Source organism: Cryptomeria japonica, chromosome 9, assembly GCF_030272615.1.
Source record: "Cryptomeria japonica chromosome 9, Sugi_1.0, whole genome shotgun sequence".
Taxonomy (NCBI): domain Eukaryota; kingdom Viridiplantae; phylum Streptophyta; class Pinopsida; order Cupressales; family Cupressaceae; genus Cryptomeria; species Cryptomeria japonica.
The window spans coordinates 301,433,144-301,577,322 of record NC_081413.1 but is presented as its reverse complement, the minus strand read 5'-3'; positions in this window follow the sequence as shown (position 1 = coordinate 301,577,322).

Below are 144,179 nucleotides of genomic sequence, written 5' to 3'. Positions count from 1 at the left end.
TAGTGGAGGTTTTGCTTTTGCCCTTGGATAAGGAGAAAGAAGCACTGGGAGAGGCAGGAAGAGTTAAACTAGGAGAGACCGCCGATAAGAAAATAGCTGAGGTATAAGTAGGCAGGGACATGGTGGCCATAGCAAAGCCCTCATGGGGATACTGGAAGAATCTAGGGAAATCCATAGACAGTGTTGTGAGCTGCTGGGGAGGCGACATGGGGGGCTAAGAGAGCGAAAGATTCCAGGGGGCAGAGAGCCTCATGGAATTTATACAACTTGTAAATAAGGCCTTGGTGGAGGAGGTAGGGAGGCTTATCCCCATGCTTGGGGTCCATAGTGTCTTTAACAAAGCTCTCTATAGAGTGCAATAAATAAAATGACAGACAAAAAAAATTATTGTTACATAAGTGATTGAGGAGGGGCAAATGGTAGTAGTAGAATACCTTATACCTGCCTTCGAGAGTGAAGTACTTCATGATCATGAGAAAGATAATTTTCCATGGTTGCTTGAGCTCCTCCCGAGCAAATCTACCTTGCATCTTGACGAGTTCTTTGTGGTTATGGAAGAACCATTTCAAACCTTCACTGTTTGCAACATGACTGGTATGCTTCTAGTGGCAGCCATAAAGGGTCAACTTTGTAGCTTGGGAAATAGTCTCCTCAGAGACATCAAAGGCAATGTCACCAACTGAGACCCACCTCCTAGACTAGGAGGAGGTGAAAGTAGCCGAGAGCTGCTCTTCATGGCCCTTTAGGCAATCCAGAAAATCAGCAACCCCACCTTCAACACAGAAGTTCCTAACTAGGGGGTCATTTTTAAAATCATCTGGATTATCCAGTTCATATCTAACTCTGTCGCCCCCCATATCTTTTGCCAACAAGGCTTCTTTAGTCATGAAATAGAGAAAGTTGCAAAGACCTTTCAAGAAGCAAGCCAGGAAGAGAAAATGAAAAGTGTGCGAGCTTGACTTCAATAAATGAGAAATGAAGTTGGACGCATGGGAAAAATGAAGTCACTTTTTGCAATGATTTCCTGGTTACGAGGCATTAAGAGCTAGAAAATACCGGTGACAACCAACATGTTTCCAATCCAGTCGTACCTCATCATGACTCTGCAAGCCCAAGTGAAATGCCAGCACAACAACGCAGGCGTCATTGCCAACCTAGCCAAACGAGTCACCACCACATTAGAATGGATTGGAGGAATATTCCCATTGTTTGAATTATGAAACCACCACCTCCAGACTGCCTCGAGGGAAGAGAGGAGGGTAAGGGAAGCACTTGGAAATCACTCAATCATTAGTGAAGATTTTGGATTTCTCTTCCTGGAGGGGGAAGTTAACATGGTCTAGGAGGGAGTTATGACTCCTCCAACATCGCAGCCCTGAGAGGTTTAGGCCAATGGCTGCCATGGCATCCACCACATGGTTGCTTTCCCTATAGATATGCATAACTCTGAATGAGTCAAGCCAACCACCACCTCCAGACTACCCAGAGGGAAGAGAGGAGGGTAAGGGAAGCACTTGGCAGCTGCTCAATCATTAGTGAAGAGTTTGTATTTCTCTTCCTGGAGGAGGAAGTTAACATGGTCTAGGAGGGAGTTGTGACTCTCCAGCATCTCAGCCCTGAGAGGTTTAGGCCAATGGCTACCATGGCGTCCAACACACGATTGACTTCCCTGTAGATATATATAACTCTGAATGAGTCAAGCCTGAAGATGAGGCTCAAGGTGTCCCTGATGGTTCCCTCAATTGTCTAATTAAGCTTATTCCGCCCTTTGATAGCATCAATGATAAGCATTGAGTCCCCCTCAATGTCCATAATCTTGATTCCCATTGAGAGGGCAATGCAGATTCCCCAGGCTAAGGCCATCGCTTCAGTCTGATTAGAGGAATGCCCATTTAGGTTACCCGCATAAGAAGCAACAAGGGCCCCCAGATGGGATTTGATCACCCCTCCACCAGCAGCTAGGCCCCCCTGGCAGCCCCATCAAAATTGAGTTTAAAATTTGTAGTCGGGGGGAACCAGACTGTGCTTTGTCTTAGAAGTCTCTTAGAGAAGTCAACAAGAGAGAACAAGGGGGGAAGGTTCCAACATCTAGCAATTCCCCAGTCCCAGGTTGAGTGGGGCTTGGACGTAATCTGGGTTTTAGAAATAGAGATATTCTCAAGAATCAAATTAAGGAATCGAGCAAACATCATTTCCACTGGGGTCTCTTTGTATTTGAATATCCTATCATTTCATTCCTTCCAGATACACCAGCTCACGTGGGGGGGATCTACTTTCATAGTTATTGGATAAGGGGGTTGCAAGAGGGGACCCAAAACTCTTGAGACATATTTAACAAATTATCATTTATTACCCAACATATATTAATATTACTATAGACCATCCCCCATAGCTCTCGAGTGAAGGCACAATGGAGGAAGAGATGGGCGAGACTTTCTTCATCATTTTTGTAGAGGATGCATCTATTAGGGAAATGGAATCCCCGCTTGACCAAGTTGTCTTGGGTCAAAATTTTGTTGAGGGGAGCAATCCACCCGAAGAAATTAACCCTAGGGAGGAGTTGGGGATTCCATACCTCTTTCTAGATAGAGGAGTAAACAGGTTCCCTAAGTAAGCTGGTGTAGGCAGTTCTGACAGATAAGTCTCCAGAGGGGTCCCACTTCCAAATAAGTCTATCCTCCCTAGGAAACAGGGGGAGGAATATTACGGCCAAAAGCTTCTGGAGCTCTCTAGCAGTAGGGAGGAGGAAGGGATGGTCAATGCAACACTCCTCCAAGGCCTTCCAAGTGCAATTGCTGAAGTAGTCACTGACCCTTTCACCAAAGAAGCCTTTGGTGGCATTGTGTAGCCATCTTAGGGAGGGGGAAGAAGCAAGGGGTCGCTCTCCTAACCAGCAATCTTCCCAGAAGAGAATGTTCCTTCCATTTCCAATAATCCACCTCAAACCATGAGATAAAGGGTCCTTGCAGCTCAAGATCTTATTCCAAATTTTGGAACCCTTGGGAAGGCCCTCCTCTTTCAGGACAAAGGAAAAGTCCGCATTACCTAGGTACTTAGCCTTGATGATCCTACTCTAATCCATATCCTTGTTTAGAAGCTTCTAGGGAATTTTAGTCATAATGGCCTTATTGAACCTTGAGATATTATGAGTATCCAAGCCACCCATGGCCTTGGGAAGACAAACTTTGTCCCAGCCCACCAAGGCAAGCCTCTTCTTTTCTTCCATTCCCATCCAGAGGAAAGTCTTTTGAATGTTTTCCAGCTTAACAGTCATAGCCGTAGATATCTTGAATAGGGAGAGAAAGTACACAGGGATCCCCTGGAGGGAGAAGGAAAGCAACTATAATTTCCCAGCACTACTCAGGAAACTACCTTTCCAACCAGCCAACTTTTTCTGCATTCTTTCAAGGATAGAGATCTAGAAGGAATTAGAGACATCTTTAATAGTGAAGGGGAGGCCTAGGTAGGTGCCAAGGAGGGAGGCCCTTTGACAACCAAGGATTCTATAGACTTTATCTTGGAGTTGGGCATTAGTGTGAAAGAAGTAAATGCTACTCTTTTCATAGTTAATGTGTTGGCCAGATGCCAGAGCATAGGCGTTGAGAAAGGATTTCCAAGCCTTAGCTTCCCAAACAGAGGAGATACTAAAAAGGATAGTATTGTCAATGAACTATTGTAGAACATTGGGGGGCACTGTAGAGATAGGTTTGATGACCAGAAGAGAACCCCAGTGAACCAAAGAGTTCAAGTTAGAGGCCAACACTTCAGCAAGGATGATGAAGAGGTAAGGGGATAGAGGATCCCCTTGCTGCAACCCTCTAGAGGCCCTGAACTTCTCTAGGGGGTTCCTATTTAGTAGTATAGCATAGGTTGATAACTCAATGATGAACAATAAGTACCAAACCGGTACTAAGAGGGGGGGGGGTGAATAAGTACAGTCACAAAATCTTTTCCCAAACCGGTTTGACTACAAACACTACAAATGTCTGACAGACAGTAACACCGGTTTGAAATAGAATGCAACCGGTAAGGCTAGGAATGACTATGACAAGCGTTAACCAGTTAATCACATAGTTTTCCACTCAACTAAATACTACACTTCCATTTCACCTTTATGCATGAATAGGTAATCTATCATCAGAAATATAATAACAGCTAGCTCAACATGTTTTACCTTCAGACACAAATCACTTAAATCATCACATGAAAAACACTACACATGACACACAAATTTTTCACGTGGAAACCCAACTGGGAAAAACCACGGTGGGGATGAATACCCACAAGCTACTTTTGAACTCTTTAGAAGTTCACTCTGTTAGGAGCCTAGTCCAGTTAAACACTATTACAACAGGTTCTGCAAGGAACCGATCCTGTTAGGGATCATCCGGTTAAGGGATGGCTAAATACTCGGTTAAGGGTTAAACCCTGTTAGAGGTTACCTTGTTAGAGGATTTCAAGAACTCAATTAGTTTGAGTCACCCTGTTAAAGGATTTACAAGAAGCTGGTTAAAGCTACCCGGTTAAGGGATTTTCCAACTGCTGTTGAAGTGGTTAAAGATCAACAAGTATTACAATGATATGATAATAGCACTCAATTCCTAATGCAGATCCACTTAAGTTACTTCCTTTTGTACACACACAATGTAGGAAGCAATCCTCTTATCTCATCTGGTTTGGAAAGAATCATGTATCTCTTCACTTAGATACACACACACACCATTTGCTAGCTACCTTAGAAAGAAACACAACATCGACCTTATAGGAAACAAATAGGTCAGTAGCATAAACCCTAAACCCTAAAAAATTTAGGTTAAACAATTCAAACGGTTCAATCTGGACCATTGAACACATTGCATTGAATCTCAAGACATTCTCTATCATTCATTCTTCACCGCTTTCATGGCGGCTTGTAACCCATCATGCATTCTCTACCGTTTACAAAGACTTCGCACATTCCCAAGGTAGATAGGATCGATCTCCTTCACGCGCTCAAGCTAACATGGCAACACGATCTTATCTTCATTACAATGCTAACTCATCACATAATGTCATTGATTGAGTCACACAGGCTTGGAACACTTCAACCAGAAACCCTTAAGCTAAGACTACCAATCGGTAGTCATATCATGTTAAGTCTTCATAGAGAACATTCCATATGCTGGTTCACATTTCATCATACCAGTTCTCTTGGACACACATACCACTTCACCTATTGTTCAATATACCAATTTATACCACTATACTAGTTCACTTTGCCAACTATTTAGCTTCAATATACCTGTTCACTTCTTTGCACATATACCAGTTCACCACATTGTACCGGTTCACATTTCAACATATTGCCAGTTCATTTTCCAACATATTGACATCAATGACAACATAATATCATCATGTCAACATACTCAGCACAAATACCAACAATCTCCCCCTTTGGCATTAATGGCAATATACAAAGATCTCTCTTTCTGCATCACATCTTCTCCCCATTGCTGTGGATATCTTCTCCGCTTCACATCTTCTCCCCCTTTGACAACAATGCCAAAGTGGAGGCACAAGCTTTCCTGTTCCACTATGTTGCTCCCCCTGAGGAGTAGCATCCTTCAACACATCAATCGTAAACAATATTGAACACTGCCATACCTGATTGATGTGGAGCGCATATTTTCAGTTCACCTCTTGAAGGGGCAACACCCCTAATTCACCTCTCAAATAGGTAAATATAGCCTTTGGTAGAGGCTTGGTGAATATGTTTGCTAACTACTCCTTATTGGAAACATGTTCCAACACAACCTCCTTGTTCTGAACCTTCTCCCTCAAGAAATGATACTTGAGCTCAAAGTGCTTGGTTCTAGCATGCAAAACCGGATTCTTGGAATGTTAATTGCACTTGTATTGTCACAAAATATGCTTACTGGTTCAGATATAGGACTTTGAAGCCATTTAATATATGCTTCATCCAAATAGTCTGGGTGCAGTTCATAAAAGCTGCAACATACCCTGCTTCTGCTGTAGACTGAGAGATACAACTCTGCTTTTTACTCATCCATGAGATTTGTCTACCATCAAGGAAGAATGTACCACTGGTTGTGCTCTTCCGGTCATCTACATTACCAGCCCAATCAGCATCTATGAACACTTTCAGGTTGAAATCATTATTGTATGGATACCATAACCCATAGACAATAGTTCCCTTCAGATATCTAGAAATTCGCTTGAATGCTACCAAGTGGGATTCTCTAGGGCCTTGCTGAAATCGAGCGGTAATACCCACTGCATGTGCAATGTCCGGTTTGCTATGCACTACATAATGCAACTTACCAATCATTGATTGGTAATCCTTCTCATTTACCACTGCTGAGTCATCTTCTTTTGATAGCTTACAACCGGTCACCATTGGTGTACCAACTGGTTTACTATCTTCCATGCCAAAGGTCTTCAACACCTCTTTGACATACTTGGAATGAGTAATAAAGATTCCATCTTTCATTTGTTGAATCTGTAGTTGAATGAAGAACTTAATCTCCTCTATGAGTGACATTTCAAACTCCTTTTTCATCTCATCAGCAAATTCATGACTCATCTTGTCATGACCTCCAAAGATGATGTCATCAACAAATACTTCATAGATCAGAATCCGATCTCCTTCTGATTTCAAGTAGATATTTCTATCTTCACTTGTTCTTTCAAATCAAATCTTCACAAGATGGGAGTGCAAGCATTCATACCATGCTCTAGGTGCTTGCTTTAGTCCATACAAGGCTTTACGTAGCCTACACACCATGTCACTGTCTTCTGATAGGGCAAACCCATCTGGTTGTTCTATGTACATGTCCTCTTTAAGTATTCCATTTAGGAATGCAAATTTTACATCCATTTGATATACCTTGAATCCTTTAAAAGATGCATATGCAAGAAGCATACACACTCCTTCCAATCTTTCTACTAGAGCAAAGGTTTCTCCATAGTCTTCTCCTTCTTCTTGGGTGTATCCTTTACACACTAGTCTAGCTTTGTTCCTTGCCACTGTGCCATCCTCATTTAGCTTGTTTCTGAAAACCCATTTGGTTCCAATGACATTTTTATGCTCCAGTCTGGGTACCAAAGACCATGTACCATTCTTCTCTATCTGGTCAAGTTCCTCCTCCATTGCCTTGATCCAGTCTTCATCTTTATGTACCTCTTTGAATGATTTAGGCTCAAATTCAGAGATCATACATGAGTTTTCTCTGACCTTCTTCTTGTAAGAATTCCCGCATCTTTGTCTCCTATGATCTGCTTTGGATCATGATTGACTTTGACATACTTAGGTATGTTCTTAATAGATTCTTCTTGCTTTTCTTCTTCATCCTCATCTTCATCAGCATCAACATCCACCGGTGTAGGATCACAATTACTGGTACTGGGCTGATTTGCAACTGGTTCCCAGAAGGTTACTACCAGTTCATCTCCTACTTGCTCACTACCGGTTTCCTAGAGTTTTCATCAACCCTAACATTGATGCTTTCAACAATTCTCTAAGTCCTATTGTTGAAACATTTGAGAGCTTTACTCTTAGTTGAATATCCTAGGAATATTCCTTCATCACATTTTGCATTGAACTTGCTCTGATGTTCACTCCTCTTGATATAACATTTTCTACCAAACATTCTAAAGTAGCTTATCACTGGTGTCTTACCGGTCCAGTACTCATAAGGAGTCTTATCCTTTCCCTTTTTGATGAGTACTTGGTTCATTGTGTAGACTGCAGTGCTCACTGCTTCTCTCCAAAAGGTGTGAGCAACTTTTCCTTCGATCAACATAGTTCTAGCTGCTTCAACCATAGTTCGGTTGTTTCTCTCTGCTAAGCCATTCTATTGTGGAGTCTGGGGGGTAGATAGTTGCCTCTTGATGCCGTTCTCTTCACAATATTTGTTGAATTCACTGGAAGTGAATTCCCCTCCTTGATTAGTTCTAAGGCATTTGATTTTTCTACCACTTTCCTTTTCTACCAATGCTCTGAAAGCTTTGAACTTTCCAAAGGCTTCAAACTTGTCCTTCAAGAATGTGACCCACATCATTCTTGAGCAATCATTTGTAAGAATCATAAAATACCTATCTCCCTGCACACTCCTAGTTTTCATAGGACCACACAAATCAGTATGCACAAGATCAAGTAAGTTGTCAGCTGTGAAGGATTTACCTTTGAAGGTTGAGGAAGACATTCTCCCCAGTTGACATTCTCTGCACAAAGGATTTTCTAGTTTTCTCAGCATCGACATTCCTCTAACTGCCTTGATCTTACTGGCCTTCACAATGTTGTCAAAGTTTACATAGCAGAGTCTCCTATGCCATATCTAGCTGCCATCAAACTTAGCCATAAGACACGTACTTATATTTGCATTTAGCTGAAATAAGTTACCTTTGGTCTGCATACTGGTGGCCATAAAATCACCATTCTTTCCTTTGATTTTGCACGCTCCATTTTTGAATTCCAGAGTGAGTCCACTGTCATTCAGCTGGGCAACACTCAATAGATTGTGTTTGAGACCTTCCACCCAATACACATTGTCGGCATTGCTCTTTCCATTCAGAGAGATGGACCCTCTTCCTTTAACCATACATGGTGCATCATTACCAAAGCGAACCACACCACCATCTTATTCTTCCAAAGATAGAAACTTGCTCCGGTCACCAGTCATATGGTGAGAATAGCCACTGTCAATAATCCACTCATTAGAATTATCAAAGCGGGAGACAAGAGCCTTCTTATCTGACACATCTTCCTTTACTGCAACAAACACAATATCTTCATTCTCTTCATCTTATGATTCCTCATCTATGACACCTTCATCAACTGCAACAAAACAGTTTCTCCAGTTTCCTCCTTTGAATTTCTTGAACCTCTCCGGTTTGTCCTTATTGTCACCATTAGGACAATTTATAGCAATATGTCTTATGTGGTTACAAAAAGCATTTCAAAGGGAGCTTGCCTCTATATTTACCGGTTCCTTTAGGAAGTTTCCTGGCAAGAAGGGCTTCAAATTACATCAGGATCTCCTCATCATCCATTTCTCTGCTCTATCTTGGTTCACCACTGGTGCTTGCTTCTTTTCCTTTTCTGGATGGTACAACAGAAGCTCTAAAAGTTGATTCAGTCTTTTGAACACTGCCATCAAAACTATTTAGCTCATAGGCTGTCAACTTTGCAATGATGGAGTCTAGGGATACCTTAGTCTTGTCTATTGATCTCAACTCCTGAATAGCAACAACCCTTATTGCATAGATCGATAATAAGGATCTCAAAAATTTGCTTACCATAGTGGAATCTTCCATTTTACCACCTACACTGTTGATATCTCCAACAACAGTTTTGATCCTTATTCCATACTGTTGAATGGTCTCACCTTCAACCATCCACATGTCTTCAAACTTCCCTCTAAGGCTTTCTTCCTTAGCTTGTTTTACATGCTCATCACCGCCATATATATATTCTCAAGAGTGTCCCATACTTCTTTGGGATTATCTTTATCCTGGACATCAATAAACTCAATGTTAGATAAGCTGCTGATTAGGGCTTCCATGACTTGCCCATTTTCCTGTATTTCTCTCTTTTGATCATCAGTGAGAGTACCAATAGGAATAACAAAATCATTCTCAACATAGCTCCAGTGTTGAGAACCCATGCTTCTAATGTAAATCTTCATTCTATCCTTCCATATTTTGAAGTAATCTCTATTAAACTTTGGACCTTCCCTCTTCATCATTACAATAGGATCTTTCCCTCAAGCGGTTAAGCTTGAAACACAGAGGACCTGGAGGATACTTTGATACCAATTGATAACTCAATGATGAACAATAAGTACCAAACTAGTACTGAGAGGGGGGGGGTGAATTAGTATAGTCACAAAATCTTTTCCCAAACCAGTTTGACTCTAAACACTGCAAATGTCTGACAGACAGTAACACCGGTTTGAAATAGAATGCAACCGGTAAGGCTAGGAATAACTATGACAAGCATTAACCGGTTAATCACTTAGTTTTACACTCAACTTAATACTACACTTTCATTTCAGCTTTATGCATGAATAGATAATCTATCATCAGAAATATAATAACAGGTAGCTCAACATGTTTTACCTTCAGACACAAATCACTTAAATCATCACATGAAAAACACTACACATGACACACAAATTTTTCACGTGGAAACCCAACTGGGAAAAACCACGGTGGGGATGAATACCCACAAGTTGCTTTTGAACTCTTTAGAAGTCCGCTCTATTAGGAGCCTAGTCCGGTTAAAGACTATTACAACAGGTTCTGCTAGGAATGGATCCTGTTAGGGATCGCCCGGTTAAGGGATGGCTAAATACCTGGTTAAGGGTTAAACCCTGTGAGAGGTTACCTTGTTAGAGGATTTCAAGAACTCAATTAGTTTGAGTCACCCTATTAAAGGATTTACAACAAGCTAATTAAAGCTACCTGGTTAAGGGATTTTCCAACTATTGAAGTGGTTAAAGATCAACAGGTATTACAATGATCTGATAATAGCACTCAATGCCTAATGCGGATCCTCTTAAGTTCCTTCCTTCTGTACACACACAATGCAGGAATCAATCCTCTTATCTCATTTGGTCTGGCAAGAATCACGTATCTCTTCACTTAGATACACACACACCATTTGCCAACAACCTTGGAAAGAAACACAACATTGACCTGATAGGAAATAGATAGGTCGGTAGCATAAACCCTAAACCCTAAAACATTTAGGTTAAGAAATTCAAAAGGTTCAATCTGGACTGTTGAACACATTGCATTGAATCTCAAGACATTCTCCATCATTCATTCTTCACCACTTTTATGGCGGCTTGTAACCCATCACGCGTTCTCCACCATTTACAGAGACTTTGCACATTCCCAAGGTAGATAGGATCGATATCCTTCATGCAAGATCCTTCATGCGCTCAAGCTAATGTGGCAACACAATTTGATCTTCATTACAATGCTAACTCATCACACAATATCATCGATTGAGTCACATAGGCTTGGAACACTTCAACCAAAAACCCTTAAGCTAAGACTACCAATCGGTAGTCATATCATGTTAAGTCTTCATAGAGAACATTCCATATGCCAGTTCACATTTCATCATACCGGTTGTCTTGGACACACATACCACTTCACCTATTGCTCAATATACCAGTTTATACCACTATACCAGTTCACCACATTGAACCGGTTCACATTTCAACATATTGCCGGTTCATTTTCCAACATATTAACATCAATGACAACATAATATCATCATTTCAACATACTCAACACAAATGCCAACATAGGTGACAGTAGATATGCATTCCCCAATAAGTTTGATGAGTTTGTCTCCAAACCCCATAGCTTTGAGTATTTTGAAAAGGAAGTTCTAGTTGACCCTGTCATAAGCCTTGGAGATGTCAAGCTTGAGAACCATCCTCGACTAATGACACTTATCAATGGAGTGGATAATCTAATGAGGAGAGATGACCACATCAAGAATATATCTACCAGGAATAAAACCATTTTGGGAGGGGTTAATCAAAGGATCCAAGAAAGGTTTGAGCTTATTGACAAGAACTTTGCTGAAGATTTTATAAATATTGTTGCAGAGACTGATAGGGCGGAAGTCCTTGAGAGTAGATTCATCTTGAATTTTAGGGACACGAGCAATGAAGGTGTGTTTGAGTTTGTTAAGGAGCCTTCCCAATCTGAAAAAATCTCTAGTAGCCAGAACAACTTCAGGGCCCACCACATCCTAGAAATCTTGAAAAAAAGCTGGGGGGAAACCATCAGGACCCGGGGCTTTGAAGGGGCCCATAGAAAAAATAGAAGACTTGACTTACTCTTTAGAAATAGGGGCCAAAATAAGGTTGTTATCATCCTCCGAGAGGGGTGGTGGGAGGCAGTTAAGAAGGTCCTCCCCAGCAGGGGCCCCCCAGTCATCATCGTCCCTAAATAAAGTGGCAAAATAGTTGGTAGTCAGTCTACTCAAACTATCAACATAATTGACCAATTGATTGTTGTTGTCCATGATGGAAGAGATGTGGTTTCTACACCTGTGGATAGAAGTAGATCTGTGGAAGAAAGTAGTATCTTTATCACCCTCTTTGAGCCATTGAACACTGAATTTCTATTTCCAGTAGAGTTCCTCTTTGTGGGAATTTTCTTTCCATTTTCTTCGGAGGGCAGCCTCCTCCATATGGGTGGCTTCAAGGGAGTCACCTTGATCAATATGTTCTTAGATAATAGTTAGTTTATTGTTGAGATCCTTTTTTTTCTTGAAGATATCCCCGAAGGTGTATTTGTTCTAGTCCCACACGTTTCTTTTGACCAAGTTGAGCTTCTCGACAATCTTGAACATAGGAGTACCAGGTATGTTGGTGCTCCACCATATTTTAATGCAATCCTTGAACTCCAAATGAGAGTTCCACATAATTTCATATAAAAAAGGATGAATCTTCCTTGCAGCATTTGTGGTATTCCAAAGGAGCAGGGGGTTGTGGTCAGAGCCCATTCTGGGGAGGGCAGTGAGCTTCAAGGCTGGACCAATTCCCCAGTTGCTCGAGATGAGAAATCTGTCAAGTCTGACCTGAATAAGATCCTTTCCCTTCCTAATATTGGACCAAGTGAATTTTTTCCTCGATAGTTCCACATCCATTAGCCCATTCCTACCGATGAAGTCAGCTAGACTAGTCATGCTGTCAGAGTATTCTGGAAGGCCTCCCAACTTCTCAGAGGGGATCAAAGGAGAGTTGAAATCACCTGCAATCAACCAGTGGGTATTGGAATTATTTTGTATTAGATTAGTTATGTCATTCTAGAGATTTAATCTACCAAATCTAACATAAGGGGCATAAACATTAACAAGGATGCAAGAGTCCATCAGGGAAGAGGGTTCAGAGACTAAAAGGTTGGTCAAGGAGGAGAGAAGACCGCCAGAAAAATGGGAGGGGTCCCACATGGTGACCAAGCCATCAGAGGCTCCAGTAGCATCACTAATTACAAACTTTGCACCAGGCCAAATTTTCCCAACAACAAGGGAAAAGGAGGACAAATACATCTTAACTTCTTGGAGAAGAAGGACCATAATTTTATTTTCAAAAATACACTTTTTAAGAGCATATTTCTTTTGGGGGTTGTTAAGACCCCTCATGTTCTAGGAGAAGACCTTCATTTCTTACCTTTTATGGACATCCCCAAGGTCTGCTACCTGCCATTGGCAATATCCCTTGTTGCTTCCTTTTGTCTTGATAGTCTCTACGATGGCCGACCGGCTTTGAGATCCATCCCCACATCAGGCTTAGCATTCCTAGTCTTGTGTCTTTGAGTAATCCAACCCTCATCAACAGGAGTCATGCAACCACTGGATGACGCACCGGGGACACTAGGTGAGAGTAAACCCTAGTTTAGGGTGGGAGACACCAACGGGGAGCAAGCTATCTCTGGGGCGAGAGAGGGGTCCCTCGCAATCTTACCATCTTCCAGTTGATCAACCAGTGAAACCGAGCTGACCATCAGGGAGATGTACTATTCCTTCTGGGCTGAATTAGAGGCTTCCTCCACAATCTTTGTAGGAGATTTGAGAAGGTTGTTGATACTCTCAGCAAAGGGGTATTCTTCCATAACTAGGTCCTCGACTGCTAAGGGAGGCAAGTCCAGGCCAATAGTAGGAGTGACAACAGGCCCCACAACCAGGTCCAGATACATAATAGGAGCATTTGGCACTGAATCTTCCACCAGGGCCAGGCCCTTAAGCTTGAGGGATAGGGGGCCAAAGCCTTGCATTGGGAGATAACATGCCTAGATTTGCGGCATTTTTGGCAGAGGAGGGTAGCATTTTCATAAACCAAAGCTTGAGTCTAGTTGCCAAGCCTAGATTTAAGGGTTATGAAGTGGGGGAGATTCATGCTTACAGTAGCTTGAATATAGAAACAAGCATAGACCAGACACGATTTGGATCTAGTGATATCATCAACACCTACAAAATGACCAAAGGAGTTCCCAATCCATTTGAAGATGGATTCATCCCAGTATTCAAGGGAAAGCCCTAGGAGCTGAGCCCATACCAGAGCAATTTTTTGCAAGTCACCTATAGGGTCAAAGCCAACCTTCCAATGATAGAGAGAGAGGTTGTTTCGACCATAGGACCAACATCTAGAGAGGACAAGGGTGACATCCTCCTCAATAGTGAATTTGAAGAGGAAGAGGGTGCTAGGCATGACACTAAAAAAATCACTCCCTTTCAGTTTCCATTTGTCCTTGACCCATTTTTTGACCATCTCCACCATGGGGCACAGGGAGAAGAACTTCCCCACCAGAGTATTGGCCATATTATGTAAAATGCGGTCCAAAAAAATGTTAGGAAGCTCAAAAGATGTTCCCTCCTCAGTTTGTGAGTAGTCGTGGAAAAAATTGGGGTCCACAGTCTCAAAATTTCCAACTAGCACGTTTTTCCAACCTTTGAGATTTGTGTTAATAGCCAGAGGCTCCATGGTTAGAACAACCGACATGTCAGGAATAGGATCAGAATTAGATACCATGGGCGTGGCTAGAGATCTCTCCGAAGAAGAATCGTCAATCTGAGGCACCACTAGAACAAAAGAAGGAATCACCGTGGGACCAGGAGAGGATGTGATAGACAATGTCAACATCGCATGGTCCAAAACGGGGTCCGTGGGTGGTGGGGGGAGATCCCCACCGACAGACACCACCATGATTGGTGGAGGTTTGAATTTTGAAATTGCAGAGCGGGAGAGCAGGGTGTGGAAGCTATGTATGTCATACATGTTGATTTCATGTGTGGTGATGTTATAATAGTAAGTCATTCAAGAACTTTTTAACATCTCTCATTATCATTGTTTTATGATTAGATGATATTCCAATTCTATGGTAAAATTGGAAGTTCTTTATTGAATATGTCGAGTGAAAAGTGTTGATTTAACATATTCATGTATAATGTGTGGTTGCATTTTCATGTTAACTAATTCAATATGACTATATGATTATATTATTTATTAATGATGCTACTGAGGTATGTGTGACAAGAGTATGTTATGCAATAGGAACATGTATTGGAGAAGAAGAAATGGGTTCTAGTGGTAAAGCATCCTAAAATAATTTAATTGTGTGGGTAATTAAATGATAAATTAAATTAAGATATAAAATTAATTAATTAATGAATTGATTGCATAAAGATAATTATATTTATTCATTTTCTTCTGGCAGGCTTGCCATTTTATGGAATGATAGGACTACAGAGGTTATATTTGTATCTTCCTTGATCAATTGGATGTTAGTCCTTGTCAAGAGTAGAATCTTTGCTTCTAAATTATGGTTTTTTAATGTTTAAGGTCCTATGAGCTCTTAGGATAATAAGCACACTTGGGATCAATTATCTTTGGTTTCTCAACCATTGAGGAAGGAATTAAGAGTACATGGGGGATATTTTAATGCTATACTTGATAATAGTGATAAAATGGGGGGTATTATCCCTATTAAGAGGGTGGTTGAAGACTTTAATGATTTTTTTCAGTCAAATTTATGAATTGATTGTGTGCCTAAAAATGGCTCTTTCACCTGGACTAATAAAAGGCTAGGTTTTCATTAGATAGCCAAGAGGCTTGATAGGTATCTTATTTCAAATAATTGGCTATCTAGGGATAATGATGTGTACTCATTTGTATTAACAAATCCTAGGTTTGATCATTTCTCAATCCAATTTTCTATTCTTGAGGATAGGGATCCTATGAAAACTCATTTCCAATTTGAACATATGTGGTTTAGGGATGCATATTTTATTCCAATGTTGAAATTTTGGTGGGAGAATGGTCCTTTTTTTGCAGGGTCTAGGATGTTTCAAATTGTCAAGAAACTCCATTTTTTGAAATCCAAAATTAAAGAATGGAATGTGTCACATTTTAAGAATATTTTTGTGAAAAATTTGAGAATAGAAAAGGAATTAGCATATTTTAAATGATATCTTTATAAAACATGGAATGGATATTAACTCTTTTGAAGAACAAAAATCCCTATCTTTTGAACTAGAAGAAATTATGCTCTGAGAGATGTATTGGAAATATAAGTGTAGAGAATTGTGGCTTAAATATGGGGATAGGAATACCAAATTTTTTCATGCTTCGACAAAGTTGCATAGACAATGGAATAGGATTGTTTGTATTCAGGATGCCAATGGTTCTTTGTTGGAAGATATGAAAGATATTTTGCTTGAGGCGATCAACTTCTATAAACATTTTATTTCTTTTGAGCCCACTATGGTTAGCAATGCATTCCTAGATGAAATATCGAATTGTGTTTTAGAGAAAGATCATAAGATGTTACTAGTTGAGTTTTCTTTTAAAGAGCTAAGAGTAGTCTTTTCTATGGTACTTGAAAAGGCTCCTCATCTAGACGGTTTCACTGCTTTGTTCTTTCAAAAGTACCAAGACTTCTTGGGATTTGATATTCTTTTAGCTTTGGAAGAATCAAGAAGGAAAAAATAAATCCTTAGGGAATTAAATAGTACTCTGATTGTTATTATTCCAAAAGCAGAGAACCCTAAGTCTTTTGCACAATTTATGCCTATAGATTTGTGTAATACTCTTTATAATATTTTTACTAAGGCTATTGCTAAAAGGTTATAAATACTTATTTATAAGATTATTTGGGAGGAATAAGGGGGTTTTGTACTTGGTAGAGAAACCCCTGAAGGGGCTATTGTTTCTCATGAAGTTCTTCACTCAATTGCTCCTGAAAAACTCCCCACTACATGATCCTTAAGTTGAATATGATGAAAGCTTATGATAGGGTTAATTGGGAGTTGTTGCTTTCGATTCCTTGGTGAATTGGCATTTGTAAAAGATGGGTCAAATGGATTTCTACATTTATATCTACTGCTAGGTTTTTAGTTCTTATCAATGGACCTCATGTGGTTTTTTTACCCAATCTCGAGGAATTAGGCAAGGTGATCCCTTATATCCCTTTTTGTTTATCCTCATGGCTGAAGGTTTAAGTAGGGCTATTAGATAAGCCAGTTAGTGTGGTCTTTGGAAAGGTGTTTTGATTTCAAAATATGATGTTTCTCAAACTCACTATTTATTTCCTGATGATACTTTGTTATTTGGCTAAGCCACTATCAGGTAATCTAAAGTCATTAAAAGTATTATTGACGGTTACACCCTTGCCTTGGGTCAATTGGTGAACCCTAAGAAATAAAATAAAATTCAAGAATGTTTCCCCCTTTGTTAAAAATTGATTAAATAATTTTTGGGGTTTTTCAATGGGTTCTTTTTCCTATAAATATATGAGAATTCATTTCTTTACTAGCTCAGAGAAACATTAATTTTGGGACAAAATTTTAATCTCTATATCTAGTAGGATTTTTTCCTGCAAGCATAAATGGTTATCTTTTTTTCGGGAAATTTTGTGATGATAAAGTCTGTTCTTAATGCCATTCCTTTATATTTGATGTCTATATTAAAAGTTTCTAAGTATTCATTCAAGCTACAGGAAGTTTTGAGATCTTTCCTTTGGGATGATAATGTTAGTGGGAAGTCTAGGATTCCTCTATTGGCTTGGAATAAGGTATGTTTACCCAAAATTTATGAGGGTGTAGGGATTAGAGGATTAGATTTGTAGAATGAGGCTTTAGGGGCCAAGTTGGTTTGTAAGTTATATTAGAATTCAAATTCTAAATGGGGAAAATTAATGTTTGCTAAATACTTGAACCATTCAAATAGGGAAAGAATTTTTACTACTTCATCCTTGCCAACAATTTAGAATTTCTTGTCGTCTTGCAGAGATATTATTTTGCCTCATTTATCTTGGTTTTTCCATAATGGTTGTAAAGAAAGGTTTTGAGAGGATGCTTGGAATGAACATACTCCTTTGCATCAAGTTAGGGATTAGTCTGACCTTCACATTTAAAAAAAAAATCTTTGGGGAATTTACGTAGTTGATTATTTCTATACTAATAATTTCGGTCGTCTTCCTAAAGATCATTGAAAATCTATTGAATTTTTGCCGCTCACAAGAATTAAAAAATGCTTATAATTCTAAGATGGCTAGGAGACCAATTGTCTTATTCAATATGGATGGTGAATTCATTTGGATTAAAGCTAAGAATGACGGTTATACTATTCGGGATGGATATGATTCCCTTATCGATACTTCTAATGTTAATCGTTGTCCTTCTAAGTTGTTTTGGGGGTCTTCTTGTCTTCCCAAAGCTAGTGCTTTTCCTTGGTTATCTTATCAGGATAGGGTTCTTATTGGATTAAGATTAGACAGTCTTGGTATTACAACTATCTTTCCTTGCTCATAATGTGGATATTTCGTTGAGTCTTTTGATCATGTTTTTCTGCATTGTTCCTTTGCTAAAGAATGTTGGTATTGGCTCCTTTTTAAACTTGGGTGGTCTTGTCCTTTATGCCCTTCATTGAAGAGTTAGTTTCAAAGTTGGTCTTCTTTATATTCTTCTTCTACTTTTGCTTGTATTTGGGATGTTTTTTATTACAGGAAAAACAGGTTTTGAAGGAACCCCAAAACCTTTTACATCAAATTACAAAAGATGTATCAAAATAAAGTCCATTCATAACAAAATTACAGAAAAAACAACCGAATAGGACTGAGAGACAACATAAGACAAACAAAAGACCGCTTAGCCCACAAAAGTAGCAAAAGGCCCACAAAATATCAACATAGAACCAACAACAGAAAAAGATTAACGCAGATTTTTAAGGTTCTCCTCAACATCAACACTAAGTTGGTGCATCTTCTTGGTGACATTCTTCAAGTCTAGAATGTCCTGAGGTAGTTCAATGGCTTTTTTCTTCATATTAGCTCGAGTGCACTTTCCTAGAGGACATGAATCATTAGCACCAACAACCATCTCCTTATCCACATCCACAACAACCCTATCCATGTGAGCTTTCTCGAGCTTGTTGAACATGGTAGACATAGTATCTGCAGAAGCCTTGACAATTGTAATGTGGTGAAAAAGGGATGATGGAGAAGTGAAGAGGAAATATTTTTCTCTCCTCAAGGAAAGGATTGAAAGTTTCACAAAAAATTCTCTTCAACCTCTCACACACACATTACATTTAAAAGAGGGGGGAGAATTCACTAGATCCAATATCAAGAGATTGAATGCTAAGTGAATTAACAATGAATTTAGAAAGTGAAAGTAACCCATCTTATAGAATGTGATAGGTTGAATTATGCGATTTAAGACTAAGTGTAAAAGCGATAAAGAAATGATTATAAGTCAAGATAGAAGTGTGGGATGAAGCTGTGCACCTAGAATTAGCATTAAAAGGCCGAGACGAAGCCCCCCCTGCAAATTTGGGCAAAAGTTGTCGGGATCGTGTTGAAAGTGAGCACGCTCCTTTGAAAAATACGTGCGCCGAAAAGGGTTTTTCCGCCTTTGAGAATGGAGTTTGAATCTGCAAATAAAGCTATGCACCTACAACCTACACACAAAAAAGAGAGGAAATATTGTTGGGATTGGGGGTTTGCCTTCAGATCATGCCCTAGTTTTGGAATTAACCAAATGATGAAAAGTACTTGCAAGCAATGAAAGTAAATGACTGAAATGGAATTCACCTCAAGAGAGGATGCAATTGAAATGTTGAAAGAGTTGCTTGAAAGGATATGCAGAATTATATGTCATAAGAGATCTCCTCTTCAATGGTTGAATTCTGGACTTTAATGCAACACCTAGCCTTGAAAGGAGACTTGAGAATGCTCAATGCTTGAATTATTGAATTCTCAAATGATGATAATTCTTGTTCACCTTACTTTTGCTTATGAAAATAGGAAGGGAAAATGCATCTTATATACTTGTCAATTAGGGTTAATTGACTGATTTTTTGTCATAGGCTGACATAGGGAAACTTTTCCCGCTTTTTAAATGCAAAGCCCAATGAAAGATAAATGAAGAGGATGCCCAAAATAGGGCAAGGACAGGGGCGCCATGCCCTTGTCCTGCCCTAATTTAGGACATGAAGCAACAAAGGAGAGTGCAGGGTGCGAGGAAATGCAAACTTCAAACAGTGTGAGCATGTCTCGGGTCTCCAATCAGACTTAGGAATTCATTTCGCCAATGTGAAGACCCAAATGTTGTTGAAAATTGAAAGGTCACAATTTTATGATGCTACAACAATATTCTGACTAGTTTCCATAATTCTCTGGAGGGTAGCCTCACATTTTGAAATTCTAGCCTCCATATCCACAATTTTTTTGTCAGATATTTCCTTAATACATTGAGTAGCTTCCATATTCTTGGCCAAATAATCTGTCATCACCTATTTTTCACTTTCAGTCCACAAGACAGCTGCTGAAGTACCCTCAACCATCTCTTTACAAACATTGACAGGGTGAACACTCACAATATGATGCGACAAATCTTTAGCATTAGCATGCATAACTTCCATCTTGGAAGATAAAGACTGCTGCTTAATATTGATGTTTTTGATTTCATAGAACACCCACCTGAAAATATGGAAAATCTCCAATGATCTATTTTTGGCGACATTAAGCACATCAAAAGGTATCTCCTGTTTACGATGAAAATCCAGTGGGAAAAAATCTGTCGAATCTTGAGAATTCTGTTTCGAGTCATGAGGGGAAGAAGACACCTTGAAATTTTGAGTTTGGTCAAGGGAATCCTGGTCATTAGAGCTATCAAAAACCTTCAAAGTAGCTTTTCAATATTTTACCTTAAGGTATTTACTCGAGCCTTCACCACCAACACTAGGGGAACCCTTACTCACACCCGCAACAACCATCTTCATCCCAATTTCGGCCTTTTTGCTAGAATGGGGATAGAATCCCCATCATCACTATCAGTTTCCCATCATTTTGACTCTGAATCCTCATTATCCTCAATATCTTCAGTAGTTATAAGGGATGGCTTACTGGGGTTTTCTGAAGCCCTAGCTTTCAAATGCTAAAAAATAAGAGCAATTAAACCTTGATGTAAAATAGGATTAACATGGGGGTTTTCCAATAATATGCCGATACATTTGGAAGAAGAACATGGGAAAGCCGTCTGAACCTAGGGCCTTGTTGCCCTCAAAGGAATTAACAACTTTATGTCTAGAAACACTGAAGATGCTATTCTTATGAGATATCATGAAATAATAGCTAAAGAGGAAACCTACTGGAAACAAAGATTGAGAAATGTCTGGTTAAAGGAGGGGGATAGGAACACTAAATACTTCCATATGTCCACCCTAAGACATAAGGCCATAAATAGAATTGTACAAATTAAAGTGAATGGCAGATGTGTTGAAGATGATGATTCCATGAGCAAGGCTGCTATGGATTTTTTCTCTAATTTACTTGCTAAGGATCATAATTTGAATATACAGGCCCAAAGGGAACTTCTGGACAGTATACCTACCATTTTGGGGGATGATCAGAATGATCATTTAATGGCCATTCCTTCCCATGATGAAATTCTGATAGCTGTTAATTCCTTTGAGGGCAACAAGGCCCCAGGGTTAGATGACTTTCCCATGTTCTTCTTCCAAATGTACTGGCATATTATTGGAGATGATGTTACCAGAGCTATGAAAGAGTTTTTTGGTGCTAGAAAACTTTTGAAAGAAGTTAATGGTACTTTTATAGCTCTTATACCCAAAAAGATGGGGGTAGATTCAATGGATCTTTTCAGACCTATAAGTTTATGCAACTCTCTCTATAAGATTATCTCTAAGGTCCTTACCTCTAGAATTCTAAATTTGCTTCCCTCCATTATTTCGCCTCAGCAAAGTGGTTTTGTCCCGAGAAGGCAAATTTTGGATTCTATCATCTCTGTTCATGAAAATATCCATTCTCTAGCCTTTTCTAAAAAAGAAGGTTTTTTTCTAAAGCTTGACCTCTATAAAGCCTACAATAGAGTGGATTGGGATTTTATGATGGATGTTCTTTCTGCTTTTGGTTTTAATCCTAGGAGTGTTAGCCTTATCAGGCAACTTGTTTCTTCGGCTTCTTTCTCTATGTTAATGAATGGTTCCCCCTCTCCTTTCTTTAAAGCTTCAAGAGGTCTCAAGCAGGGGGACCCTCTATCTCCAGTGATCTTTATCATCATGGTAGAATGTTTGGGGAGATGTATTGGAAAGCTGGTTGAGAAAAGGGAGTTTTGTGGTTTGAATCCTTCTTCAGCAGATCAAATATGTTCTCATCAGCAGTTTGTTGATGATTCTATAATAATGGGAAAAGCCACTGTGAAGGACACTAGAAGACTAAAAAAGGCTTTGGATAACTATGGAGAGGCTACTGGTCAACTTATAAACTGGTCTAAAAGCTTTGTTTATTTTATCAATACCCCAGAGAGAAGGAGGATTAAAATTAGTAACATTTTGGGCGGCCAAATTGGTAGCTTGCCTGCTTCCTATTTGGGGCTTCCCCTAGGCCAAGATCCTCTGGATACCTTTTGGGGAGCCTTGGTGGATAAATTCCATAAAAAGATGTCTAGATAGAAGGGAGCTCTTCTTAGTCAAGTAGGTAAGGTTCAATTGCTAAAAACCACTCTTCAAAGTATCCCTCTCTATGCCATCTGTCTGTTTAGGATTCCTACTAAGTATGCTGAGGCCATTGAAAAAATTCAGAGATCCTTTTTATGGACATGGGTTGAGGAGAAGAAGAGAATGAACTTAATTGCTTGGGAGAAGGTCTGTAAGCCTATGAATAAAGGCGGTATGGGCCTTAGAAGAATAAGGGACATAATGATTACCTTATGGCCAAGCAAATTTGGAGAGGATATAGAAATCAAGGAGAGTGGAAAAAAATATGGGACAACAAATATAAAAGCCAATGTCCGAATCTTCAAAGTTTCCTCAAAACGGAGATTATCCCAATTGGATCCAATATTTGGAAAAATGTTTCTAGGACTAGAGACTTAATTATCAAAGGCACAAAATGGAAGTTGGGGAAAGGGAATCTTATTTAGTTATGGGAGGACCCTTGGCTTTTGGAGCCCCCTTTAAATGAAAACCTTGAGTGGAATAGATATCAGAACCAATGCAAGGAAATATTTGGAACCAAGGTGGAGGATTATTGGAAAGATGGATAGTGGAAAGACTTATCTCAAGTGGATTAGTCTTTGGGTAGTTTGAACAAAGTCATAAACTCAATGGTGAGGATTGAAGAAGAAGACCAGTTAATTTGGAAACTCACAGCTAGTGGTACTTTTACTGTGGCCTCTCTATATCATCAACAATACAATAACATGGAAAGTCCTTGCTAGGCTAAAGCTTGGGTGAAAGGTCTTACCCCCAAGATCAACATTTTCTTTTGGATAACCCTTGAAGACAAAATTATTACTACTGAGAATATCAGAAAAAAGAGGTATCATCATGCTAAGTTTCTGTACTCTTTGTAAGTAGAATGAGGAGACTATAAATAATATGCTCTTTCATTGCCCCTTCTCAGCTGATGTTTGGGGAAGTTGTCTGGATCAATTCAATATCAGTTGGAGCTTCCCCAACTCGATTCAGGAGATTTTCAAGTCATGGCATCATCCTTCAAAAAATAGAACCACTACCTTATTATGGAGAATTTCTTTACCTCACATGTGCTGGGGTTTATGGAAAGAGAGAAATGATAGAATTTTCAGAGAAAAGAATACTAAGGCTAACATTGTGTTTGAAAAAATAAGAAGAAGTATAGTGGAAAATATGAATATTATAGGTGGTATTGATAATCCTAATACTAAGGAGGATCAATTTATGTATAAAAAATGGAGATTAAAAGCTCAAGAGAGCATCCAAAGTAATCCTAGAGAGGGAGTGATATGGATCAGCCCACCTAGGGGATGGATGAAAATCAATTTTGATGGGGCCTCTAAGGGAAACCCAGGGGTTGTAGGATGTGGAGTGGTCCTAAGGGATGAATGGGGAATATGTAAAATCATAAAATGTATTCCTATAGGAAATCAGACCAATCATGTTGCTGAAGCCATGGCGGCTTATCATGGGATTATCCTTTCCAAGGAAGCCAATTGCACTAAAGTTTGGTGTGAAGGAGACTCCTTAAACATTATCAATTGTTTAAATATGAAATTCCCGCTGTCTTGGTCAATTAGTAATGCTATTAAAGCTACTAGGAAAATCAGCGAAGATTTTGAAATGTGTGTTTTTACACATATTTACAGGGAGGCCAACTCTTGCGCTGATTGGGCAGCCAACCTGGCTTGCCAGTCGGGAGACATCATTACTAGTTATGGTGAAATGGAGATTGCAAGTGAAATGAAATCCTTGCTCAATCAGGATTGAAGCTATACAAGGTAATGTGGTACTTTTATTCATTATTTCTAATGACCTTTCTGCCTTTTTTGATGCAGGGCTTGCTTGAAGATAATGAGCTATTAAATAGGTGTCTTATCATTATTATTTGCCACGGATTATGGGTGCTCTTACAGAATAACCACAGAAACCAGAGGAAAAGTTATCAAAACAAGAGATGGTATTGCAAAGAAGGTGTTGGAAAAATGGGAGGTAACAAGATTTGAACCTGCTTCTTGCTCTAAATGGAGAAAGATTGAAGAAGTCTGGGATATCCTTCAGCAGGGGGGTCTCAATGTTTTCATGGAATGACTAAATGGGAAGGACCCCACAATCACCAGCTATTTCATCAAGAACTAGAAAAATGGAAAAATTCTGATTGGATCACATATGATGAATGTAGACAAAGAGTTTATCACTGAGGCCATGGGGATGTCTACCAAGGGTATGAAATTTTACAGGGATAGAGGGATATCAGATAAAGCAGCAGACAATTTTCCTATTACGGATGGTGAGAGAAGAAAGATGATCAAAATTGACAACTCCTACCACTCCCCGAAGAGAATTTGCAGGCCATGGAGGTTTGTTTTATTTGCTTCTATTGAATACATTACCTTAGATGGTAGGTTTACCAAGGCATATAGGCATCACTTCATCCTTCTCAACCATTTCCGTCATGGAGAAAGGGTTAGCCTTCCCTATTACCTTTCCTGTTCAATGGATCATACTATAAAGGAGATCCAGAAGGACCCTAAAGGTGATCATGCCCTCCACCAGGGGCTTATGGTCCTGGTTTATAAAATGCTAAAGGGGAAGTGCATTGAAAAGCCTATTAAAGGCAAAAATGCTAGAGATGAGACTACGGAAAGTAAGGATAGTGGTTTCAACTTTGATTCGGAGACTGAGGGAGATTCGGAAGAAAATAGAAAAAAAGGGAGGATTAGGGCCAAGAAGAGGAGGATTACTGTGGAATCTGAAATGTCAGATTCTGAAACTGAATCCCTTGAGGAAAAACCTGTTAAAAAGAGGAAAGGGAAAGCCACTGGAAAGAAGGCTCAGAAAAAGAACACCAAAAAGGGTAGCAATTCTGATTTCAATTATGTTCTGGTTGAATCTTAGGAGGAGGTTGAAGAAAATAAGAGGATCAATAGTTAGGACAAAGAAGTGGAGGGTAACCCAGTTAAGGATAATTTGGAGACCGTGAATACCACTAGTTTGCATAAGGAGGAAAAAGGGGGTCAAAGTGATAGTGGTGACAAAGATACTATTAAGGCCTTCTGTGAGACCATTGCTACTATGGTGAAGGATATTAATAGTTTGAAAACTGATACACAGGCCATGGCAAGAATTACAGTTGGTGACAAGCCCTTGGTGGAGCATGTTAAAGAGTTAGTGGCCGTTCTGCATAATGCGGAAGCTATTGAATGTATGGTTGGAAAAATCTTAGCAATGGAAAAAAAGGTCAATGAGATGGGAGATAGAAAGGAAATGGAAAACAAAATGAAATATTTTGGCAGCAGAATTGACAGGCTGGAGCACAACGTCAAGCAGATTGTTGATCAAAATTTCCAAATCCTCAAATCTTTGGTGGACAACATGAACATCTTTATCAACAGGTTCGAGAATAATGTAGAGAATGATGGTGATAAAGAGTAGGTGAACAAGAAGGGTCATGAAAGGAGGACCAAAGCTAACACAAAGAATAAGGACGACATCGAAGGTCGTGAGCTGAAGGATATGAAGACCTCAACGAACAACATGAAATAAATGGTTGTTCACATTGAGGAAATTCTGAATAGTATTGAGTTTTAGTTGCTGTCCTTGGTTTTGTCTCTTTGCTATCTTTGTTCTTTCCTTTTGCTGTTTGTTTTGAGTTTTTAATGTAATGATGTGTTAAGCTATTCCCTTCCGGTGGGTTCATTTTGTCTTTTTTAAGTGATCAGGCACTTTTTTTAGCAGTTCTATTTTCCTGGCTTGTTAAAGGTTCTGGTACCTTTCAAATACTTGCTTTTACATAATCAAAACATGGGGGTTTTCCTTAAAATCAGCAATACTAGCATTAAAAAAAGAAAACATATAAAATGGGAACAACATTTTCTCATTATGATGAAAATGGTTAAGGAACACAAAATGATACCTGTAGATTTTAGTGAACCTGTTGTCCAGAGTGAAGAATTCCATAATCACATTTAGAAGCCCCCACCATATGGCTTTAATCTGCTTCGACTCAAAGTGGGTCTTATTGGCTTTCACCAGGCGTTCACATTCGTTCTCTTTCTTGAGGAATCTCTTCCTAGTAACATTAGATATTTTTCTATCTCTATAAAATTTAATCCCCTCCGATGACATTCCCGTCACTTTAGCAATAAGCTCTTCGTTAATGTCGCTCACGCTTCCAAACAAATGCACCTTACCATCCTTCCATCCCTTCATAAATTGTCTTGTAACACTCTGGTTATGCCCATGCAACTTCTCTAGAAAAGTCACCACTCCCCCCTTCTGCAATCTGTGCCAAATGGTAGGATTCTTCTTCCAATTAGCACAGTTAGGAGGTTCCACCGGTGTCATTGGCCCCCCATAGTATTGAAACCCAACTTAGAGAAAACCAACTTATGAAGAATAGGGTTTGCAGTAGAAAAACTAACAATGCCTTCAAAATCAAATAATGCCCAGAAAGCATGCAAAGTCTGGCAGTAATAATAGCAACTTAAGGAAACCAACCCAAACACTTGCCAGAAAATGATGACAAAATTAATAACTTTCATCATCGAAAATAGTAGGGAGCTCCTCAAATCTTCCATGAGTTTGATCATGCATAAGGAGTGACCGAACCTCAAAATCCAAAGTGTCTTCATTAAAGTACAACTTCCTAGTGTTAATTCTAACTCATGTGTTAGTGAAATAGTTTGCTACACAATTACCTTCTCTATAGTTATGAGAAATATAAGACTCCTCAAAAGTATTGATTATATTCTTAGAGGCATTTCAATCGTCCATGAAGGTGAAATTTCCCCCTTCAGACATTGAATAATATTATTCGAATCTCCCTCAATCCACACCTTCCTGCATCAAAGTTTCTGAGCAATTTGCAAAGTTTGGAAGGCACCCATGGCTTAAACAAGGTGGTTGGTCTGTGTACCCATGATGAGTTCCACCGTTGTAATACACCTACCAGCTTGCATTTGGGATGTTAGTCCTCTCATTGTAATTTGGAATACATGACTAGAAAGGAATAGTCGTATCTTTAAGAAGTTTACTTTTGTAAAGGATGTCATCTTCAAAATTGAAATTTTTTTTCTAAGGTTGTCTTGAGTTACATATACAAAATTTTACTTAATTTAAAATCACTGTCCTCTTGGGATGATAAGATGGCTTCAAATTGACTGTTATTGATATTGTCGCCAATACATGGTTCTGTATCTTCTATTCCAAATTCTAGGAATAGGAAATAGGTTAAATGGGTTCCTTCCCCTCTTAATAAATTTAAACTTAATTATGATGGGGCCTCCTGAGATAATCTTGGTATATCAAGCATTGGAGCTCTCATTTCTTATTCCACTAGTAATATTGTTTTTGCAACTTGCAAATTAGGATATGTTGGCATTGATAATAAGGTTGAGTTGAAAGCCCTTAGCTTGCATTTGGATTTGGAAATCTCTTTTAATATTAAAGATATTATTATCAAAGGAGATTCTATGCTCTTACTAATAAGAAGGTGCATACTTGGTTATTTCAATATATTTTGGAAGGAATTCTATGACAAATGAAATTCTTTGATTCTTTTGAGATTTCTCATTGTTTTAAAGAGGCTAACTTTGTTGTAGATTTGCTGGCTAACAAAACCATTGATGAGAAGGTATTGTTCCAAGAAGTTGTAGGTTGTAATCTGTCACCTCTATTTACTTAAGATTTGGATATCATTTCTAGGAGTTGGTGATAATGGTTTACTTGTCATAGCCTTATCTCTCTTTGTAATATATGAGATTGTGTTTGGTTTATGCCACATGTATAAGTGTGGTGCAAGGTTAATATGATTACTTCTTATGACAATCTCTTGGATTTTTTCATCATGGAGTAATCTACCATAGGTCACCACCTTGTTTATCTCCTTGGCATGATTTATTATACCAAGATGGGATTATTGACTCATTATATTGGCACTTTTTGGTGGCCTTGTGATATATTATATCATGCATGCATTATTAATGCTATGTTGTCCTCCAACTTGGAGGTTTTCATTACTCATTTGGCTCATGTGGTACCATTTGAATTTCTGATTGCTTTGCTTCTCACACATTTAATTTTATTACAACTGACTTTGCATCAAATTATTACTAAGTATGAAGGCTTCTTTCCATTGTGATTTAATTTCTATAAAATGGTTAATTGCATGTTTATGGTTGACAATATTTTACCCTCCATTTCTTTGGTTTGCAATATCATGTGGTATTGTATTTCTGTTCCAAGGAAAATCTGGGATTTTGGTGACCTGCATGCTTTCAATGATGAGAAACTTGGTAGGTTTTTTCATTTACATAATGTGAATGTTTCTTATGCTTTGAATGATGTGAATATTTACTTATCTGTACTATCTTCTAAGGTGGCTTCTCGGTTCCTTACTATTTGTATGGACCTTATGCTAATTTCTTGCTTGGTTCGGGCTCTATCAAATTTTTTCTTGCACTCCTTGCTTGCTTTTAAGGAATTAGATTTTGTGCTTTCTGCTTATCATTTTAATGTTGGTTTTTTTCCTATTATTAGTTTCTTATCTCTTGATGAACTTCTTGCTAATGGTTGGCATGAAGAACTATTGCATGTAGTTAGGGTAGGCCTTATTTGTGATAGGTACAATGACACTATTTTGGAGTTTGAAATCCTTCTAGTCTTTGTGGCCCCAAGTATTCTTGTAGTGGCTTTGGATGTCTTCACGGACATCCATTCTCTTCTTGAAATCATGGTTATCATTTTTGAAGACCTTTGGGATGTGGCTCCCTTGTAGTAGGTTCCTCCTGATGATGATGATGCCCTAATTAATGCACATGTGATTACGGAGGTTGGAGCTCCTCCCAAAGTTGGGCCAAGTAATTGGTTTCTCAGGCCTTTTTGATAACTCTTTGCACTTGTGTATATTGGTGCATTTCTAGCTTTTAACAGTGTTGTATATAGGCTCTTTATGGCCTCATCTGAATTGGTCATTTTTTTGTCTATTACCCTCTTTGTCAATTTAAAAACATGGTCTCTCTTGGTTCATTTAGGATTGAGTTTTCTATGGACAACTTTGTAATATTTTTAATATTAATATTAAAAAACCAGTGGCCCTACTATTTGCTCCATCAATAGGAATAATAACTATAGTTAAAGTCTCGACCCAAAGTTTTGATATTCACTTTGTGAAGTTACTATCTCCATAAATGAAGCTCATTTGATTGTCAACCCAGAGACTCATTACTTGAAATGGGTGTGCACTATATATGCACTAAGTTCCTGCGATAGTTATCCTGCATTACTGCACCAACTAAAATCTATTTGGGAAAAACAAGCAAGAATTAAAACAACTGAATGGCTATAGGAAAAATCCACATTAACATAAAACTCACTTAAAGAAATGCTAACTAAACCCAAAGCTCTCAAACATGAATTACTTTATTTGCTTTGGATGCAGGAACAATCAATGGATTTGTTTCCATTGGCTGCAGGAACAGTCAATTCCAGGATGTCTACTGCAACAGAAAAATAAAAAGAAATTTAACAAAGGCACAAGATCATTCACCAAGTGGCCCCCCTTGAATGAGTGTCTACAGGCTTCCAAAATAACTCTAAGTGCTCAGAATAACATAACTTTATTCATTGTTTCTCAAAAGTCGATACATCATTCAAAATGAAAGAAAACTCAAACACTCTACAAACTTTATTTCTAAATCTTCTACTCTTTTTCCCTCTCTTTCCTTCTAACCTCAGAGAAGAGACAGAGACACTTATTTAAAAGAAAACAACATCTTCTTATAATTAAGATCACACTGATGAGAAGAGGCGGATAACATTAATGAAGGAGAATAGTCGGAGTTAAGCCACTAAAAATGTGGATCTACACCAAACCACAACCAAGAATATAGCGTGGTGGTATTACAAGATTCATGCCCACTAAAGTCAGACATAAATGAGTCTTGCACACCCTGCTACTCCTCTTTCGTTTCTCACACTCATTATCCTCTTCGCTGATTTGAACTTTTAGTCGCCCCCTTGAATATCTCAAACCACCTTCTCGACGTGAAATGACAACCTTCTCTGCAACATCTCATTTATTCCTGCAATTAAAAAGAGAGAACATACAAACATATACATATCTATTGTAATTAATCATAGCACTCATTCATTTCACACATGATATCACCTATGACAATCGGTATGGCAACATGAACAAATCACATGGCTACACGAATAACCGGCATGGCAACACGAATAATTGACAAAGAAAAAACATGATTTAATGGGTTCAGTTAACATCTGAAATGGATATAGTCAAACTTTAATACATCATTACCATCCCATTATACAAATTAAAACATGACAAGAACTTATGAGTTCTAGGAATAAAAGGAGCTAATATCTCAGCTCATAATGCCCCCAACTTAGTGTCTTATTGATCCTCCAGCAAGAGGAAAGTTTTTGATTTAGGCACTAATTCTCAAGTCACCAATAGTTCCTTGACCTGTCCCTCCTGAAGCCAAATTCCAATAAAATCCCTTCATCTTTTCTAGTATGGCCCATCTAGCTTCTTTTGTAGCTACCTCATATGGTTTGTCTATAATCTTGAATCCAAACAATGGCGACATGAAGATAGGGGGTTGGAAGATCAAGGGTAGCTAGTCATTGTTTTTCATCCTACCCAAATGGATGTATTTAGGGGCCCTTTGTATAGCTGCATGAAAATTCGGCAGTGAATGAGGTTCACCCTATTTCAAGTCCTCTTGTAGATTATTCCAATGTTAAATCAGATGGTCAACTGCAATTGCACTTTCATTTTCAATCAAGTATTCATATTCTTAGAATATTTCCTCCCTCATTGGTAATACTTGACTTCTTACATCTGGCCTTGCTAATAACTTCTGCCAGTCATAATAAAGAAGTTGTGGGTCTTTGGCCTCAGTTTTGAGTAGCAATGGACAATCAAATTCAAGATTCTTATATGCTTTGGCCTGAGTTCCCATGCTAATTTTATTTTGCACCCATGACATTAATGCTTTTATGTGGATATCACCAATGTATAACAAGGGATTCCACTCACTATCAGAAGTCACAACATAGTTATGCAAATAGAATTCACACAATAAATTTTTAACAGCTCTTGAAGAGGTCTGATAAGCATCATAAAATTCTTTCAGGGTGTCTAAAGAAGGACTAAGGTCTCTAATAATGCGGTTTAGCTTAAAACTTAAATACCGCTCTTTTAGATGCAAAGCATAAACCCTTGGTGGAGCCCTACATTGTATCAATTTAGGGACCATACTGGTAATTGTGTCAACTTTAGCTTCCAATTCTACAATCTGATTATCCCTCTTTTCAATTTCCTTCTGTTTCTTATCAATAATTCCATGTAACCTAGCCCTCTCTATTTCCCATCGCCTATAAAATGTTAATGCACTAGATAAACTAGTGAGAGTGATGGAGGTCTATTAGCTGTTACCTTAAGGCATGAAATCTTCAATAGGTTCTTCAAATTGTTCTGCCACATATGCCAGACTTGAAAGTCTATCAGCACCATGTTCTTCTTGGAATTTAACCTCTGTTGGACTCCCATGTTCTTCTTTTGATGTTTCTACCAAAATGACCTCCACTGAATCCCTTGTTGGTTGAACTTTCTGTATACTCCACTGAGTCCTTCTTGCATACACTTTTGGAGTAGCTGTAGGAATGATTTCTACTAGGGGCATTGCTGCAAGAGTATTTCCCTTCGGCTTACGCCTCTTGGCTGTAGGAGAAACCTGCATTGCTTGAGGCTGAACCATAGTTTATTCTTCTACATCAATTGCCTCTACTTCTTTCCCTTTTCCTTTAGAAGATGTCGCTCCTCTTTGGAAATGAGTGGAGGGATGCTCAATGTTTGTTTCCACCACCACATCTTCTGCCACAGTCAAAGCTTCTTTGGCAATGGGAGGTTCATTTCCTGTAGAAATTCTAGGAGACAAGGGATCTCCTATATCCTCCTCTCAGGCTACTAATTCCTCTGCAACAAGAGCATCTTCAACCCTAAATTGTAGTATATCTTCAAATACCTTCACACCATTTGAGAAACATCCCTAAGAGAGCATTCTACTAACAATTTTATCAAACCCTAATGATTGATAGAATGATTTCCATTCTTTCATGTTCCTTTAGCACTTATGGAAATAAGGTGGTATACAAAATTTGGAACATTTACCCGTCGGCCATGCCGTAAATGTCTAAGCAATTTGAAATGGACCGAATGTAAATTTGAATACCTTCCATCATAGGTAATGTATTTCATTATATACAATGCCACCTGGGGCCATTCTACTGGAAGAGATATCCATCTGGCTCCCTGCTTATCCACCATTAGAGGTCCATATATGGGGTGTGTAAATTCTCCTCTAGCACTTCTTGCATACTTGGATTCAAGAAACAACTCTCCTTCCTACAACAACCTAGTAACTTCAGCTATTCGTTGTTTTGTAGCAATAACTCTCAATCCTTTGGTAGAAGCTTCCCCTTGATTGAATGAATGCATGAACTCAGAAGCAATTTCTTCATTGTAATATGTTATTTTTAGAAAATAATCAATCCACCCATGCAACCAAAAATAATGCTCACACAGGGCATCTTGCAGCAACGTGTTATGGATTACAGGTTCATGGCAGATAGGATCTCTACCCATGACTATTTTAGCTCACAAAAAAATTTCTGCAGCTAAGAATGAGAGCTTGAAGTAATCTACAAAACTGAAAATATTTGCTTGAAAACTCCTTACTTACTTCCAGTTTTGGTGACATAATGCATTGCTCACTCATACCAAAGAATGTCTCATTGAAAAGAATGATGGTAGATAATCAAATCAAGTTACTAACAAGGACGGATAATTACTTAATCTTGGAAATTGAACCATAAGACACCCCCCAACTTATTATGACATGTGTCCACACATGTGGAAAGGACAGAGGGAAGTGTACGCGGATTTGAAATAGGCAATAATCATAGTAAAATAATAAATGCATAATTAATAAAAAAATAGGCTATGTACATACCTGTAGTCGTGCAAATAAATGCTGCATGAAATGGTTAGCTAAAAAGAAGGGTGAAATGAAATGATGTGATGCGAATGAAATTATAGATAAAGAAATGAAGTGGGATGACATGGATGTAATAATTATTAATAGAGAATAATATTTCCATAAGACATGGAAATATTTTTATGAATTGATGCTTAAAGAATTTATTGAGTGTTAGGAACGTTCCCTACAGAATTTGTAGGAACCGCACCCTGAATGCTTCATTCAGTTGCTGTAGGAACTTCTCCAGTTGCTACAGGAACTTCTCCAATTACTGCAGGAACTGATATTTGATCTTGACTGGTGAATTGTTGCAAGAACTGTTCTTTGGTTGCAGGCTTATGATACAGGTGTAGTCGATGAACATTTAATAAAAGCTTGAATTGGACTAGATCAATAGTGGTCAAATGAACTGCTCCATTTTTGAAAACTTCTTCTATCTCATATGGACCTAACCATCTTGTCTGCAACTTTCCCATAGTATCCTTATATCTAGAATCATATAGCAACACCCAGTCACCTACTTGAAATGTCTTCTCCTTTATGTAAATATCATGCCACTTAGCTCTCTGATTTTGAATAAGTTCTATTTGTTGGACAACCATCTTTCTCAACTCATCCAAAGAATTCAATTGGTGAATATAGTCTCTTTGTGCTTCAGAAAGTGTCATATTCAATTGTAGAGTTGTTCTCAAAGTTTTGTGTTCAAACTCAATAGGCATCATTGTTGCTTTTCCATACACCATTTCAAAAGGTGTAAAACCAATTGGTGTTTTCCTATTGTTCTATATGCCCAAATGACTTCAGGAAGTCTTTGAGACCAATCTTTTTTATGAGCAACTATTGTTTTAGTAAGATTGGCTTCTAGATCGCTATTTGTGACTTCTACTTGACCATTTGCTTGTGGATGGTATGATAGACATTCTGTGCCTTATCTTGTATTCATTAACCAATGCTGCAATCAATGTGGAAGTAAACTATGGTCCTTGGTCTGAAAAATTTTCTCTTGGAACTCCATACCTAGTAAATATTTCTTCATAGATAAATTCAACCACTTTATTATCTTTTGCATGTGTCATAGCTTGTGCTTCCACCCATTTGGTGACATAATCAGTACATACCAGAATATAAGATTTTTCATTGGAAGGAGGATCAATTGGTCCAACAAAATATAATCCCCATTTATCAAGTGGTGCTACTAATATCTATGGATATAATGGCATCTCATCAGATCTAGTAGGCCTACCCATGTGCTGGCATCTGTCACATTTCCTTGTGTATTGTGTTGCATCCTTATATAATATTGGCCAATAATATCCCGTGCTCAATATTTTAAGTGTTGTTCTTTTATTAGAAAAATGTCCTCCACACGGCTCATCATGGCATGCATGAAGGATATCATATGTTTCATCCTCTCTAACACATCTTCTCATGACTTGGTCAGGTCCAGTATAAAATAAACAATCAATAATCCATCAGAAGTTAAAGCTTTTCTCAACCAACAATCTTCTTTCTTTAGGAGAGAAATGAATTGGCATTTTATTAGTAGCTAAATAATTGGCAATATTAGCATACCAAGGAGTGTGTGCTTTTATAAGGAATAAATGTTCATCTGGAAAAGCATCATCTATGGCTGCAGGATCATCCTGTAATTGAAGCCTAGAAAGATAATCTGCAACCACATTGGACTTTCCTAGTTTATCAACAACTGTAATATCAAATTCCTACATCAATAGTAACCAACGAGCCAATCTTCCTATAATTGAAGGTTTATTCATGAGATATCTAATTGCGGTATGATTAGTATGCACAAATATCGAACATCTTGTTATATAATGCCTACATTTGTTGAGTGCATATATAACTGCTAACATTTCTTTTTTAGTGACAGTGTAATTAAGCTCAGGCCATTGCATGTTTTTGCTGATATAATAAATTGCACTCTCCAAATTATCAATCTTCTGTCCCAAAACTACTCCTATCGCATAATCTGATGCATCTGTATGAATTTGAAATGGCAAGGACCAGTTTGGATCCCTAAGAACTGGTTCTTGGGTTAATGCTTGTTTGAGCTTCAAGAAAGCTTCATTGCATGAGGAAGTCCAATTAAATTCCATATCCTTGGTCAAAAGAGAATATAAAGGGCTTGCAATTTTGCTGAAATCTTTGATAAACCTTCTATAATATCCAGCATGACCAAGAAAACTTCTGACATCTTTTTGCTTTACCAGTGCAATGATATTTTGAATGACTTCTATTTTTGCTAGGTTAACTTGTATTTCATTTATAGAGATATGATGACCGAGAACTATACCTTCCTGCATCATCATGAAGCACTTTTCACTATTCAATGATAAATTGTAGTCTTCACACCGCTGCAAAATTTTCTTTAGGTTCTTCAATGCCTCTTCAAATTCTGAACCATAGGTTGTAAAATCATCCATATAGATTTCCATGCTCTCCAGGGAAATATTTGAAAATATGCTTATCACTTCTCTTTGAAAAGTAGCTAGAGCATTACATAATCCAAAAGGAAGAACATAATATGCATATGTTCCCAAGGACAACTAAATGTAGTCTTTTCTTAATCCTTTGGGGAAATTTGAATCTGGTTGTAGCCACTGAATCCATCAAGAAATGAGAAGTACTGCTTACCTGCTAAGGAGTCTAATACCTAATCCACAAATGGTAATGGAAAATAATCCTTTCTGGTTGCCAAGTTCAAAGCTTTGTAATCCACACATACCCACCATTTTCCTCCTTTCTTGGGAACTATCACTAAAGGTGACACCCATTGACTATGCAAAATAGGATAGATAAATTTAGCATTTAATAATTTCTGCAATTCTTCTTTAACTATTTCTCTTAATGCAAGATTGATTCTTCTCCATGGCTATCTAATTGGTCTACAGTCTTCTTTTATGTAGATATGGTGGGTAAAAACTATAGGATCAATTCCATGCATATCCTTGTAATCCCATGCAAAAGCATGTTTATGACATTTGAGCAAGTCCACAAGTGCTACTCTTTGGGTTTCTGTAAGTTTACTGTTGATATTCAAATATTTGTTTGAATAAACTTCCACTTTGATAGTAAGATCAATCTGAGATACTTCAGAAAAATGAGAAGTGCAGACTTCCTGCAGTAACAGGGTATGCAATATATCAGTGGCTGCAGGAAAGTCTAATTCTGAAATATTTGATACTAACTCCTGTGATTGCTGCTCTTGTCTTAACTCATTTGTCAGAATTTTATAGAGAATTGAGTCATCATCATGAATTGGATGAATGGTGCTCTATTAATCATCATAAGGTGATTGACAAAGTCAACTCCTTCTTCAAATTCTTCTCCCAAGTTAGGCCAAACGACTTGTTGTTGATCAAATCGGGGCTGAGCAGGAGAATACAGAGCTAGAGTTTTGGTAGTATTTCCATCTGAGATAGTCATGTCTCTTGACCGACATCCAATATATGCATCAGCTGTAGCAAGCCAAGGTCTTCCCAAAATCACTGGATATCCTCCTAATGTTTCCTTAGGAGACAAGATCATAAAGTCTGTAGGGTATTCCCAAGAATCTAAAGCAACAATTATATCTTCAATCATACCATCAGGTCGAACCGTGGAACTATCAGCAAGCTGCAGGACTATAGGTGTAGGTCTGAGACTAGTTATTTCAAGCTACTGCATAATATCCCTTGTCATAACATTAATGGCTACTCCCAAATCTATCAAAGCATTCTTTATCTGAGTGCCATTGATGACCATATTCACAACAGGGCTACCAGGATCAACATACTTAGGAATTGAAACTTTTCCTAACATAATATCAGCCAATTGACCCATTACATGCACTGTTTGTGGATCTTTTTTCTTTCTACTAGGATTCTTTAGACATGCTTCCCTAAGTGCCTTACTGTACATAGGGACATCTTTAATAGCTTGTAAAAATGGAATTTTAACACATACGTGTGTTTTAGCTGATCTATAATATCAAAAATTTGTTCCTATTCTGGAAGAATCTCTTTTGCTTGCAACCTCTGAGGAAATGGAGATATTTTCAGATTTTGAGGTATTGAGATTGTTGGACTAGAGATTTATTGTTCTTTTGGTATCTCAGCTATAACTGGTGGGGACGGATTAGGAAAAGTTGTCCCAGATCTGAGGTGAATATCACTTATAGATAGAGAATATGTTGGGTATTGATTAGGATCAGCTGAATAAACTTATTGTTGTTGCTAGGATTTGCTATTAGGATTCAACATTGGTTGAGTGGACAAATGTGTGGGTTTAGGTGGAACAGTAGTGGCTGCAGGAGGATGCATTATTGCAGGTGGTTGTGGCTGCTACATAGGTTGCTGATATCCAGGAGACTGATTTGTCCATGGCTGACCCCCCTCCATTGAGGAGCAGGTTGCCAATTTCCTTGAAATTGCTGCCATGGTCCTTGAGGTGGATACCAATTTCCTTGTGGCTATTGCCACTATGGATTTTGATTGGAAAAATGCTTCCCTTGGCCTTGAGGACCATACTAGTTTGGATAACTATCAAAATTTTGAGCATATGGAGATTGCCATTGATTATTTGGTGCATAGGAATTTCCACTATAACCAGAAAAAGAAAGTGGATTGGGAGGCATACCTTGTCTTGGAAGATTTGGCTTTCTTTGAGCAACATAGAAAACTTGTTCATCATCACCTCGTATTATCTTGAAATCAGGAACTTCAAGATTTACAACCATTTTACATCTGCAATCTCTTTTCCTTTGTCTACAATGGGGGCAAAATTCTATAAGAACCACATCAACTTCCTCATGCTTCTTCTTAGCTGAGAGTGTGTCCAATTGAGTAGCCATATTGTTTATGATATCCTCCTTAAATTCCTTCAACAAATGGCTAAGTTCCATTCTAGAAACTCCATTACTAGATGTTGATGAAGAAACTCCTGGCTTGAAACACCTATTCTTCTTACAAGCAGATCAGGAATATTTCTGACAAATTGGTCCAATATCATTCCATGTTGATTGTGTTATGTTACCTCCTCCCATAAGATCCAAAGCATCTGTGCATTCATAACTGATTCCAAAAAAAAAATATCATCTTGAGAGAATCTTCATTTAGAGTGTTATGCTTGGACTTTTTGACACTGAATAGAAACCTCTCCAGATAATCTTCAAGACTCTCATCTTCTTTTTGTGTCATTCTAAAAATATCATCCCCATGGTGCTCATTTCCTCTACAATAATCCTTGTATTTTATGAGAAACAATCATTTCATCTCATCCCATGTAGTGATTGTGCTACTCCCTAGACTCATAAACCATCTTAAAGATGATTATTTCAAAGTGGTAGGGAATATTTTGAGTCTATGGGCATCTGTAGTATAATCAAAACTCCTATAGAGGACATCAAACTCAAACAAGAATGTGTCTGGGTCCTCTGTCACTAATCCATAGAATTTAGGAAGAGAAGAAGCTGGAATGTTCTTGATATTAGCATTATCATGCTGATTCATGAGTTGAGACATTAGAATATTTTTATCCTTAGAACTCTTAAGATTTTGTCATATCTTGATTTACATAATAGTAAAGATGTATCAAAAGTTTACTATATGTATTTCAGATGTTAGCCTGAACCCATTAAATCATGTTTTGTCTTTTCCAGTTTATTCCTGCAACCATGTTATTCATTCCTATTGCCATGTGGATTGTTTAGGCAATATCATGTGTGAAATTAATAGATATTTTGATTAATTAAAATAGATGTCTATGTTCTTGTATGTTCTTTCTTTTTGAGATTGCAGGAATAAATTGATGTTGTTAAGAAGGTTCTCTTATCACGCTAGTTGCAGTAGGAGACATTCAAGGAGGGATTGAAAGATCAAATCAATAGAAATGTTGATAAGCATAAGGAACGACAGAGGAAAAGTATTTGCACAAAGTTTACTGATGTCTTACTCAAAGTAGACATTAGTGTTGAAAACACCGCCACGATGTGTTATGACTGTGGTTCGGTTTAGATCCACATTATCAACAACTTAACTCCATCTATTTCCTTTCTTGATTAGTTATCCGTCTCTTCTAATTGACATGATTTGTGTAATAGGAAGTAGTTATTTTCTTTTAAATAAAGGAATTAATCTCTTTTTTGAGGTTAGATAGAAAAGAGAGAAAGCAGAGCAGAGGATTTTTGGAAATAAAGTTACAAGTGTTTCAAGTTTCTTTTGATGTTGAATCATGTAATGACTTCCGAAGAACAATGAATAAAAATATGTTATTCTGAGCAGTTAGAGTTGTTTTTGGGAAGCCTGGAATCACTCATCCAAGGGGGCCCACTTGGTGAGTATTCCTATTCCTTTGTTAATATTAGTTTTCTTCTTTAGTTGTAGTAGAAGTTCTTGCATTGACTGTTCCTGCAGCCATTGGAAACAGATCCACTGATTGTTCCTGCTGCCAAACCAAAATAGAGTAATTTCTGTTTACCAGCATTGAACTTAGCCAGCACTGCTTGAATGAATTTATGTTAAATGCAAAAGTTTTCCTATAGCCTTTCAATAGTTTCAATTCTTTCTTATCTTTTTCGCATAATGTTAGTTGCTGCAGTAATGCAGAGTAGTTGTTGCAGGAACTTAGTGCATATATAGTGCAGACCCATTTCAAGTATTACCTCCCTGGGTTGACAATCAAATGAACACTAACTATGGAAATAATGACTTTACCAAGTGAATGTCCAAACTTCGAGTTGAGACTTCAACTATAGTTATTATTCTTATTGTTGGGTTGAACATTTTTGGCATCGTTGCCGAGGATGGTGTCAAACTAAGAACCTGTTATGGTTATTGTCTTTTCAGTTTTTAGTCAATTATTTTTCTGGCATACCTGATTGTTTGAAAAAAAAACTATGAACCTGCATGCATAGGTGAAGAAGAGATGTTATAGGTAGATTTATACCCAGTCATCTTAATCATGCAGAAATTAATTCTCTAGATATAAATCCTTTTGCTAAACTTTATCAAACCCCAGAGAATTTGAATCACCCTGAATTTGAATCTCTAGAAGGTAGTCTTCAATTCCTTTTTGGAATACCAGAAGAAGAATTTCATTTGGTAAATCCCCCCACTAGTCCAATGCAGGGAAATCCACCTCCAGGTGGGAATAATCCACCTCCTGGTGGGAATAATCTACCTTTGGACCCAACATTTGAGTTCCCCATATCTGATCAGAATGATAATGCTAATCTCAAGAACATTCCAGCTTCTTGCCTTCCTAAATTCTATGAATTAGTGACAGAGGATCCATACACATTTCTTTTTGAGTTTGGTGTTCTCTGTAGAAGTTTTGATTATACTACAAATGCCCATAGACTCAAAATATTTCTTGCCACTTTGAAAGAATCATCTTTAAGATGATTTATGAGTTTGGGTAGTAGCACAATCAATACATGGGATGAGATGAAACAATTGTTTCTTGCAAAGTATAAATACTATTCTAGAGGCACTGATCACCATGGGGATGATATTTTTAGAATGACACAGAAAGAAGATGAGAGTCTTGAAGATTACCTAGAAAGGTTTCTGTTTGGTGTCAAAAAGTCCAAGCATAGTACTCTAAATGAAGATTCCCTCAAGCTGATATTTTTAAGAGGAATCAATGATGAATGCACTGATGCTTTGGATCTTATGGGATGAGGTGACATTACACAATCTACATGGAATGAGATAGGACAAATTTGTAAGAAGTATTATAGATTAGCCTCTAAAAAAAATAGGTGTTTCAAGCCAAGAGTTCCTTCATCAGCATCTAGTACTAGAGTTTCTAGAATGGAACTTAGCCATTTGTTGAAGGACTTTAAGGAGGACATCATAACAATATGGCTACTCAGTTGGATACACTCACAGCTAAGAAGAAGCATGAAGAAGCTGATGCATTTCTTGTAGAATTTTGCCCTCATTGTAGATAGAGAAAAAAGGACTCCAGATGTAAAATGGCTACAAATCTTGAGGTTCTTGACTTCAAGCCAATACAAGGTGTGCATGAACAAGTTTTGTATGTTGCTCAAAGAAGGCCAAATTTCCAAAGATAAGGTATGCCTCCAGATCCACTTTCTTTTTTTGGTTATAGTGGAAATTATTATGTACCAAATAATCAATGGCAATCACCATATGCTCAAAATTTTGGTAATTATCCAAACTTGTATGGTTCTCAAGGCCAAGGGAAACATTTTGCTAATCAAATGCCATAGTGGCAACAACCTTAGGGAAATTGGTATCCACCTCAGGCACAAGGGAACTAGTTTCAAGGGAATTGACAACCTACTCCTCAATGGAGGGGGAGTCAACCATGGACTACCCAATCTTCTGGATATCAACAACCTATTCAGCAGCCACAACCACCTGCAATAATGCCTCCCCTTGTAGCCACTATTGTTCCACCTAAACCAACGCAATTTCCCACTTAGCCAATGCCAAATCCTAATATTAAATCTCAGCAACAACAAGCTTATTCAACTGACCCTAATCAATACCCAACCTATTCGCTATCTATAAGTGATATTCAACTCAGATCTGGGACAACTCTGCCTAATATATCTCCTCCAGCTATCATTGAGGTGCAAGAAGAACAAGAAATCTCTAATCCAACAACCATAATACCTCAGGAGTAGAGATTACCACCATTTCCCCAGAGATTACAAGAAAAGGAAGTTCTTACAGAATAGGAGCAAGGTTTTGATACCATAGATCAATTGAAATATGTATGTGTTAAAATTCCATTGTTGCAAGCAATAAAAGATGTTCCTATATACAGTAAGGCACTTAGGGAGGCATGTCTAAAAAAACCCAGTAGGAAGAAGAAGGATCCACAAACAGTGCATGTGATGGGTCAACTGGCAGATATTATGCTAGGAAAGGTTTTAATTCCTAAATATTTTGATCTTGGTAGTCCTATTGTGAATATAGTCATTAATGGCAACTAGATAAGGAATGTTTTAGTTGATTTAGGGGAAATCATTAATGTGATAACAAGAGAAGTAACACAACAGCTTGAAATCAATAGTCTTTGGCCTACACCTACAGTCCTATAGCTTGTTGACAGCTCTACAGTGTGACCTGATGGTATGATTGAAGATGTGGTTGTTAATTTGGATCCCTGGGAATACCCTATAGACTTTATGATTCTGTCTCCAAAGGTGACATTGGGAGGATATCCGGTGATTTTGGGAAGACCTTGGCTTGCTACGACTGATGCATATATTGGATGTAGATTAGGTGATATGACTATTTCAAATGGGAACTCTACAAAAACATTAGCTTTGTATTCTCCTGCTCAGCCCTAGTTTGATCAACAACATGCTGTTTGGCCTACTTTGGGAGAAGAATCTAAGGGAGTTGACTATATTAATTACCTTATGATGATTAATCGAGGGCCATTCATGCAATTACATGATGAAGACTCAATTCTTTATAAAATTATGATAAATGAGTTAAAACAAGAACAACAATTGTAGGAGTTGGTACCAAATATTGCAGATTTAGACTTTCCTGCAACCACTGATATATTACATACTCTTTTGCTGCAGGAAGTCTGTACTTCTCATTTTTTTGATATATCCCAGATTGATCTTACTATCAAAATAGAAGTTGATTTGAATAAATATTTGAATATCAATAGTGATCTTGCAGATACTCAAAAAGTAGCACTCATGGACTTACTTAAATGTCATAAACATACCTTTGCATGGGATTACAAGGACATGCATGGAATAGATCTAATAATTTATACCCACCGTATCTATATAAAAGAAGAATGTTTCCCACTCAGACAACCACAAAGAAGAATCAATCCTGCATTAAAAGAAATAGTTAAAGAGGAATTGCAGAATTTGTTAAAGGCCAGGTTTATCTATCCCATCTCTGATAGCCAATGGGTATCACCTTTGGTAATAGTTCCTAAGAAAGGAGGAAAATGGAGGGTATGTATTGATTATAGAGCTTTGAACTTAGCAATAAGAAAATGTCATTTTCCATTTCCATTTGTGGATTAGGTATTAGACTCTTTGGCTGGGAAGAGATACTTTTCATTTCTTGATGGATTCAGTGGTTACAATCAGATTCAGATAGCCCCAGAGGACCAAGAGAAGATCACATTTACTTGTCCTTGGGGAACATATGCATATTTTGTTCTTCCTTTTGGATTGTGTAATGCTCCAGCCACTTTTCAAAGAGCCGTGATTAGTATATTTTCATCAGATATTTCTCAAGACATCATGAAAATTTATATGGATGACTTTACAACTTATGGTTTTGAATTTGAAGAAGCATTAGGGAGCCTGACGAAAGTTTTGCAATGATGTGAAGACTATATTTTGTTATTAAATAGTGTGAAGTGCTTCATAATGATGCAAAAAGGAATAGTCCTTGGTCATCATATCTCTATAAAAGGAATACAGGTTGACCCAACAAAAATTGAAGTCATTCAGAATATCAATGCACCAGTAAAGCAAAAAGATGTTAGAAGTTTCCTTGGTCATGTTGGATATTATAGAAGGTTTATTAAAGATTTCAGCAAAATTGCAAGTCCCTTATATTCTCTACTTACCAAGGATATGGAATTTAAATGGACTTCTTCATGCAATGAAGCTTTCTTGAAGCTTAAGCACGCTTTGACCCAAGCACCAGTTCTTAAATGTCCGAATTGGTCTTTACCATTTCAAATTCATATAGATGCATCTAATTATGCAATAGGAGCAGTCTTAGGACAAAAGATTGATAACTTGGAAAGTGCAATATATTATATTGGCAAGAACTTACAGGGGCCTGAGTTAAATTACACAGTCACTGAAAAGGAAATGTTAGCAGTTATATATGCACTCAACAAATTCAGGCACTATATAACAGGGTATCCCATATTTGTGCATACTGATCATACTGCAATCAGATATCTCATGAATAAGCCTTCAATTACTGGTAGATTACCTCGCTGATTATTGTTGATGTAGGAATTTGATATCACAATTATTGATAAACCGAGAAAGTCCAATATGGTTGCAGATTATCTTTCAAGACTTCAGTTACAGGAAGATCCTACAACCATAGATGATGCTTTTCTGGATGAACATCTATTCCTTATACAAGCCCACACTCCCTGGTATGCTGATATTGCCAACTATTTAGCTGCTGCTAAAATGCCACTTACTTTCTCTCCTAAGGAAAGAAGGTTGTTAGTGGAGAAAAGCTTTAACTTCTCATGGATTTCTGATTGTTTGTTTTACACTGGACCAGACCAAGTCATGAGAAGATGTGATACATATGATATCCTGCATGCATGTCATGATGAGCCGTGTGGAGGAAATTTTGCTGCTAAAAGAACAACACTCAAAATACTGAATACATGATACAATTGACCCACATTATATAAGGATGCAACACAGTATACAAGAAAATGTGACAGATGCCTGCACATGGGGAGACCTACTAAATCTGATGAGATGCCATTGTATCCACAAATATTGGCTGCACCGTTTGATAAATGGGAATAAGATTTTGTTGGCCCAATTGATCCCCCTTCTAATGGCAAATCCTACATTTTAGTATGTACAGATTATGTAACCAAATGGATGGAGACTCGCACCATGACACATGCAAGAGATAATAATGTGGTTGAGTTCCTTTATGAGGAGATATTTACAAGATATGGAGTACCAAGGGAAATTGTATCAGACCAAGGTCCACAATTTACTTCAACATTGATTGCAACCTTGGTCAGTGAATACAATATAAGGTACATAAAATCTACCCCATATCATCCACAAGATAATGAACAAGTAGAGGTTACAAATAGGGAGCTTGAGGCTATTCTTACCTAGACAGTAGCTGTTCATAAAAAAGACTGGTCTCATAGACTTTTAGAAGCAATTTGGGCATACAGAACAACTTGGAAGACACCAATTGGTTTTACACCTTTTGAGATGGTGTTGGAAAAGCAACAATGATGCCTATTGAGTTTGAGCATAAAACTCTGAGGACAACTTTGCAATTAAATATGACACTTTCTGAAGCACAAAAGGAATGAATTCAACAATTGAATGCTTTGGATGAATGGAGAAAAATGGTTGTCCAATAGACATAATTCATACAAAATCAGAGAGCAAAGTGGCATGATAAATACATCAAAGAGAAAAAGTTCAAAGAAACTGATTGGGCAATATTGTATGACTCCAAATATAAAGATACTATGGGAAAGCTACAAACCAGATGGTTAGGTCCATATGAGATAGAGGAATTTTTCAACAATGGAGTTGTTCGTTTGACCACAATTGACCCGGTTCGGTTTAATCTTTTGATAAATGGTCACATATTGTGTCTTTATCATAAGCCAACCAACAAAGAGGAGTTCCTACAACAATTTGCTAAAAAGGATCAAACACAAGTTCCTGCAACAACTGATCAAGTTCCTGCAGCCATTGATCAAGTTCCTTCTGTAATTGAGCAAAGTATTGGAGGTAAGGTTCTTGCAGCCACTGCAGTGAACATGCTTGCCACTTCATAATTCTCCTCGCATCATTTCACAAAAATATTTCCATGTCTTGTGGAAATATTATTCTCCATAAATAAAATTTTCCATCCACGTCATCCCATCTCATTTCCTTATCTATCATTTCATTTCATTTCACCATTCTTTTTGCGCGATTGCAAGTATGTACATATTTTATTTTATTTCAATTAGGCATTTATGATTTCATTATGATTATTGCCTTTTCTAAATCCGTGTACACTTCCCTAAATCCTTCCAGCCTGTGTGGACACGTACCAAAGTAAGTTGGGGGGGTGTTTTATGGTTCAGTTTCCAAAATTAGTAATTACTCATCCTTTTCGGTACCTTGATTTGATTGCTTGCCATCATTTCTTTAATAAGATATTCTTTGGCATAAGAAAGTAATGAACTCTGCCGCCAAATTTGGAAATAGGTAAGGAAGTTTCAATTTTCAGTCTGTAGAATATTTTGGTTCTTCATTTCTCAGCTGCAGAGTTTGCTACATTAACAAATTATGAAATGGGTGGAGATCCAATCTGCCATGAACCAACAGTCCATGATGCGTTGCTACAAGATGCTCTTTGTGAGCATTATTTTAGGTAGCATGGTTGGATTGTCTACTTTCCGAAAATAAGGGATTATAATGAAGAAATTGCCTCAAAGTTTATGCATTCATTCAACAAAGGAGAGGCTACTGTTAAAGGATTAAGGGTCATTGCTACAAAGCAACGGATAGCTGAAGTTATAGGGTTGCCACAGGAAGGAGAATTGTTTCCAGAATCAAAAGATGCCAGAAGTGCTAGAGAAGAGTTTACACTCCCCATAGATGGACCTCTAACAGTGGACAAGCAAGGAACCAACAGGGTTTCCCTTGCAGCAGAGTGGCCCCAGGTGGCTTTATATGTGATGAAGTACATTACTTGTGAAGGGAGTTATTCAAATTTACATTCACCCCATTTCAAATTGCTTAGTCATTTACATCATTGTCAGAGAGTGAATGTTCCTAATTTTTTATATCACCTCATTTCCATAAGTGCTAAAGAAACACGGAAGAATGGAAATCATTCTATCAGCCATAATGGTTTGATAAAATTGCTGGTAGAACGTTCTCTTAGGGATGTTTCATAGATGGAATGGGGGGTATTTGAAGACATATTGCAGTTTAGGGTTGAAGATGCTCCTATTGTGGATGAGATGGTAGTTGAAAAGGAGGAAATGGGAGAACCCTCTTCTCCTATAATTTCTGCAGAGAATGAATTGCTCATTGCTGAAGGAGCTGTGACTATTACAGAGGAAGAGATGGTTGAGATAAATGTGGAGCAACCCTCCACTTCTTTTCAAAGAGAATCACCATCTTCTAAAAGAAAAGGGAAGGAATTAGAAGAAATTAATGCAGAAGATGAACCTATGGTTCAGCCACAAAAAATTGAAGTTTTTCCTACAACCAAGAGGTGTAGACCAAAGAGAAAAACTCCCATAGCAAAGCCATAGGTAGAAACCATTCCTGTAGCCACTCCAAAGGTTTATGCAAGAAGAACTAGGAGTACTACCCAAAAAGTCCGTCCAGTAAGTGATGCAACAAAGATTATTTTAGTAGAAGCATCAGAAGAAGAGAGCCCAACAGAGGTTGAAATTCAGAAGGAGGATGATGTAGATAGACTTTCAAGCTTGGCATATGTGGTAGGACAACTTGAGGAACCTATTGAAGAAATTCCACATCCAAAGGTAACAACTATTAGACCTCCTTCATCTCTTAGTAGTTTATCTATTGCATTAACATTTTATAGGCAATGGGAGATAGAAAGGGATACATTACAAAGGATTTATGACAAACAACAGAAGGAAATTGAAAAAATGGATAATAAAATTGAATAATTAGAAGCCAAAGTTGATACAATCACTAATATGGTCCCGAAGTTAATGCAATGTAGGGCACTGCCAAGAGTTTATGCTTTGCATTTGAAAGAGCGGTATTTAATTTTTAAATTAAACCACATTGTCAGGGACCTTAGCCCTTCTTTAGAAACCCTTGAAGAATTTTATGATGCCTATTAGACTTCCCGAGCAGCTGTAAAAAATTTATTGTGTGAGCTTTACTTGCACAACTATGCTGCATCTGATAGTGAGTGGAATCCCTTGTTATACATTCGGGATATCCACATAAAAGCCTTAATGTCATGGATTCAAAATGAGATCAACATGGGAGCACATGCCAAAACACATAGGGATGTTGAATTTGATTGTCCATTACCATTGAGGAAAGAAGCAAAAGAACCAAGAGTTCTCTATTATGAATGATAGAAGCTATTGGTAAGGCAAGATGTGAGGAATCAAGTGTTGCCAATGAGGGAAGAAATATTCCAAGCATATGAGCATTTAGTTCAAAATGAAAGTGAAGCTGCAATTGAAGTCCTAACTTAGTGCTGGAATAACTTGCTAGAAGAATTGAAACAAGGAGAACCTCATTCACTACCAAATTTTCATGCAACTATGCAAAGAGCCCCTAAATATATCCAACTAGGTAGGATGAAAACCATTAACTAGTTACCTTTGATCTTTCAGCCCCTTATACTTATGTGGCCATTGTTGGGATGTAAGGTTACAAATCACCCTTATGACACAGCTACAAAGGAAGCCAGATGGTCTAGATTAGAGAATATGAAGGTGTTTTATTGGAATCTACCTTCAGGAGGAACAGGTCAAGGAACCGTTGGTGACTTAAGAGTTAGTGCCAGAATCATGAATTTTCCTCTTGCTGGAGGATCAACAAGACCTTAAAGTTGGGGGGCATGATGAGTTGAGACATTAGCATATTTTTATCCTTAGAACTCTTAAGCTTTTGTCATATTTTGATTTACATAATAGTAATGATGTATCCAAATTTTACTTTATGTATTTCAGATGTTAGCATGAACCTATTAAATCATGTTTTGTCTTTGCCAGTTTATTCCTCCAGCCATGTTATTCATTCCTGTTTCCATGCAAATTGTTTAGGCAATATAATGTGTGAAATTAATAGATGTTTTGATTAATTAAAATAGATGTGTATGTTCTTTCTTTTTGAGATTGCAGGAATAAATTGATGCTGTTAGGAAGGCTCTCTTATTGCGCCAGTTGCAATAGGAGACATTCAAGGAGGGACTGAAAGATCAAATCAGCAGAAATGCTGATGAGCATAAGGAATGGCAGAGGAAAAGTATTTGCGTAAAGTTTATTGATGTCTTACTCAAAGTAGACATTAGTTTTGAAAACATCACCATGATGTGTTATGAATGTGGTTCAGTTTAGATCCACATTATCAGCAACTTAACTCTGTCTGTTTCCTTTCTTGATTAGTTATCCGCCTCTTCTAATTGGCGTGATCTACGTAATAGGAAGTAGTTGTTTTCTTTTAAATAAAGGTCTTTATCTCTTTTATGAGGTTAGATAGTAAAGAGAGAAAGTAGAGCAGAGGATTTTTGGAAATAAAGTTACAAGTGTTTCGAGTTTCTTTTGATGTTGAATCATGTAATGACTTCCGAAGAACAGTGAATAAAAATATGTTATTATGAGCACTTAGAGTTTTTTTTGGGAAGCTTGGAATCACTCATCCAAGGGGGCCCACTTGGTAAGTGTTCATGTTCCTTTGTTAAGATTAGTTTTCTTCTTTAGCTGTAGTAGATGTTCTTGCATTGATTGTTCCTGCAGCCATTGGAAACAGATCCACTAACTGTTCCTGCAGCCTAACCAAAATAGAGTAATTTCTATTTATCAACATTGAACTTAGCCAGTATTGCTTGAATGAATTTATGTTAATGCAAAAGTTTTCCTATAGCCTTTCAATAGTTTCAATTCTTTCTTATTTTTTCCGCATAATGTTAGTGTAATACCCTAAAAATGGTCATCTAAACCATGAGCCCCTAATCTCGACAACGTCACCAAGGTCCTAACCAAAGGCAATTAAATCAATCTTGAGCACATTAATTAATTCTTTAATCATCAAATGTCACATGGAAAAATTAATCAACCAATATTAATTAAATATTTATTTAATTAATTAAATCATTCCAAGTAAATCATTTTAAACAATTATCCTATTTATTTTATTGAATATTCTAGCATATTCAATTAAATAAATCAATTTGCCATTAAATCATCAAAAAATGAATTAAATGACAAAAAAAGAATTAAATTTTTTGAAAAGAAATCAATTGGAGATATTCTTGAAAAACAAATTAAAAATTGATAAATAATCTCAAAGAAAGCAAATAAAACAATTAAATATTAAAATTGAATGAAATAGAGAATAAATCAGTTTTTTTTCTTATGATTTTATCTTAATTTTAGTTCAATTTCCTTTAAAACTGAGAAAAGCACCCAATCACATCAATTCACCTGGATTGTGCTTCCTCTTGGAAAATCTTGACCGCTCATCATCATTTGATCTTAGCTGTTGGTTTCTTTATGAATTTTCTATAAATTCAGGCTCTCATCTCTCATTCAAAAATCTTGGAGAATATATTGTTATTATGTTGTTTTTTCTCTAGGTTCATTGAGAATTTGCATTGAGATATTTCATATTAGTTATTTCATATTGCTTAAATCATTTAGCTTAAATATTCATATATTTCTTAAATCATGTTAGATTAATCTTGCGTATCTAGCTTAAATCTTGTATCCATTTAGCTTAAATCCATGCTCATATAGATTAAAAATCCTTCGTTTAGGTGTTGCCTAGTCACTGAATATCTTAGCAATCTGAGAGCAATCTAAACTCGCATCTACTAGAAGGCAATGGGTCTCTTTGTAATGGTTTATTATTAATTGATTATTGATTTACTAACCATGCATCTAATGACTTAATTGAAGTGTTGTGTATTCCAGATATAGATACAGGTTCGCTTTTCACACACACATTTTTGGCTCCCACCTTGGGGATCGATCCCATGACTACAATATTTCTAATATTTCTTGAACAAATTTAATGTTTGGTTTTTATAACTAATAACATGTATTAAATTTGCAAATAAAAATTTCTTTTTGCTTGTTCTTCTATGACAGTCAAAAATGGTCTCTGTTTGGAAGGCATAACTTTTTATTGAACCATTGGATCTAAACAAATTTTTGATATGTTGTTGAAAACCAAGTTTTATATAGTTTCACCGATGAGATTTGCCTAATAATTCTGGTTTGAAAGTTAGGAATGACAGAGTGCAGTACTATCATTTTACTTATTCTTCTGTGATAGTCGAAAATGGTCTCTGTTCGTAGCGCATAAATTTTTCTTGAACAGTTGGATCTAAACAAAAGTTTAATATGTTGTGTAAAACCAAGTTTTCCATATTTCCACTGAAGCAATTTTCCTAATTAACTTTGGTTGAAAAGTTATAAATGACAGAGTGCAGTACTATCAAAACTGTCATAACTAGGACAATCATAAAAAAATGGAAATTCTTGTTAGATTCATTTAATTTACAGTTTGCATGCTAGAATTTTATTTTGATTATTTTTTTTATGTTGTTTTGGCAACTAATCTTGGGCTTTTAATGTTTGCAGGTTCGCTTGACAAATAATTCAATCATTAAACATACGCTTGCCAAAGTTTATAAACTCGAACCATTGATATCTTTGTTTTGCAGGTTGCCTCCGGAGATACAAACAAACATTCTATCTTCTTAATATTTTTAGGAACACTTCAATTTATATAAGGGAAATAATTTTGTTTTACGTGTTTTTGGGAGAAATCTAGAGTAGGAGAGTATGCTCTTGTCCATTTGGACAATCAAAAATCCAAATCTTGAGGTTTTTTTCTATTAGAGTTTGAGATCTGTTGATACCTTTAGAGGGCTTGCCTCCCAAGAAGCCCTTAAGGCTTGGTGAGAGGGAACAACCCAAGTGAGTCCGACCAAAGCCAGTAATCCAACTCACTATAATAAAATGCTTCTAGGGTGAAAGTCCTAGGAGACGGAATAATCGGTGGCACTGCTTCATTTATGAGGAGTGTCTCATGTTGAGCATCTTGTAGGGCCTCATGGTCTAAATCATGCTTGTGTGACTACATGGTTTCAATATCATGCTAGGTTTGTATCTAAATCACGCTTGCATGACAATCAAGCGGTCCTTCCGAATGGAACCCTTACTAAGAACTATAAGATAGAGGCTACTTGATTCACCTCTGAAAGAGGGATAATCTTTGTGCAAGAGAGATAGTAACTCTCCCAAGAAACTTGCCATATCATGCCCCCATTAGCATTTGGAGTCGGCTAATACGGCATTGAGAATCCATTGTGTGAGACTCAACGACCGTATTTTGATTAGCTATTGGGTGTGTACCTAAGTCAACAAGCAAAGATTTTCTTCTCTAAAGCCAACTTTTGTAGGGTTTGCATGCTGTGATTGAAGTTATTATTCGTATTTCATGTTTTCTGTGTTTTCATCCCTAAAACTAAAGCTAGAATATCAAAAATGGAGAAAACAATACCAAATAACTTAGTGATAAACTCTGTCAGTGTCAAAAACTAGTCTTTGTCGGCCATTGAAAATCAGTCCTATATCAAAAATTGGTCATACTCAGTCATAAAAAACTTAGCATTTAATCTCTGTCCAGACACAGTTGTATGAGCCTTCTGTTTTATCATTCTGCTACATATATTCTATCGTATGAGATTCCATTAATCCTAACAATTTGTCATTTGAGCCTACATTTTTTGTTGTACGAAACTTGATTGTCTATCGTTCGGGTCTAAGAACTGTCATTCTATCCTAAATCCTGTATCATATAATAAACCCTTGCATTTATCAATTTGTCATTTCAGACATACCCATCTATCGTACGGTATTAGGCAACAACTCGTACGAAACAATATTGTCATTTTCCTGAAGCTATTATACTACCGTCCGGTCCTGGAAATCCTGTTGTACAAATCTCTAATTTTGCCAGTCCAGCACAGTCAAATTTGCGTAAAATAGTCTACAACGAGCCTAAAACTAGTTTTCATCCTCCTGAACATAAACAACCTTGATAGTGTACCCCTACCATTGTGTTGCACGATTTTATCGATCATCTCTTAGCTAGTTCAAACAACATCTTATCAAACCTAAGTTAACCTAGATAACGTCTTACACATGATAGATCATTCCTAAAATGAGACTAGATCTTAGTTACTTCACTCAATCACTATGTTAAATAAATAGCTAGCTACAATTTGATCTTGACTTCTGCAACACATCTAGCTCTCGGTCCCATCGGTTGTAAATGCCTGCTCAAACTAGAAGTTCTCGCAACAAAAAAGACAAAGGAAAAGAAACACCCTTTTCATCAAATGACAATCCATTCTTTGTAGAAAACCTCATCTCAAATAAATCGTCATTGTCACAAATACCAGTTTATGATATACCAATCTTTGGTCAGCCCCTATCTCCCACCATGTCTGGAGATAGGCAAGAAAGACAAGCTAGTAAACGAGACACTTACGACAACCTCGACAATCATGCCACTGAAAATGAGTCCTCATCAACTGAATCTAAAGCCTCTGAACCTCCAGAGGTTGAAATACATAAATGTCAAAATGATAAAGATTTCCAAAAAATGATGAAGGTTATCATGGCTAGAGAAAAAGAAGACTATTTCCTAGAAATAGCAAACCAAGGCACCGAGCTTTCTACTGGTTATGATGTGGAGGCCCTCATCACTAAAGAGGAAGAGACACCATTGGGAATGATAAACAAACAAATACAAGCATTACGAACTGAGGTCACAAAACTAAAAAACAAAGATAAATCACCAAAACAATATTCTCTGGACACAATATGCCCATTCTCATTTGACAAAAACCTTTACATGCCTCCATTTCCCCCAAAAGTAGAAATGCCTAAGTTTGAAAAATATGATGGGAATACAGATCCTCAAGATCATATCAAAGAATTTTGTTCTTTATGTATGGAATTCATGCACGACCAAACTATCTCATGTGCCTTTTCTTGAGGAGTTTAGGGGGGAAAGCTATGGAATGGTTCTCAAGTCTACCTATGGGAATAATTTTTTTTGAAGAATTAATCCAACTATTCCTACAATAATACTCCTATAACATTCGTCACCCAGTCACTATGATAGAACTTTGCAATACCAAAAAAACAATAGGAGAACCCTTTCTCACTTTTCTCCAACGATGGAGAAAGATGTTCTCTAGACATTCACGGACTATTCCAGATCTTGAGAAGATGGATATCTTTGTCAACAACTTAATCCCTGAATTGAAATACAGTGTCCAGATGAAAGTACATCCTTTATTCAAAAAAATGGTAGATAATGCCCTCAGAATGGAAGATGTGCTTATAAAAAAGGGAGATATATATCACTTTGGAAAGAAACATCACATGGTTCTAGTTCTAAAGAAAAGAGTAAATACTAGAAATACAACAAAGATAACAATAGAAACATTGTTAATGATGGAGTGGTAGACAATGTTAAAACAAAGACAAAATCCACAATATTTAACTTGGCTAGTGGCACGCAAGCACTCAAGGTAGCTAAAACTACGACAGAAAATCCTTCGAAGAATGCAAGAGAATGGTTTAAAGAGAAACCTTGGCTTTCAAAGCCTAAGCATGATTTTACTCCTCTAGATGAATCATATGAATCAACTTTTAAAATTTTATTGGCAAATGATCTAATAACATTGCCAGACAATTCTAGACCATATGATCCTGGAATTAAAGCCAAATGGTGGAGAGAAAATGAATATTGTGACTACCATCAGAACAAGGGACATAACATAAACAATTGCGTGAAACTCCAACATGAAATTCAAGATCTCATAGACGCTGACAAAATTGTTGTTGGAAATCACGTGACTAATGCTAATCATAAGGCCTTTAAAGATCCCTTACCAACCTATGAACAAGGAGATTCCTTAAAATCCAAGGGATGTGCTAAAGTCCATTATACCTACACTAACAACGACAATGTGATTAACATGATTGAATCTTCCCAATCTGAATATTGTAATGTGATCATAATCAAAGATAAACAAAATCAAGCACAAACTGCTAACACTGTAATCCACGCTCAAAAGAAGGTTACTCTCCAAGGAGATAGTTCCTCAACTTTTGATCAAACAACATCAAATATACCAACTCCTCCAAATAGACAAACAGACACAATCACGGCCAAATCAAAACAACTGGCTTTATCATCCTCTCCTGGTTATAGTATTGTCGAATAATTGAAAAGAACCAATGCTCAAATCTCCATTTTGGAACTACTTAAGATCTCTTCTGCTCATAGAGAGATCCTGGACAAGGCTTTGCTCACCACTAGTGTCCCTAAAGATTTAGATGTAGATCAGTTTCAATGTATGGTGGGTCACTTGACTTCACCTCATTACCTCACTTTCTCTAAAGAAGATGATAACTCACTAAGTCACCTGCATAACCATCCATTACACATTTAAGTTATGATCCATAAACACCGAGTTAAATGTGTTTTGATAGATGGAGGCATTGGGTTGAATATTTGTACCTACAATCTACTAATACAACTGGGATTTTTTGAAAATGTTATTGATCCAACAAAGAAAATAACAATCAAGGCTTATGATGAAGAATAAAGAACCTCTAAGGGTCTGGCACTATTACCAATCAGGGTAGGACCTGTAGAAAGAGATGTAATTTTTTAGGTCCTTGATCTTCCTCTTTCATACAACATCTTACTAGGCAGGCCATGGATTCATGAAATGAAAGCAGTACCATCTACGTATCATCAGTGCTTGAAATTTCCTTATAATGGAGTTGAAGTTAGTATTCCTGCTGATACAAGATATACCTGCAATGCATTAGCACAGAGTGTTGATGCTTTTGTTCCTCATAGTTGAGCAACTTCTACAGCTAAAAGTTCAGAATCTTTGTTGAAAGATTTAGAGAAGAAATTGAAAATCACAAACATTGACATGGATGGCTACAAGATAGAGCATGTGCTCTCACTAATGTCTCTTCCTCCATCACCAGACAATTGAGAAAACCATCAAAGGATATGAAGCTACAAATTTTAACTCCAAAAGTCATTTATGATGGTCTCTTTATACAGTCCTCTACTTCCCTTGCAGATGAAATAGAAGAGGATGCTGCTCTCAAATGGCTTTTCAAAGAAGATAGTGCAAATGGAGAAATACGACATTGTGAGATTTCTTTGACACAATTTGGTCCAGGCTATAAGATGCTTCAACGCATGGGATATTCAGGTACCGGTCCTCTAGGAAAGCGTCAAGAAGGTTTTGTTGAACCTATTCAGTTACAAACTAAGTCTGCCAATGATAAAGCTGGACTAGGATACAATCCAAGAAAGTCATTAGATTAGAAACACACATCTCACCATGAATTTAAGTGGAGAAAAAAGGTACTACCTTTAACATCACATGAAATTAATACTCAACAAACTCAGGTAGAGTGCGACGATGAATAAGAAGAATTGCCAACCTAGAGAGAGGAATCAGATGGTAATCAAGTTCTGATTGTATCAACTATAATACCACAAGAAGTAGAAGTCGCAGAGGATATGAGAGACAAAGTATACCAAATCAGAGAATTGTTTGCACCACTAAACATTCCGGTCACATATACTGGCAGAGAACAAGTAGATGATTCAGAAATTGATTCAAATGAGTATGAATGGGGTCCAGACCATCTCTCAGATACATCTACTATAGGAACTCCCGAAGAATCCAGTGATATCACAGATGACGCACAAGAGCTAGTATGCTTAAAGATGCAAAAGGAAATAGAAGGAATCAGACTAAAAAGACAAGAAGACTATGAACAACAGCTGGAGGAAGAAAGGACACAAGGAATTTCTTCACCTACTAACTCTTCCCCTAATGAGATAGGACAAATCAGCTATGGAACTACAAAAGAAGAATTAGAAGGTACAGAAGCAGAACCAATCATCAGTCCAGAGGAAGCTGAATGGAACAAATGACAGAGATTAACAAAACCATGAAGGTTATGTCCACAAGTGTGTCAAATACAAATGATCAATGAACCAAATCATGAAGGAACTTGCAACATCAAAGATGTAGGTATTAATACTATATATACTTTTACTAAGCCACTTGAAGATGAGTTAGAAACTTCATCTTATGACTCTGATAACTCAGACATAAGCTCTATTTATAACAACAACTATTCAACAACAAATTATGACTACTGTGTCATGAATGTTGAGATGCTGTCTGCTGACCGTGTTACTGTCACACCACGGTATGTAGTTCAGTCTGAAGTAGGTGATGATGCTAGAATTAGGTTGGTTGGGTTAGGTCCAATAAATACTACCATGAATTTCAATAATCGTGTTGTAACTCTTCCTGGTCTCGAGACACATATGCAAGGTAGTCTTCTGGAACTCAACTGGTCAGTCCAAAGTCATGATTATAGTACTGTGAGCTCCCTTGAACTAGTTCAAACTTTATCCTTAGTACACCCAGAACTAATTAACTATACTTTACAAGATCAACCCATTAATATACCCACTTTTGCCAATGACTATACGTTAGCCTATTACCTCAATGTAGTTGAACCTATGGACTCTTCCACCAGTGAACAAAGTGAAAACATGACTGAAATAGATATCAAGTATCTTAGTCGCAAAAAAAAAAAGATCCAATGGTGAAAACCACATTGTGGCGGTATCAAAATCTAAAAAAGAGAAAATAAAGGACGTACCTAAGGGTGAAAACCTCTGTGAGGCCTGAAGGTGAGATACTTGATATATTGCCAAGTCATTTTTAGGAAAGGTCTTCTATACTGATCGAGCCAACTTAGCCAGTGAACATTGGGAGTCAAGAGACACCACACATCATTCATGTAGCTCAATCATTATCAGTTGAAGAATTGAAAGATTTAACTCACCTCTTTTCAGAAAGGAAGATCAATTTTGCATGGACATACTCTAATATGCCAGACCTTGATCTTGATCTTATCATGCACCATATTTCTATCACACCAAGAGCTAAACCAGTCAAGTAAAAAATTCGTAAGATGCATCCTCATGTGGCACTGCTAGTCAAGGCTGAACTAGAAAAATTGCTAAAAGCCGGATTTATCAAAGATATAGACTACGTAGAATGGATATCAAACATAGTAACTGTATCAAAGGTAGAAAAATCTATTAGAGTTTTCACAAACTTCAGGGATCTCAAGAAATCATGTCCGAAGGATGACTTTCCATTACCAAACATTGATATGATAGTTGATATGACTGTTGGGTATGAGATGTACGCACTAATGGATAGATTCTCTGGCTATAATCAGATCAAAATAGCTCTTGGTGATCAAGAAAAAATATCTTTCATATGTGCATGGGGAACCTTTTGCTGGAATGTCATGCCATTCAGGCTAAAGAACATAGGAGTAACTTACCAAAGAGTGGTAACTACTATCTTTCATGATATGATGCATAAGAATATGGAAGATTATGTTGATGACACTTTAGTAAAGACTATGAAGAGATCCATGCATATTTAAGAGCTAGGCCCTATACTAGATAAAATGGAAAAATTCAAACTCCAACTAAATCCAAAAAAGTGTGCATTTGGAGTGACATTTGGTAAATTTCTTGGCTACATAATTTCAAAGAAAGGAATTGAGGTTGACCCTAAAAAGGTCCAAGCTATAATGGAAATGCCTCCACCCAAGAATATCAGTCAAATGAGGAGTTTATAGGACCGTCTCCAATCAATAAGGCACTTTATATCTTAGCTAGTAGACAAAGCTCAACCCTTCACAAAGGTATTAAGGAAAGGAGTTCAATACAATTGGGATGAAGATTGTGAACAACATCTAAAACAAATCAAAGATTATCTTTCTAACCCACCCATATTGATGCTACCAATTCAGGGTAAACCATTGATCTTATACATATCAACCACTGATTCATCATTGGGGGCACTTCTGGCATGACAAGATGAAAATAAAAAAGGGGGCTATATATTACATCAGCTAAACATTGGTGTCTTATGAAATGAACTACACTATAATAGAGAAAGCATGCCTGACATTGGTCTTTGCATCACAAAAATTGAGACACTACATGTTGGCACACTCTATTAAGCTGGTAGCTAAGATTGATCCGCTCAAATATCTTCTCAGTAAAGAAACACTTACAAGAAGAATGGCTAAATGGGTCATGGTTATTACATAATTTGATATTGAATATGTGGAACGTAAAGCCATCAAAGGATAGGTTATTGCAGAACAACTTGCTGATGATCCACTTGAAGACAATCAACCTCTGCATATAGAATTTTTGGATGAATCAATCATGCACCTTACTCAACAATCATGGAAGATGTTCTTTGATGGGTCTTTCACTCAACATGGTTCGGGTACCAGAATACTTTTTATTACTCCCCAAAAATATTCAATCCCAAAAGCTTACAAGATTCTCTTCCCTCGCACAAACAACATTGCAGAATATGAAGCTTTGGTAAACGGGACCAAGTTGGCCATCGAGTGGAAGATTGTTGAATTACAGATCTATGGAGATTCTCAACTTATTATCAACCAAATCAATGGTCTATATCAAACAAGAGATGAGAAACTGATGCCTTACAAAATAATGGTGGATGATCTCAAGAAATACTTTACCGTTGTATCATTTCAGCAGATTCCTAGGTCAACAAATAGAGCAACGCATGCAATGGCCACCTTGGCATCTATACCATAGCTACAGGAATCCAATTTTCACTTTGAATTCCTGATGGAAGAGTTACACTATCCTGCATATGATTCTCCTGAGTCCCAAATGGTCTACTCTATTATTAGACATGACTCATCTCGCTATAGCCACATTTACTCTTACCTGCGTGACCAAGTTGTCCCTGCTAATCTTTCCCAAAATGAAAAAAGGAACCTAATTCGAAATGCATCATGATACATCATCATTGCTAATGACCTATTTAGGTGAGGTTTAGATAGTACTTTTCTTAGATGCCTAGAAATCAAGGAGTCTCAACACGCATTATTCGAAGTCCATGAAGGTGTTTGTGGATCCCACTCGAATGATCTAAGTTTAGCACAAAAACTACTAAGGGCTGGCTACTACTAGCGAGACATGGAGAAAGAAGCTGTTAAATTTGCTAAAACCTGTGAAAAGTGTCAGCTACATGGGCACCTCATACATGCTCTAGCAAGGGATCTCATACCCTTTGTTACACACTGGCCCTTTCAACAATGGGCATTTGATCTAATTGGCCAAATATATCCCGCATCATCTAACAGACACAAGTTTATTATGACTGCCACTGAGTACTTCACTAAGTGGGTAGAAGCAGTTCCGCTCATCAAAGCAACTGGTAAACAAGTAGCCCTATTCATTCTTAATTATATCATCTGTAGGTATGGTATACCTTCATCCATTATAACTGACAATGGAGGACAATTCAAGAACAAAGATCTAAGTGAACTCTGTGAAAAATTCAAAATAAAACTGATGAATACTAAGAGGGGGGGTGAATTAGTATGCCAAAAAATACTGTAAACAAACTTTTAAACAGTTTAGTAGATAACCGGTGCAATAGATTCACTAATAAACTAGTTAAGATAAGTACAAACCAAATAGCAAAAAAAGAATTCACCCACAAGAGCACAATCACCATAACACAAGATATTTGATGTGGATACCCAAATGGGAAAAAACCATGGTGAGAAGAAACTCACAAGTAACTATCTACAGAATAGAAACCAGACCGGTTAAGGTCATACAATGTTCTTCACCAGAACAGGTCCTATTAGGAATCTAGATCTCTGTTAGGAGATAAGTCCTGTTAAAGACTACCTTGTTAAAGGATTTCAGATCCACAGTTGTGAACCACCTTGTTAGAGGATTTACAAAGGCTTTGTTGAGCCTACCTGGTTAAGGGCTCTAGACTTGTCGAAGATGTGAGTAATCAACAAGTGAATGATCTAGCTAATAGCACAGTCTGCTTAATTAGATCCTTGACAGCTCCTTGTTAATGCATTTCAGCATTACTTCAGTCTTCAATATCTCCACACTCTATCTCTTCACATAGACCTAATATTTTCTTCAATGATCGCACATAACCATTTCAATTCTATATCTCACATATCACACATCTCTCATACAAACCCTAGACATGATGTCCTTATAAAGGAAACTGATTTCATGTCGGTCCAATAGGATTAGACTACAAGTTCCTAGGTTCAGTGCATCTGGACACATTTGGTAATACAACACAACAATGTCGCCAAAGTGTCGGTGGATGATAACTCATCACACATTATAGTAATACCAGTTGGTAACTCATCACAGAGTAATATCAGTTAATACAATATACCGATTACCAGTTGTCAAAAATGAAGACTGGTAGATTGTAGTGTTCCAATCAAAATTTAACTACTGCTTGGTTCCTTTGTACTTCTTGAGCTTCTTGAACCGCTTGGGGTCTTCATACCACTTGCAGTCTTCATACAATTTGTGACTGGTAAACCATTTTATGCAAAACACCGATAGTCTAAAGATTATACATTCAATAATACATAATACCAGTTGAAAAATTACTGGTTGAGCATAGCTCATACATCAAGAAAGTGTGTGTCCATAAATGACAATCAAAACATCATCAAAAATGCCAACAATCTCCCCCTTTGGCATTGATGGTAACACTTAGGAAAATTTTGACATCTAAGTTCTTTACAACAATAACACAAACGATGCTACAATCAAAATTACTCACCCTAAGCATATACACTACCCCTTTTGCAAAAATTACAAGTAAGTGCATGAAATGGTAACAGTCACCAAAAGTTTAAGTACACTACTCCCCCTTTGCCAACAATGACAAAGTAATGCAAAATAACCCCTGTTTCCTTATACAATAAAAATAGAGTAAATGTTCATGACAATAAGGAATGAAATTTCTCAAAAATAGATTTAAAGTCCTGCATAAAAGTTTTCATGGCCAATGTCCATGACTCAAGTAATAAGGTAGAAACCTCACTTTCAGTCTTCATCTGGAATGCCAATTCTTCCATTGCATCAATGGTATGCATATCTTGAGTTACCATGATAGCTTCCAGGTTGAGAAAACATTTATGAAGAATCTGCAGTCTTGGCAATAGGAGCAGTTGAAGCTCCTACAAATCTTTAGTCCGGTTGCTAATCTCTGAGTCCATCTTGGCTATCTGATGCTAATAATGATGAATTGTTCATCCATAGGTAGTGAATGAATCATATGATATCTTGAAATTGTTGATATATTCCTGTAACTCCAATTGGAGTTGAGCTTGTTGTTTAAGCACATCTTAACAAAATAGATAGGGTCGGCAGATTTTACTCAACAGTAATTTACCTTCACCCATAGCAACACTAATATCATTCTTCTATTTTAGTAGTTGTGTCCGGAGCTCATTAATTTGCTTGACTAAGGCAATATTGAGTGCCTTTTCATGGTTCTTCTTTGTAGTTGCTTCAGCAACATCTTTAAGCATTGTACATGGTCCTCCACTATGGTACAAAGAAGTTTGATCTTGGATAGAGAGGAATCAATATTGGGGAGGCTGGTACCGGGATTTAGACTAGTAAGGGTGTCAACCACAGTTTGTATGACATCCTGTTCTTTCTTCCTTCACAATTCTTCCAGTCTCTCCTGTGCAAGTTTGGTGCTTCATAGTAGCTTAGACTCATCTGCTGATTGATTCAGACTTGCAAGAGTTAGATCAATAGGACTGGCGGTACAACCTGTTTGGTTTTATTACCGGTTGCCTTAGGATTCTTCCCTCCTTTTGTTTTGATCTCCACTTGTTTGTTCTTCTCCGCTGCCTTCTCCTCTTCTGCTCTTTTCGTATCCTCTTCTTTCTTCTTTTTCTCCTCTTCTTGTTTTTTCTTCTCTTCCTCCTTCTTCCTTTCTTCTTCCTTCCTCTTGTCTTCTTCTTTCTTCTTGTCTTCTTCTTTTCTCTTATCTTCTTCTCTATTCTTCTCTTCCTCTTTCTTCTTCTCTACCTCTTTTCTCTTATCTTTCTCTTTCTTTTTCTCTTCCTCTTTTCTCTTATCTTACTCTTTCTTTTTCTCTTCCTCTTTGTCAGGAGTGACATCCTCTAATGCATCAAAATCAATAGTGTCAATTTGTTCTGTCACTCTTTCTCCTTGACTGTCAAATATCTCATCCAGTTAGCCTAATGATAGGTCAGGTTCTTGTTTAGTCTTCTTAGTGGTTTCAGCTACCCGGTGTATTTCGAAAATAGCTTTAACATGTATATGTGTGTCTTTTTCCACTTTAGAAGCTTTACCTTCTAGTAGCCTGAGTCTTCTCTTTCTCATGAAGAAGATGCCTTTGTTCTTATCCATTATTTCAAATAATTCAGAATTTGAAGCATCAGGAAAGTATTGTGCAAAAATTTTCTCCCTAATCTCTTGTTCTCTTTCAATTGCAATGCACCATTTATTATCTAAATAATTATATAAGGAATCTGGTGTAACCGATCTAATCTCAGATGGCGACCGATCACTAATACATAAGTATTTAATGACTTCCTGTTCTACCTCTTCTTTCTCATTATCATTAAAATCATCAAAATGTTCTTCTAAATCATCAAGCAATTTCCTCCTAATGTTCTTAATTGTCCTCTGACAATGTGTCATTGGCTTATAAGAAGAAATGTCTATATTTACTGGTGCAGAAGTTTCTGAAACATTACTAGTAGACTTTTTCTTTTTGCTTGATTGCCTTGTCTTCTTTGTTTGAATCTCTGGTTCAGTGTCTTCTTCCTCCGGTGAGTGGGTCCTGGATTTCCGCTTCCTCTCAAAGACTTTTGCAGGAATAAACTCAGGTTTCATCTTAGCTGGTGACCACTTGGTCACTTTCAGACTGGCAGAGGTAACCGATGCAGATACCGATGTCACTTCTTTGCCATTTTTCTGTTTTGGTTCTTCAATCGATGTGACCCTCTCCAAGTAGGTATCGGTTCTCTTTTTCTTTGCTTCTAGTGGTGAGGCAAGTAGGGTAGAGGCATACCCGATCAACATGTCATTCACCACTTCATACCCCATAGGTTCAACTACTTCCTTTCTCAGTTCCACAGCTTCCATTATGCAGTCATCTATCCTTATTGTGAAGCAGATGTCATCTTCATACTTCTTCACAATATCATCAGATATCCTCATTCTCTGGTTTATTTTCCACTTGAATTGATCAAAATACTTATTAAGAACCTCAGGATATCTAGTTCCTACTACTTGTAGAATTTCCTTAATTTATCTGGAAACTGGTAGGTCAGTAGACCATTGAACATCACCTACTCTAGGGAAATAACCTTGAAAGTAGAAGAATAAACTGACTAGAAGTTGGCCAAACCTGAACCTTAGAGAATTATCCTGTTTGATGGACTTCAGAGTCAACAACAATTGCTTTTGTAGACAGGTACATAGGTCAAATGTAGTGTCTTCCTTGATAATCATGTAAGCGACATTCACCGCAGTAGTGGGGACATAATTCATTATGCTGGCATAAAATATCTGGTAACCAATCACCATGCAAGCATATTTCACCAGATCATCAAAGATGGTGTTGATGGTCATTGCCCGTTGGTCACTCACAAAACCGGTTATCTTTGTCATTTCAATTTTGGTGACCTTCCGTAGAGCCGGTACCTCTCCAATATTGCAGAAACCGGTGGCGACATAGATTGCTTTCGGTGTGATGTCATGGGTTTTTCTCGAGATACATCTTTTCACCATGCACTCTGCTAAGGATGATGCAAATATGTTCTTTTGTGAACTCTTCTAGAAAATATACCGCATTGTGTAGTTTCATCTTCTCAAGGACACTATACTCAGGTTTGATCTTCTTGTCATCCCCATAGAACAGGCCTAGCTGGGAATAAATCACTAGGGATCCTAGGTCTTCCAATTTACAGTCTATATACCCTGAAATATCTCCCTCAAAAATAACTCCAGTGGGTATTTGAGATAGGGTATTGTACTTCATTTTCTTTTGAAGAAATTCGGCTGAATCTTTAGGTGCACTAGAACTAGAGTGTGATGCAGAAGCCATGATCAAATGATAAGTAAGAATTTCAGAAAATACCTTCACAAACTGGAATTTAGGTTTTCCAATGTCGTGCACAAAACACCACTTCGGTTGGAAGTTCACCGCTTAGAGTTCTTCACTGATTGCTTGAAGATGGTTGCAAGATTTTGCACAAGATTTCATCAACTGCTAGAAAAATCACTCTGGTTTCTCTGGTCTTGAAAAAATTCTTCTTTAAAAAATAGATAAGTGATAATGATGATGAAAATATCTTGTAAACAACTTTCACCGACCGTAATAAATGCATCATCTCTAGGGTGCAAACCCTAATTTTGCCTTTTACCGCTTCAGATCTTCTGCCGACTGATAAGTAACATATACCGGTTAAGGTCTTTATCGATATAAACTGAGGGTTTGAAATATTTCACCGATTTGTTCCCCCTAAGCTTTCTGAAGCTGAGTTTGCCAGTTCAGAGACTTCCACACTATGTGCAGAAGCAGGTTCATCCTGTGACTCTTCTTTATATTTCTTTTTCCAAGTTTTATTCATTCCCACTTGAACAGTTTCAACATAAATCTTTCCTTTTGGAGTGATCAGTATATCATTCGATAGGTTCTTTCTCAATCTGCAAGTTCTAGCAGTGTGTCCTGGTTTGTTGCAATGATAGCATAAAATTCCAGGTGTTCTCCATGGTCCATTATTCATACTACCATTTTTCTTCTGCATGTTGCAGTAGTGTGACCACTACCACAATAGAAAAAACAAGTTGCTCTCCAACTAGTAGCTACTTGATAACCACTTGATGGATGGTCATAGGCATTGTATCGGTTGGGATTCCGGTTCATAGGAAGTTTTGGAATAACTCCTTGAGTCCTTGGAGGATATCTCCCAGTGTTGTGCAAAACTGACCTACATTCAAATGCTCTATGCCCAAACTTATTGCATGCATAATAGTTTCCATTGAATCTATTGGATCTAGGCATATTGTTCTGAAAATAAGGAAAATTGTTGTAGGCCTTGCTTCTACACACATTAGCAATATGTCCTTCTTTGAGACAATTAAAGCAAACAGGTTTAAATTTTAGCTTACCTTTTCCTTTGGATGTCAGTTGCTTCTTTGATGCTTCATCTTTTGTTCTAGAGGTCTCACCTTCCTCATATCTAGAGAAACCAAGTCCAGTGGTATTCTTTACTGGCTTTGCCGATTCTAGCTTTTGCTCTAGCTTAGCAGTACTCTGATTGAATTTGGCAAGTATCTCCTTTGACTCAGTAAGTTCCTTGGAAATGGCAGCATTAGGTTCCATCAAGGTTGCATTCTCAGAAATAGCCATGTTTAGTTCACCTTGCATTTCTTCTTTTTCCACTTTACTCTCCTGGAGATGAGCAGTAAGGGTACTGATTTCTTACTTCAACTTGGAGATCTCATTATCTTTGTGTTTTACCAAATCTTTAGCTTTCCTTCTGTTCTCAAGCTCTTGATTCATTCTAATAGTCAGTCCTTCCAACTCTCTTCTCAGGTTGGCTTTAGATTCATTTAGTTTTTCAACTTCTTCAGCTAGGGCATCCATGTCTGCTTCATTAGAAGAAATATTTTCAGTGAGTTCCATCAGTTTCTCAGCATGCTCTCTTCTTTTGGCCAAAGAGGCTTTATACTTGACTTTGAGTTCATCATAGGCTCTCTCAGTCTGAGTGAGATGATGAGTAAGTTCCCTCACACTGTATTCCCCCATATCTCCTTCCAAGTGGTTAGACTTATAGAAAGGTTGGCTCTGATACCAATTGATGAATACTAAGAGGGGGGGTGAATTAGTATGCCAAAAAATACTGTAAACAAACTTTTAAATAGTTTAGCAGATAATCGGTGCAACAAATTCACTAATAAACCGGTTAAGATAAATGCAAACCAAATAGAAAACAAAGCATTCACCCACAAGAGCACAATCACCATAACACAAGATATTTGACGTGGAAACCCAAATGGGAAAAAACCACGGTGAGCAGAAACTCACAAGTAACTGTAGACACCTAAAAATGGTCAACGCTTGCGAAGTCATACTTTAACATTTACGCATTGCCTCATTGTAGGTTTTGTGTCGCATTAACATTTCTCCTATGATTCGTACTTGGTTTTTATCATTTGCGAGCATCGAGTCATTCTTCTACATTCTTCATTTATCTCGCTCTTGAATTTGGTCTTGTCGACAATACTATCCAATCATGATTTTGATCAATTTTATCCTATCGCATCAATGTGCGTACTTATTTGTCATCATTTTGGACATCATCAATCCTAATTAGGGTTTTGTCCTCCTGTCAATCTTGCGATCAGTTTGTCATCGATCGTTGTCCTCTTATCAATCTTGTCGATTTATCATCAATCCTGTCGTTTTAACGATTGATTTGTCATCGGTCGTTGTCATGTTCGATCTTGTCATTTTGCGATTGATTTGTCATTGATCGTGGTCATTTTCAATATTGTCATTTTGCAATATATTTTGTCATCGATTCTTTTCCTCTTGTCAATCTTGTCATTTTGTGATCGATTTGTCATCGATCATTGTTTGTCTCAATTATGTCAATTTGGATCAATTTGTCATTGTTCCTCGTCAATTGGCGCATTTTCTCAATCAAATCATTTATCACATTGGTCATTTATCAATCCAAAATCAAATCATGATCGAGTCAATTATCTTTCATCAAGACCTAATTCATCTTCTAAGGTTTTGTGATATCATCATTCAACCTGGTTTGTCATTTCTTCTTCTAGGATTAATAAATTATTTATTTATCCTAAGTCTTCTCATTACAATTAAATGTTCATTTAATTGGCTAATTATTCCTCTTTGTGAATTAATTAATAAATGACAAATTATTAATTAATTTACCTAATTTCTAATTTCTATCAATTTCTCAATTTCCTAAATTCATAATTTTCTAATTTCTTAATTTTCTAATTCCTAATTTCAATTTCCTCCTATTTCTCTCCTAAATTCATGGAAATGACATGTCAATTTGTCATAAATTTGTCATAATTGACAATCAATCAATTTTGACATAGAAGTTGTCATAATTTGTCATAAATTATCAATCAACAAATTTTGCATAGAAAGTGCATAATTTGTCATAATTGACATAATTGATTTGCAATTTCCATTTGAATTGAATCATGCTAATCTTGTCATCTCTCCAATTCTTCTATAAATTGGATGATCTTCATCAATCAAAGCTAATTGGTAATCAGACTATCAAATTTCTAGTACTCTTGATCAATAATCTTGTCTACTTGCTTTCAATCATGTATGTGCACTTGTAGGTGAGATTCACAACCAAACCATTTGAAGAGGAAAGAAGAACAATGGAGCCGCATGAAGGAGCATTCAAATCACACCTTTGGTTTGCTTAAATTCTAGTTTTGAATGCTTTTGTTTCATGTCTCTATTGAGTGTTGTTTAGGATAGATCATTGCAATGAATGCTTTTGTGATTGAATGATTAGTATGTTTATCTTGTCTTGTGATGATTTCCGAATTCCTATGCTACAGTAACTATCTGCAGAATAGAAACAATACTAGTTAAGGTGAGACCGGTTAAGGTCATACAATGTTCTTCACCAGAATAGATCCTGTTAGGAATCTAGATCTCTATTAGGAGATAAGTCCTGTTAAAGACTACCTTGTTAAAGGATTTCAGATCCATAGTTGTGAACCACCTTGTTAGAGGATTTACAAAGGCTTTGCTGAGCCTACCCGGTTAAGGGCTCTAGACTTGTTGAAGATGCGAGTAATCAACAAGTGAATGATCTAGCTAATAGCATAATCTGCTTAATTAGATCCTTGACAACTCCTTGTTAATTCATTTCAGCATTACTTCAGTCTTCAATATGTCCACACTCTATCTCTTCACATAGACCTAATCTTTTCTTCAATGATAGCATATAACCATTTCAAATCTATATCTCACATATCACACATCTCTCATACAAACCCTATATATGATGTCCTTATAAAGGAAACTGATTTCATGTCGGTCCAATAGGATTAGACTACAAGTTCCTAGGTTTAGTGCATCTGGACACATTTGGTAACACGACACAAAAAAACTGCCAAAGTGTCGGTGGATGATAACTCATCACATATTACAGTAATACCTGTTGGTAACTCATCATAGAGTAATAGAGATTAATACAATATACCGATTACTAGTTGTCAAAAATAAAGACTGGTAGATCGTAGTGTTTTGATCAAAAGTTAACTATCACTTGGTTCCTTCATACCGCTTGAGCTCCTCGAACCGCTTGGGGTCTTCATACTGCTTGTGGTCTTCATACAATCTATGACTGGTAAACCATTTTCTGCAAAACACCGATAGTCTAAAGACTATACATTCAATAATACACAATATCGGTTGGAACAATTACCGGTTGGGCATAACTCATACATCAAGAAAGTGTGTGTCCATTAATGAAAATCAAAACATCATAAAAAATGCCAACAAAAACAACACTGTTCATCTGTGTGCTACCCTCAAGGTAATGGACAAGCTGAAGCATCTAACAAGAATCTGTTGACTATCTTACATAGAACAATAAATAAATCTGGAAGGGATTGGCATCTGCAGCTCAATCCTACCTTGTGGGCTTATAGAACAAGTATCAGAACACCTACTAGGGCTACACCTTTTTCTTTGGTGTATGGGTCCGAAGTAGTATTACCTATTGAAGTGGAAATACCGTCTCTAAGAGTTTCCTGCAAGGTCTTGTTATTGATGAAGACTATAGAATAGCTAGATTGCAAGAACTCGAATTGCTGGAAGAATGTCGACAAGTGGCATTTGATCACCTAAGAGCATATCAAAAGAGAATGTACAGATGATATAACAAAAATGTTCAACAACAAGAATTTCAGGTTGGTGACCTTGTTCTGAGAGAAAATCCTAAGAATCAACAATTTCGAGATAACAAAGGGATGTTTGAACCTAACTGGTTGGGTCCCTACATCGTTACTGCAGTGTTTGGCTCTGGTGCCTATCAACTCTCAACATCAAAAGGAGAACAACTTCATGAACCAATCAACACCATCCACCTAAAGAAATTCTTCACCTAAATATTCTTTGCTCCAGTGGCTAAACAGTCCTGAAGAAATCCTAAAAATCAGAAACAATTCTGAAGAAATCCTAAAAATTAGAAAAAGTCCTGAAGAAATCCAAAAAAAAAAAAGAAAAAAAAAGAAATCAAAAAAAGAAAAAAAAAGAAAAAGAAAAAGAAAAAATGAATCTTTGCCAAGTAGGTTAAAACCTGGCAAACAGGCGCCTCTTGTACTCAAGAACTCCATCTATCAATGCAACGTTGGCATTCCCACTTTCATGCATCTTTTACTTTCGCTTGTACATATTTTAGTCACTTTTGTGACATCCTGGTTCGTTGGAACCCTCATAGCTTGAAACTAATCAATGTCCTAGTCTTAGGTAATCGATAGAGCACATTACATGTCCTAAGCAGTATCCACCAAGCCATCTTTATGTCAATGAAACCTGGTCGTCCACTCCGAGTCAGTCACCTATCTCTTGATTACTAAAGAGTTTTTTCATTGAGTACACAAGCAAAACAACATTACTGAAAACAATCACTAAACACTTTGAGCTATGCATGAAATTTTCTTTGTGTGTTGTCTTTTATATTGGTTTTCGATTATTATTCCCTTTGAGTAACTTGAGGAAGTCTATCTTGAGTGAGAGGAGCAAGGATTGGGGGCATAATACTTTTCTTTGTTTTCTGCTTGTAGGAATGATTCCAATAATCTGGAAACATCTAATTTGCTAGGTGTCTATGATAAGAGCCTTCACATTAAGGTGTAATCGCCACACATACCTCGACTCTACTTATTTGAATGCTATAGGGAGGTTCACATCATTTATTTGTCTATTTTGAGGGAATTTATTTATCATGCAATCCAGGTCCTTGCAAAATCTGTCCAAGGATATGAACAAAAAAGGGTCATTGCGGACAAGATAATTAATATTGCACATGAAAAGAAAGGAACTCTAATCTCCCTACTGTGGTTGTAAAATGCTCATTGATGAAAATTAAGCTTTTCAAATCCGGTGACTAGGTTTTGGTTGCATCTCATTTTCCATCTCATTTTGCATTTCATTCTGCATATTGTGAATTTAGAGTGATTTTGGCATGGTAACAATGATCTCTTTATCTTCTGAATGAGAGTTGGAAGCTTCATCATTTCTTAGCTAATTGCTCTCTTCTTCATCATTTCTCCGATCGAGTACTTGTGTATTGAGATGTTTAGCTTCATACATAAGCATTATATAGATTCATACATTCACTATCATTCATTTGCATTCATATTATTGCATGAAGAAAAATAAACATTTGCATTACTAGTTACTCATTCTCCTCATTTATTTGCATAAAAAGAAACAAAACTAAACATCCATATTCATTTGCATTCATTCATCTATATTGAAAAGATATGCATACATATAGAATAAAGCATATAGACAAGCATCTCATAAATCGGATGACACAAGTACAATGAAGTCAAATTAGGATCTCATATATATAACGATCAAGTCTCAAGGTACAAAATAATGTCAACTATCAAATACAAACTCCCATTAGAGCAATAATTGTAAGGGCTACAAAAAATGGGTGTGTCTACAAAAAATCTAAGAGCTACACAAAAGATCTAGCTCTCTGCCTCTCCCTCATTGCGAGGTAGTGGAGGAGGTGAAGCCTGCTGACCCGGATCCTACCTAGGTGCCCGAGCTCCCTCTGATCGAGCCATATACTATGAATATAGTACAACCTGCTGTGCTACTAGAACTGCTACACTATAATCCACAACATAATAGGCTACCCGACTCATCTGATGAAGAACCTCCTATCGCAAAGATTCTCGCTCTGCTCTTGTGTCTGCTAACTGACGGTCTCACTCTGTCAGTTGAGTCTGTGCCATTGTCAGTTGTGACTGTAACCTTGCTAGGCGTGCTCTCATCAACAACACTATGTTGGCCCCCTCATCCCTTGAAGGCTCTCCGCCTCCATCTCCTCCTCCATCTCCACCTCTGGCTTTCCCCTACTCCTCCCTCCTCTGCCAAATCTATCTCGATGCTGCTCTCTCCTCCTCTCCTCCACCCTCCAGCACTCTCAGTCTACCAAGTCTCACTCCAGCCGTCCCTAGGGATCCACCCTCTCCTCTTTGCTACCTACCGCTAGCTGGTACCCTGCTACTGCTAGCATGAGGATCACCACCTACCTTCCTCAGAGCCTCAACTCTCTGTCCTTGCCTCTGTCCATGTCCCTGTACCTATACGGGGGCATCATCCTCTATTTCCTCTATGTGAGGTGCCTGCTCAGCCAGATCCGTAAATCTCGGGAATGGATGTTGCTGGAACCAATCCCTATACTGGGGCAATACCTCCACATCTGCAACATCATCCATATAGTCCCATCTGAGACATTGTAACCTAGTCAACTCCTACATGCTCAAGGCATAAGATAATATTGGTGCCCATCCCTGCCTCTCCTCATCTGCATAACACGCGCATGCAGTGAACTCCTGCAGGATCCCCTGAGGTCTAACATACTACCTCATCACTCGAGAAACAACAAATCACTCAACTACAATCTATGATTTGCTGATAGTGGTCAAGTCACGAGCAAATCCCTGTGGACAACCCTCCAATCATCCCACAGCTCTAGACCCCTATATGGTCTCCATATCACGACTATCAAGTCATCCAACTATCATCTCCAAAAATATGTCTTGCCTAGATGGAGCTGAGTAACATACCCTGAATATCTGTATACAATGGGCTGACCAAGATCATTGCCATCATCTACAATCAACCTGCACACTGGGAGGTGCTCCCAGGCCCATACCTATAAAATCAAAACTCTTGCAACCATACTCTTCCCCTCCCTATATACAATATTATGCATCTTGTGATACATGTGTGCTAATATACAAGAACCCCAGCCTAATCTCTGAGGGGTCTCAATACGCCTCTCTAGCATCCTTCCCCATCCACACAAAAATGCCTGTTGTCCCCTGTCCGGCATCAGAAAATAGCTGATAAAACCCGCCAAGATGCAAGAAAGTGGAAAGTCCTCATTGTACCTACCCATCATCACATCCCAATTGATAGAACGTGTCAGAATATCAAGATCCCTGAAAACATGTCTAACAACTGGTAACCCAGGAAGCTGCGCTACATCATAATCAACCTTACCCCCAACAAAAGAGATATGGAGAATCTTGTAAACATCCTCGAGAGTGATGGTCATCTCCCCAACTGGAAAATAGAACATTTTATGCTTTGAGTGGAATCTCTCAACTAATGTGTTAAGTATATCATGATTCACACGGATATCAGGTAAATCAAAAAGGTGGGTCAATCCGCACAATCCAATATGTGCCTAGTCAACCTCTGACAATTGACGCACTAATGTCATCATCGGTGGATATACACATCTAAAAAAACATGAGGCAATCGAACCTGCAAAAATCAAACAACGGAGCATCAAAAAAAATTTCAAGTAAGCATATAAGAGAAGTAAAACATCACGCAAATTCAACTACGTAAATTGCACAATCAAAATTTCAAGTTTGCACCTTCAAAAATGTTCATTGTTTTCCAAATGACAAAACATCACAGGGGCAGAAACTCGTATGAGTTAGAAATAGGCCTAGTATGACAAAAGACTCCCATACGACACAAGACTAGCCCTAGGACGACAAAAGGGGCTCTTTTGAATGTTATCGTACGACATAAGGGTAGGCATAGTACGACAAAACAAACTTAATCAGTTTTTCGTACGAGACAGGATCCTGTCTCGCATGACAAAATGAAAATGCCCGACTTAAACATACAAAAAATTGAAAAATTCAACAAAAAAATTCAAAATTGAAATGAATAACAGGCTTAAGATAGATCACTTACTGCTGGCTCATAGTTCCGAGGTTGATTATGTCATCTCTGGCACTTGAATTGATGCACATGAGTGGGAACCACCATTTTTCTTCACAGAAGGCTTTTCAAATTTTCAAACTTGGAGGGTTAAAATGAATTGAAAATGACACTTTTACTCCATATATAGCCAAAACCCTAATTTTTCAACTTGCTCCGATGGACATGAAAATTGTACCCTTAGCTAATTTGCCTGTCTTGATTCCATTTTTGAGATTGAAATCAAAATTTGAGATCATTCTGCTATTCAATTTCACAAAATTTGGACCACTTGGCGCTTTTCATCAAAAGTTCATTCTTTCTTCAATTTGTGCTCAATTTCTTAATGAATCAATGCTGAATCTCAATTTTTATTACCAATAAACTTTGCACTCAATTTCTTACTAAATTTTCAAATATTCCTCTGAATCACTTTCATGCTCAAATCATTATCATCGCTCAACAATTGCCTATAATCGTGTACCCATGCTATCTTTTGATTTTGCTCCCGAGGGGGCATACTCATGACCTTATGACCTCACATTTTCAAATGTCGAGAAAATTTTCAAATCTTCAAGCAACTAAGCTTCATCAAATCAATCTCTATGGGCATATTAGTTTCATCTCTTCAAATCAAGCTGAAATTGTCTTTGTTTGAGTCAATCTCTTAACGTTAATTAGTTTCATCGCTTTTCATGAAGTTGATTATTCATTTAAAATCAATCAAGGGTTTAAAGAGTATCTTTGATCAAACTCAATCTAAGTAGGTGTTCAGTTTCATCGCATTGAATCAAGATGGATAGTTTATCTTCGCTCATCGTATCTTGATCAATCAAGTTCAAGATCGATTTTATATTCGCTGACTGTGTCTAGATCAATCAAGTTCTAGATCAGTAAGATCCGCTTCTTGATCAATCAAGTTCAAGTTCGATATCTTTGCTCTCTATCATTCCTAGTTCAGTCAAGTTCGAGATCGGTATCGCTTTACTCAACTCTGTTCAATTTCATCGCTTCAAAACAAGCTGAATACCTCACTCTTCATTTGGTTTGTGATCAATCAAGTTCAGAACTGGTATCTCCTAAACATCAATTATTCTTTGAACCAACACGCTACTCACACATTAATTCAAAGAGGGGCAAATGTAATACCCTAAAAATGGTCATCTAAACCATGAGCCCCTAATCTCGACAACATCACCAAGGTCCTAACCAAAGGCAATTAAATCAATCTTGAGCACATTAATTAATTCTTTAATCATCAAATGTCACATGGCAAAATTAATCAACCAATATAGATTTAATATTTATTTAATTAATTAAATCATTCCAAGTAAATAATTTTAAACAATTATCCTATTTATTTTATTGAATATCCTAGCATACTTAATTAAATAAATCAATTTGCCATTAAATCATCAAAAAAAGAATTAATTGACAAAAAAAAATTAAAATTTGAGAAAAGAAATCAATTGGAGATAATCTTGAAAAACAAATTAAAAATTGATAAATAATCTCAAAGAAAGAAAATAAAACACTTAAATATTAAAATTGAATGAAATAGAGAATAAATCAGTTTTTATTTTTTATTTTTTTAATTTTTATTAAATTTTAGTTCAATTTCCTATAAAACTAAGAAAAGCATCCAACCACATCAATTCACCTGGATTGTGCTTCCTCTTGGAAAATCTTGACCGCTCATCATCATTTGATCTCAGTCATTGGTTTCTTTTTGAATTTTCTATAAATTCAGGCTCTCATCTCTCATTCAAAAATCCTGGAGAATATATTGTTATTATGTTGTTTTTGCTCTAGGTTCATTGAGAATTTACATTGAGATATTTCATATTAGTTATTTCATATTGCTTAAATCATTTAGCTTAAATATTCATATATTGCTTAGATCATGTTGGATTAATCTTACATATCTAGCTTAAATCTTGCGTCCATTTAGCTCAAATCCATGCTCATATAGATTAAAAATCCTTCGTTTAGGTGTTGCCTAGTCGCTGGATAGCTTAGCAATCTGAGAGCAATCTAAACTCACATCTACTAGAAGGCAATGGGTTGCTTTGTAATGGTTTATTATTCATTGATTATTGATTTACTAACCATGCATCTAATGACTTAATTGAAGTGTTGTGTATTCCAGATATAGATACAGGTCCACTTTTCACACACACAATTAGTTGCTACAGTAATGCAGAGTAGCTATTGCAGGAACTTAGTGCATATATAGTGTAGACCCATTTCAAGTATTATGTCCCTGGGTTGACAATCAAATGAACACTAGCTATGGAAATAGTGACTTTACCAAGTGAATGTCCAAACTTCGGGTTGAGACTTCAACTAGAGTTATTATTCTTATTGTTGGGTTGAACACTGATCAGAGATAGGGAACTCAAATGTTGGTGCCACAGGTGGAGGTGGATTATTCCCACCAGGGGGTGGATTTGCTTGCATTGGGCTTTTGGGAGAATTCACTAAATGAAGTTCCTCTTGAGGAGGTCCAAAGAGAAAATGGAGGTTGTTCTCAAGAAGTTCAAATTTAGGAGGGTTCAAATTTTCTAGGATTTGATATAGTGCAGCAAAAGGATTTACATCTGGGGGATCATATAAATTGAGTCTTATATGATTATGATGATTGGGAAGGAATCTACCTTGAGCATCTCTTCTTCGCCTATGCATGCAGATTCATAAAAAATACTTTAGACAATTAGGGCTATCAAAAACAACTAAAATGAAAACTAAAAATATAATAACCATAATAGGTTCTTAGTTTGACACCATCCTCGACAATGGCACCAAAAATGTTTGCTCTATCAATAGGAATAATAACTATAGTTAAAGTCTCAACCCAAAGTTTGGACATTCACTTTGTGAAGTTACTATATTTATAATTGAAGTTCATTTGATTGTCAACCTAGGGATGTACTTGAAATGGGTCTGCACTATATATGCACTAAGTTCCTGTGATAGCTATCCTGCATTACTGTAGCAACTAAAATGTATTTGGGAAAAGCAAGCAAGAATTAAAACAACTGAATGGTTACAGGAAAACTTTGCATTAACATAAAAATCACTTAAATAAATGCTAACTAAGTCCAAAGCCGTCAAACATGAATTACTCTGTTTGCTTTGGTTGCAGGAACAGTCGATGGATTCGTTTCCAGTGGCTGTAGGAATAGTCAATGCCAGGACGTCTATTGCAACAGAAAAAGAAACTAAATTTAACAAAGGCACGGGATCACTCACCAAGTGGGCCCCCTTGAATGAGTGTATCCAGGCTTCCAAAATAACTCTAAGTGCTTAGAATAACATAACTTTATTCATTATTTCTCAAAAGTTGATACATCTTTCAAAATAAAAGAAAACTCAAACACTCTGCAACTTTATTTCTAAATCTTCTACTATTTTTCCCTCTTTCCTTCTAACCTCAGAGAAGAGATGAAGACACTTATTTAAAAGAAAACAACAAATTCCTACAATTAAGATCATGCCAATGAGAAGAGGTGAATAACATTCATGAAGGAGAACAGTCGGAGTTAAGCCACTAAAAACGTGGATCTACACCAAACCACAACCAAGAATATAGCGTAGTGGTATTACAAGATTGATTCCCACTAAAGTTAGACATAAATGAGTCTTGCACGCCCTGCTACTCCTCTGTCATTCCTCATGCTCATTATCCTCTTCGGTGATTTGAACTTTTAGTCGCCCCCTTGAATATCTCAAACTGCCTTCTCGTCATGATAGGACAACCTTCTCCGCAACATCTCATTTATTCCTGCAATTAAAAAGAGAGAACATACAAGCGTATACATATCTATTGTAATTAATCATAACACTTATTCATTTCACACATGATATCACCTATGACAATCCGTATGGAAACAAGAACAAATCACATGACTGGAAGAATAACTGGCATGACAACAAGAATAACTAGCAAAGACAAAACATGATTTAATTGGTTCAGTTAACATCTGAAATGCATATAGTCAAACTTTAATACATCATTACCATCCCATTATACAAATTAAAACGTGACAAAAACTTATGAGTTCTAGGAATAAAAGGAGCTAATATCTCTGCTCATCACCTACCACTTTTATAAAAAATAAAAATTATATTTATTCATTTGATAATTAATTCTTAAGATTATATAAAAATTCAAATAACTAGATAAAGCAATAATATTTTTCAATCGATTATTTGATCTTTATATTATGTTTTGGATTAGACAATTATGATTTATAATATTATAAGAAATAGAATTAATATGATTTTATATTAAATTAAACATTTAATTTTTTAATTTTTTTTAATGGTAAATGCTATCTTTTATGGGGATTGCTCCCTATATTACTCCATAGAACATACATATAGTTTTTTATTCACATTACAATAATATCATAATTTCAAAACCAACTACAGATTCTCATATCTAGCCAAAGACCCGACTCTAAAAGATTCATTATCCCTAACTAGACGCGAGTCAGTATTCAATCGTCTCATACACATTACCCATTCCTCAAGAAGTGCAATAGCTGAGATACCAGTTCTTCCAAGTTGAAAAGACTATCAGAAGATGCCTTTGACAACCACCAATCCTCAACACTCTTCAACTGACTGAATTCGGTTAGGTCACCATTTAATACCCCGTCTTTGAAAACCGACCATGTCGTCTTGACAAATTTTCTCTTTCTCCTCTTCTCAACTCTCTGCACCCTTTCCTCTCTTTCCTCATCACTATAATTCAGATCCTGTATGTTGGAATCCTCCTCAACCTTAGTCTGACCCTCTTCTGCTTCATACTCCTCTTCTGAATTTGAAGAATAATAATTTGATGGGTTGAAATATACCTTCAGGATACTCTCTTTTACTCTATTTTGTAGATTGCAGAGGGCATATGCCACCGCATCCCCATAGTATTCATTCACAAAATGGATAAACTTATAAGGCACTGAGAGGGGGGGGGGGGGGGTGAATCGGTGCAACCAAAAACCTTAAGAATCTGATTACACCTCTTAAAAACTTTAAAATCAATAGGCATGCAAGGAAAATAATCACATAAGCAAACACTACATAAAACATGCCAACCATAACACAATGATTTATACGTGGAAAGCCAAAAGGGAAACACCACGGTGGGAACTAGTACCCACAAGATTCACTATCTGTAGAATAGAAACCTCTGACCGGTTAAGGTCTTACAAATATGCCCTATTAGTAGTCACCCAGAGAAGGGATTTGCAATGATGAGCCTTGTTAAGAGAAACCTCACAAGAGGATTTAAACTTAGATGTTGAGCTACCATGTTAGGGGATTTATAGATTAAGGCCTGTTAGGACCTACCCAGTTAAGGGATTTTGTTGCTATAACTATTAGTATAACAACATTTCAATGATCTTCATATAACACTTTTGTGTTTGATAAGATCCGCTTTAGTTCCTCTAAAACTTCAACAACACATCAATACAAAGCTTCATTAAACACCGTGTTGGATCTCAAATCAATAGATTGGATAGGTTTTAAGGAAATTCCAACTCCTATGATCAAACCCTCCAATTGACTTGGCCAACTTATAGAGCAAACCTATTTGGTTACTAACTCTCTCACTTTAGGCTCTGCAAGACCTAGGCGGGTATACCTATTCACTAGTAACTTTTAGTGATTAATGCTCTTTATAGAAGATTGAGTATCTTAATCTAAATATATCCTACCTCAGAATTGCATAGGTTCCTAGGATTAGGTGGCTTTTAGATGAGTTCAATATTGTTGTTGTGAAAGCTATTCAATCTTTGTGCTTGAAAATTATATGTACACACTATCACTAATTGATTCTATATATCCTACTCAACTACTCCTATTGCTTTAAAGTAAAGGTGATTGATATGGTAAAAGTTGTGATTTGTGAATGACCAGTGTCTTCCCTATTATTTGGGCTATAGAGTTATATTTCCCTAGGACTTAATGTATGATTTTGTGAGATAGTTTTTAAACCTACCCCTTTGGTAAATCTGTCAATTACTATTTCTTATTAGATTTGCTAAATGTTCAAAACATAAACTGCTTGAATGAATTTATCCTTAACCTTAAAGGACCGTCCAAGGAAGAACTACAAGGAACAATTACAATTTACAAGTAGATCCTTTTAATCCAAGTTTATAACATAAAAACATAATCTTCACTGTAAGAATATGAATAACCTTATCTCCTTTAGATAATATCACAAACAACTGCCTATAGAAAATGAGATAATCCACAACACATATGCAGAGAGAAACAACTAATTTTATTAAAGCTTCAAAATGGTACAATAGTATGCCAGAGGCTATAGTATTTGTCCAATATCTTCTATTCTAATTCCTCTTCATTTTACAAAACTTGCTCACATAAATAAATGAGCAACACCTATTCTGTGTAAAGTTACATCCCTTCATCATTAACAACCTGATTACAATTTCTTAAAAAAGTGAAAGATAAAGAGATTAAGCATGCCAAGATAATTAATATAACTGTCACTCTTATGGCATCTAACAACCACGCTCATTTTTTTCATATCTGTCTCGAGTGCAAAGAGATCAAACACCACCCGATTGACATGTGGGGCTATATCTTCATTCTGGTTAAATCTAGCCACTGCTTTCTCCTTAATTTGTGCAAATTCATTTTGCCATTGCTCTAATGGAGTCAGTTCACCTTTCTTGTAGATAACCAATATCGTTGCAACACAATCTTCATCCAATATTTGGAGATTTTTATTCAATGTGTCTGTGTATTTGTCATGCTCCATCAGGTATTAGTCCCCTTGAGCTCTTTCCTCTACAATCATGGCCTCATTGTCCTTCAATACATCTTGCAATCTCTCCTTTAATCTCTCATGCTCTTTTAGAGATTTTATAGTTCTCGTGTATTCTTTCCAATATTGGTTAGCATGTGGCAACATAGCTTTGAGCCTATGCTCAATGACATCATTTGCCAACTTGTTCATCTTCTGTTGGGCAGTGGTTAACTACTTGGCCAACTTTTCAACCTTTATCCTCCAATAGGTAGCATCAGATATAGCATCTAAGACCCTTAGGTCAGGTTGGTAACCCATATCTGGTTCATGTTCCCCCATAATAGGAGTCTTTTGTGACAACTGTCCTTGTAGCCTCTAGATTTCTTCAGTAGCATTCTTATACAAGCCTCTGTAAATGCTGTTCTCTTTGACCAAAAACTCTGTATGTTCCTGGTTCAATTTTGCTACATCCACATTCAACTTGGTTGTGATTCTAGGATCAATTTTCCCAACTTGCTGGATCATCAAGTGGCCAAAAACCTGATCCGTATCAACCAGTATAGGTCTCTTTTCCTTCGGATACAAGGCCCATATTATGAGAGCCTTTCGATCTGGATCATATCCTGAGCCCATAAAGATCTTGTCTATCTCCTCTGGTATGATCTGCTTCCTGGGGTCTTGCTTCTTGAGGAAATCATCAAATAGCACTGCAGACCTCATATCCCATCCTGAGTAGATTAGCACACCAACATCCTTGAGTAGCTGCCTTCCTTTCTTAGGTGTCATTTCTTTCTTAGCAAGATCCACCTCCACTTGTAACCTTTGGGCTTGTTTCTCCTCTGTTTTCTCTTTCATAGCAGTCCTAACCTGTATTCCTTTATGCTGGTATAGGAATGTGTCAAATTCTTTGGAGGAAATGAAATCATCATCAATAATGAAACCTTCATGTTCAAACATCTTTATATCTCCAACATCTTGGACATTTTACTATCCCATTATCATATCCATCTATACACCACCCTCAAATCCAGGAGGATACTCTTCTCTAGGGGATTCATTTGGAAAAACATTAGAAATAGATTGAGTAGACAATTGGGCCAAGGGCTCTGTATCCTTGACAATTTTGATGTGCTTCCAATAGACATAAGTAGGCACTCCCTCAAGTAATTCTAGTTCATGCTCCATAAGTTTATTTGCTTGATCTAAGGGATCTTTGATGTTTTGAAGCATGTCCTCATTTATTCTCCCTCGGAAGAGCTTCCATTTGTAGGCTCAGAACACTTGTTCATACTTACCCTTTTTTCATTAGCTTCTTCCCTTATATTTCTGATGAAATCATCAGGTATGAGTGACACATGCTCTCCAGCCTTGAGTTTTTGGGATGACCTTGCTGCCCCTATGTATCCTTTTGGATCAAAGTTTGGCCTAGGGTCTCCTTCTACCATCTTGTAGTAATCCAATTTATTTTGTAGCAAACCATAACTCTTTGAACTTTTGACAATAAAGTTTGAAAAGACATGTAATCTAGGCATGATGGATTGTTTTCCATGATCAGTTAAGTGTTGGGCACTTACTATTGACAACTATCTGACAATCTCTAGGCATGCCGTTCTGTTAGGCACAATGATAGGCAATACATATGGTTTTCCCTCAAATCCAAACACTCTTATCTGAGTGCAATCCAAAAAGCAATAAAAATCTCTCCAATTGTGCTCAATTTCAGTATCTTCACCATAATCCTTTGGCCTCAAGAATCTCTAAATTTTAGGAGACAAAGCATGATCACATAGGTATCCCAATAATCTGTGTAATGTATTAACAAAATATTCCTTGAAGTGCCAGTACTGGTTGTTGTTTTATCTTTGGTCCCATGAAGATATCCATAGTTGCACATGCTTCCTTATCCCAACTTTATCATATGCCCTAATGCACAACTCGTTTGGCCATAGCCCTTTGTCTTTCCCAACATACAATAACATATGCATAAGAATACAGTAATACTTGAAATGCACATTAATCACATCTCCTTTTAGTCTCTCTAGTCCTTGATTGATGGCATCAACAAGATAGGTAGAAAAATCAAATAGCCGGGGATCTTTAGATTGCAAATCTGCATAGATGACCATAGCTGCTATATCCATCAAGGGATGAGTCTCTATTCCCAAAACCTGAGCAATGCAGTAATATGTATATTTGAAGTAGGAATGAAACAAATTGACATCATATGGAGCTTTGTTATCTTTATCAAATGGCACTATCAATCCTGCAACCTTAGGTCTATGGATAGGGAGTCTCCACCTCTTATAGACTTCCTCTAGGTTGAAGTACTCTTGTGTCAATTTTCTAGTATCAATTTTCTCTTCAAATCCTCAATCTAAATCAAACACAGTGTCAATAAATTCCTTGGTAATTGATAGTACTAGTCTCCCCATATAATCATTCTTTGGTCCTAGTCTTGGGTTCATAGTTGTTGGCTAGGGATTTCATGAGTTCAACATTCACAAAGACATTAGCCACTACCAATTTCCCCAAATTCAACCTCCACAAGTTATTCACAGGTTCGGGTGCACTCCTTCGTATATACCCAAAAATAAACAATTCATGACCCCTTATCTCTGTCCATGTATCTCCTAGGCCTTCAAATCTATCCTCCAAACCTTCCTCATCCATTTTAACTTTCTTAGACCTAAGACTTGATGCAGGACATTGGTCAATTAGGTCCTGGGCCAAAGAGCACCCTTCCTTTTTCTGCCTCATAGGTTTGTCTTCCCGGGGCTGGGTCTCTTTAACTTTCCTAGCCCTATTCTTTTTAGAAGATGACCCCTTCATTATCACTACAGAGCTCTGAGAGTGAAAAAATTACTTGAATTAGTGGTATACCACTCATTAATTTGATCTCGAATCATTTTGGCTCTCTGAAGCTCATTGTGAATTCTTCAAGTGTTTCTTAAAAGTGTTTCCTCTTTTGCCAATTTATCGAGCATTCATGGTGATTTTATCGGTTACAATTGCCAATCACACAACGGTCACAGAGGCATTTATTTTAATTCATGATGAAGTGACTTTATTAAGACTTGTATTGATCCTCACGACAGAAAGTAATCATTTGTCTAGAAGCACTTCATATTGGCCATCAATGCTCATCAGTTTTATGGCCGTACCCTTTTTCGATGGAATCATGTACTTCAGTAGGTTAGCTTTATCTTCCCTTGAAATGTCATGTTTCATCGATGTCTCCTTAGTTTCAATAAAACTACCATCATTGTCAAGGAGATTTGTGACTTCATCGACCTCTTCACTTTCATCGAAAGGCTTTACCTCATGTGTTACATCTATACTATTGTTGATGAAATCTCCCCTTTCGGTAAAAGAAAAATACTCTCCTTCGACTCTTTATGTTTGGATGATAACAAGTCATCGATGGTAATCTCTCATGTTTCATCAATTCCTTATTCTTTGGTGAGAAAGCTATCTTTGGTCAACAACTTTTGTGTCTCTCTGATACGCTCTTTTCCTCGAAAAGTATTATCGATGAGATCTTCCTGCAGTTTCCTTGACATATCATCTATCGATGAAAATAATGTTTTTGATGAGCCACTTTTGGAACTTATCGAGGCCCAAGTCTATTTGATAAGTCACTTGTCGATGAAACACTGATAGGTTTCTTCGATACAACAGATGTACCATTTTAGTCAAACTAGGTAGTTTGGTGAAGGATTAGTATGTATATTTGATGGCCTTAGTTTGAGCGATAATTTTTTGGGTTCTGATGTCGATGAAAATGCCAAGGGTTCTATCAAAATTCTTAAGGGCATGGTTGATTTCATTTTTTTTTTTAGAAAACTTATGTAGCTTCAATTGAAACCACATAATTATATTGGTTTAAATTCAATGCTCAACACACCGCACAATCAAAATCTCAATATTCATCTTTGATCTCATGCATCATCTCATAACTCATCATACTTTTTATAGACATCAACTTAGTCAGCTCATAACCTTGGAATAATTTCCTAGGTTCAATGAATCTAGACAAACTTATATTACGGGTCGAACTTATGTTAGTCACCGACATAACAAACCAAAAACAAAACAAAACTATACCAGTTTACCAATCTTAGTGACTTTATCACTACCGGTTAAGTGTTATTCCAGATAGCCTGCTGTGTACATCAAATCTCGATCATCTCATTGAATCTGCTAATGAGGTTATGAATATGCACCAAATACTTGTCTCCATCACTCTTGGAAAACCGCATCATCTAACTCTTCATCAATCCCATGTACCGGTTGCTTGAATGCAACTCTATTCTATTTAACCGATTGAGGACCTATTTGTCGGTTCACTGTTAAACTGTCTTCTCTACTGGTCAATCTCTATCGGTTGGCTTACAAGACATATGTGACTATAATAACATAGTTTCCATCAATGCCAACATAAAACAAGTCACTAATTGGCTCTTTACACCAAAACATAATCATCAAGCCAACAATCTCCCCCTTTGGCATTGATGGCAACAGTTAGGAATTTTTTTGTCTAAGTGTACAATATAAAAATTTACTCTATTCATGACACATACTCCCCATTGGCAATTACATGCTCTTACAAAAATTTAAACCATTACAAGACTCATACTACTAATCCCCATTATGATTACAACAAAATTTTGATTGACTCTGACTGACTCTTTTCAACAACTACTCCCCCTTTGACAACAATGATAAAGGAAAGTAAATACATGAAATGATAAATACAATTAAATCAAAATTGTACCAAAATTGCATAGCATATATAGATATAAGAGTTCAAAATGTTTTTACAATGCAATTTTAGAAAAATCATCACTAAAATGAGACTTCAACTGCTTCAGATCATTATGCCAGGTCTCCAAAATAGTGCTGGTTATCTCCACATGTGTCTTGATTTGCCCAACAAGCTCCTCCATGGCATCTATATTACTCATCTTCGGAGTAGCAAGGATATCTTCTAACTCTTTATACCCTCTCTGCAAGATTTCAAATTTTGGTATCAATTGTGTTTGTAGTTCCTGCAGGGATGTTGTTCTCTTTACCCGTTCAGTTTCATAAGCTTTCAGCTTATGTTGAAATTCAACAACAGACCGTCCATAGGATATTGTAGAATCATTTAGGGGTTTAAATGAATAACTTAGAACTTCAAGTTATTTTTCTTCTTCATGTTTCTTCTTTACCAAATCATCACAAAATAAAGAGAATTTTACCACAGTAGAAAGGATCTTACCCCCAGTCTCCAATGCTTCCATCAAGTGGTCCTTATTAATAGTCAAAGCAACTTTAGCTTGATAAATATTTTTCATTAATTACTCTGTCCTTTGCTTCTTATACTCCTTTTCTACACAAACATATGCCGCATTCTCAAATGTTTTCATCTGTTCACCAACATCATTAACCAATTGACCTAGCTTATCAATCAGTGTAGCAAATTTTTTTGTATCAGTCTCCGGTAATAAGCTTGACAAAATTTCAACTGCATGTTTAATTATCTCATCTTCTTTCTGTTGTTCCTTCATTCTCTTCTTCTTTTCTCTAGATTGCATAGTAGTGGCAATCTCCATTAATTCTGTAGAACTCAACATATCCATATTAATGGGTCCTTGTTTACTTAATGCATCATAGTCCTCATCATCATCAATTTTATTTTTAGAAGTAAAGGATAAAGATGTCAGTTTAGGTTCAAATTTCTCTGTTTCCTTCTCTTCTTCCTCTTTCTTCTCTTTAGGTTTATCCTATGTCTTCTCTTCCATCTTTTCTTCTTCTTTATTCTTTTCACTGTCATTTACCAGTTGCAAAATAGTCTGTTTATGTACCAGAGGCTCTTCAGAGCTCTTGTCTTCTCCATCTTTCTTCTCTTCATGTCTATTTTGTTGTTCAAACATTTGCACATCATCAACCTGTACATTTACACTATCAGCTACATCAACATCATTAGTACCAGTGTCATCATCAGTAATGATAACTGCATCTATTTGTGCATTGACCGATTGATCATCTACCGATTGGTCTCCCATAACAATCTCATCAAGAATAAAATCACTAATATCAACATTGTCTAGAATATCTTTTGTCTCGAACTTCTCCGGTTGCTCTTCCTCATCAAGAATCAAACCCATTAATTTCTTCAATATCAACTCAATTTCCATATGAATTGATTGGGTCTCACCAATTAACATTCTTGTCAACCTTTTCTTAGATCTGAAAGATGATTTTACCTTTGCAAGAATTTCATCTATCTCCTCTCTTGTAGCTTCAGGTTACAAATTTTTAAGAATGAATTAAATACATTCTCTATCTTGTTTCATAGCAACCTACCATCTTGCATCAATATTATTATATAAAGAATTTGAAATTATCCCTTGCAATTCAATTAGGGCTTTCCTGTATTTATTCATCATAAAAACAAATGCATCCTCTATCTGTCTTTGTTCATCTTCACCAAAACTATCATAAATTATCTTCATAATAGTTAATAAACCATACTCCTTAACATGCATTATTAACTTTTCAAAAGATGTAAGCTTTGTTACCGGTTTCTTTACAGTCTTGACAATGGAAGTTCCAATATCCTTTGATCTCTTACCACTAGCTCTTAAGGCTTTCTTCTCATCTTCTGATTTGATTTCTTCTTCATCAGCAGCTACCAGTTTCTTTGCTTGTTCCTTTTTCCTTTTCCCTGTAGTTACCGGTGCTTTAGGTGCAGGGGGCTCAATGATTTTGCCTTTTCTCTTGAATTGTATCTTGGAAGGCTTCTCCTTCTTAGCTTTAGCAGGTATCTCTTTCTTAATCTTTTCATCTTCACTTCTTGTTTTCATACCAGTGGAGGTACCGATTGGGGCACTTGATGCACCTGCCTGTTGTGCTGCATGTCTTGCTCTTACTTTTGCAATATCTTCCTTTGTAAAACCTTTTTGTTCAGCAAATGCCTCCACTTCCTTTCTCACTTTCTTAGCAATTACCAGATTATTTAATTCATAGTGCATATGTAGAGATTTCTCCTTGTAGGTTCCAAATCTTTCTATAGTTGTATCTAATGGTTGAGTTAACAAGTGATCTGCATAAGCCACCAAAAGATTTGCCTCAACTTCATAACCCATAGGCATCACCCAAGTTGTTCTGGGATCAACTGCCTCCATCATATAGGTATGTGTATCAACCATGAAACAACTTGTATCCACATATCTCTGGACAATACTCTCTGGTAACCTTTCTCTTGCATGCATCTTCTTCTAAAAATATTTAAAATATCCCCATGCAATCTTATCAAAACCATTACCCAACATTCTAATGCTATTCTTCATCTATAATAGTGTCAATGCGTCCTTAGACCACTGAACATCACCGATACCGGGAAAACAATTCTAAAAGTAGAAAAATAAACCAATAATCAATTGTCCAAATTTAAACTTCAATCTCTATCCTTCTTGATGGACTCAAGATTCAACATTAGTTGACTTCACAATGCCTCAGACAAATCATAATCAACATCATCCTTTATCATCCGGTAAGAATGGCTGTAGCAGGGATGTTGTTCATCTTTCTAGAATGATATATCTAGTAACCAATAACCATTGAAACATATTTAACTATCGGATCATTAATATTATTCACTACCATTGCTCTTCCATCCCATCTTGAATTAGTCAGCCTTTCAACATCATTCTTAGGAACAGATCTCAATACTGTAACCTCACCAGTGGCACAAAGTCTGGTGACTGCATGAATAACTTCTTTTGTAATCTTATATGGTTTGTCGAGCCACATAAATTGGTCGTGAATCCTGCTAAGAACATAGCTGACATGTTTACCATCAAAATCATCAATGGAATTTAGTGCATGGTGAAAACCTTTCTTGGTAACCTTCTTAAATTGTTCCTTCACCACTCCATTCTTATCACACAAGAATTTATATTGGTCAAAGATTGCAAACATACCAAGATCCTCCAATTTGCAATGATAAAAGGATCTAACATATTCTACGTGTAACACTCCATAGGGAACTTCAGATAGGGCTTCGATGGGATCAGTTTCAATAGACTTAAACAGGTGCCTTTTAAATTCAAGATGAGGTCTGTCTGTAACATATACTAGATGTGGGGTATCCATTCTCAAAGATTTAGATGATACAAAAAATAAGATTTTTCGGATAAATACCTTTTACTACTTTCACAACTAGGGTTTTGACACCGACAATGTTCTCTCGTTGATTACCAATAGTGGATCACTTCAAATCTCCTCAAATATTTGTCAATCTGGTTAGATGCTGCAAACACAAACTTTTCTCTTCTTTTCTCACTCTCCAAGTTCTCACAAGAATCCAAAGTGACAAATGACATTCACAAGGTTCTTTTTATTTACCCATTATCTACTGCATTAAATGCTATTACCGGTAAATCCCAAAAACATCTTTAAACATACTACCAATTCTCATAACACATCAAACCTACAAGTTTGATCATAAAATCACTTCTCAATATCATAATGTATCAAAGTATGTAGATTTAAATTACCTCATGGTCCTTTAAGGTGTTCTGAAATAGATCTAACATTAAGCTCCCCCTAAGCTTTTTAGAAGCTTAGTTTGCCAGTGAAGGGTTCTCCACACTAGGTGAAGAATTAGAATTTTCAGATGGTTTCTCATCATCCTTCTTTTTCCACAATTTGTTCATTTCAGCTCTAGTCTCCTCCACATCAATTTTCATCTTCCCTTTTTGGTCATCAAATTGATTTACCGGTTGATTCATCTTTGCTCTGCAAAACTTTGCAATATGTCCGAATTGATGACAATGATAACAAGCCATACTAGATGCTCTCCAAGGTCAGACATTTCCTCTACTAGTCCTTCTTCTGTAGTTCATAGCTACATGACCCTAGTTATGATAGATTGTGCAAACCATATTCATCCTCTTTTCCATCTCATAGGGGCTAGACTAGTTAACATAGGGCCTCTGCCAATTAGGACTTCTTCGGTCATTAAAGGTTCTTTGCCAACCACCACCAGACCTTTGACTCATGTGAGGTGCCAGATTATTTGCTCCATGCCTTCACTCAACATCTCTATGCCCATGCATGTTGCAAGTGTAATGATATCCATTAAAAGTTCTAGGCTTATATCCTTGATATGTATTAGGTCTATAACCATTAGTAACATTAGATCTACTCTTACAAACATTAGCAGTATGTCTTGGCTTATGACAATTGAAACATATAGGTTTATAAGGTTTCTTACCAATAGGTTTCTGAATTTTAGGTGCAGATTTACCTTCTTCCATGTTGTCCTTTATACCAGAAGACTCACATTTCTCAAATGTAGTATAGCCCAATCCAATTGTGTCATTGTTCATCCTTTGTGATTGAATCTATTCATCAAGCATGGTAGAACATTTGTTAAACTTAGCAAGTTTTTCATTAGCATCATCAAACTTAGCAAGTTTTTCATTAGCATCATCAATCTCCTTTGTAAGATCCTCATTCCTCTTCATAAGAGTCTCTCTAAGAGACATTGCCATATCCTATTCTGCCTTTATTTTTTCTTTTTCTTTTTTTTCCTCATGCCAATGAGCATATAGAGTATCGACTTCCTAATTCAGCTTAAAGATCTCATGTTCTTTCTCTTTGATCTTGTCTTCTACTGACCTCCTTGCTTCAATTTCTTGACTCATTCTAATGGTTAGGGCTTCTAGTTCTCTCCTCAAGTTAGCCTTCTCATCATTCAGTTTCTCCACTTCATCAGCCAATGCATCTATGTTTGCTTCATGAGAAGAACTGCTCTTAGAAACCTCCAACATTTGTTCAATTAGCTCTCTTCTCTTAGCAAGAGAAGTTTAATACTTGCCTTTCAATGTTTCTAGGGCCTCCTTAGTTTCTGCAAGTTTATTAGACATCTCTCTATATCTCATTTCTTCCCCCATCTCTACCTTAGGGATCCTTCTCAAGTGGTTAGGCCTTAAGGAAGTTTGGCTCTGATACCAATTGATAAACTTATAAGGCACTGAGAGGGGGTGGGGTGAATCAGTGCAAGCAAAAAACCTTAAGAATCTCATTACACCTCTTAACAACTTTAAAATCAATAGGCATGCAAGGAAAATAATCACATAAGCAAACACAACATAAAACATTCCAACCATAACACAATGATTTATATGTGAAAATCCAAAAGGGGAAAACCACGGTGGGAGTTAGTACCCACAAGATTCACTATTTGCAGAATAGAAACCTCTAACTGGTTAAGGTCTTACAAATATGCACTGTTAGGAGCAGACCCTATTAGGAGTCACCTAGTGAAGGAATTTGCTATGATGAGCCCAATTAGGAGCAACCTCGCAAGAGGATTTAAACTTAGATGTTGAGCTACCTTGTTAGGGGATTTACAGATTAAGGCCTGTTAGGACCTACCTGGTTAAGGGATTTTGCTGCTGTAACTGTTAGGATAACAACAATTTAATGGTCTTCATATAACACTTTTGTGTCTGATAATATCCCCTTCAGTTCCTCCAAAACTTCAACAACACATCAATACAGAGCTTCACTACACACCACACAATCAAAATCTCAATATTCACCTTTGATCTCATGCATCATCTCATAACTCATCACACTTTTTATAGACACCAACTTAGTCTTCTCAATACCTTGGAACAATTTCCTAGGTTTAATGAATCTAAAAAAACTTACATTACACGCCAAAATTATGTCAACCACCAAGATAACAAACCAAAAACAAAACAAAATTGTACCAGTTTACCAATTTTAGTGACTTTATCACTACTGGTTAAGTGTTCTTCCAAATAGCTCACTCTGTACATCAAATCTTGATCATCCCATTGAATCTGCTAATGCGGTTATGAATATAGTACCAAATACTTGTCTCCATCACTCCTGTAAAAATGCATCATCCAACTCTTCATCAATCATTTGTACCAGTTTCTTGAATGCAACTCTGTTCTAGTTAACCGGTTGAGGACCTATTTGCTAGTTCATTGTTAAATTGTCTTCTCTACTGGTTAAGCTTTACCGGCTGGCTTACAAGACATATGTGATTATAAAAGAATAGTTTCCATCAATGACAATATAAAATAAGTCACCAATCAAATCTTTACACCAAAACATCATCATCAAGCCAACAAAATTCCTCCAGAATCTCCAGACATCTCTCCTTCGATTCCAATACATATACTAGCGGCACTAACACAACTTCATAGATGAAACCATCGCACCAATGTCTCTCCAGATTTAAAGAAATATCAACCATTTCTAGAATCAGCTCATAAATATCCTCCTCTGCATTAAACATAACAATACACCGATTCTCCAATGTCTCTTCATAGTTCATGCAAATAATCCCTTCAAACAGAGCCATTCTCTAATGACAATTTGACTCTCTTTCTCCTAGAATTATCAAAATCTATCTAACAGATCTCCCCATATAGGTTCATGCCACTTCTAGAACTTACTAAGGCAGACTCCAAAATCTAAAAGCATATCAAATCTCGAGTCAAGAAAATCTTGATTAAATCTTTTTTAAGATCTCATATCCCTACCATTTCTATGCCTGCCGTCGTCTTTGAGTTGTCTTATCCTTTTGGAAATCACCACCTCAATCTCCAAATTCCTATCTCTTCCTCCCCATGACTTGACACACCGTGCTTTATTGATTTATTTGGTGGCAAACAAATCTCTGATCCCATATCTGCAGTGCATGTTTGGATTTCTGATCTTCTAGTATGCTTAATGTTCCTTATGACAATATGCACTGGTCACCTCACATGTCACATGTGATGTCTTCCCCTAACCTATACCTTGATGAGGACAACAGGGAACATATTTTTTGATGGCTTCCATTAACTCTTGTGGAGCATCATCTTGCCCGATCGAACAAAACTGATCCTCCACTTCCACTCCCATATTTTCCAGGAGATTTGCCACTCTGTTAACCTCTCTATAGGTATGCATAATTTTAAAAACACCAATCCAAGCCAGCAAATTGTTGATGCGAGGAAACAATTTTTTTAATCTCCAATTGTTAAATGAGGATTGGACCATGCCGTTAATGATGACTTAGGAATCTCCTTCTATGATGACCTTGGAGATATTCTCCTTAACACACATGCTCAGACCCATTTCCAAAGCTCTAATTTTTTGCTTCATTATTTGAGACTACTCCTAAATTACCATACACTCCACAAATAAAACTCCCATTCTCCTCTCTAAGTACTTCCCCAAAGCTTGTCCTCCCATGATTTCCTTTACTGGCACCATCAAAATTGAGTTTCACCCAATCCATTGGTGGTGCAGTCCATTTGATCTGACTCCTATCCACTTGTCTCTTGGGTGAGAAACCGGGCCCTTTATCTTTAAATGACCACTTTTTCTCCATATTCCTATCCCAATTATTATATCTATAAGTCTTCCTCTTAGAACTTTTTCCACTTATAACTTCCTCTATGGCTGCCTTAATTTTAAGAATAAGTTGCTCGATAGAAAGACTGACTTCCTTAAAAATTCTCCTATTTCTCTCCTTCCAAATATACCATGACACCATAGCTGGTCCTACCAGCCAAATGTCTCCCCATTTAGATTTGACCATCTGAGGCCAAGACAATAGAAAAACTTTTAGACCTTCATTCTTGATAGTATACAAGCTCACCATATCAAACAGCCAATCCCAACACCTACTAGCATGGGGACAAATTTACAACAAATGATTCGTTGTCTCTTTATTTTCTTTACAAATTACACATCAACTAGGTCCAACAATGCCAATGGTCTTCAATCTACTCCTAGTAAGTACCCTGTCGTGAAGAGAAAGCCCAAGAAAGGCTCCATCTTTAGGAAGAATTATGTTATTCCAACACATCTTGTGCGGCCACACTATGTCCCTTAGTCTATGTCTTTGAATTTCATAGCCAAGCTTTACACTGTACTCCCCTGATTCGGTAGCACACTAGAAAAGAGTGTCCTCCTCTAACACCAGGATCGTCCTAGACCTTAAATTTCCTTCTAGTTTGGAACAAATCTCTTTTCTCCCTATCCCAATATTCTTCCACCTGACCCCGTCTCCCTTTAGTCCTCCTTCTTCAAAATACTGATCCACTCTGTCACCCATAATATTCACCACATCATTCACCCAATTTTGATCTTCAAACAGCTCCCTGAGAGGTTTCTCACCTTTCGTCCATTCCTTACTTGCCAAGATAGATGTTTAGTGATGATGTTTCTACTACCCCACAAGAAATTCCAAACAACAAATCCCTTATTTTCATTTGCCACAGTAAATATTCTCTCTGGCTCCTCCGAATCCAAATATTTGCTTCCAAACAATCTCCACTAGAGTCTCTCTGGAAATTTATACATTTTCCAAACTAATTTTACTCCTTATGCAAGGTTTTGAAGATCCATCTTCCTCAACCCTACTCCTCCTTCTTCCTTAATCAGGTAGGCGATTTCCCAATTGATCAGTGGGATTCTTCTTACCTCCTTTGCCCCTTCCAAAATGAAGTTTTTGAGCATCCCATCTAGCTTCTTTTTGGCTAAATAGGACATCCTGAAACAAGACATACGGTAGATGGGGATGGATGATAAAACATATTTAATCATTATTAACCTCCCTGCTTGAGATAACCATCTATTTTTCTACTACACTAATTTGGCCTTGCATTTGTTGATCACATCCTCCCAGATTTGGCTTTTTCTACTGCCCGAATTGATTGAGAGTCCCAAATACTTGACAGGGAACATGCCAACTTGATATTCCAAAAGGCAAGCAATCTTAACCTGGACTTGTCTGCTAGTTTTCAAGAAATACACTTGTGATTTCTCTTTATTCATTATCTACCTAGAGGATTTTGAGTACTCCTCCAGTACATATTTAATCATTGATGCCTCCTGCATAGAGGCTTCTTTGAATAGAAGTGTGTCATCTACAAATTGGGAGTGAGTGATGGGTTCAAGTTAGGGATGGATATATATCCCTTTCCACCTACCAGCACTACATTTCCTCCTAATACTTCTGCCTAACACTTCCGCCATCAATACAAACAAAGATGGGGACAAGGGATCTCCTTGCCTCAATCCGTTAGTAGCATCAAAGAAACCACACACGGATCCATTAATTAGAATAAAAAATCTGATAGAAGAAATACAAAATTTAATGCACTCTACCCACATACTATCAAAATCCATACAAACATGAACTTGTAACAAAAAATTCCAAATAACCCTATCATATGCTTTCGACATCAAGCTTGATCACCATACCTTTCATCTTCTCTTTATGCATGGAATGAAACAACTCCAAAACCAATATGATACTGTCTACAATCTCTTTGCCTGGAGTAAATCCATTCTGATTGTCAGCAACAAGTTTAGGCAAAATCTTTTTGAGCGTGTTTTCCAATGCTTTGGAAATAATCTTGTATATCATGTTACAAAGGGAGATCAGTCGATAATTCATCACCGACTCGCACTCCTGTTTCTTTGGTATAAGCACAATCATGGTATGATGATCTCCCTCACAAACCTCCTTTTTTTCTTGAACTCTTCAACTACTCCCCATATATCATTTCCCATAAAATCCCAATAGGATTGGAATACTTCTATCATAAAACCATCAAGACCAGGAGCTTTGTGCGGATGCAAGGAGAAGGTAGCCTCTTTCACCCGCCCTTTTGAAAATGGGGCCATAAGCATCATTTTTTCTTCCAAAGAAACCAATTTATCAATATTATCAGTGATGAGCGGAATGTGATCTTCACTCAGAGGATCTCCTTTCCCCAGAACCTGCAAAAAATGATCCAAGGTTGCCTGCTCAATCTCTTTCTTCGAAGAATTGCCTACCTCATCTTTGATGGAAGTTATTTTATTGACCATCCTTCTAGATTTGGTAGAGGCATGGAAAAATTTGGTATTGGAATCCCCTTCCATAATCCATAGCTCTATGGATTTGTCTCTCCAATTGAGTTCTTCTCTCTTAAGGATTTTTATATATTCTTCTTTCAACTTCCTTTCTAATCCAAACTCCTCATTTGTCATACCGGCTATTATCACCTTCTCATTGATGCTTTCCAATTCTTCTTCAATTCTCAACTTTTCTGCAAATATATTTTTGAAAGACATTTTATTCTAAATTTTATTTCTTTGTTTCACATACTTCATCTTTTTCACAAGACAAAAACTGGGAGAGATTGAAAACTTATTCCCTTGTTCCCACCACCTTTTGAGATTACTTTTAAAGTTAGGTACTCTCCACTACATGATGAGAAATTTGAAATAAATCCTCTGAATAGTCTTGTCATGGTCTAAACTTAACAAAACAGGTAGATGATCTGAGTTGGCTTGTGGGATAATAGATGTGATTACAAAGAATTGCCCATTAATCCAAAATTCACCCACAAAAAACCTGTCCAATCTTTCAGATATCTTTGAATAATTAATCCTCATGTTTTTCCAATTATACAATCCATTCTTTGGGATCACATCTACCACTTTGATGGATTTGATGAAGTCTCTGAAGTCCACCATGACTTTGGAGCTATTTGTGAGACCACTCGATTTGTCATCTATGTCTAAGATTGCATTAAAATCTCCTGCCACCATAATTCTATCTTGGTTAAACATATCATCTTGGTCAATAATCTCTCTCCATACTTTTGCCTTCTCCTTTGTTTTATTAGGGCCATATACATTTATTAGGGGAAATTCCGCTATACCACCAATGCTAGAGACCCAACAAATCATCCAATTAGTGTTAGAGGCAATTGGTGACACTAAAGTTGATACCAGATTCCATTGAACACCTAGACCCCCCACAACTCCTCTTGCCACTTGAAACATACCATTCCACTTACAACAAAACTTCAAGAAATCTAGGGCCTTATCATCAGATAGCTTGGTATCTTGAAGCAAAACTATATCAATAGCCATTTTGTTAATCACTCTCTTGACCAAGCATCTTTTGTCAGGGGCTATTAGACCCTTGATGTTCCAAGTTAGGATCTTCATTTTCCCCCAAGGGAGGAGTTACCTCCCTTGGGCTTCTTTAGGAAATCCAACACACTAACAATACCTTTTTTAGAGGCTCTATCCTCCCTGACTTGCCTATTTCTCCTATGACCCCTACATCCCTTGGATCTCCCTAACAAGGAATTTATTGACTAACTGATGCATCTAGGGTCCACATTATCTAGTTTGTCACCTTTGATTTCTCCATCTTCAGAAAAAAATTCAAACTCATTCCCCAACTCCGTAGATAAAGCCTCTGCCTCCCTAGGCTTGTTCTCTATGGCCTCGGCCACTGCTTGCGATAGAAACATAGAAGGATTGGATGCATTGTCAATTGTAGTCTGATGATTATGTATTGAAGTAGAGACCAGTGGGCAATCTTCGCTCCCTGAGCACTGTTCATTATGTGGCAAACATAGAAGGTTTTGAGATGTTGTATTATCCTTAACCAACTAGTTTTTCTTAGGCCTCTTGACTGGATTACTCTGCACCCTCCTAACGAATATTTTGCAATCTGCAGAAAAATGGAATTTACTTCCACATCTCTGACAAGGAATAATTTCCTTCTTGATCTCAATTTTCTATCTCCATTTGCCTTCCGATGTGATAAGAGTTACATGAGATGGAATAGTTTTTACCACCGCAATCTTTAGTCTAGCATATGTGTATAAATCGTCCTTTATTATCTTTTCATCTATCTCTAACAAGGTTCCCATTGTCTGCCCAATATTCTCGAGGCCACTATCCCCCTAGTATTCAATTAGCAAGTTAAATAGCCCGGTCCACATAGGGCTATCGTATATAGCTAGAGGAAGGGGATCAAAATTAGATTGTCAGGGTTGAATATATACAGGATTGTTATCCACAAACTAATTTTCCTGGTGCAAAAATCTATTTCTTTCAGAGCCTTCTACAAACACTACCACAAAGAAGTCTCTGGGTAAAAATTTCACCACCAAGCCCATTCCCCATTGCTTGGCAATCCAACATTTAATGCAACTTCTCAACTTCTTTGAGCCCTAAACCCTGCAAATGACTGCATGTTCCTCCCATAATGCTCGGTCTTCCTCTGTTTCACAGGAAAGGTCGATTACCAAATCTGCTTCCCTCTCAACAAACACTGCAGACTCCTTGCAGTCATCCCAATGGTCGTCATTAAACTGTAACTAATTTTGTAGAGGGGGGTTCCTAGCTCTCTCCATATGTTCACATAAATGATTTTATCTATCATCAAAGGTATTTTCATAAATTAATGTAATTATATTATTATAATTGAAATACATTTTTATATGCAGGCCTTTAATTTAGAATTGACAATAAATAATTATATTTCATTTAAATTTATAAAAAATAAATAAACAATTCTTATTTGTAATTTTTATTTAGAAATTATATACAATTTTCTAATATTTTAAAGGCAAGAATGCACATAATGAAAGAAATCTTTGATTTATTTATTAACATACAAAATATAAATTCTTCATATTAGTTTTAAGTGAGTTATTTTACTATGAAAAATTGGAAAACAATAATAATTTAATATTATTATTTAAAAGAGAGACTTATTAAAAGAAGATAATTAATTTTATTTTCATTATTACTTGGTTATCAATTTTATTATGTTATTTATAAAGAGAAGAAAAAAAAAGTTGATGAAGTTTAAAGATTTGGAAGAGTTTAATTGTGATTGATTAAATGATTGTTGTGGTGTGTGAATTAACTGACTAATTTCTAGTTTCTTTATCAAATTGTTTCAAGGATTAAAATAAGATATTCGTCATGAAAAACTTTATTAAAAAATTATTTTGATTAATCAATGAATCTATATTTTTTATAAAATAAATATATTTGTTATGATATCGTATTTTTAAAAATAAAATAAAAATATAAAAAAATGAGTTTTGTATTAATTAACTTCAAAAGAAAATAGCTGTAAACTAGAAAATGGGATTGCTTAGGGAAAAAGAAACCTAGCACAATTTATGAGAATTAAACATTTAATGAAATTAAAACATATGTATGATTTAAGATCAAACATAGATGGTAAGAGGATTCAAATTATATTTTTAGGATGTGTATTTGTGATCAAAACTCTATTTAAAATACATTTTTTGAAAAAAATTATAAACTAGTAAAACAATCATCACAAAACTCGTATGTTTCATCTTTACTATTTTTTTTTTGAAAATTTAATGGTAGGTGCACCACTTATATTTCTAAATTATCACAAGAAATAAAACATGACCAATTTGTATAGTATGAGATATGGATTCATTAGTGGTTGTGTGTTGTTGTTTTTAGAATTATGTTTTACTAGTAATTATTTTATCATTTGAATTATTTTTACAATAATTCTAAAAACAACAACACACAACCACTAATGAATACATGTCTCGTACTATAGAAATTGGTTATGTTTTATTTCTTTTGATAATCTACAATCTCTAGCATGATAGTTGAATGTTTGGTACATGCGATCTTCCAACATGGTTTAGTGAGTTTGTACTTCTTAGTAAGTGTGTTAATTTATTTTTCTGGTACTATTTGTAGAGGTTTGAGCATGATTTTGAATTTATTCCTTATACTACCCATACATCTAGGTGTAATGGTCGCATTGTATTTGAAAATTCCTTAGTGAATTTGGTCAAGTTAATTTCCATTTCATGGTTAGAATATTTGGACTTCACTTTGTTATTTTATTTGAATCTCCAACTTGGTTTGGGTAGAGCTAATGTTTTAGCTATATTGTGTTATTATGATGGTTATCTTATTTATTTTCATGTAAATCTAACTTGTCTTGATGATGTATTATCTCCTTTGGGGGCTAAATTTGCTGATTTGTGACCTATATTATATCACATTTGATTAGTTTTATAAATGAAACCTTTTATGTCATGGTTGTACTCATGTGTGTGGGATTATATATGAGAGGATAGAGTATATGACAGGTTATGAAATTTGATTTATCCTATGATTTAGGATGGTTGATATCTCATCTTCTCTACTTGGTCCTAATACGTTGAGACATCATCCTCATAATAAAATTTTCTAGCATTCAATATTTATCATCTCATTATAAGTGTCACATCAAAATAACCTCTAGATGTCTCATTGGAAGAGGATTCACATTTAGTTTATGTTATGACTGACTTGAATCAATAAAGTTAGGAGATTATTAGTTAATTCTTGTGATACATTATTTTGACATAATTATTTTTTCTATCTTGTAGTACAAATGATCTATGGGTTGTATATGTAGTTAACCCTATTGTATTGTGTGAGGTATTACTATTTGGGTTTATAGTATCATCAAGAGATACCCTCTAGATGGATTTTTGGGACTAGGTGTGTGTGTGTGCATGTCATATTTTTGGAGTCTTTGTGTGGTTTTACTTGTGTGAGTATCATGGTTATTATGATCCTATAATATGTAATGTACTTCTATTCTATGTTTATTCTATGTACTTTCTTTATGTGTATTTGATTTACATGGATATTTTATATATTTGTGTTGTGAATGTTTTGACTATGTATTATTTATATATTATTTATTTTGTGTCTTTGTTTGTTTGAATTATTGATGATGGTAATGGTTGGATACTTATGTTGTGAAAGGATATGATGCATATAGTTTGGGATACATGTAGTCCTATCTTAGACATGTGTTGTTAGTAAGATATGTAGCATCACATTAAATGAGATATTTATGTATTCATGCAAATAGAAAAAATTGAAATAGCATCAAAATGAAACTAATTAAACACTTAAATATTACACATATGTAAACCTCGGATCCAAGCACCATGTGGAGTCTTGATCATTTTGGAATGTGGGTGCTCAATTCACTGGCATAACTTAGCAGTCTTTGGATATCAAACTAATAGAAATTAGTTGCAAAATTGAATATCTATGAAATGAGGAAAAAATAAAGTAATTTATGATTTGCAAGAGCATTAGATTAATGACTAGAATTCAATCTAGAATCTTGAATTTGATCGATGGTTAGGGGAATTGATAAGGAGATGTGGCAAACATGAGATAGTTGAAGATTATTTCAATTTATTTTAAAAATATTAAATTCCTCAACTCAAATTGATTAGGTAGATAACACATTTAATTAATTATTTAACTACCTACATGGAGTAGTTAACTAAGTGCATAAGAGAATCAAGGGGAGTTGTCTATTTGCATGGAATAGTTAACTAATTGCATGAATGAGTGATGAATATTTGATTAACGAGTAGGGTAGAGTAAGTCTAAGTGAACTTAATAAATCAGGTAGTCAACTATGTGAAATGAAATTTGATAATTTAATAATTAATTGATTGAATTATTGGTGAACATGAGATGGAAGTTAATATTAAATTAATTTATTAATGGATAATGTGTAGATAAATAAATAAATGAATAGTTAATAAATAATAATTTATTAAATTGATTAGTAATATTAGACTAATTAATTAAATAATTAGGAATTATTTAATTAAATGGTTAGGCATTATGAATTGTAGGCGATAATGTGTGTGTTCTAGGTAATGAATGGGTGATAGTCATAATAAGGTGTATTTGATTTGCTAAGATATAATGATGAAGGAAAAGGAAACATTATTTGAGTCTCTATAATTTAACCCTCCTTGAGATAATATTTAGAGTAGCATTATTCTAAAGAAAATAAAACTAACTATGATGAGATGGATGATATATGAAGAAAGTGATGATATACCCTAGTATTATGGACAAAATGAGTGATGATATGCAATAATGATGTGGAGAAAATGAGTGATGATATGCCTATGGATATTTTTGCCTTGTTTTTGGAAAAAAATAGTCATTAATATAGGGTCAAAATATTTTGATATATGCTTCCTTTGGGGGATTTAGATTTAAGTCGTTTTATTAAAATAATTTAAAAAGGTTTTAGGCATTTAAAAGAAGAAGTAAAAAGGAGAATTATTCGCATAACATGTAGCTTAAGCATATTTGGGGTTTTTTGTTCATTGCAACCAAAAAAATGGAGGATGGCGTTGAAGAAGTCTATGAAGAAATTTCTCCATGTTGTAATTAATAAGTAGATAATTTTAGCACATTACCCATGATGTAGGAGTGAAGAAGCACATGACACATTGAAGAGGTCCTCCCCATCTTGGTGCGAAGAGTATATTGTTGTTGAAGAGTTCATGTTGTAGAAGGTTTTTGGGGACATTATGACAGGTTGCAAACTTGCATAATAGTCAAAGCTCATAGAATAGCCAAAATGAAAGGAAAACATAGAGCTTTAGAGTCTTGTTTGGCACTCAACCTCCAATTTTCATGTATGTGATGTGGGTTGTTTGGTTAATTTAATTTTTAGCTTTAAAAGAGCTATTTTGAGGTGGTTAGGCATGTGAAGGTATCAATGATTGGCAAAGACAATGTAGGAATTGTTGTTTAGCCTTAATAATAAACAACCTTCACATACTTTTCACCATGCAAAATTATTGCAATGATTGTTGAAGATTAAACATAGGAAAAGAGTATGCATATTCATGAAGGGTTAAAGACCTAATAGTTACTAAATGCATGCCAAAATGTGAATAAGGTTACATAGCCATACAATACTGGAAGATTCAAGTCTATTCAAAACTATGCAAAGAGATGAATAAGGTGAAAATGATTTTAACTATTGCAGACACAACTATGTATACAAGAAGATAGTGATAAGATAACCATGGGAATGCAAAGACACCTTGAGTATATATCCAACCATACCTTTTTTAACATAATAATGGTGATTGTTCATAAAGCTCTCCTTAAGTCTTATAATGAGGAATGAGCATAGAAGATAGAAAATAGGTTGATGGAAAGGATCACAGAGACAAACATGTCGAATGGTGCTAGCACGATGTACTCCTAAAGGAAATACATCAACTAATCAAGAAAATCAAGCTCAATTATCTGGTGTTGTTAATCAACTCACAAATTTGAATCCATCATTACTAGTATTTCTCTCATTCCCATCTCCATTTACAAATTCAAGCAATTCTTCTTTTGTTTAGTTACCAAAAGTCTTCTTGTCTCTAATTGCCAACTCTCACAAAAGTAGCATGACCTAGAGCAATTTTACTCTACCATGATACAACCAAGTAGAAAAAAATTCCTTCCATGATCTCTCCTTGGACCAAGGCACAAAACTTAAACAATGCCTTTTGTGATCTCTCCTTGGACCAAGGCACACAAATTTTAGGGCTACCACTCAAAATAAGGGAAAAAGATCATCCCACAAAATTGAAAAGCTTCAACACAAGGACACTCAACGATACAAATACTAGAAAATTACCTCATTTGACTAGAATCACGCACATGATGGAGGTTCAAAAATGCCACAAAACATTACAAGAAGGGCCACACAAGCACCATAAAATGCAGGGTATAAGAGTAAACAAAATTTTCCCGTTATTGATCGTTCAACTATAGCTACATTAGGGGTTACTGAACCCATCTAGCTCATGATTTCACACTCAATAAGGTGACATTGTATCTTTGATGAGAGTCACCACCCCACACTCACAACTGCAACCATTATTAGGATAGCCCAATCCATTCAACAATACAACATCCTTCTTTATCCTTAGGCTACAAACAATACAATCCACTAAAGATAACTTCTCAAGTTTCACCAACTGTTCAAGTCTTAAGAAGTATGCCATTAAAAAAAGTCATGATATGGACAAATACACTTTGGATCAGTTGTATGGATCTCTCTACCTTCAAGATTGTTGAGCTAGGTGATTTGTGAAAGGAGAAGAAATAAGCAACATTCAAAGCTACCAAGAAGATTGAAGATGAACCTTAAGAAAGTAATGACATGGATGAGATAAAAGAAAATTTTGTGAAGACTAAAGAAAGGATATGAAAAATACAAAGGTAAGTTACCCTTCAAATTTTTCAATTGTGGAAGAATTTGTCATTATGCTTCTAGATGTACTTATAAGGAAGATTATGGTAAAAGACCTGATGGTGATAATAAGGAAAAAGATAGTTACAAATGGAATAATATAAATAAGAGAATAGATGATCGAGACATGCCTAAGAAATTTTTTTGCTCAATGGAAACCTATTCATCTAAAGAAGAAGATGGTGATGAATCAAATGAAGAATAATTATTATTAGTAGATAGAGGAGAATAAAAATGAAAGGTCCGACAATTCGAAAGATGTGAAGAACAGTGAAAACTAGTGAGTGTGAAGACTGTATTGCATGAAAAAGTAGAGCCTAAAGAATGGATAATTGAATCCGAATGTTCAAATCATATGAAAGGTGATAAAGGAAATTTTATTGATTTTGAAAAGTATGATGGTAGACTAGTGAAGTTTGTAGGTGAGGAAGTTGTACCTATTTGTGGTAAAGGTACTATTTCCATTGATGGTAAGCATAAGACTAGTGATGTTTATTTTGTTAAGGGGTTGAGACATAATCTTTTGAGTGTGAGTCAGATGTATAGTAAAGGTTATAAGCTCATATTTCATAGGTATGGATGTAAAATGAATAAAAGAAGTTTCAGGAGACTAGTTGCATAAGGTATAAGAACTAATTATAATGTCTAGTATGTGAAGGATAATAGTGGAAGTAGTTGTTTGCTAGCACAAAGTAGTGAATGTTGGTTGTGGTACAAAAGGATGGGACATATAAACTCTAACAATATGGTGAAAATCACTTCTACTCATTTTGTGAGAGATGTGCCAAGGATTATCAAACATGTGGATATTGTGTGCAAGGAATATCAACTAGGAAAGAAAACAAATAGGATATTCAAGAACAGGGAATATTCAACTACAAGGACAAGAGAACTATGTGGTGAAGGGTATTTTATGTTTCTTATTGATGATTATTCTAGAATGACATGGGTTACTTTCTTAAAAAAATCAGAAGCATTTGAAAAGTTTAAAGTATTCAAGTCCATGGTTAAGAATCAAGTAGATACTAAGATCAAATGTTTAAGGTCTAATAGAGGAGGAGAGTATACATCAAATGAATTTGATAGATTATATGATGAACATGGTATTAGAACATATTTTTTTGCTCCTAGTACCCTTCAACAAAATGAAGTTGTTGAAAGAAAGAATAGGACTATTGTCGAAATGGCCAAAACTATATTGAAGGATGCTAACCTACCTAATGTGTATATGAAAGAAGTTGTGCAAATTATAATTTACATCCTTAATATGGTACAAATATGAGTAAATTATACAAATAGACCTGATGAACTATGGAATGGAAGACCTCCCATAGTCAAGTATTTTAGAATCTTTGGAAGCAAGTGCTACATAAGGAGAGATAAGGAAGATGTAGGAAAGTTTAATGCAAGGTCAGATGAAGGAATATTCTACAAGGAGTAAAGAATACCAATGTTACAACAAGGGGCCGAATAAGAGTGTGGAAAGTGTTGAATGTTAGAGCTAGTGAAGAATAGAATCAGATTGAGACTGTACCAGAATATAAGATTGAAATAGAAGTTATCCTTGTTGTTGCATAAGAGAAGACTACTTTTAAAGATAAAGAAGATACAAATGTAAAAGAAAGAAAAACCTAAATAAACACCCAAAACACCAAAAAAATATGGATAGAAGAATCATTTGGAGGAAAAGATAATTGGAAACAATAATAAAGGATTTCATACAAGAAGACTTGAAAAAACTAGTAAACAAGCAAACTATTATTTCTTATGTCAAGTGAAGCCAAAGACCTATGCAGATGCAAGCAAGGATGAAAGTTGGATAAAGGCAATGGAAGAGGATCTAAATCAAATAGAGAAGAATCAGACATGGAAAAATTGGTAGCCAAAACTGTGGATAAGAATGTCATAGGAACTAAGTGGGTGTTTTAGAACAAGGTAAATGAAGATGGAAAAGTCACAAGAAACAAGGCAAGATTGGTGTGTAAGGGCTATTCACAGGTTTAATGTATAGACTTGAGGAGACATTTGCTATGGTGGCAAGAATTGATGCTATAAGGATGTTTCTTTCATTTGCTATATATAAGAACTATAGGGTATATCAGATGGATGTCAAGTCAACATTCTTGAATGAATAACTTTAATAAATACACATTGAACAACTGGATGGGTTCAAGTTGTCAGAAGATTCAGATATGGTTTTCCGACTCAAGAAGGAACCTTATGGACTCAAGAAAGCTCTTAGAGCTTGGTATGGAAGGCTAGATAGGTATTTATTGCAACATAATTTTATAAAAGGTACTACATATAACAATCTTTATTTCAAACTTGAAGGTGATAAATTGTTGATTGTTGCTGTATATGTTGATGATATCATATTTGGAGGAGATGATAATGTACATGTAAGAAGTTTACATAAGGAGTTTGAGATGTCTATGATAGGCGAGTTGTCATTTTTCCTAGGTCATCAATCTACATAATTAGAAGAAGGAATTTTCATTTCTTAGACCAAATATATCAAAGAAATGTTGAAGAAATTTGGGATGGAGAATTCTAAACTACTTGCAACCCATATGGCTATTGGGTGTAAGTTAAGCAAGCATGATGGATCTTCAAATGTTGATCAGAAATAGTATAGATCTATGATTGGAGGATTATTATATTTGACTGCTTCAAGGTCAAATATTATGCAGGCTATCTATTTAGTTGCCAAATATCAAGCTAATCCTAAGAAATCTCATGATCAAGCAGTAAAAAATATTTTTCAGATATTTGAATGGGACTCTGGATTTAGTCTATGGTATAAGAAGGGTGATTATTTAACTTTGATAATATATATAGATGTTGATTGAGCCATATATGCTGATGACAAGAGAAGTAGAAGTGGTGGTACATTTTCTTGGGAGACAAATTGGTCTCTTGGTTGAGTAAGAAACATGTTTTAGTTCCATTATCTACTGTAGAGGCATAATACATTGGGACAACATCTTGTTGTAGTCAAGCTATGTGTCATGCCCAAAATTTTGGGCACGAATGGGATATTTAAAAAAAAAAAATAACAACCTAATAACATTAAATTTGCTAATACGAAACACACTGACAAGTTTATCTTAACTATGTTTGGGTTAACTCTAACCACTAACTCAAGTAAGCAAAATAATATTTAAATTAAATGCGGAATACTAAAATAATTATTTATTATCTCATCAATTTAAACCAATAGATTAAATTAAATCACAAATCTCTAAATTGATTGACAAGGATAGTATTAACCTCCAATAATCATTAATAGCTTTTAGGAACTAAATAAAATTAGTCCTAGCACTTAGATTATTAATTGTCTATATCTTATTTTAACAATAATTAAAATGTGTTTAATCTATTTGACTAAAGGGTCAATTAATCCATAATGAAAATTTCCCTATAAAATTTAGCCCAAAATAGCCTAAATTTAGGTAGACTAAATAATCCTTTATAGTCAAATAACTTATAAAGTTATTATAAGTTCCTAAGGGATGAAACTACTATAGCTAGGAAATCGGTAATCATCAAAGCAAATCAATATACTAGTCATAGCTCAATCACAAAAGCTCAAATGCAATGATCAATCCTAATTACATCCAATAGAGACATGAAAACAAAACATTCAAGATTTGAAAATTAAGCAAACCAAGTGCAGATCTGAATGTCTCCTTCATGTGGCTCCATTGTCCTTCTTTCTCCTTCAAATAGCTTTGTTGTGGATCTCACCTACAAGTGCATGATCATGATATGAAAGCAAGTAGACAAGATGATTGCTCAAGAATACTCGAAGCGTGATTGATTCAACAAAGTGATTAATTCGATAATGTGATTATTCATCCAATTTATAGACAAATTGGAGAAATGATCAAATTAGCATGATTCAATTCAAATGGAAATTGTAAATCAAAAATGTCAATTATGACAAATTATGACAAATTATGCACTTTCTATGCAAAATTGATTGATTGATAATTTATGACAAATTATGACAAATTTCTATGTCAAAAATTGATTGATTGTCAATTATGACAAATTATGACAAATTGAAATGTCATTCCCATGAAATTAGGAGAAAAATAGGAGAGAATTGAAATTAGGAATTAGAAAATTAGAAAATTAGAAAAAGAGGAAAACTAGGAATTAAGATAAATTAGGTGAATTAATTAATAATTTGTCATTTATTAATTAATTCACAAAAAGAGGAATAATTAGCCAATTAAATGAACATTTAATTGCGATGAGAAGACTTAGGATAAATAAATAATTTATTAATCCTAAAGGGAGAAATGACAAACAAGGTTAAATGATTAAATCATGAAACCCTAGAAGATGAATTAGCAATGCAAGGATGACAATTAGGTCTTGACAAAGGATAAATGACTTGATCATGACTCTGATTAACAAAGGACCAATGTGATAAATGATTTGATTGATAAATGCACCAATTGACGAGGAACAATGACAAATTGATCCAAATTGACATGATTGAGAAGGACGACGATCGATGACAAATCGATCGCAAAATTGACAAAATTGACAAGAAGACAAGGATTGATGACAAAATAGATTGCAAAATGACAAGATTGAAAATGACAACGATTGATGACAAATCAATCATATGATGACAAGATTGAAAAGAGGACAAAACCCTAATTCAAAAGCGAGAAGAATGAGGAATTCAGAAGAAGGACGCGATGCTCGCAAATGATAAAGACCAAGTGCGAATCATAGAAGAAATGTTAATGCGATGCAAAAACCTAAAATAAGGCAATGCGGCAATGTTAAAGTATGACTCCGCAAGCGTTGACCATTTTTAGGTGTCTACAACTACAAATTAATTAGAATTTAAAACATCATTTTTAAATATACCCATATGTTTATTAAAAACATATATATAATATAAACATCTTAATAAAATGATTAATCTTCGATTTGACCTATACATTCATATTTTAAACCATATATATATGTATATATTTTATTAAAACACATATATATGAAAATATTTATTTTCTAAAATATAAATATCCCATATAACTTAACTAAAATATTAAATAATACTGAAACCCTAATTTCTTTATTTTTTTATTTAAAAACTTAACCCCTTCATTTCTTTTCTTTTATGTTTTTAAATTCACCCTAACCCCAACTGGGTTAGGGTTCCATGATATTGTTTTTTTTGACACGAGGAGGAGGCCGAAAGCATGGCCGAGGCTGCTAATGGCGGTAGCTAGGGACGCTTGAAGAAGGGGAGGGAGAGGTGGTGGTGCCGGGAGCCGCCCACTGTGTGTCCGCACAGTGGCGGCTGCGGGTGCCACTGTGTGTCCACACAGTGGAGGCCGCGGGCCAACCACTATGTGTCCACACAGTGGAGGCCGCGGGCCATCCACTATGTGTCCACACAGTGGTTTGGCCCTTCGGCTTCCCCCCCCCAAAGTTATTTTTTTAATTTTTTTTTTAAATACATTTAAAAAATTTAAGGATTCCATTTTTTTTTTTTTGGTTTTAAAATGTAAAAAAAAATACATTTATTTAAATATAGATGTAAACACACACACACACACACACACACACACACACACACACACACACACATATATATTAGATGCATATTAAATTTAGGGCTAACTCTACCATGCAATATATTATTTCTGTTTGAACCCCTTTTTTTTTTAAACATATTGATTAAAATATTCAAATTTACATCAATGTATATTTTTTTTAATCTTAAATACCTTATTGCTAAAATTAGAGACAGACTATATAACTTTAGATTTATTGTCTGCATATAAGTAAATGACAGAGTTAAATAAATTTAAACAATTATATTTAGACTAGAAAGCATTGAAATAAATCTTAGAAATAGACATGTTAATTTTTTTTTTAAGATTTATTTTCTGCAGATAGATAAAAGGGAAAATGACAGAATTTAATAACTATATTTGCATTTCCATAAATGGGACTAAATGTTTTATTTCCAACTTACCAACATACATGCTTTTCTATTTTTTTTTTTTCAAGATTTCAAATGCTTAAGGGGATCAAATGAATTACTTGATTTTCAAAATAACACATACACAACAAGTATTATTTTCAGAACTATAGGAACTAAATCCAGAAATACACATTTTTTTTTTTTTTTTGCAACAAAATAATACTTAATAAAAATAATGCATTTCTTTAAAGTTTATTTAAAAGGCAATATAGTCAACATTAAAATTGGGTGAGATACCCATCTAGTCTCTCTTTTCTATTAAATGAGGACTTTTAAATAAATGAATACATTCCTTTCAAAATAAATAAAACATGCAACTTTTATTTACATTTCTGCAACTGAAAAATATAGCATCCCTTTTTTTATTTCTTTTTCTGCAAATCAAGAAAAAAAACCAGCAACTCCTAGCTTGTCTTTTTCTTTTCTTTCCAAGCAATCCTGCAAATAAATCATAAGGCTTGACCATGGAGCCCTCACCTCCCAACCTAGGCTTACTAGAAGCCACCCCCGAGCTTGGAGAACCAAGCCCTAGACAGGTTATAGACATGCAAACACAACAAGCAAGGGAAAAAAAAACATAAAGCAAACACTTTCCCAACAAAGGCTACACTCCATCACAAAATGTGATGATTTCACATGGGTGGTAGTGGACCAAATACCCTGAGGAGACTGCAAGAATGGTAGAACACAATGCCACCTCATGGCAAACAAAGTTATTTCATAAGATCATTAACCCCACATTCCTTATGCCCCCCAAGGCATTCATGCCATACTTTCTCCCCTTATGACCCCCAAATGCACAAACCAAGCCATGCAACAAGGGTCACAAATACACCCCTTGAGTTCACTCTCATAAAGAGAGTCTCTCACTCAAGGCTTGTCAAACTTCTACCACCCACAAGAACATCCTACTCTCCCAAGAGTAGAAGGCCTTGGTTACTCCCAAGACACAGAAAATGCATACGAGAAAATAAAAGACAGATTGCATAATAATAATTTTCACAAAAGAAAATACAAGAGAATCACTTTCAAATACAACCAAACTTTCCAACATAGACATGCAACATAAAAATCAAAGAGATGAACCAACCTTCAATCTGCCCAACGGTATGCTAGAACTAGTTTGAGGATGAGTAGCCCAAATCCACAATCCTCCCTTCTACACTTAGCCAAATTTCAAATCCAAAAACTAACTTTTCAAAATGCATAGTCTCCAAAAATGGAGTGTGGGTGATTACCCACAAAATCTCTCATTCTTGCCTAAGAAGACCTCAGTGAGAGTTCTCACAGGTTTCTAAAACTAAAAAAGGAAAAAGTAAGAAAAAGATCAAAAAGGATCTCTCATCAAAAGGGAAGGTTATCTAACCTAGATGACACCTTCTAATTTTGAATTTTTGCACATCTTATAAAACCCACTTTTTGGGATGACTAAATAGTCACATGGGAGTAGACACATGCCTAAAAACACTCCTAACTCAGGTATACGTTATGGAATTTAGGAAACACCTTTAAACTACCCCTAGGAGTCCATTTGAGCCCTTATAAACCCATCTGAAGTTTATTTTTGGGTCAAACTTGAGTTGACCACTCCGAAGACTGTCTACCCAAGGAAATTATAGAATCACATTCAAATGTTTGAAAAAGCTATAGCTGAACAACTCCCTTCAAGAGACAAGTCAGAATTCAAGACATAAATCAACACACGTGTCAAGTGACACAATAAAATACATTACAAAATTACACATGGAAATTGTCTCTCGTTGGATTTAAATAAATCAATAATAAAATTTAACACACATGCATCATTTACTATTACAAATAAAATATGATACATATGGGGTGTTGTCTCTCCAAATAGAAAACCCCTGGCTTTACGAACGTACATAGGTCTAGGGTCATATGGATAATTTTCCTGCACATCTCAATTACACATTAGTAATTCCAATAACCTCATATAATATTAAACACATGAATAAGAATACACATCAAACACTTTGCATACAATTTACATTTAAACAAATCGATGTATCTTATATCCAAATAAATCCACATAAGCAATTATCATAATCCACATAATTCTGATCCATATATAAAACAAGCATCCTATTTCTATCATCATAGTAAAGTCCTGCAATTCTAATAATGACATACATCATCACAAAGTAATCCTATTATAGAATCATATAGAGTTCTATATCTATAATGCATAAAAATGAAGCATCAATATATATCAATGTTATCCAAATCACAGAATCATATAAGTTCCAAATCCATAATGCATAAAAATAAAGCATCCATAATAGTCTCAACATGAAAAATACTGAAATGCTAGGATGATTCGGGGTAGGGCCTCACACCCTCCCCCTCTAGGCATGAACTTCCTCCTAGAGTTCATCAAAAAGATGGGGGTACTGTGATCTCATACATGCTGTGTCTTCCCATGAAGCTATAGCCTCATCATAGCAATCCCACTGGACCCTAACCTAGTTTAGCTCTCGACCTCAAAGGGCCAGTGTCCGACGTACCAAAATGCAAATGGACTCCAAAGCTAGCTGCCCATCTGACTCCACTTGCAAGGCATCCCAATCTAAAATATGAGACTCATCATAGATATACTTTCTCAAAACTGATACATAAAACACATCGTGGATGCGTGATAGGCTAGGTGGCAATGCTAAAGGGTAGGCAACTATTCCTACCCTCTCAAGGATCTCAAATGGTCCTACAAAGCGAGGTGTGAGCTTAGAACCCTTTCCGTAATGGATTGGACTCTTATGCGGTCGCACTCTCAAAAAGACTCTGTCTCCAACCAAGTAGCTATGATCTATCCTCTTCGCATTTGCATACTTCTTCTGTCTATCATGTGCCTCTCTAAGAAGTTGCCTAATCAAATCCACCTGCTGCTCCATAACCTGAACTATCTTAGGACCAATAGCAACTCTGTCCTCTATGCGGTCCCAACTCAACGGTGTCCTATAAGGCCTGCCATATAATTCCTGATAGGGTGGCATCCCCAATGAAGTGTGATGCCCATTGCTATAGACAAACTCCACTAAGGGAAGGTACTCTTCCCATCTAGTCTGATGATCCATGACGTACATGCGAAGAATATCCTCTAACACTTGGTTAACCCTCTCTGTCTGACCATCCATTTTCAGATGATAAGCTGTACTAAAATTAAGCTTGGTGCCCATAGCTGCCTGTAATGCCTTCCAAAAGGAAGAAGTGAAGAGGGAATCCCTGTCAGAAATAATCTTGTGTGGAATGCCATGAAGTCTGACAATGTCTCGCAAGAACACCTGTGCTACTGCTGGTGTTGTGAAGGTAGTCCAAACTGGTGAAAAGTGGGCCACTTTGGTCAACTTGTCAACTGTCACAAGATGGCATCATGGCGATGAGATGACATAGGGAGACCAATGATGAAATCCATGGATATAGTATCCCACTTCCACTCTGGTATAGCATGAGACTAGAGCAACCCACCTAGATGGCGATGCTCTGCCTTGACTCTCTGACACTCAAGGCATCGGGCTACTAACTTAGCAATGAGCTACCACATTCTTGGCCAATGATATAACTGTCTCAAGTCAGCATGCATCTTCTTAACTCTAGGATGTGCTGCATAAGGACCTCTATGAGCCTCTGTGACAATGAACTCTCATAATCCCCTAAAAGAAGGTACATAGATGCGCCCTCTATGGCGTAATAGTCCATCGGGATCCAAGGAATAATCCACATATTTCCCTTCTAGAGTATCCTAAGATCGAACCATCTGAAAAACCTCTAAGTACCATCCATCCTCTGGCAACTGTTGCAATATATGATCTCTCAAATCCATGCCAATAGATATGGTGTATACCTTGTGATGTCTCCTACTCAAAGCATCTGCAGCTACATTTTCTTTCCCTTTGATGTAGTGAACGTCAAAATCATACTCGCACAAGAACTCCATCCATCTCCTCTGATGCGCATTAAGGTTTGGCTGAGTGAATATATACCGCAGGCTCTGATGGTCTGAATGAAGCTCAAAATGATGACCCAAAAGGAAGTGTCTCCACCTCACAAGTGCATGCACTACTACTGCAAGCTCAAGGTCATGAGTAGGGTAGTTAAGCTCATGAGTCTTAAGTTTCCTAGACTCAAAAGCTATAGCCCTACCATCCTGCATAAGGACTACTCCTAAACCCTCTAGGGAAGCATCTGTGCATACCATGAAGTCAGCTGAGGGATCTGACACTCCAAGGATAGGTGCGCTAGTAAGTGCCTTTTTGAGTTCTTGAAAGGCCCTCTCACACTTCTCTGTCCACTCAAATTTATTCCCTTTACTCTGAAGAGAAGTAATAGGATGTGCGACTCTAGAGAATCCCTCAATAAAGCGTCGGTAATAACCCGCTAAGCCCATGAATCTCCTGACCTCTATCACACTGGTTGGCGCTGGCCAATCCATAATAGCTCTGATCTTTGATGGGTCAACTAAGATCCCATCTCAGAAATAATGTGCCTAAGGTACATGACCTCTGAATGAAAGAAGACACACTTTGACAATCTGCCAAACAACTGATTGTCCCTCAAACACTGCAAAACCTATCTCAGGTTCTCCTCATGCTCCTCCTCATTCCAAGAATATATCAATATGTCATCGAGGAACACAATCACAAAATGGTCCAAAAATGTGCGGAATACCCCATTCATGAGGCTCATGAAAATAGCTGGAGCATTCGTAAGACTGAATGGAACCATGGTGAACTCATAGTGGTCATATCTAGTGTGAAATGTGGTCTTGTGGATATCACTTTCCAGTATTCTCAACTGATGGTATCCTGACTTCAGATCAATTTTGGAAAATACTTTGGCACCCTGAAGTTGGTTGAATAAATCATCGATCCTGGGCAAGGGATATTGGTTCTTGATGGTTACTTTGTTCAACTGATGATAATCCATGCATAACCAAAGAGATCCATCCTTCTTCTTCATGAAGATGATTGGTGCACCCCACGAGGATACACTAGGATGTATGTGACCCTTCTCTAGGAGTTCCTCAAGCTGCATCTTGAGCTCATTAAGCTCATTTGTGGTCATCCTATAAGGTTCTCTTGAAACTGGCTCAACTCCTAGTACAAGGTCTATATGAAAGTCAATCTCTCTATGGGGTGGCATTCCTAGTAGCTCTGAAGGAAACACATCTGAATATCCCTTAAGGATAGGATGGTCATCAATCAATGTTTCCTTTTCATCCTCTTCCTCTCTATCACTGATGGTGATGGAAAATAGCTGACATCCCTTTCGCATGTTGCGCTTAAGTTGCATTGTGGAAATCATATGAAGAGACATGGGTCTCTGAATCCCAGTGATTACTATGGGCAAACCTTGATCATCCTCACACTTGATCTCTTTTCGACAATGATCCATCTTGGCTCTATGGGCATAAAGCCAATCCATGCCAAGTACGATGCCATATGATCCAAGTGGCATAACTCTAAGGTCTACTAAGGTGGTGGTATTGCCAATCTGACATGCCCTAACCTCTGATTCCATTTACACTCTAGCCCCTGAAGCTAACTCCACTTCCCAACTGACACCTTGTCTAGTTGCCACTAGCCCACAACTCTCTACAACCAATGGAGATATAAAGGAGTCAGTAGCTCCTGAATCAAATAATATAGATACACTGCTACCTCTGATCATACCTGCAGCCTCAATGACCGTGGCCTAGTGCTCTGCCTGGTGGTTGTCAACTACTGTGAAGACTCTATGGGACCTGCCCATATCTCTAACTGTAGGTTCTGATGCTGCCATCCTTTGATTCCCTACCATCTGACCCTGAGGACACTCTCTCGCCATGTGTCCCATGGCTCCACATGTGAAGCAAGCACCGTGTGCCTGAAACTGGATGCCCTGAAGCCTAGAAAAAGACTGTCCCTCTATCCTGTTAGAACCATTGTACCCACCCCTGGAGGACTACTGAGTCCTCGCTGGAGGTGTGTAAGGAACCTAAGATCACTAATCTCGCCTCTAACCCTAAGATTACCACTGCTTGGGCTTTGTACCTTGCTAACTCTGCGGAGGCCTCTACCTTTGGTTTTGCTGTGACTGTTGCAGAGGAGGGGGTTTGGAGAACCTTGAAGTGTGCCTATTATTACACTTCCAATGGGGTTTTTGAAACCCGTATGTCTAGGGTATAGGGTTTCGGTTCTGGAACTGATCCCTTGTATCTTGTGGCCTGACCTGAATCTCCTCTGCTATCAAAGCCTTCTCCACAACAACCCGAAGGCTCTCTGGAGTGGACATCCTCACTGGTCCTACTATACTGACATTCAACCCTTTGATAAAATGATTGACGAGAAGCTTCTCATCTTTTAGGTAGTCCACGTATGGCAAGAGCTCGAAGAACTTGCTCTTGTACTGGGTCATTAAGAGACCCTTCTGTTGGAGGTCATGGAACTTGTCTATCCTATGCTGTTTGTAATGCTCTGACAAGTACCTCTCCCTGAACCTCTCTGTAAAAATCTCCCATGTGAGAGTATTAGCAACTAAACCACACTTGTATTCCTCCTATCTCCACCATGTGGAGGCCATTTCTCTCAATAGGTGGACTGCTACATGTGCCTTTAGATTTCTCTCATAAGAGCATAATGTAAAGCACCTATCTAGGCTCAAAAACCAAGCCTCAGCTTCTACCCTGTTGGTAGATCCCCCAAACGATGGTGGCCGAAGGCGCATAACCTCTCTGATTAGATCCCCTGGATCTTGATGTGATCTCTCATAATACACTGGCTCTGCTACTGGAGGTGGTCTTGGTAGGTGAACGGACTCGGGCTCATGCCCAGCCAGACTCTCTATGGGATTAGGAGGTGGAATCCTACTCCGTTCCCTATCTGTCAATCTATGGCTCCCTCAGTTCTAGTTTTCAACATGATGATCATCTGCTGGAAGCCTTTCTTGGACTATCCCTATCAGGTTCTGGAGTGCTTCTAAGATGTCTCGGTTTGGGTCAACCGATCGTTCGGGAGGGGCCTCTGGGTTCCTTTCCAGAACCGATTCCTCCCTATTGACCTCTTCGCGTGACATACTTTCACGCCTAGGACATCTACCACATTTGTGAGCTTGTCGCGTAGTCGGAGGCATCCTTATGAGAAAAAAAATAAATAATAATAATATTTTTTTTTTCGGAGAAATATTTAATTAATTAAAATTAAATATAATAGAATAAAATTAATTAATTAACTAATTAAAGCGAAACATAATGGAGAAAGGTTCCTAGTGTTGGAAACCTTTCTCTGATACCAAAATGTCATGCCCAAACTTTTGGGCACAAATGGGATAATGTTTTTTAAAAAATAACAACCTAATAACATTAAATTTGCTAATACGAAATGCACTAACAAGTTTGTCTTAACTATGTTTGGGTTAACTCTAACCACTAACTCAAGTAAACAAAATAATATTTAAATTAAATGCGGAATACTAAAATAATTATTTATTATCTCATCAATTTAAACCAATAGATTAAATTAAACCACAAATCTCTAAATTGATTGACAAGGATAGTATTAACCTCCAATAATCATTAATAGCTTTTAGGAACTAAATTAAATTAGTCCTGGCACTTAGATTATTAATTGTCTATATCTTATTTTAACAATAATTAAAATGTGTTTAATCTATTTCGACTAAAGGGTCAATTAATCCATAATGAAAATTTCCCTATAAAATTTAGCCTGGAATAGCCTAAATTTAGGTAGACTAAATAATCCCTTATAGTCAAATAACTTATAAAGTTATTATAAGTTCCTAAGGGATTAAACTCCAAATTAATTAGAGTTTAATACATCATTTTTAAATATACCCATATGTTTATTAAAAACATATATATAATATAAACATCTTAATAAAATGATTAATCTTCGATTTGACCTATACATTCATATTTTAAACCATATATATATAAAATATGTATATTTACATATATACATATTTATATATATACATATATACATATTTACCATATAACTTAACTAAAACATTAAATAATACTGAAAGACTTAACCCCTTCATTTCTTTTCTTTTATATTTTTAAATTCACCCTAACCCCAACCGGGTTAGGGTTCCGTGATATTGTTTTTTCTGATGCAGGGAGGAGGCCAAAGGCATGCCAGAGGCTGCTAATGGCAGCGGCCAGGGGCACTTGAAGAAGGGGAGGGAGAGGCGGCGATGTCGGGTGCCACCCATCGTGTGTCCACACAGTGGCAGCTGCGGGCCGACCACTGTGTGTCCACACAGTGGAGGCCGTGGGCCGACCATTGTTGTCCACACAGTGGAGGCCACGAACCATCCACTGTGTGTCCACACAGTGGTTCGGCCCTTCGGCTTCCGCCCCCCAAAAGTTTTTTTTTTTTTTTAAATACATTTAAAAAAATTAAGGATTCCTTTCTTCTTTTTTTTTTTGGTTTTAAAATGTAAAAAAAATACATTTATTTAAATATAGATGTAAGCATATTTTAAATACAAATATATATATTGGATGCATATTAAATTTAGGACTAACTCTATTATGCAATATATTATTTCTGTTTGAACCCTCTTTTTTTTTTAAACAGATTGATTAAAATATTCAGATTTACATCAATGTATTTTTTTTTTTTAATCTTAAATACCTTATTGCTAAAATCAGAGATAAACTATTTAACTTTAGATTTATTGTCAGCATATAAGTAAATGACAGAGTTAAATAAATTTAAACAACAACAATATTTAGACTAGAAAGGATTGAAATAAATCTTAGAAATAGACATGCTAATTTTTTTTTTTAGATTTATTTTCTGTAGATAGATAAAAGGGAAAACGATAGAATTTAATAACTATATTTGCATTTCCATAAATGGGACTAAATGTTTTATTTCCAGCTTACTAACATACATGCTTTTCTATTTTTTTTTTCAAGATTTCAAATGCTTAAGGGGATAAAATGAATTACTTGATTTTCAAATTAACACATACACAACAAGTATTATTTTCAAAACTATAGGAACTCAATCTTGAAATACACATTTCTTTTTTTTGCAACAAAATAATACTTAATAAAAATAATGCATTTCTTTAAAATTTATTTAAAATGCAATATAGTCAACATTGCAATTGGGTGAGATACCCATCTAGTCTCTCTTTTCTATTAAATGAGGAATTTTAAATAAATGAATACATTCCTTTCAAAATAAATACAACATGCAACTTTTATTTACATTTCTGCAACTGAAAAATATAGCATCCCTTTCTTATTCCTTTTTCTACAAATCAAGAGCAAAAACCAGCAACTCCTAGCTTGTCTTTTTCTTTTCTTTCCAAGCAATCCTGCAAATAAATCATAAGGCTTGACCATGGAGCGCTCACCTCCCAGCCTAGGCTTACTAGAAGCCACCCTCGAGCTTGGAGAACCAAGCCCTAGACAGGTTACAGACATGCAAACACAACAAGCAAGGGAAAAAAAAACATAAAGCAAACACTTTCCCAACCAAGGCTACACTCCATCACAAAATGTGATGATTCACATGGGTGGTAGTGGACCAAATACCCTGAGGAGACTGCAAGAATGGTACAACACAATGCCACCTCATGGCAAATAAAGTTATTTCATAAGATCATTAACCCCACATTCCTTATGCCCCCCAAGGCATTCATGCCATACTTTCTCCCCTTATGACCCCCAAATGCACAAACCAGGCCATGCAACAAGGGTCACAAATACACCCCTTGAGTTCACTCTCATAAAGAGAGTCTCTCACTCAAGGGCTGTCCAACTTCTACCACCCGCAAGACCATCCTACTCTCCCAAGAGTAGAAGGCCTTGGTTACTCCCAAGACACAGAAAATGCATACAAGAAAATAAAAGATAGATCGTATAATAATAATTTTCACAAAAGAAAATACAAGAGAATCACTTTCACATACAACCAAACTTTCCAACATAGACATACAACGTAAAAAGCAAAGAGATGAACCAACCTTCAATCTGCCCAACGGTATGGTAGAACTAGTTTGAGGATGAGCAGCCCAAATCCACAACCCTCCCTTCTACACTTAGCCAAATTTCAAATCCAAAAACTAACTTTTCAAAATGCATAGTCTCCAAAAATGGAGAGTGGGTGATTACCCACAAAATCTCTCATTCTTGCCTAAGAAGACCTCAGTGAGAGTTCTCATAGGTTTCTAAAACTGAAAAAGGAAAAAGTAAGAAAACGATCAAAAAGGATCTCTCATCAAAAGGGAAGGTTATCTAACCTAGATGACACCTTCTAATTTTGAATTTTCGCACATCTTAGAAAACCCACTTTTTGGGATGAGTAAACAGTCACATGGGAGTAGACACATGCGTAAAAACACTCCTAACTCATAGGTATACCTTATGGACTTTAGGAAACACCTTTAAACTACCCCTAGGAGTCCATTTGACCCCTTATAAACCCACCTGAAGTTTATTTTCGGGTCAAACTTGAGTTGACCACTCCAAAGACTCTCTACCCAAGGAAATTATAGAACCTCATTCAAATGTTTGAAAAAGCTATAGTTGAACAACTCCCTTCAAGAGACAAGTCAAAATTCAAGACATAAATCAACACATGTCAAGTGACACAATAAAATACATTACAAAATTACACATGGAAATTGTTTCTTGTTGGATTTAAATATATCAATAATAAAATTTAACACACATGCATCATTTACTATTACAAATAAAATATGATACATACGGAGTGTTGTCTCTCCAAATAGACAACCCCTGGCTTTACGAACGTACATAGGTCTAGGTTTGGTTCTCCATAATATTTCCATGGTCATATGGATAATTTTCCTGCTCATCTCAATTACACATTAGTAATTCCAATAACCTCATATAATATTAAACACATGAATAAGAATACACATCAAACACTCTGCATACAATTTACATTTAAACAAATTGATATATCTTATATCCAAATAAATCCACATAAGCAATTATCATAATCCACATAATTCTGATCCATATATAAAACAAGCATCCTATTTCTATCATCATAGTAAAGTCCTGCAATTCCAATAATGACATACATCATCACAAAGTAATCCTATTCTTGAATCATATAGAGTTCTATATCTATAATGCATAGAAATGAAGCATCAATATATATCAATGTTATCCAGATCACGGAATCATATAAGTTCCAAATCCATAATGCATAAAAATAAAGCATCCATAATAGTCTCAAAATGAAAAATACTGAAATGCTAGGATGAGTCAGGGTAGGGCCTCACACCATGTGGATGAAGCAAACTCTTAAATATATCAAGGTGAAGTATGATGAGGGAATTCCTATTATGTGTGTTAATATAAGTCCAATTAACATTTCAATTAATTCGGTGATGCATTTAAGGACTAAACACATTTCAATCCGATATCATTTCTTAAGAGAGAAGGTTGTAGAGAAGGAAGTCATATTAGAGTATGTACCTACCAATGAATTGATTGTAGATATCTTTACTAAGGATTCGGTGAAGGAGAATTTTGAGCATCTCTATCAAAAGTTAGGGGTTATTGCTCCTTTAAACAAGATGCATTCAAGTGGTGCATTTGTATAGTGGGAGATTTAAAGGTCATCTTTTATCTCCTAGATTTATACGATTGCTGCTCTTAGTGGGAGCATTTTAGTGTGTGTGATTTCAGGAAAGTGGTTGTAGATGGTATGTTGCAATGGTTAGAGTTATTCCTGAAAGAGGGAAATAGAGTCAAGATAAAAGAAGGAGAGTTGAGTAAAGTAGTAGTTGTTTGCAGTAGAAGTCCCTTTGTCCTTGATGTTAAAAGGGGAGAGAGATATAAAGAAATATTGTTGGACACTATTAGGAGAGAGAGATAAAATGTGTTGTTTGTCATTGGTGGTACAAGTGTTGCCATCAATGACAAAGGGGGAGAATTTTAGTGACTTTAGCTATGTTGAGTTGTGTTATCATTGATGTAAAACTCTCTAGTGTTGTGATTGATGTTTTTGTGAGTTGTGGATGGTTTGGAAGTGAGTGTTTTGATGTTGTGTGGTTTGGTAGTGATATTGAATAAGTATGAGGTGTTTCTGAAATATTGGTGTAGTAAAAGTTTCAATATACAAGAAATGATATTTATATGCTGGAAAGAGTATTTAATGTCCCAGTGGAAGAATGATTTCTATTCCTCTAGTTTGTGAAGATTATGGGTTGTAGTTCTAGTTATAGTGTTTATGATCTATGTGAAGAAGTCACTGGTGAGGAGGGACCTCAAAGAGATCAATACGAACCAGTCAACAAGAGTAAACACAATGAAAACACAAAGATATGATGGAGGCAATGCAGAACAAATTGTTTTATTGCATGAAAATTGATTACATCCAACCAATAATAACCGAGTTACAACATACCGACTCATAGGCCTAGTAGAACATACATAATAGGTCACAACTGGGACCTTGAATCATGAGATCTATCTTCTATGCATAGTCTAGCTACTTAATTATCTCCTTGATTACATTATAACAAGCAATTACATTTATATATATCGATCCAAAGGATCCAGTTGGCCCAAAATGGATCAAAACCCGAAGAACAAGACCTAACATGTAAAATAAACAAGGTTGGCCTCTGCCAAGAGATTCCTCCAAAAAATCCAAAGGATGAAACGTAGATCATGGGAAAAGGTCAGCCACATGCCAAGGAACATCAAAATCAACACCCAAGGCTCTACACGCTTCAGAAGGGTTCCGATAGATCACCAAAATAGGTCCAGGCAACTAGTAACAAAGGACTATCAACCGGTAACAAGAAATTGTAATAGAAACCGATAGCGATATCTTGCCGAAAAATTATCCAAATGGGATGTGGTCTGGAAGAAAGAAAGATGATTGAGTCTTGAAGTAGAATCCAATTCCACAGGATCTAGTGAGCCAAAACTGGGACACAGAGAAAGGAAAACTAAAACTAGAAATAGAAAGAAAAATAGAAAGGAAAATGTTTTTGGTTGATGCAAGATTGTTATGAACTAGGGATGCTCCTGCATCAAACATTCAGGGTTATTGAAAAAGTGAGCCTCTCACTTTGTCGAGATTAGAGGGAAACCAAGGTGATCTATCTCTGCCTGAGAAATCCAAGATGAATCTTCAACTGGTTTGTCCATCTACTTCACAAGATATTCCTTATATGGACTTCTCCGGCTACTACACCCAATCCTACTATCCAAAATCTCTTCAATATGATCCGGTTCCTTCTGGGGCAACTGTTTCTCAAAGTCTGCAACATTGTTCTCACTGAATTCTAGTTCATGGTACTCATGAAGATCTAAAATGTTAAACACATGTGAAATACTTAGACTATCCTGTAACTCCACTTCGTATGCATTTCCAGAACTGAACTTCCTCAAAATCCTGCAAGGTCCAAACTTCTTCATCTGGAACTTGTTATAAGTTCCAATGGAGAATCTCTTTTTTCTTAGATATATAATCACTTCATTGCCAACTTCAAATTCCTTATGTCTCTTCTTCTCATTTTCCTTCTCCTTATACTTGTTGTTCATGTCTTCCAAATGCTGCTTAACCTGAATATGCAATGATGCCATGTGATCTACAAAGTCTTCTGCTTCTAAACTCCTCCGGTCTTCACTACCAATGTCTCTCAATTATGATATACCTCTAGGATGCACTCTGGTAACAATCTCAAAAGGTGTTGTTCTGGTACTTCTATTCATTGAATTGTTGTAGGCAAACTCTACTTGTGCAAGGACTAAATCCCAACTTCCGGTTTTATCTCCCACTAAACATCTCAACAAGTTTCCTAAACTTCGGTTAACAAATTTTGTTTGTCCATCAGTCTATGGATGAAAAGTAGAACTGAACTTCAAATCTGTCTTCATCTTCTTCCAAAGTGTTCTCCAAAAATAGCCAACAAACTTGGTGTCTCTGTCTGAAACTATGCTCTTAGGTAATACATGCAACCTTACCACTTCCTTGAAAAAAAGGTCTACTACGCGGAATGCATCTGATGTCTTCTTACAAGGTATGAAATGAGCCATCTGTTGGCATCATGGTGGGTATGATGAAGTTTGAAGTACTTAAGAAGTTGTCATTGATGGCAATACTAGTTCAAATATCATCATAATTGACTGGAAAAGGGTTATAGTGGATTGGTAAGGAACAAGAGACTAAAGACTTCCACTAGTGAGAAAAGACCTATTTACAGGAAGCAACTGGTAGTTGAGCTGACTAAAGCAGGTTCACCGATATAAAGAAAATAACCGGTAGTAGATCACAACGGTGAAATGTAAATCTGATCAATTTAGAAAGTGCTAGTTGAAGACAAAGATCTTGATAGAGAATCGACAAGATCTGCAACATGAACGGTTAGTCCCACTGGTATAATCAGCAAGATTTGAGGAACAAATAGATTGGCGCATATAATGATTTTTTGAGTTTGAGTTTTGGAGGGAAAGTTTGGGCCAAGATTGAAGACATCTATATACATGTTCTTTATATTTAGTTTAAAAATGTTGATGGAGTTGTAAGTGGATTGAGGTTGAAAGTTTGAGCAAAGGTGAAGAATAAGAAAAGTGCAGAAGGGTTCCTCATGAATCGGTGAAGCCATCACCGAGAAAAGATTGAAGCAAATATAGAATGGACCTATATGAAAGAAAAGTGTCATCATTAGATCAATGACTTGTTTCTCTCTAATAATTGCAGCACAATAAAAGCCCTTAATTGGGTGGACTTTAATAGGTCCCTTTGTAAAATCCCTTAATCGGGTGACATCTTAAATGATGATCCTAAGTCCTTTAAAAAGGCTACCTCTAACAAGGTAAAGGTTCTAACAGGACTTGAAGAAAATCCCTTAAACAGGTGTCACCTAATAGTTTCTTTGTAATCTCCTAATAGGGATGGCTCCTCACTAGGCGTACTCAAGAATGGTGCAGATTTTGTGAGTTTCTAATCACACCGTGGTTTTCTCCCATTTGGGTTTCCACGTGATAAATCTTGGTTGTCATGTGTGTTTGATTTTATATGTGCATGTTTCTTATTAATGTTTGTTATACTGATAAGTGTTAAGTTTGAATAGAAGTTTTGATTAAGGCTAAATCAGGAATAAACTGGTATAGTACTGATTCAGCCTCCCCCCTCTCAGTTGCTGGTTAATAATAACAATTGGTATTAGAGATTTGGTCCTCTAAAGAAAAAGTGTAAAAAATTGAGGAAAAGATCATAGAGGAATACTGGTATCAGAAGCAGCTTGATGAAGCTAATGAGAAGATTTCTCAACCGAAGGAGAGATTGAAATAATCACTTGCTAAAAGGAAGGATCTTGCTCTACAACATAATGAGAGTAAAGATATCATAGATCAACTCTCTAATCAGAGTGGATCTAAAGAAGCAGAAGAGGTGGTTCTAGAACTAATGGAAAAGAACAAAAAGCTGTCTAAAGCATAAATCTAAAAAGAGAGCATGAAAGCTAGGCCTTGAGAATGACTAGAATACTAGAAGCCAGTAGGATAGTAGAAGAAAGAAAGAGAAATGTAGATAAAGAACTGTTAAAAGTTGAAAGAGCCAAAAGGATTGCTGAAGAAGCACTAAGAGAGAATGATGCAATCATCATTGAAAAGGATGAATAAATTCAAATTCTTACTCAAGAGAATACAGTTATGTATGAGCATCTGCATGGAAAAATAGAGGAAAATGAGAAGATGATGAATGAGATTGAACAATTCAAAAATGAGTTGAAAGCTGCAGATGAGAGAAATGAAAAGACGAGAAAACTTAATGAAAGTTATGAGAAGACAGATGAACAATTAAAAGCTCAAAGGAGAACAAAGGAGACAACCGGTCTTGGTTACTCCGGTATAGGTCCAGTGGAAACTAGAGAATCATCTAATCCCAAGAGGATGAAGAATGATAAAAGGAACAATCAGGAATGGAAGGTATGGTTTTTTTAAAATCCTCTTGCAACTATTGTGGTAAACTGGGTCATAAGTCTGATGTCTGTAGAAATCATCTGGTCAGTCATAAGAAGCCATTCACCTTTGATGGTTATTTCTATAACTATCACAAGTATGGACACACTGCTTATGAGTGTAGACCTCGATAAAGTAGCATGTATAATAGAAGAAGTTTTAATAGATATTGATTTACATGCAATAAATATGGACACAAAGTTGAAGAATGCATGTTCAAGAAAAATGCAACAAGATTTCCATCCAAACCGGTTAGCCCTAATAGAAAGAGTAATCAGCTCAATGCCACCTGTTCTACTTGTGGAAACTTTGGTCATGTTGCAGTGAATTACAGGATGAGAATGGGTTAGAGAAACAATGCATGACCATGGAAGACAACTGGTATGGCATGTTTCAACTGCCATAAGATCGGTCATTTGGCTAGAGAGTGCAAGAACTGATCCTACAACCGGTTTGAAGACATAAATTAGTTTAACAAGAAGAAAGGGCCAAATGATTTCAAAGGAAAGAAGACAGTTGAAGAGGTGAAGAATGAAATGAAAAGGATGTGGACTAAGAAGGAAGAAAGAAAATAAGAAGAGAAGCAGTTTGAAACTAAGTCATCATCCATTGGTGATGATAGTTCTTCTTCAAACTAAGCAAACCAATGCTTAGGGGGAGCACTTATTGAAAAATCATGTTTGATTCCCCGTAACCAAAGCTACGTAATTCTTATTTGCATTACTTAGATGCAGAAAAGTTGACATATTGTTTGTAACTCTTCATCGGTGAATTATTAAGAGTACAGGTGTTAAAGGTTGTATTGTTATCAGTAGGGAAGTAACACTGGTAAATTATAAAATGTTACCGTTCAAGGTCGTACAACTTAACTGTTGTAAAAGCGCATCCAACAAATTAACATATAAATAAGGAAATGAAAGATCATTTTGTTTACCTTGCTTTCATTTGTGCATTCGTGAGCTCCTAGTGCGATCAAAGACTTTCTAAATCTGTTAAGTGCATTACGTGCAAAGTTAGTTTGGAGATCAAGTGGTGAAGTTTTGGTGATCGGAAGCTCTAGCAGAAAGGATAGAAGAAGTCAATCTGTGAATTCTATTCTAATTCATCATGGCAGCTTCCATGTCGACTCTTGTGTTGGTTGAGGTAGTTAAAGAACCACATCCCGAGTTCAAGCTGCATCCTATGAATGCCAGAGAAAATGATAGAACCGGTGCTCTATCATCTGTGCCCTTCGGTGTGTTACTAGTTGAAGATGTCCATTCCTTCATCCACTGCAAGCTTCAAGATCTTGGAGACAAATTCATTGAAGATAAATTCAAAGGGTTCTGCAACAATGGTCTATTGGAGGCAGAACATTTGCATCTGAAGACCAAGGGTTTGTCATATGCTGTTGATATTCCAAACCAATTCCATACCGAATGGATCAGGTATGTGCTAAGTAGAGTGCATGACTAGTTTCTATGGTTGGAAGTTGAGCACCAATCAAAATCACAAAGGATGTGATCCAAAGAGTAACAGGGTTCAACGAAACAAGAAAAACACTAACCCTAAGGATAATATCATCCGATGAGATCACTCGGTTGACTCAATCTTGATATGACAAGAGAGAAATGAAATTCACTCACATTGAGGATGCAAAAGTAAGGTTTGCATCTTCAGTGATAGCTTATAGAGTGTACCAATCAAGCTACATGAACAGTGTGCTGAGCAGTGCTATCCATGTAGCTTACCAAATCATCAAAGAGGATGCAACATATGACATTTGTGAGATGATAAGGAGTCAATTCCTGATGAACATGGACCAAATTAAGGACAAAAAATAAATCATTCAAGTATGGTTCAATACTGGTATGTATCTTCTTCTATGTGCGAAATTTCTTTCCCTGTAAGGGCAATGTAGTGTGGTCTACAAATAAACCTATCACAATTTAGATAGGTGAAATGATTAGAGACTTAGGTGATAAGTTTGGAGAGACAATGTGGGGTTATTTTAAAGAATTCCAAACTAGAATGCATCAAAGAGAAAGAATCCTGATCGGTATAGTTCAAAAGTACAAGGACATTATTTACTTTCTTGTTGACACTGATTGTTGCATCATTCAAGTAGTTGAACCTAGAACTTTCTGGGTACCCACTATGGGTTATGAGATCGGGGCAGACATTGCAAAATGTATGAAAACATGTTACCGTTTAAATTGGTAGACATAAAAGCTAAGAGATTTGGAACTTATGAGGAGGCAAGCTCCAAAATTAAGAAGGAACTCAAAGAGCCTATCATTCAAAAGAAAGTTAGGAAAATGATTGACACCTTAGACAAGAAATATGGAGGTGAAGCATCCGGTGCCACTACTTTCACCGGTACAAGTGAGCAACCAGGGGAAAAATCAAGCAAAAATGAAGAGCAAAGAGATGAAAAGAAGAAAATGTCCAAGACAAGATCCAAGGGTGTTGCATCCAACAAACCAGAAGCATATATGAAAGAAGAGGACTCAAATACTCCTACATCTTCCCAAGGTAGAAGTGGACCGGTAGGAGTCACATATGCAAGAAAGAAAAAGAATGAAAGGTCAATTGACACAAAGGCTCAGAACAAGCCTGAGAAAGATGAAAAGGAGGACGATAAATCTAACACCCAATATAATGTGGTAATTAAAGAAGTCAGAAGAAGTGGTAGGAATATAGCTCCAACTATTGATGAATTGGCCCACGAGATCAAAGAGTATGGAGGTTTAGCTAGTGTTGGGAGAAAGTATCCCCTCTGCAATGAGGAAGACAAAAGAAAAATTGAAGATGCACTCATCTAGAAGTTACATAATTTCTACGAAACTTCTAGTGAACTACATGGAATAATTTCATTAGATTTACAAAATCTCATTGAATGAAAATGGAAAACTGCATTGGCAATTGAGAAGGAAGACAAAATAAAGGCACTCATGGAAGTGCAACATGAATTGGATTATAATCAAGCAACTTTAGTGGTTGAAGCATGTGTACAACATTTCAAAATAAGGAACAGAACATGGAGAGTGGCCATAGAAGACATTCAAGGTGTGCATTATGAGGGCATTGACATGTGGAAAACAATTTTGAGCTAGCAAAAGGAAGTTGAAGAGGAAATAGAAAAAGAAGTGAAACAAGGACAAGATATAGCTGGTCAAGAAGAGAGCAAAGGAAAAGACAAGTACACCACTGATGGGTTTGATGAATTTTCAGTTGAAGATATCATAGGTGATGTTGTGTCAGATATTCCTAATCTAAGAAAGGCTACAAAGCCACCAGTTGAATAAAAATCAACTATTGAAATTATTGATTTTAATGATACACTGACAAAGGGAACCGATCAAACCAAGCATCCTGGAGATGATGAAGTTACAATTGAGGACATTTGTTATGAGGAAAAACCTCAAAGGCATTCAGTGACAATAAATATTCCCACAACACACCCTACTGGCAACAAACTTCATTTTCTAGAAAAAGGTGCAGAGGGAGAAAACCCCAAGATAATAGATTCATCAATACTCTATGTTGATGAAATAGAGGAGAAGGAACAAGAAAAGAAGGAATTAGAAAAGAAGAATGAAGAGCTAAAGGAAACAAGAACAACCAATATTGGTTCAGGGGAGACCAAGGAACTAGAACAAGAGAAGAAGATAGAAGATTCTTCATCTAGTCAACCTAAAGGTGGTCAGAAAGCAATGGTGGACACTCCTCTAGTAAAGTGGAAGTTAGTTTTAAAAAAGGAAACTAAGAAAAAGAAAGATAAAATCCCCATCTCAACCAGCTCTGAGGTAGAAGCTAAAGAAGAAGAAGAAGAAACAAAGGAGGAAGAAGGGGAAGACTCAGTAATTGATATCAAGAAGATGACCCCGAAATAGTTAATAATAGTTTCAGAAAAATTGAGAATTCAAGCTGAAAAGGCCAAACTTAAAGCAAAGAAAAAGAAGGCAAGAATTCTTAATACTGCAAAGACAATCTTATTTGATCTCATTCTTGATATTGTTGTTGATGAGAATGCACCTATCATTGATCAATTGGGCACTCTTGTCAAAGCAATTGACTCAGAGGCAAACGATATGGAGAAGGTTGCAGCAAGGCAATATGAAACCAAAAGAGGTGAGCAATTAATGGAACAAATATCAGTTGAAATTTTTTCTCTCTCTACCAACAATTAAGAGGTGAAATCAGTCTTAAAGGAAGTTGGCTAGATTCTCAAACTTCCCTAATTTCATCAAAGATCTTGAAGACAAAAGAGTAAAGACTCAACAGGAAATTCAAGATCTACTAGGTTCCTTTGATCCTCTTACAAGCTCAGTAGTAACTTTCAATGGAAAATTCAAACAGTTGACTCATGAAATCAACAAGCTGAAAGAGGAACAGGACAAATGAGCTCTAAACCTACTAGAGATACAGTGCTATCTTGCCCCTTTCATTGATTTATTACAAGGCAATGTGAAATAACTAGAAGACATCATCAGTAGACCCGACTGCAAGACAATGGATGACATGAAGGATTTTGTCACACACTTGCATGGACAAATTAACACTACAAACCAAGTGAAGCCTACATGGGAATTTCTTTGGAGGCTGTTAAGGTCAATTTCAAAGAATTTTTTTGACTTACTCTCATAAATTAATTTGTATACTTTGATTCCTTTATTCTTTGTCATTGCTGCAAAAAGGGGGAGAATTAATGTATAGTGGATTGGACATATGAGGAGGAATGACTATAGAGAGGTAGAGTAGTACCAGTAGAGTGGCAGATTAGTATTGGCAGAAAAGGCAGTATCGACAGAGAGGCAAAGTAGTAGCAGAGTAGTACCGGTAGAGAGGCAGAGCAGTACCGATAGAGTGGCAAAGCAGTACTGGCAGAATAGGTAGTACATGTAGAGAAGGCTGAGAAGAGGGAGAGAATCAACAGGAATAGAAGATATTAGAACAGGGGGAGATCCAGTTCAATCTAGCTAGATGTTTTGCCACCAATGCCAAAGGGGGATATTGTTGGCATCATGGTGGGCATGATGAAGTTTGAAGTACTTAAGAAGTTGTCATTGATGGCAATACCGGTTCAAATGTCATCATAACCAACCGGAAAAGGGTTATAGTGGATTGGTAAGGAACATGAGACTAAAGACTTCCACTGGTAGTTGAGTTGACTAAAGTGGGTTCACCGAAATTAAGAAATAACCAGTAGAAGATCACAATGGTGAAATGTAGATCTGATCAATTTAGAAAGTGCCAGTTGAAGACAGAGTGCTTGATAGAGAACCAGTGAGATCTATGACATGAACGGTTAGTCCCACCGGTATAATCGACGAGATTTGAGGAACAAACAGATTGGCGCATAGAATGTTTTTTGAGTTCGATTTTTGGAGGGAAAGTTTGTGCCAAGATTGAAGACAACTATATACACGTTCTTCATCTTGAATTTAAAAATGTTGATGGAGTTGTTAGTAGATTGAGGTTGAAATTTTGATCAAAGGTGAAGATTAAGAAAAGTGCAGAAGAGTTCCTCATGAATCGGTGAAGCCATCACCGAGCAAAGATTGAAGCAGATACACAACGGATTTATATGATAGAAAAGTGTCATCATAAAATCAATGACTTGTTGCTCTCTAATAATTGCAGCATAGTAAAATCCCTTAATCGGGTGGACTTTAACAGGTCCCTTTGTAAAATCCCTTAGCCGGGTGGCATCTTAAATGATGATCCTAAGTCCTTTAACAAGGCTACCTCTAACAAGGTAAAGGTTATAATAGGCCTTGAAAAAAATTCCTTAATCAGGTGGCACCTAACAGTATCTTTGTAATCTCCTAACAGGGATGGATCCTCACTGAGCGTACTCAAGAATAGTGCATATTTGTGAGTTTCTACTCACACCATTTATTTCTCCCATTTGGGTTTCCACGTGATAAATCTTGGTTGTCATGTGTGTTTGATTTTATGTGTGCATGTTTCTTATTAATGTTGCTTATACTGATAAGTGTTAAGTTTGAAAAGAAGTTTTGATTAAGGCTAAATCTGGAATAAACTGGTATAGTGCTGATTTCCACCTCTTCCTCTTTGCCTCTACTCATATCTTTTGTTTAACTTCTCTTCTACCTTTAGGGCATACTAGTAAGCCTCTTCAACACTCTCTAATTTGATCATACTGAGTTCATCTTGTATAGACATCCACAATCCATTAAAATATCTTGCAACTTGTTCAACTTCATCATCAACATGTCCAGATCTGATATTCAACTTGCAAAATACTTCAGTGTACTCCTTCACACTAGATTCCTTCAGTCTCAAATTCTGCAACTTCTGGAATAGATCCACTTGATAATTCATCGACACAAACTTTGACTTCAACTTAGTAGCCATCCGATCCCATGTCTTAATCTTCTCTTTACCTCTTCTCTATCTATCAACTTGTAAATGCTCCCACCAAAGAGATGCATGACCTTTCAACCAGGTACAGGCGTATTTCACCTTCCTCTCTTCTGCAGTGTTTTCAAAATCAAAATACTTCTCCATCTCCGAGATCCAATTCATCTGAATCTAACTTTCCATCATATTCTGGTGGGGTAAAATGAGGTTTAGTATTCACCCTACTCAAAACCCTCAAAAACCTTTCCTCATCCGAATCAACCGCTAGTAGGTTTGTTTGTTCTATGGGGGTTTCTTCTCTTTCATCTTCACTCACATCTTCAATATGTCAGCCTCTTCTCTGGGCTATCTCCATGGCTTCAAACTAGGCTGCTATACCTTGCAACATATCCATCGCAACAGGTTCAACATTCTCGCGCGCTCCACCATTCCTAGCTCCTCTCTGTGCCATCGTTCATGCTAGTCCTCTACAACTGTAGGTCGGATCCATAATCCGCCACCCTACAACAAAATTTTTAGGACATGCAACTTCCAGAATGAAACTTCGCTCTAATACCACTTGAAGCAGTCACCGGTGAGGAGGGACCTCAAAGAGATCAATCCAGATCGATCAGAAAGAGTAAACACAATGAAAACACAAAGATATGATGGAGGCAATGCATAATAGATTGTTTTATTCCATGAAAATTGATTACATCCAACCAGTAAGAACCGGGTTACAACATACTAACTCATAGGCCTAGTAGAACATACATAATAGGTCACAACCGGGACCTTGAATTGTGAGATCTATCTTCTACGCACAATCTAGCTACTTCATTCTTTCCATGATTACATTATAATGCCCAATTACAATTATATATATCGATCCAAAGGATCTAGTCAACCCAAAAGGGATCAAAACCCAAAGAACAAGACCTAATGTGCAAAATAAACAAGGTCGGCCTCCACCAAGAGATTCCTCTGGAAAATCCAAAGGATGAAACGTAGATCACGGGAAAAGGTCGGCTACATGCCAAGGAACATTGAAGTCAACACCCAAGGCTCTGCAAGCTTTGGAAGGGTTTTGGTAGATCACCAAAATAGGTCCAGGCAATTGGTAACAAAGGACTGTCAACTGATAACAGGAAACTGTCATAGAAACCGATAGCGATATCTTGCCAAAAAATGATCCAAATGAGATGTGGTCTCGAAACAAGAAAGATGATTGAGTCTTGAAGTAGAATCCAACTCCACGGGAGCCGGTGAGCCAAAACTGAAACTAAAAACAAAAAGGAAATGTTTTTGGTTGATGCAAGATTTCTATGAACCGGGGATGCTCCTGCATCACTATGTATGTTGCTCTATTAGGTTTATAGGTCCTCTGTTGCTTAGATGATAGAGTTCGTTGTTATTGTTTCTAACAACGAGGCTATCTGTTAGAACTGGTTTGGAGAATGTTGGTGGTTCTTTGATATGTGTATTTAAGTGTTGAAACTTAGAAGACATGTTCATTTGGTTTGTGCAGTGTTCTAGTTTAGTTTTATTGTGCTGGTTTGATCGACAAGTGAAGTTATGTTGTTTTGTGTTTAGTGTTGTCATTAGTTTTGGTCTCTAGCTAAGTTATCTTATTTGGTTCATACTCTTTTGGTATGGATATGCATTGGAGGTTGTGTTTGGATGTTGATATGGGTCTCACCATGGCATGTGTAGATTTGCATTGGAGGATGTTTTTGGGTTGACTAGTTAACATGCTTTATTATTTATCTACACATTTCATTTGGTGCAGACCTTGGAGGATATGTTAGTGTATGCAATTCATTGGAATCATTTTAAAAGCATGTGTTGTGATGTGATTGGGTCCCCTCCATCTCCTGGAGTGATCACATTTGATATTATTGGTTTGGGTGGTCTAATTTATGTAAAATTGCATATTCTATATGTGGTTGACCTAGTTAAGAGTTTTGATAAATAAGCTAGTATATATAGATGTGCAATTGTATGAGTTGAGGTGTAAAATGTACGCGAATTTATGTAAAGTAGATGTGAATGATATACAAGCAAATTTGGTACAAAAGTTAGCTTGTGAAAGAGCTTGAGTGATGATATCTTCAGTATGACAGTGTTTTGAGATAATGACTGATGTTAGATGCGTTTTCCATAATATTGGTCGCTTGGCACAATGGTTCAAGGATAATTTCATGATTAGGATATATTGTTCATTTCAATTTATCTATTCTCTATCCTTGCTAGAAGACAGTGTGTTCCTTTTCGCAAATTGTCCAACTCTTTGTATCTTGCCCTAAGACAATGAGTCTCAGTAATTCAAGTCCTTTGTATCTTGCCCTAAGGTTGTGCACCTTAGCTTGCAAGTCCTATAAGGTGCAGTGAGCTCCTTGGCCTTGAGCCTAAAACATTGTAATCAATTATTCACATTGTGAGTGTGATTCTCACCATGGTTCTTCCCTATTTTGGGTTTTCGACATAAATATGGTGTTCATGTGTTTATTGTGCTTTCATATTTCATAATTGTACTAATAAGCTAATTGTGATTTGAAGTTTAAGAGATCAAAAATAGTATATTTTGAGGTCTGGACTAATTCACCCCTCCCCTCTCAATCCTGTGGTGTGTTCAACAATCCTCACCAAAGGATCATTCACAATTGTTAATGTTGCTGCTACATATTCTTCATCACTTGTATCATTTGCATTTTTCTGCAGCTTTATCTTCTTCACTCTCAAGTTCTCCCCTTCAAGCAAAACCTCTTCTAATATCCTCTTGTAAAGCTTCAACTTGCCTTCTCAGGGCTCTGAAATCTTCACTACTGATAGCATATGGAGGATTTCTTTCTCCACCTCTACCCAAACCATGTGAGACTCCTCTTGCATACATTTTTTACAATACCCACAAGCTCAATCTTGGCCCAAGTTGCCTCCCTCCAGCAAATTTGCCTACACACTCAAAATATTCTTTTCTTTATACCACTCATGTAATACAAAACACCTCTTCCTTTCAAAACACAAAATTCAACACAAACACATGGAATAAAACAGAGACTCTCTATTTTGTATTCAACATCAACTTTGTAAATAAGAAAACCAGATATTTATTTTGCAAACACATTATAAATATCAATGGCCTTTCAAAGGCATCTCTTTTTGTCGATAAACTAAAATCAATAGATTTCTCCATACTCTATTTTTCCTCCTAAACAATCCTGTACTTACCTTTGTTTTTGCACTGTCATCATTGCAAACTATTCCCCTTCTTACCACCATAGCCCTATAATCTCCTCTTTTCCCCACACATTTCTTAATTTGAAATTGACTTATCTTTAATTCCAATGTAGCACCAACATTTCTCTTTCAAAGTATGCACCCCTCTATATGGTCTTCCTCTTCCTTCTAAAACTCAATTCTTCTTTAAGTTGGAACCACTACACTTCTATCATGGCCATAACTTTTATATTGTACATTATAAAACTGCCATAGTTTTCTTATGTAGTCAATACCCACTTAATTCTGCATTTTAATTAGCTTCCATATCCATCTTATCCATTCTTGGGTCATGCCCACACACCATTCCCTTCTTGGGATGCTACTCTCTTGGCCGATTCAAACTCCCAAAACCTGTTTGATTCACCTTGTTACTCTCCCTTATTCCCACTCATTCAAAATTCTATTGTTTCATTTGCTAGCTCAATATCTATGTTTAATTGCTCTGTTACATTCCTTCTTAGGCCAGTTATGGTGCTATACTCTTCTTTTTAGCAGCCACCTCACACGTGTCTCCCATTACGTATCAAGTATTTTTCTTATTTATTAATGCATGTGCCAATTATAAGTTGCATTCGGTCTGACTGATTCCTTTCCCATGTTCATTGCATTTTAAACTTCCTCTTGGTCCTTATTCTTCTTAACTAGTTTTCTGCCATCTTGTTGATGCCTTCCATTTTGCCACGGGTAGACAGGATGCTCCTACATCAATAGGCACTGATCTTTGCTAAAGATTCTATGTCTTGCTACATTTGTAAGGTCCTTGTCCCCTATTACATCTAGTTGTTTGCCCTATTTTAAATACTCTTATCAAATTTTAAAATGTTTCATGTTTGTCAAACTTATATGCATCATCATGTATTGGATCCTTTGTCCCAATAAGTAGTTTGAATGAAGTCATTCTTAGTTACAAAATGTTAGTGTCATATGCTTTCTGGGCTAGTCGTTGTAGCCGCTCATCTCAAAGAATATTGTACTTCATCACTTTTGTGTGAAATTGTTGTATGCTTAAATTTTATTTTATTTTTTTGTCAAATTTAAGTGTTCAAAGGAAATATCATTCATCATTTCATTGAGCATTGTGGAAGTTGTTGTACAATTTAATTCAGATTCATAGAAACAATTCAATTTCAAGATCTATTTGAGTTGGTATAATATAATTCTCTATAGAAGAATTATCTGACTCAAAATCAAGACAAGAGGTCTCTATAGTTGTGGTAGTGTTGAATTAGCTGGATTAGTATGAGTATGGGAGTGTAGAAATTATAGAGGTAATTTATTATAACTGGGATATTAGGAGAATTTGAGAATTCACTTTTGTTACAATAAGTAGTCTTGAGGATCACAGAGTGTGATCTGAAATGTTGATGCAAAAAATTCATACACAATTTAATCGGAAGCACTCTAGATTAATATCTTATGGATTGTGGAAAACTTGATGTCTATTATAGTCTTGAGGATGTTAATGTAGTCATTGATAATCTCAATGGAGCTTTGATGTTTGTCTGCAATTATGCAAATAGAAACAAATTACAGCCAACAATTTTGTCATCATTTTGCTAATTCTCCAATGATTTCCTGTCTATTTGAGAAATCTTTGGTCAATGGTGGATAAACTACGAGTACCACTCTTTACAGTCTGCTACTTTCTTTTGTCCTTCATCATGAAAACCGACTACTTTTGTCTTCTGGATCTTTGAGTTTTCGTTAGGGTAGAAGCAACAATCATGCAAATTGGTTTTACATCTGCAAATTTTTTCTGCAAGTTTCTAAATTATTTTCAACAAATCCATTTGTTGCATGTCACGCAGCTCATGAGACCAGATTTTGTTTGAACATTATGTCAAACAGTTCGCGTGGCTTAACTATGCTTCCACATTTTGATTGTAAATGTGCCAGGGAAAGTTGTACTGTCTGATAATATTCCTCTATCCAGGCCTGGAATTTGACGGTCACCCCTACCTGTCATATGGTTTTTTTATGACAGTTTAATCATTGTAATGCCTTTCATTTTACATTTTAAGAAAAATATTAAGTGTCAATTTAAAAAAAAAATGTTAATAATTAAATATTAATTTTTTATATTTAAATTTTTTAATCAATTTAATCAATGATACATACCAAAATTAGAAAAATATATATATATTTTTTAATAAATCAATGTGCAAATAATTTTGCTATTAATTTAAAGTATATTATTATATATTATTGAAATTAGTTAATTATTGTTAATAGAGATTATAACTTAAAAAATGCTACTAACAAGTAAAACATGTAATAATCTAAAATGAAAGAGAGAAATTTTTTTATTTTATTAATTTGAAATTGAGAAATACAAACAAATGATATCAAAGGTCAAGAACTCTTCTTGACTTTGTATTCTTCCATTTATGATATACTTCATTCCAATTTACATCATTTATTTCAGACCTATTTAAGGATACCCTCATTAATGCATCCAATGTATCCAAAGCTAACTTTGACTTTCTAACATCTTTGATGATGTTTTGTTTTGAAAACCCTCTTTCACAATCAACAGTACTTGCAGGAATAGTAAGAACAACTTGCCATAACTTCATCATATGAGGATAGCTTCTATGCCAATATTTTGTGTTACGAAAGACTCTCCATGCATCTTTCATCTTAAAACCCTCACAACTTGAATGCATTGAGTCAACAAAAGAGTTTAACTCTCTTTTGCAACCATTCACATCAAACATGGATACATTATTTGTAGTGTGTTGTAAATGTTAGAGAAGTGTGAGGCCTCACCTTGGCTAAGTCTGACATTCAGTGGATTTTATATTTAGACTATTATGGATACTTTATTTTGATGCATTTTGAGACTTAGAACTTATATGATTTCAGGATTTGGATAACATTGCTATGTTTTGATGATTTACTTTTATGCTTTATGAGATAGAACACTACATGATTGTTAGATAGGATGATATTGCAATGATAGATGTCATTATTAAATTTGCAGGATTTTACTATGATAATAGAACTATGATGTATGGTTTAGTTTATGTGAATTGGGATGAAATTGCTTATGTGAAATTGCTTGATAAAAGATGTATTTAATCTGTGCAGATGAAAATTGTATGCAAGTGATGATGTGTATTGTTATTCCTTTGAATTATATTATATGTGGATATTTGAAAGTACTAATGTGTAAATTGAGATGCGCAGGAAATTTACCATGTGACCATGGAAAATTACGGAGAACCAAACCTAGACTTATGTATGTTCGTAAGCCAGGGGTTGTCTATTTGGAGAGACAACACCCCGTTTGTGTTGTATTTTATTCGTAACAGTATATGCTGCATGAGTGTTAAGTGTTATTTAAATTTAATGTGTAAAAACCACAAGAGACAATTTCATGTTTTATTTTGTAAAAGTGTTTTATTTGTGTCACTTGACACATGTGTGGATTTAAATTTAAATGTTTTATTTTGTCTCTTGGTGGGAAAGTGTTTAACTATAGTTTTTCTTAAATAATATAATGTGTTGTCATAAATACTTTGGGAATATAATCTTTGGAGTGGTCAACATATGTTTGACCCGAAAATAAACTTCAGAGGGGTTTAAAATAGGTTAAATGAACACCTAGGGGTAGTTTAATAGGGTTTCCTAAAGCCCATAAGGTAAACCTAGGGGTTAGGGGTAATTTTAGGCAAGTTTCTACTTTTAAATGATCCTTTTGACGCTTTAAAAATTGGCTTTTTTGAGTTGTGCGAAAATTGAAAAATTAGAAGTTAAATCTAATTTAGATTTTTCCTATTTGAATGGGAGTCTTTTTCCCATTCTGCTTTACTTTCCTTTTTGGTTTTTAGAAACTTGTGAGAACTCAGAGAATGAGCTTCTTAAGCAAAATTTTGAGAATTTGAGGGTAATCACCCACTCTCCATTTTTGGAGACAAGAGAAATTTTGAAAAGAAAGAATAGTGTTGGAATAGAAAATTTAACTAAGGGTAGAAGAAGAAGAATCGTGGATTGGGCAGCTCTTCCTCAAATATTAAACTACCATTGGGCAGATTAAGGTTGGTTTGATTATTCTTTAAAATGTCTATTTTCTTGTATGTGTTTGAGTGTATGATTGGTGAAGAAATCTGAGTTTCTTGAATGGCTTGTTTTAGAAATTCATTTGAAAATTTTGCATTATGCTTTGTTGTGTTTTGGGAGTTTTCTCAAGACCTCTTACTCTTGGGAGAGAGGAGGATCTTGTGGGTGGTAGCAGTGACAACCCTCGAGTGAGAGACTCTCGTTTGAGAGTGATCACAAGGGATCTTTGTGTGACCCTTGCTACATGGCCTGTTTGTGCAATGGGGGTCATAAGGAGAGTTATAAGGCTAGAATGCCTTTGGGGGGCATATGGAATAAGGGGTTGAGATTCTTGATGTATTTATTGTGCCATGAGGTGGCTACTTGTTTTTTTCCATACTTGCAGTTCTCCTCAGGGTATTGGTCCACTACCACCCTTGAAAAGATCATCACCAAAGTGTGGTGCTGTGTAGCCAAGTTGGGAGTGCGCCTGAAAATCTGTGTGTGTATTTTTGTCTTCTTTGAGTTTGCATGTTTGTTACCCGTCTAGGAATTGGTTCTCTGAGCTTGGGGGTGGCTACCAGTTAGCCTAGGCTAGGAGGTGAGCACTCCGTGGTCATATTGTGATTTATTATGCAGGAAAGTTAGGAGAAGAGAATAGGAACAATGAAAAGATGCAGAAGATTATTGTTGAAGATACTTAAATCCATTTGTAGTTATTTGTTTAAATTTGATAGGAGAAATATACCCTCATTCTTTGAATGAGAGGCAAGTTGTAATTTTGAAATAGGACATGAGATTTAATATTGTAGATAAATAAGGAAACATCTTGTAATTTTGCAGAATATCGATAGAGTTGTAAAAAGCTAGATATGCTTCTATTTCTATTTTGAAAAGAAAAGGGTTGCTTTGAATTGCATGCAAAAGCTTCTTTTGTAATATGGAAAAAATTAGTTTTTTAATTAACTTTACCTTCATTCTACTTGCAGATAAATATGAGTGTACGTTAGGAAATAGGAAATCATCACAAATAATATAATATTAATCATAGCTCAATCACGAAAGCTCATTGCAATGATCTATCCTAAACAACACTCAATAGAGACATAAAATAAAAACATTCAAAACTAGAAATTAAGCAAACCAAAGGTATGATTTGAATGCTCCTTCATGCGGCTCCATTGTCCTTCTTTCTTCTCCAAATGGTTTTGTTGTGGATCTCACCTACTAGTGCATGATCATGATATGAAAGCAAGTAAATAAGATATTGCTCAAGAATACTTGAAGCGTGATTAATTAGAAAATTCGATAATCTGATTAGGGGTCAAGAATCAAGGGATTTGAGTGAAGAAATTCATCCAATTTATAGATAAATTGGAGAAATGATCAAATTAGCATGATAATGATTCGAATGGAAATTCAAATCAAGAACAACAAAATTATGACATGTGTATGACAAATTGCTATGCAAGGATTTATGACAATTTATGACAATTTATGACAAATTGCTATGTAAGGATTTATGACATGAATTTGAAATAGAAATAGACATTTAGGAATTTAGGAGAAATTAGAAAATTAGGTTAGAAATGATGACTTGGAAATTAGGAATTGATGCAAATTAGGTAAATTAATTAATAATTTCTCATTCATTAATTAATTTACAAAAATAGGAGGAAATTAATTAGCCAATTAAATAAACATTTAATTGTGACAAGAAGACTTAGGATAAATAAATAAATTATTTAACCTAGAGGGAAAAATGACAAACAAGGTTAAATGAATTAGAAATGCAAGGATGACAATTAGGTCTTGATGTAAGATTGATTTGATGTCGATTCGATTTGATCATGATTTTGACTTGATAAATGATTTGATTGATAAACATTTGAAATTGGTTGACAAATTGACCAATATTGATAAAGGGACCAAATTGAAAAACTTGCTTCCACTAATGCACTTTGTAGGTGAGAAATTTATTTAATGTAGCAAAATGGATGTGTAGCATCATGGCATTGAAGGCCAGAGCTGAAATGCAACCCTTTTTGCAAAAGATAGACACATCACAGACAAACAACAATCACAACAAAAAAAGAAAAGGACCATGAACCATCCCAGTCACTCTAAATCACTCAGTGACATCATCGAGCAACATAGGAACATGACCAAAGCCTAAGATAAATCAGTAAAAAGATAAGATGCACAAATTCCAACAAGTCAAACAAACATCTTGATCTTCATTGTCAAAAGTTGAAAGTGCTGATAGGACGATCATGCTGTCTGGTTTCAGGACATGCGGGACCCCATCTAAGACAAGACATAGTCTGGTTTCGAGTATACCACACCCTGTATAAGACCCATGATAATGTGCCAAGGACGAATGATTTTGAGGTTGATTGATATGACAATTTAGATCAGTTTGAATGTCTGGTTTGAGTGAAAAAGTTCATCTGTTTACGCATGATTTCATTAAAGCGCAGCGTTTAATTGCGAGTTTGTTGGATGTAGGCTCAGTGATTTGTCTATGCACAAAGAGGAGTTATTTATTGCAAAAATGCTTGTTTTTGGATTTTAATGTTTTTGAAATGTTTTTGTGTTCATTTTTTCAGGACTTTATTTGACTTTTTTAGAGATTTTTTCAGGACGTTATTCAATTTTTATGATCTTATTTCAGGACATTTTTCAATTTTTTTGAATTTATTTCAGGACATTTTCCAATTTTTTTGAATTATTTAAGGACATTTTCCAATTTTTTTGAATTATTTCAGGACATTTTTCAATTTTTATGAGATTTTTTCAGGACATTTTTCAATTTTTATGATTTTTTTTCAGGACATTTTTCAATTTTTATGATTTGGCCCCCAGTGTCTAGCAAGGCAAGGAATATGACGGGTGAATAAATAGGCTTGCTGAAATGATGGTGGATAGAGGGAAGACAAAGGCCTTTTATCATGGAGACAATATAGATGCAATTTCAAGGGCTATGGCGTGATGGGACAAGAGACTGGATATGACAATGTAAAGTAGGAACATGGCATGAGGGACATGTCAAGAGGTTTTTGAAACTATGTTTTGCATTTTGCATCCTTATGTCAGATCAAGATCAAGGGACAGAATGAGTGTATGGATAGTGATAAGATATGGATAGGATAAGCAAGACCAAGAATGGATAAGGGACATGGACTGAAGGTCGGGATTGGCTAAGGGATAGTGGCAGAAAGTTGCAATAAGCTAGGGAATATGGATGAAAGGTTGTAATAAGCAAATGGATAAAGACCAAAAGCTATGATGGACTAAAAGATGCAAACAAGATGCATGATGCTCATGATGATCCTCAGCCTTGTCAAGATCAAAGGTGGAAAGGGAAACTGGACATGAGGGACAATAGGATATGAAGGGTAATGACAGGGGTTCTATAGGATAATGAAGGGCAATAAGATATGAAGGAGGAAACCTGCCCCCAAGTGTGGTGTGCAAGAAGTTCATAAATTATGCATGATGCCTGTTTGCCAGGTTTTCATCACGGTACTTGCCCAAGGCGCCTGTTTGCCAGGTTTTCACCAGTGGACGAATTATTTTTGCTTTACTTTTTTTTTCTTTTTTTTTTCACTTTTATTTTTATTTTTATTTTTTCAATAGAAGATGGACACATGATAGGGGATGGAAGAAGGACTCAAGCATCTTATTGTTTGGGTAGTAGCCTTGAAAAAAATGGACCATGACCTTTAAAAGTATGCTCAAAGACGTTGGTAGGATAAGGACATGGAAAAAGAGATGAAACTAAGGCAGGGATTTATGCAAAGGATTGGATCAAAGGGATGGAAGGATGGAAAATATGCATTGGATAATAGGTAGGGTATTGGAAGAATTATGCTTGAGTGGATGGAAATGTTGGCAAGATTGACATTGGCACACACCTTGAGGGGTGATGGACTGATGGAGGAAAAATGGATTTTGGATATGGAGATTTTGATGAAGGAATAGCTTGGGATTTTGGGACATAAGGGCCCAAAATGGAAGAAGGAGGTGATGGAGGAACAAATTTGAGAGGTTTGGATGGAGGAATATCAATTTTGGATGCCAAGTTGGATGTTTCTTTAGGCTTTTGTGCTTCAAGAAGCCACTTAGGGATCCACATGGTTTTTGATTTTTCATGCTTTTGTGGTTCCTTGGAGTGCATTGCTTGCATAAGGGATTTAGGAACCCATATATATTTTGACTTTGCTTTATTTTGCTCAGTGGGCCTTTGTGGCCTTTTGGATATTTCTTTTTCTTTTTGGATCATCTTTTTCTTTGTTTTGACATGTCGATTATATTGGACATGTTGATCCTTGAATACATGTGGATTTCTAGACTTATGACTTTTATACTTGGCATCCAAATTGCTTGGAGGGGGAAAGGAATGCATGCATGTATATGAATGAAATGGAATTCTTTTGGATTGATGAAATTTACTCAAGGATGTGTGCCTTAGCTGACCTTGCATAGAGGATGAAGGAATATAAGGACCTAAGATGGATGGAAGGTATGATGGGGAAGGTGTATGTTTTGATTTTGATGGAGGGATACTAGCATCTTGAGAGTGAGTTGTGTAGACATGACCCTTAAGATCTTCTTTAACATGAAGGGATTCTTGCTTATGGAGATCTACTCCTTTGCCTTTATGACT